The sequence below is a fragment of the Oncorhynchus nerka genome, linkage group LG15 (genome assembly GCF_034236695.1).
Source record: "Oncorhynchus nerka isolate Pitt River linkage group LG15, Oner_Uvic_2.0, whole genome shotgun sequence".
NCBI classification, from domain to species: domain Eukaryota; kingdom Metazoa; phylum Chordata; class Actinopteri; order Salmoniformes; family Salmonidae; genus Oncorhynchus; species Oncorhynchus nerka.
Window position 1 is genome coordinate 39,061,527 of NC_088410.1, and position 109,878 is coordinate 39,171,404.

Sequence of the window (109,878 nt, forward strand, 5' to 3'; positions counted from 1 at the left end):
AAGTCCTCACAAAATATTGCACACTGTGCACACTCCTGAGTACACTGAGGCTTCTTTAATATCAATGCCACACTTCTTCAGGTCTGCTGCACAGAAAATAAGATGACCTTTCTCAAGCTGCCAAAAAGCCAATTTTCCTAGTGATAGTATGATCTTTGGATTCCAATGAGCATCTGTCTCACATTTCCCATAATACTTCACATTCATCTGTTTAGCCTGGACAACCTCAAACTGTGTGTACATTTGAGTTAGGGTCTTTGGCATCTCTCTAATCTCTTCTTCACCCATTTTCTCTAGAACTGTAGCAGATATCCAACAGAAGACTGGTGGCACATGATGTAGATGTCTTTATGTGTGAGATGACTCTGCTGGCCAGGTTCTCATCGCTGATTCTCTTCCTGAAGTACTCTTCCTTCTGAGGGTTGTACTTGCTCTCACTGTAATTTCCTGATCCTTTCAATGTCATAAAAAGGTGGTTGAGAAATTATTTTTCAATCCCTTTTGCATATTCGATACATTCATGAAGAATATCTACCAAACTGTGTTTTCCCCAGTCATTGAATTCAGCTCCCGAAAAGGGAGGGGAAAGATGAATTGGACATCCTGATTTGCTTCCCCTTCCAGCCAATCCAGACTGAACTTCTGCACAGATACTGTTTTTCCAACTCCAGCAACTCCTTTTGTTAACACAATTCTGATTTGGTTGTCTTGTATGGGTAAGGTCTTAAAAATGTTATTACATTTGATAGGCGTCTCTGGTCATTTCCTGGATGCCGCCTCGATCTGTCTCACCTCATGTTCGAGATTGACCTCTCCACTTCCACCCTCTGTGATGTAGAGCTCTGTGTAGATCTCATTGAGAAGTTTTGTAACGCCTTGCTTAGCCACTCCCTCAAATACACGTTGACAGTTCTTCCGCAGATTGGATTGTAGTTTTTGTTGGCACATCATAACATACCCATTTGAGAGACCTAGCAATGAATTCAAAATATGACTTTCAAATCCAATACAACCAGTTTAAGACAAGAAAAAAAAAACATATTTACAAAAAAAACATATTCACCAAGATTACCAGCAACTAAAATTATTCAATTAATTCACTTTTATTTTGTGTCTCCTCTTATTATTTACCATCTTCTGTAGAGTTTACAGGAGGGTTTGCTGTGGCAATAACAAGGCCTCCAGTCTCATTGCTGTTGGCTGGAGAAGCAGCCTGAGTCGTAGATGTTTTCTCTGACGCTTCCTCAACACCAACCTCTCCTAAAACAGAAGGAGTAAGGTTTCTACCCAGCACTCTAACAGAAACATAATCATGATAGATTATCGTCGCTGTCGGATGAAGACATGGTAACTCATTTTTATTTTTTTATGATTTAATTGAAAGCAGTAACCCCTCAATGTACTTGGAACATTTCATGACACTAAAACCAATAAAATGTATTCTAAATAGCTTCTGAAATTTTATAATTGTATGTTCGTTAATGGGAAAATATGGACGTTTTCTCAATTTCCATGAAAATATTTGTTTTGTAGATAAGAGGTTATCATCCGACAGTGAAGTTATGCTGTTGCTCTAAGGTCTTTTCTCCTATTAGAAATGACGTTCTGATTGATTAAGGGATGCTGTTGCTCTAAGGTCTTTTCTCCTATTAGAAATGACGTTCTGATTGATTAAGGGATGCTGTTGCTCTAAGGTCTTTTCTCCTATTAGAAATGACGTTCTGATTGATTAAGGGATGCTGTTGCTCTAAGGTCTTTTCTCCTATTAGAAATGACGTTCTGATTGATTAAGGGATGCTGTTGCTCTAAGGTCTTTTCTCCTATTAGAAATGACGTTCTGATTGATTAAGGGATGCTGTTGCTCTAAGGTCTTTTCTCCTATTAGAAATGACGTTCTGATTGATTAAGGGATGCTGTTGCTCTAAGGTCTTTTCTCCTATTAGAAATGACGTTCTGATTGATTAAGGGATGCTGTTGCTCTAAGGTCTTTTCTCCTATTAGAAATGACGTTCTGATTGATTAAGGGATGCTGTTGCTCTAAGGTCTTTTCTCCTATTAGAAATGACGTTCTGATTGATTAAGGGATGCTGTTGCTCTAAGGTCTTTTCTCCTATTAGAAATGACGTTCTGATTGATTAAGGGATGCTGTTGCTCTAAGGTATTTTCTCCCATTAGAAATGACGTTCTGATTGATTAAGGGATGCTGTTGCTCTAAGGTCTTTTCTCCTATTAGAAATGACGTTCTGATTGATTAAGGGATGCTGTTGCTCTAAGGTCTTTTCTCCTATTAGAAATGACGTTCTGATTGATTAAGGGATGCTGTTGCTCTAAGGTCTTTTCTCCTATTAGAAATGACGTTCTGATTGATTAAGGGATGCTGTTGCTCTAAGGTCTTTTCTCCTATTAGAAATGACGTTCTGATTGATTAAGGGATGCTGTTGCTCTAAGGTCTTTTCTCCTATTAGAAATGACGTTCTGATTGATTAAGGGATGCTGTTGCTCTAAGGTCTTTTCTCCTATTAGAAATGACGTTCTGATTGATTAAGGGATGCTGTTGCTCTAAGGTCTTTTCTCCTATTAGAAATGACGTTCTGATTGATTAAGGGATGCTGTTGCTCTAAGGTCTTTTCTCCTATTAGAAATGACGTTCTGATTGATTAAGGGATGCTGTTGCTCTAAGGTCTTTTCTCCCATTAGACATGACGTTCTGATTGATTAAGGGATGCTGTTGCTCTAAGGTCTTTTCTCCTATTAGAAATGACGTTCTGATTGATTAAGGGATGCTGTTGCTCTAAGGTCTTTTCTCCTATTAGAAATGACGTTCTGATTGATTAAGGGATACGATTGTCATCCCACCCAAACATCTTACATAACCACAATTCAATAAAATAAAAAAACATTTCAACTGAATTGTGAAAGAGAAATAGAATAGTAATAATCGTGTACAAACATACAATCAGAATGAAACACCATATGATATTATTCACCAGCATCTGGAGAGTTGACATGGATGCTGATGTTAACTGGACCATCAATATGGCAGCCAGTGAGTGCAGGGGAAATAACATGGCCACCTGTCTGAGCACTGATGGTGGGATGGACAGAAGCTCCCTGATGTGAAATGGTGGATGTTCTCCCAGCATTTTCTTCCTGACCACTAGCATCTCATTAGGACAAAGCGGGGAGGGGCTTTGACTGGTTAGCACCCTAACATTATAGGACCCTTTTCGTCTAATAAATTAAGTTAGTCAAGAATGTTGTCTGACTATCAGTAAAAGACAGATGAATGTTGGCAAACATTTGTTATGATTAACTTTATGTGCAGAAATAATAGAACAATTCTGAATGACCTTTTTTACAGTCTGTCATTAACTTCTCAGCTCGATTGTTGTGTTTCATCTTCCTCAGGACCTTCAGTGAGATATCCAGAGCGGTCACAAAGCTGTAGGTCTCCACCATCTTGTCCAAAATGTCCTCTCTGTCAGCACCCTCTAACTGGCATTTTGGGATGGGAGAGAAGCCCAACTGGGAGATAAACCCATCAGGTTGCTTAAGGTACCATTTAAATGTCTTCAACACATCCTTACCCAGCTCTGTCAGAGTGGGCAGAAGCAGCTCTGCAGTAGATGTGGCCATTGTAGATCATGGAACACTAGGAAGGAGCAGACAAAAAATAGTGAGGCATGCCTTAAAAGGGATGTTGCGCAGCGGTCTAAGGCACTACAGACCCTGGTTCAATTCCAGGCTGTATCACAACTGTCCGTGATTCGGAGTCCCATAGGGCAGTGCAAAATTGGCCCAGCGTTGTCCGGGTTAGGGTTTGGCTGACTTGCCTAGTTAAATAAAGGATAAATATATATTTTTTTTAATAAATAAATAGTCAATATATAGTCCCTTCGCACAGTGGTGTAGGCACTCTCGGGTGTGGGAGATAAGATAACTTTAATATCGATAAAACATTTATTAAAAAACAATGTTTTATTGTCCCATACACCAGATAGATCCAGTGAAATGTGTTGTTTTACAGGGTCAGTCACAGTAGTATGGCGCCCTTGAAGCAAATTAGGTTTAAGTGCCTTGCTCAAGGTCACATTGACATATTTTTCACCTTGTCAGCTCGGGTATTGAACCAGCAACCTTTCGGTTACTGACCCAAAATGGACATTTGTATTTGGTTTTGAAAGAGGAGGAGACAATTTGAACTTTTCTTCAACTTCTTTAATAACCTGTAGATTTAGGAGGAGGACTATTCAACTATATTCTTACGAGGTCAGATATTATTATTATTATTTTTTTTAAATATTATTTGCAGGGGGGTCGTACATTTTCCACATGCAATTATTCTTTGTTATTATTATATATAAAGCAACACACATACACCAATAAAGCAATTTTCTTTAAATGAAATGTTGCTAAAAGTCATTCGGAAAGAAGTGGAGGGCACAGTGTGAGTTGAGGTGCAACCCAACATTTGTATCATCATGGTGTGTTTTTAAAAATTTTGTTTTTAACTTGACCTTTATTTTACTAGGTAAGTCAGTTAAGAACAAATTCTTATTTTCAATGATGGGCAGAACGACAGATTTGTACCTTGTCAGCTCGGGGATTCGAACTTGCAACCTTTCGGTTACTAGTCCAACGCTCTAACCACTAGGCTACCCTGCCGCCCCTCTGTATGTGTGGTCCATCCAACCTTGATCCTCTTGGCTGTGTGTGTGTGTGTGTTTGCGTGAAAGATAAATTCCTCTTCATTAGCTTATTAGTATAATTTTGTTACGTTACAGCGTTATTCTAAAATGGATTAAATAAAACATTTTCCTCATCAATCACAATACCCCACAATGACAAAGTGAAAACAGGTTTATAGACATTTTTTCTCATTTATAAAAAAAACAGAAATACCTTATTTACATTATTCAGACACTTTGTTATGAGACTCAAAATTGAGCTCAGGTTCATCCTGTTTCCATTTATCATCCTTGAGATGTTTCTACAACTTGATTGGAGTCCACTTGTGGTAAATTCAATTGATTGGACATGATTTGGAAAGGCACACACCTGTCTATATAAAGGTCCCACAGTTGACGTTGCATGTCAGAGAAAACACCAAGCCATGAGGTCGAAGGAATTGTCCGTAGAGCCTCAAGACAGGATTGTGTCGAGGCACAGATCTGGGGAAAGGGTATCAAACAAGTTCTGCACCATTGAAGGTCCCCAAGAACACAGTGACCTCCATCATTCATAAATGGAAGAAGTTTGTAACCACCAAGACTCTTCTTGGAGCTGGCAGTCCGGGCAAACTGAGAAATCGGGGGAGAAGGGCCTTGGACATGGAAGTGACCAAGAACCTGATGGTCACTGACCAAGCTCCAGAGCTTCTCTGTGGAGATGGGGGAACCTTCCAAAAGGAAAACCATCTCTGCAGCACTCCACCAATCAGGCCTTTATGGTAGAGCGGCCAGACGGAAGCCACTACTCAGTAAAAGGCACATGGCAGCCTGCTTGGAGTTTGCCAAAGAGCACCTAAAGACTCTCAGACCATGAGAAACAAGGTTCTTTGGTCTGATGAAACCAAGATTGAACTATTTGGCCTGAATGCCAAGCGTCACGTCTGGCGGAAACCTGGCACCATCTCTACGGTGAAGCATGGTGGTGGCGGCATCATGCTGTGGGGATGTTTTTCAGTGGCAGGTACTGTGAGACTAGTCAGGATCGAGGGAAAGATGAATGGAGGAATGTAGAGAGATATCCTTGATTAAAAACCTGCTCCAGAGTGCTCAGGACCTCAGACTGGGTTGAAGGTTCACCTTCCAACAGGACAGTGACCCTAAGCACACAGCCAAGACAAAGCAGGAGTGGCTTTGGGCCAAGTCCCTGAATGTCCTTGAGTGGCCCGGACATGAAACTTGTCGAACATCTCTGGAGAGACTTGAAAATAGCTGTGCAGTGATGCTCTCCATCCAAACTGACAGTTTGAGAGAATCTACAGAGAAGAATGGGAGAAACTCCCCAAATACAGGCTGTAATCTCTGCCAAAGGTGCTACAACAAAGTAAAGGGTCTGAATACTTATGTAAATGTGATATTTCCATTGTTTTATATTTAATAAATTAGCAACAATTTCTAAACCTGTTTTTGCTTTGTCATTATGAGGTATTGTGTGTAGATTGCTGAGGGGGAAAAAACAATTTAATCGATTTTAGAATAAGATGTGGAATAAGTCAAGGGGTCTGAACTTTCCGAATGCAGTGTACAGTTGAAGTCGGAGGTTTACATACATCTTCGCCAAATACATTTAAACTCAGTTTTTCACAATTCCTGACATTCAATCCTAGTAACAATTACCTATCTTAGGTCAGTTAGGATCACCACTTTTATTCTAAGAATGTGAAATGTCAGAATAATAGTAGAGAATAATTTCAGCTTTTATTTCTTTCATCATATTCCCAGTGGGTCAGAAGTTGACATTCAGTATTTGGTAGCATTGCCTTTAAATTGTTTAACTTGGGTCAAACGTTTTGGATAGCTTCCCACAAGCCTCCCCCTTTTTCCTCCAAACATAACAATGGTCATTATGGCCAACCAGCTCTATTTTTTTTTTCATCAGAACAGAGGACATTTCTCCAAAAAATACAATCTTTGTGCCGTAGCAAACCGTAGTCTGGCTTTTCTATGGCTGATTTGAAGCAGTGGTGTCTTTCTTGTTGAACGGCCTTTCAGGTTATGTCAATATAGGACTTGTTTTACTGTGGATATAGATACTTTTTGTACCCAGCATCTTCACAAGCATCTTCACAAGGTCCTTTGCTGTTCTGGGATTGATTTGCACTTTTCACACCAAAGTACCTTCATCTCCATGAGACAGAACTCATCTTCTTCCTGAGCAGTATGACGGCTGTGTGGTCCCATGGTGTTTATACTTGTGTACTATTGTTTGTACAGATGAACATGGTACCTTCAGGTGTCTGAAAATTGCTCCCAAGGATGAACCAGACTTGTGGTCTACAATTTTTCTTCTGAGGTCTTGGCTGATTTATTTTGAGTTTCCCATGATGTCAAGCAATGAGGCACTGAGTTTGAAGGTAGGCCTTGAAATACATCCACAGGTACACCTCCAATTGACTAAAATTACATCAATTAGCCTATCAGAAGCTTCTAAAGCCATGACATCATTTTCTGGAATTTTCCAAGCTGTTTAACGGCAGTCAACTTAGTGTATGTAGTAATCATCTGACCCACTGAAATTGTGATAAGTGAAATAATCTGTCTGTAAACAATTTTTTTTAAATTTACTTGTGTCGTGCACAAAGTAGATGTCCTAACCGACTTGACAAAACTATAGTTTGTTAACAAGAAATTTGTGGAGTGGTTGAAAAACGAGTTTTAATGACTCCAACCTAAGTGTATGTAAACTTCTGACTTCAACTGTATATATAAATCAACCTTTAACAGTTTACAGGGTAAAGACATACATAAAACATACATATAGCATTACACACATTGAACAATGCACATTATATACAGGTTAGTTAGTTCAACAGACTCTTGTCCATACATGTAACAATAGGCCTATGCAAAGAAAGCTCCACCTCTTGCATACTTTTGTTACATGTATAGTATCTTAAGAAAGTATTCATACCTGTTGACTTATTGCACATTTTTTCTCACCTATCTACACACAATACCCCATAATAACAAAGTTAAAATATGTTTTTAGATAATGTTGCACATTTATTGAAAATGAAAAACAGAAATATCTAATTGACATAAGTATTAAACACCCCTGAATCAATACATGTTAGAATCCCGTTTGGCAGCGATTACAGATTTGAGTCTTTCTGGTTAAGTCTCTAAGAGCTTTGCACATCTGGATTGTAAAATATTTGCACATTAGTCTTTTTAAAATTCTTCAAGCTCTGTCAAGATGGTTGTTGATCATTGCTAGAAAGCCATTTTCATGTCAAGCCGATTTAAGTCAAAACTGTAAATAGGCCACTCAGGAACATTCAATGTTGTCTTGGTAAGGAACTCTAGTTTATTAAATGTTTTAGGTTATTGTCCTGCTGAAAGTTAATTTGTCTTCCAGTGTCTGTTGGAAATCGGACTCAACCACGTGTTCCACAGGACTTTCCCTGTGCTTAGCTCTATTCCGTTTCCTTTTATTGTAAAAAAAAAAAAAAACTCCCTAGTCTTTGCCGATAATAAGCATAGCATTAACATGATTCCACCTTCACATTATGGGGCATTGTGTGTAGGCCAGTGACACAAAATCTCAATTCAATCAGTTTTAAATTCAGGCTGTAACACAACAAAATGTGGAAAAAGTCAAAGGGTGTGAATACTTTAATATTTTATCATATCATCATATTTGAATATGTTTTATTATACTTTTATTGTGTAGCCTACTACTTGACATATGGGTTGAAACTTTTTTTTCTTCTTCTCAGACATAAATAAAAAATTCCAGGTGAACGCCACAGGTCATAGCTATCTAGGGGGGGAAACATTACTACATTATTAAAATATTGCTCTCTTGCTAGATTGATGACTAAAGCCATAGCGAAAAAGAGCAAAACGGTTGTCAGCTCAACTTGTTTTAACCTAAAGTACTTACACTTACATGTCCCAGGTGAAATGGAGTGTCTGATCCAAGCCATTTATTTACACCCACTATACTCAAATCACAGTATTCACTTCACTATGAGTTTTATCGTGATCAAATATAGGACCCTTTCCTTTTTTATTCCCATTGACAGACAGCACATGGCACATCACTGACGTTTTGACCAAAGACAACATGTACATTGTGTACATTGTGTAACAGGCATCGGGGTATCATTCTAGTTGGGCTACTGATTAACCTCACCCGGAGGAAGTCTGTGACCATATTGACAAAGCATCTCAGAGTAGGAGTGCTGATATTATATCAGTTTTGCTTTTCAGATCATAATGAATAATATTATATGGGCAGGGAGGACCTGATCCTAGCTCAGCACTCCTACTCTGAGACTCTTCATGATTAGGCTGCGGGTGCACAATGGTAATGATCAACTTTAGCGCAAGCAAATGCAGTCAAAGTCAAGTAAAACTGATTGCACCAGCTACACCAGGCCACTTAGTTCATAGGTAGTATCACTTTTATAAGTTAGGTTGCAAACTATACAAATTGCAACATTGCTACAAATTGCTATGCAGTGATTACAATATAGTGGCTATATACAGGAAAGCCAAAGTTCCAAAAGCTGGGCCTAAAAGATGTGTATAGAAGATTAACAATATATTTTGCTGTGACTCTTATGTGGATGATGTAAAAACAAAATGTTTTATTGGTCTGATAGATGCTGCACTTGATGAATTTATGAAATTGCTTTTCCAATTATTGATAAACATGCACCTGTTACGAAACTGTTAGAACTGTTAAGGCGTCATAGAATGATGAGGAATTGAAAAACCGTATGGTTGAAAGAGATGGGGCAAAAGGAGTGGCTAATAAGTCTGGCTGAACATCTGACTGGCTGACTTACTGCAAATTGAGAAATTATGTGACTAAACTCAACTAAAAGAAGAAGAAACTGTATTATGAGGCCAAGATAAATGATATTTTCTACATTGTAGAATAATAGTGAATACATCAAAGCTATGAAATAACACATATGGAATCATGTAGTAACCAAAAATGGGTTAAAAAAAATCAAAATATCTTTTATACAGTGGGGCATAAAAGTATTGTCAGCCACCAATTGTGCAAGTTCTCCCACTTAAAAAGATGAGAGAGGCCTGTAATTTTCATCATAGGTACACTTCAACTATGACAGACAAAATATTAGGTTATTAATTTTTCATCCACATGTCCATAGATCTGTTAATTCCCTTTATTCAACATAGGACATGGTGAAACTTTAGTTTTTCTTCTTAAAAACCCTTAGTGGGCTTCCTGTTAGTAACATGACAGAAAACAGGGCAGTGGGGTTTAAAAAAATAAAATGTTTTATTTTAGGTTTACACAAAAATCTTATTAATTGTTTTGTTATGCACTGTCTGGGTTAAGTTACTCTTGTAATGAATACTCAGGGAGAAAAATGTGTAGATTCACACGCAGAGCACGGCAGTTGTTTATTTCGCCTTCGCAAAAGGCAGGAATCTTGGTCACAGGCGGTCAATGGTCATACACAGGTTGGCAAACAGGCAGGTGAATCAAAACTAGGACTGAAGGCTATAACTGGTTCTCACAAACGAGCCAGGAAAAGGCTTAGTAAGAGCCAAAACGAACAATACCTCACAAACCACAAACAGAATGAACTGAACTAAATAAGGAGCTGATGAGACCAGGTGAGTAACTAACACAGGTGAAATCAATAAACAAAAATGAAAGACGGGCTACGTTCAAGAACACAACGAAACAGAACACAAGGTAAACTAAGAAAATAAATACAGAACCTTACAATTCTTCAATACTACTGTAAAATAAATAGTTAATTTAAAGCAGTCTCCTGGTCATGTGGTCAAGAGGAAGAAAATTCTAACATTCTTAAAGGAAAGGGTTTCAATTGCTGTGCCACAGGAGTCTCATTTATCTTCAACAGAACATGATAAGCTGAAGAGGGACTCGGTGGGCCAGGCATACTTCTCTTCTTTAAGTTCAAACAAAAGAGGCACCGCTATCCTTGTAAATAAAAATGTCCCAGTTATATTTGAGCGACAATTTATTTTGATTACAGATAATATACTTGGTAAATGTATATGGCCCGAACTCAGACTCGCCCAAATATATGTCTACCATGATTTTATTATTTAATCAACACTGCAAGGGACTTGAGTTTATTTCAGGAGATTTTAAGTATATTCTGGGTAAACTGGATAAATCATCAACTGCTGTCACGCCCTGACCTTAGTATTCTTTGTTTTCTTTATTATTTTGGTTAGGTCAGGGTGTGACAAGGGTGATTTATGTGTTTTTGTCTTGTCTAGGGGTTTTGTATGTTTATGGGGAGTGTTTACTAGTCTAGGTGTTATGTATGTCTATGGTTGCCTAGATTGGTTCTCAATTAGAGGCAGCTGTTTATCGTTGTCTCTTATTGGGAACCATATTTAGGCAGCCATATTCCTTAGGTTGTCTGTGGGTTATTGTCTATGTATTAGTTGCTTGTGGCTGCACTTATATTATATAGCGTCACGGTCAGTTTATTGTTTTGTGAGTTTGTTTAGTGTTTCTTTATTAAAGAAGTATGTATTCGTCTTACGCTGCGCCTTGGTCTCCGCCATACATCAAACGTGACAACTGCTCCAGTCTTGAATCACATCACGCCTCAAATACTCTTAGACACATTTGTGATTAATCTTGTTCAGTAGACATATTGAGAGAGCTAAAAACCTAATGTCAGAGACTATACTTTCTACTCTAGACCCCATAATTCAGATTCTAGATTGGACAATAATAATGTATGCCCTCTATTTACATGATGTTGTCCAGTCATGTGCTATTGGTTCTAGTCATTTCAGACCATGCCCTAGTGTATATAGATATTGAAATTGGCAAAACAGTCCCCAAAACGAGATATTAGAGACTTAATATGTCTCTGCTTAACAATGAATTGCTCTGTGATTATTATTGTCTCGACAATCAATTCTCTCCTGTCTCAGCTGCAACTATCTGGGAAGCTGCTAAAGCAACAATAGGGGGTTATATCATTTCCCAAGCCTCTCTGATCAAGATCATTCTTAGAATGGAAAATAGGGTGAAAAAATACCAGTCTCAATGTCAACAGTGAAGAGGTGACTCTGGGATGCTGGCCTTCTTGGCAGAGTTGCAAAGAAAAAGCCATATCTTAGATTGGCTAATAAAAAGAGAAGATTAAGATGGGCAAAAGAACACCGACACTGCACAGAGGAACTCTGCCTAGAAGGCCAGCATTCCGGAGTCGCCTCTTCACTGTTGACGTTGAGACTGGTGTTTTGCGTGTACTATTTAATGAAGCTGCCAGTTGAGGACTTGTGAGGCATCTGTTTCTCAAACTAGACACACTAATGTACTTGTCCTCTTGCTCAGTTGTGCACCGGGGCACCCCACTCCTCTTTCCATTCTGGTTAGGGCCAGTTTGCGCTGTTCTGTGAAGGGAGTAGTACACAGCGTTGTACCAGATCTTCAGTTTCTTGGCAATTTTTCGCATGGAATAACCTTCATTTCTCAGAACAATAGACTGACGAGTTTCAGATGAAAGTTCTTTGTTTCTGACCATTTTGAGCCTGTAATCGGATCCACAAATGCTGATGCTCCTGATACTCAACTAGTCTAAAGAAGGACAGTTTTATTGCTTCTTTAAATCAGGACAACAGTTTTAAGCTGTGCTAACTTAACTGATAATTTCCTAATGATCAATTAGCCTTTTAAAATGAAAAACTTGTATTAGCTAACACAACGTGCCATTGGAACACAGGAGTGATGGTTGCTGATAAAGGGCCTCTATAGATATTCCATATAAAAATCTGCCGTTTCCAGCTACAATAGGCACTTACAACATTAATGTTTACACTGTATTTCTGATCATTTTGATGTTATTTTAATAGACAAAATGAGCTTTTCTTTCAAAAACAAGGACATTTCTAAGTGACCCAAAACTTTTGAACGGTAGTGTGTGTGTTATGGATTTTCAACCTCTGCCATATCGTGGATTCAGAGCTATCTAATAGAACTCAAAGGATTTTCTTTAATAGGAGCTTCTCTAATGTCAAGCATGTAAAGTATGGTGTACCGCAGTGCATCTCCTGTCTATTTTTACCAATGACCTGCCACTGGCATTAAACAAAGCATGTGTCCATGTATGTTGATGATTCAACGATATACACATCAGCAACCACAACTAATGAAGTCACTGAAACCCTTTACGAAGAGTTGCAAGTCTGTTTTGGAATAGGTGGCAAGTAATAAAATGGTCCTGAACATCTCTAAAACTAAGAGCATTGTATTTGGTACAAATAAGTTCTAGACCTCAGCTGAATCTGGCAATGAATGGTGTGGCTGTTGAACAAGTTGAGGACACTAAATTACTTGGTGTTACTTTAGATTGTAAACTATCATGGTCAAAACATATAGATTCAATGGTTGTAAAGATGGGGAGAGGTCTGTCTGTAATAAAGAGATGCTCTGCTTTTTTGACACCACACTCCAAAAAGCAAGTCCTGCAGGCTCTAGTTTAGTCTAATCTTGATTATTGTCCAGTCGAGTGGTCGAGTGCTGCCAGGAAAGACCAAGTTAAGCTGCAGCTGGCCCAGAACAGAGCGGGATGTCTTGCTCTTTATTGTAATCAGAGGGCTGATATAAATAGTATGCATGTCAGTCTCTCTTGGCTAAGCGGAGAGACTGACTGCATCACTTCTTTTTATAAGAAACCTTCATGTGTTAAATACCAAATTGTTTGCATAGTCAACTTATACACAGCTCTGAAACACATACTTACCCCACCAGACATGCCACCAGGGGTCTATTCACAGTTCCTAAATTCAAGGAAGCTTACAGTATTATATAGAGCCATTATTACATGGAACTCCATTCCATCTCATATTGCTCAGATGAACAGCAAACCTGGTTTAATTTTTTATTTTTTTGAGATAAAACACCCGACGGCACACCGCTCCCCTATTTGACCTAGATAGTTTATGTGTATGCATTGGTATATGTAGGCTATGTGTGCCTTTTTTAAATAAATATAGTTCTGTCCTTGAGCTGTTCTTGTCTATTAATGATCTGTAATGTCATGTTTCATGTGGACCCCAGGAAGAGCAGCTGCTGCTTTTGCAACAGCTAATGGGGATCTTAATAAAATACCAATGCATATTGCTCCTCCTGTCTCTACCTGTTTTCAGGGAAACAAATGGTTGAAAATATATTACACATAGTTCATACACACTAGGCTCCCAGAATAGGTTATATTGCATACAAGTTTTGCTCAAAGCAGCCAACTAAAGTGATGTAGTTAACTTCATCATGGGCACATTGGGAATTTATATCTGTGATGTTCAAACGATTGTCTTACTTGCTGAAGGCCCCAGTCATCCCTGCCTGTACCTGAACAATGAATAAAGATCATACACAAACAATAGGCTCCCAGAATAGGTTATATTGTATACAAGTTTTGCTCAAAGAAGCCAACTAAAGTGATGTAGTTAACCTAAGATCAATCACAAAGGCCGGTCTGAGTGCATCTCAACAGTTCCGGTCAGTAGTACACATTGTAGTGGCACATTGTCTACTAGCCCAGTCTGAAAAATACTAGACTCGGGATAGCTTAATTTCCATCCCTGCTGACATGTATAACTGATTTCATAGGTCATTTGATTAGCCATGTACAACAGATGCACTCGTGGAGCAAAACCGTTTGTGTTTAGTATGGGGAAAACACTTTTTGAGCTAGCTAGCCAACTTAAACTAATGTAGCTAACTAGCCAACCAAGGTGCCTAACTAGCTAGCCCACCTGACGAAAGCTGTGTTCCAATACCCATACTAACATATTAAGTATGTAGTATACAGTGAGTATATACTACAGTGGCAAGAAAAAGTCTGTGAACCATTTGTAATTACCTGGACTTCTGCATACATTTGTCATAACATTTTATCTGTTCTTCATCTTAGTCACAACAATAGACAAACATTGTGCTTAAACTAATAACACAAATTATTGTATTTGTCTTGTCTATATTGAATACATAATTTAATCATTCACAGTGTAGTTTGGAAAAAGTATGTGAACCCCTAGGCTAATGACTTTTCCAAAAGCTAATTGCAGTCAGGAGTCAGCTAATTGGAGTTCAATCAATGAGACGAGATTGTAGATGTTAGTTAGGGCTGCCCTGCCCTATAAAAAAAACTCACAAAATTTGAGTTTGCTATTCACAAGAAGCATTGCCTGATGTGAACCATGCCTTGAACAAAAGAGATCTCAGAAGACCTAAGATTAAGAATTGTTGACTTGCATGAAGCTGGAAAGGGTTACAAAAGTATCTCTAAAAGCCTTGATGTTCATCAGTCCATGGTAAGACAAATTGTCTATAAATGGAGAAAGTTCAGCACTGTTGCTACTCTCCCTAGGAGTGGCAGTCCTGCAAGAGCACAGTGCAGAATGCTCAATGAGGTTAAGAAGAATTCTAGAGTGTCAGCTAAAGCCTGTGTGACTTGTGTGTGGTTTGCTCTCATGATTTGGTAAATACAAGAAATTTCCACTACACCTCCCATGAACAGCATTCTTGTTTAGTGTTTTACGTATCATAGACTCATCAACAGAGATGTTATCATAAAGTCCATCTTTAATTATATGAGCTCCATCACAACCCTGTGACTCTCAGATTAATTCAGTGTCTATAAATGAATTCTCTGAGAGTGCTTACAAAACAGTTCTTAGTATCATTTATAGCCAAGACACACCCATCTCAACTCACATGATGAATAACAGATCTTTAGGAAAGGAAGACTTTATTTGAGAGAGGAGTATCCCATAGCCAGACAGCATTGGCTATAAATTATCATTCAGCTTTGTCTCCTAAACTATGTTCTTATCTCGCTCTTAGTACCACCCAGGACCAAAAACAAAACCTCATCCACTAGCATATATCAAATACACCCCTCCTGGACAAGATCACAGAGACACAGTGACTGGCACACAGACATTGTGGAGCCAAGAGATAATTGGTTCCCCCTCAATCATCCCTTCACATGGTTTAAAAGATATGTTTACATATGAAGACAAGCTTGACCTCTCCCTTCTCTGCGGCCCAAGTAACTGACCCCAGGACAGAGAAAGGATAACTGCAAATGGCCACCATTATAGTACAACAAGATACATTCTAAATGAGAAGTAACTCACAAGCATATAATGAAAATAAAACATCTTATCTATGTTACCCAACTATTCTGATACATCCCCAACAGAGGTCACCACGGAAGAGAGCGAGGAAGTTAGCAAAAGAGCACCTGGATGTTCAACAGCGCTTCTGGCAAAATATTCTGTGGACAGATTCAACCTGAGTCAATCTATTTAGTCTCAAATAAATAATGAAACATGCTCAATTTGGTTTAAATAATGCAAAAACACAGTGTTGGAGAAGAAAGTAAAAGTGCAATATGTGCTTTGTAAAAAAGCTAACGTTTAAGTTCCTTGCTCAGAACATATGAAAGCTGGTGGTTCAATATTCCCAGTTAAGAAGTTTTAGGTTGTAGTTATTATAGGAATTATGACGCGCCGACTATTTCTCTCTATACCATTTGTATTTCATATACCTTTGACTATGTCACGCCCTGGCCTTAGTTATCTTTGTTTTCTTTATTATTTTGGTTAGGTCAGGGTGTGACATAGGGTTTTTGTAAGTTTATGGGGCTGTTTCCTTTCTAGGTACATTGTATGTCTATGTTTGCCTAGATTGGTTCTCAATTAGAGGCAGCTGTCTATCGTTGTCTCTGATTGGGAACCATATTTAGGCAGCCATATTCTTTGGGTATTTTGTGGGTGATTGTTTTCCTGTGTCAGTGCCACACGGGACTGTTTCGTTGCCAGTTCACTTTATTATTTTGTATTTGTGTTCATGTTTAGTTTTTCTTAATAAAAACCATGGACACCTACCATGCTGCGTATTGGTCCGGTCCTTGTTTCACCTCTTCTGAGGAAGAAATCTGCCGTGACAGACTATTGGATGTTTATTAGGTACTTTAGTATTTCCAGCCTAATCTCAGGAGTTGATAGGCTTGAAGTCATAAACAGAGCTGTGCTTCAAGTATTGCTAAGAGCTGCTGGCAAACACAGTGAAGTTTGAATGAAAGCTTATGAGTCTGCTACTGCTGCCTACCACCGCTCGGTCAGACTGCTCTATCAAATATCAAATCATAGACTTCATTATAATATAATAAACACAGAAATACGAGCCTTTGGTCATTAATATGGTCATATCCAGAAACTATAATTTTGAAAACAAAACGTTTATTCTTTCAGTGAAATACGGAACAGTTACCTATTTTTTTTGAACGGATGGCAACCTTAAGTCTAAATATTGCTGTTACATTGCACAACCTTCAATGTTATGTCAGAGTTACGTACAATTCTGGCAAATTAGTTCACAACGAGCCTGGCGGCCCAAACTGTTGCATATACCCTGACTCTGCGTGCAATGAACGCAAGAGAAGTGACAAAATTTCCCTAGTTAATGTTGCCTGCTAACATGAATTTCTCTTAACTAAATATGCAGGTTTAAAAATATATTTCTGTGTATTGATTTTAAGAAAGGCATTGATGTTTATGGTTAGGTGCAACGATTGTGCTTTTTTTGCAAATGGGCTTTTGTTAAATCATCACCCGTTTGGCGAAGTAGGCTGTGATTCGATGATAAATTAACAGGCACCGCATTGATTATATGCAACGCAGGACAAGCTAGTTAACCTAGTAATATCATAAACCATGTGAAGATTGATTGTTTTTTATAAGATACTTTTAATGCTAGCTAGCAACTTACCTTGGCTCCTTTCTGCACTCGCGTAAGAGGTAGTTTCCTTGTGGAATGCAATGTAATCGGCTATAATCGGTGTACAAAAATGCAGATTAATCGATTAATCGCTCGACCTCTAGTATTAATACACAGCTGATAGCTAGCTAGCTAGTTAACATTAGGTCACCGTTCGCGTAGTCAGACTTTTCTAAGTGGTAATATGCTAGCTAACCAACTATCCTATCTTTGCCATGGCTTCGGTCTCTTCAATGGCTGGCTAGCTCCGACTGGGAAAAATGTATTTGAACGGTCATCCAACTCGGAAACTCAGGTCTCTTTCTAGAGATTCTTTTTATTTTAATTTTATTAATAACATCAATACATAAAGCACATGAGGGAACACAAGCATACATAGATTACAAACAATAGACAATCGAGCTAGGGGCGGGGCTGGGGGCGGGGCTAGGGGGTACAATATCACATTACAATTACACAAGGACCTTAAGGGACATGCATATACTTACAATTCTAACAGCTTTTTTTGTTAGTAGAGCATTTAACCGTCTTAAAATACAGTTCAATTTCTTTTTGTAGGGTACGAAAATGTGGTTTTCTGTTTATAAATTTACATTTGTGTATATGAAATTTGGCCAAAAGAATCATGAACTTAATTACATAAAAATGATTCCGCTTATTTCTATTGTATGTAAAGAATCCAAACAATACATCTCTCCACAATAGTGTAAAATCTTCATAAATGTGTTCAATTATGAACCTACTGATGTCTTGCCACAGTTTTCTTACATGCATACAATGCCAAAAAAGATGCACAACTGTTTCTGGGTGGTCATCACAAAAGGAGCAATTTGAGTTGATGTTTTCCTTAAACTTCTTCATATAGTGGTTGGCAGGATAATATTTATGAATCATTTTAAAGGAAACTTCCTTAACTCTTTCTAGAGATTCGACTTTCCGACCTGAAGCTCACTGACGTCATGATTTGACCTCGTATTTTTCAGAGTTCCCAGTTGTTTTGAACGTGGCATAAGAAATTCAGAAATGTCCAATTTGCTAACTGGTTGTAGTTATACACGTGCCTCATTCAATGAATCAGAAAGTCAGAAATGTCAGAGTTTCCTAGTTCTGACTAGCATGTCACCACAGCAATAGCCACATAAGTGGTTAATTTGCATTACATTTTCACGGTTATGTAAACGTCATGCCAGGGTAAGCCTACATGAAACACAGACCTTAAATTAAGTAGTTCTAAAATCCTGATGCAAAAATGAATGGTGAAAAAAATGTATTCTTCTTCGATGAGGTTTAACAGCGGTTGGCATCCAATAAATATTGCATTACCGCCACACACTAGACTGGAGTATAACTCCCTTATACTTTGTTTGAAAAAGATTATATATAATTATTATATGAAATAAATACAACAAATACTCTACCATCTAACACTACACTCAGCCCCCCTTTTTTTTACACTAGTATTTAAATCTATTCAGCCCTACGCCAGGCCAACAGCCTGAAAGGATGGGACACCACCACTTAACACACCCTCTAACTCTTCTGATGTCAAGTCTTGCACACCCAAATACCGCTCTGCAGCTGCCACCACAAATGTTATTTTCTGCGATTTACATTCCATCCCTGCAGTACAGTTGATAACCATTGCTATAAATACCAAAAATCCAATCTTACTGAAACATATATATATATATCACTTATTGGTTTATCCCTCTGTACTGGTACAGATCTACTACTGACACCACTCCTCTCAGGATCCCTCCCCCTTGACACATCTTCCTCTACTTTCTTCATTGCCTCGGCATATGACAACTTCTTCACTTCTCTAACCCTGAAAACCTCAACCTGCCTCTCTCACACGGGACATGTATGATCCCCAGCCGCATGGGCACCCCTACAATTAACATATACCGCTACTTCACCCAATGCTACACATTCCTTTCTGCATAGTTCTCACACCTAGGAACCTCCCTCCTACACACTGCTGCCACATGCCCATAAGCTTGACATCTGTAACAACATAATATATTCGGTACAAAAGCTCATACAGGATAACTTATATATCCTAACATCACTTTGTCAGGCAAAGACTCAACATCAAAACTCAAAAGAACAGACAATGACTCTTCTGTTTCTCCACTCACGCCACCCTGTCTGCATCGCACTAAACGACGAGCATCACAAACACCGGGAATCTTCCCCTTCAATTGGTCAGCTTTCACATTTAACACTACCCCAGTAATCACTCCTTTCAATGGCTCCATTTCTTGAGAGCAAAACAATTCCCATCTCTCGCCCCCATTCGTTTAACATGGAGTGCCTTCTCCCTCTGACCAGCAGAAACACAAACAATTATCACAAGACCACTTCTGATTACCCTCACAGCACCCAACTCTGTTTTCACCCACCCTGAAACCAGGAATGGATCAGCCAAAAGGCAAGGGTCCACTTTTTCCAAAAACCTCACTCCTACTGTCACATACTCATCATTATCCTGACCCTCAGTGCAAGCCTTGGGCTCCACACCTACCACCTCTGATACTTTGCCCTCATCCACTTCCATTTCTCCTCCAGTCTTCAACTCACTCTGCTTACACTTTCTACCATTCTTATTTAACAAACCATCTCCCTTTTCCCCACCATTTTACCCGACTCAAGCTCACCCTCTTCCCCCCTCGCTGTCTTAGTAGAAGTCTCCTTATGATAATACTGCACTTCTCCTGATATACATCTTGTTCTTGCCTTGTCAAGGGGCGCTATTTAACCAGCTGTCAAATCTCTGTACAATCAGCACGAACCCCTCCGGATGTAGCGGTAAAACAGTGCATCCCACTGGTAAAGCAGCTGCTTCGTCTTTATGTTCTTCTTCATCAATAGCTACCACAAAGCTTTTCCATTTCACACAAGCTCACAATCTTTCTTGTGGATTCCTATATTTCAGACAATTGTGAAAAAACGATTGGATGGTAGAGAGATGCTATGCTTACTACCCTCATGCCATGAATATGCATAGACAACTCCCATATAAAGTGTTATTTCTCAAAGTTTCTGGGATGTCACGTGTCCTTCTTATATCACTACACTCCTAACAACTTAAGCATTACACAACTTTTATTAGATCAAATAAACCTCACGTGGCAAATAAGTCCTACTTCTTTTGTTGTTGCGCAAAGTCGACATTCATTTGACCGCCATACAAAAACTCCTTGCTTGGTGGGCGAAAAAACGCCACCTGCTGGAGGGAGACAGATTTCTCTCTTCCTCTCTGGTTACACTGGATTCTGGAGAGACACGATCGTCGCTGAGGAGTGACGCATTCTGACGTGAGACAATGCACTCTCTCTACATAACAGCCCGGAAGTTTCTGAAGAAATCCAATACGTTTTCACGTTTTTCTCAGCACCAAGCTACCTAGAACAGGTAAAATAATGTATATAAATCATTTTGCACTAAGCAGTATACGCTGGTTGGTCAGTTAGCTAATTATCTGAGCTGCTATTCAGTAGAAACAAGCTCAAAGCTGGAAGTCCAAGCAGAGAGGAAGAGGCGAAGCGAGAGGGTTTACTCCGCTCAAAATCTGTCCACGAAGTAATTACATTTTGTATGGCGGTCAATGTGTGTCGAATTTGGTTAACCAAAAATGTAATTGTTGATTTGCTACGTGAGACTTATTTGATCGAATATAAGTTTCGTAATGGTTAGGTTGTTACTAATGCACTGGTATAAGTGGACGCGCATTTCGGAAAATTTGTTTTTTGTTGTTTTTGGTAGTTGGCTAAAATGGTCATATCTCGCCTCTCGTCTGCCTTCCAGCTTTGAGGACATTAATTGCCATTGTTTGAGCAGGCACTCTACTATCTTGTCAATATAATAGATCATCTTTGAGTCTAGAGCCCGTCAAACGCTTGTCAGTTTAATGAATTAGCTAGCTAGCATTACGCTAGAAGAGAACAGTTTGGAAAAACAAGTAGTTCAGCCAGCTAACTAAACATACATCCTCATTAAAGCTGCCTTGTTTGCCATGACAACACTTATTTTCAACTAGCTAACGAAACTAGCCTGTAGTGAACTCTACATTCATTCATAGCTACCAAAGGATGGTTTCCTACCACATATGAAAGGGGATAGTTATCATAGTCTTTGCTAAAAGCATGTTATTCTGACTACAACAACCACCCGCAGATGGCGGGGTTCGATCTCGTGCCTGTAGATGGTGGCAGTCCTATACACCTGCCCGAGGGGGAGACACTGCTGGGAAGGGGTCCATTCCTTGGCGTAAGTAGCTAGCTTTAGTTGGAAAGTCTATACTAGTAGTATGGAAATCAGTTTTAACATAAATTAATTGCATGTTTTATATCAATTATTGTATTTATTTATATCGATAATTCGAATTTTACATAACAAATTCGAATTATCGATATTCATTTAAAAAAATGATATCAGTAATTAATTTTTTTATATCAATAATTCCCCATAGCATTGCATTTTTGATATCAACACATCGTTTGAAATCAACAATTCAAATGTATATCCATAATTAATTTCTTTAGATTAATTGCATTTTTTTATATAAAATTAAATTCTTGATCAATCAAATGATTGATATCATACATCGATAATTATCATAACTAAACTAACACTGAAAACCAGTCCGCTTCGACTGACCACATTTTCCCTGAAATTATTTAACTTGCAGGTGGCAGAAGCCATTAATGCGCTGCACTAGTATTCTTTTAGGTGACTGTTAGATTCCCCCTGCAGACCAACTTGTCACCCCCCCCCCCCCAAAACAAATCCATTGCTCCTCTTCGAGTCGAATAAGGCATATGTGAAGATCATTATAACAATGCAGCTAAAGTTTTATTCTCATGAGAAATCAATAATTACATTTGTTTATCTAATAACATCACTAACCGCTTTTCCCCCACCTAACATCGCTTGTAGGTGGCAGAATATGCTAACGTGCAAGGCTAATAATCTTTTAGATGCAGTGAGTTTGAGTTCGATTCCCCCTACAGACAAACTTTTTTCCTCCCCGAAAATACTATCCACTGCTGCTCTTCAACAAACAGCAGCAGAAGAGCCATGCTTAGGCCTACATAGTGTGCATATTACTCTAGCGTCAGGGTCACAGCGGCCTGCACATCTTTGCTGCAATGCTCCTTCTAACTTGGAGAAATACACAGTTGCGGTGGCTTCCTGTTGGGAGAAGAGAACCTATGTAGGAGCATGCAAATGTGACTCTGCCCCTATGAAGGTCATTATCATATACTTTTTATGTATTAAAAAAATGATTTATCGATCAAAAATTCAAATGTATTGATATAAAAATGTAAAATATTGATATTTAAAAAATACAATTATTGATATAATAAAATGAATGAACGGAGTATATCAAACAATAAGAACACCTTCCTAATATTGAGTTGCACCACCCCCTTTTGCCCTCAGAACATCCTCAATTTGTCAAGCCATGGACTCTACAAGGTGTTGAAAGCGTTCCACAGGGATGCTGGCCCATGTTGACTCCAATTGTCAAGTTGGCTGGATGTCCTTTGGGTGGTGGACCATTCTTGATACACACAGGAAACTGTTGAGTGCGAAGAACCTAGTTGCGTTGCAGTTCTTGACACAAACCGGTGTGCCTGGCACTTACTACCATACCCTGTTCAAATGCACTTAAATATGTTGTCTTGCCGATTCACCCTCTGAATGGCACACATACACAATCCACGTGTCAATTGTCTCGAGGTTGAAAAATATTATTTTAACCTGTCTCCTCGCCTTCATCAACACTGATTTGAAGTGGATTTAACAAGTGACATCAATAAGGGATTATAGCTTTCATCTGATCAGTCAGTCATGGAAAGAGCAGGTGTCCTTTGTGTTTTGTACACTCAGTGTATGTTAAAAAGGCATTCCATGCTAGTAGAGTTAGCTACGTCTGTGTTCCCTAACCCTGGACCTGGAGCGCTACTAGATATAACCAAAGATTCTTGGTGTATATTACTGGCCAGTACAGGAAAGCCCCATACAAACCGCTGCCATAGATTTTATTTTTCAACTAACCTATTCTTAGCGATACTTTGTTCTCGTTTCGGTGAAAAAATTAACTTACAAATGACAGTTTCCAGAAAATAACCAAATCTTTGGTTATATCACATTATCTGGCATACAATCTGTAACTAGAGAGGAATCAGGGTGGTTCGTATGACGCTAAAAGCAGGCATCCCCTGGCCTGTACCTCTCCAGGACTAGAGTTGGTGACAATTGCTCTAGCTAATGCTTCATTGGTTTAATCTGCAATAAATGAATTATGACCTTTATGCTGGTAGACTTCCAAGCATTTAATTGCTCACCAAATTATTATTATTATAATATATTTTTTCATTTAACTAAGCAAGTCAGTTAAGAACAAATTCTTATTCACAATGACGGCCTACCCGTCAATTTAGACAAATATCCTAACTAGAAACTTGGAGGAAAAAAGGATATACTGAACTGTACCTTGTTATATCTCTTCTGTCTCTTATGGAAAGAAATTGATGTCAGTGGACGTTTAAAATCCCTAGCCATACAACATTACGTTCATGCATAATATACCTACAGTACAAACAGTTGTCTTTGCCCAGTCTGTACACAATTGACTATGGTAATTCTTGGGAATTTCCTAGTACTGTTTGACTTGGTTTTTATTCCGTTTCTGATTTCCCATTTGATTTCAGACTATAAAAAGCTGTAGAAATATATATATATATTAAACACAATGGACTTCCATGAAAACAGAACATCTACCATGAGGCAAAGATGCAGCTGATTAGGCTACCTGATTATGACTATTGTGAAGTTAAAATATGCATTTCCTGGCTGGTTTCCTGGACCCAGATGAAGCCTTCTCCTGGACTGAAAATCATGATTTTTAGTCCAGGAGTAGGCTTCTTTTGGATCTAATTAAACTGTCCCTTGGTGTTTTTACTGAAGTGCCTTTCAATTTGCAGTGGCAGATTTTTAGACTGCAATCAGATCAGTCTTACAGTGTAATATATGTATTGAATTTGTAAAGAAAAATTATTTTGATGCGAATTTCAATTAAAGATCAGGACTTAGGATAATCATTTGAATGTGAGTCACATATTATCAACATGCACTTGTAACCCTATTTCAGCAGCCCAAAACTATTTTATTCTCAGGATTCAGGACCCTTTACTATGGAAGTGCCCTTCTTCATTTTGTATTGATTTGTATTGTCCGGACCTCCCGCCTGCTGAATGGCCGTTGTCTCTCAGGTCTGGGGCCGTATGTATCAAGCATCTCCGAGTACACTGATGAAGGATCTCCCTGTCCATATAATCTTCATTAGAATCTAAAAGGCTAAACTGGTCCTTTTCAGCTCTCCTACTCTGAGATGCTTTAGATATCTTAAATATGGGCCCTGATCTGTGAGTTTACGCTCTCTGTGTGTTTCAGGTCAGCGACAAAAGAGTCTCCAGACACCACTGCCTCCTTGAGAACCTGAATGGGCAGCTGCGCATCAAACCTGTAGGCTTAAGTAGAATTTATTCTTTATTCCGAGGAGACTATTCTCTCTCATCTAGGGCTCAAGTGCATGCCGACCCTATTAAGACAGCTAAATGCCGAGGCGGTCTATTGTGCCAAAAACAACAATTCTTTGAAATCCGACATCAATAGTATGTTCAGAAAGGCCCCTCGGTAATCATCATGTTTTCTTTTTATGTTTTGGAAGGGTTCTTGAACCATTTGAGAACCTGTATATTTTTACCCCAGGGACATTGTCTTGTGTGGTTTTACCACACCTTACCTTTTATTATAAATGTTTTTATTTAATAGTTTACAGAGTAAGGGAATAGGGCACAACACTTATGATTTCAATTGTTTATTTTAGTTGTGCAGCAGATTCATTTTCAGTAACTGTTTTGGGCTAAAACCCCTCAGGCTGCCTGTAAAAGGACAGAGATTCTCTCCATTTTGTCAAATGAGGATGTAGTAAGGCCTTTGGACTGCAACATTGCTGCAGATGAATTAAGGTTAAGAAAAAACAGTAGGAACATTTGAATTAAAGTATTTTCAACCTTCTCTTTCATTTAGTCAGCTTACTGAGAGTTTGGGAATTACCACTCAAGGGCAACACTTACACTACATTAAAGGGATAGTGACATTTTGGCAACTAACTAACTTTACTACTTAACCAGAGTCAGCTGAACTTACCCTGAGTCTGTGTCTGGAGCAATTGCTAACTAGCGTTAGCATGCTAGCCCTTTAAAGTGAAGAGTGGTGTGAGAAAGACACTTATTTTAAAAGCCCACTAATTGTTTACAGCCAGCTGTTGTGTGGAAATAACAAGTATATCCAATTGCACCTTATGGCCACCAATAATTCAAAAAATGCCATTCTTATTCTTTCCAATCCCAGACGCATGTGAACCCCTGCTTTTGTCAGTCCTCGCTGGACGACCTCCCACAACCCCTGGACAGGAACCAGTGGCATAAACTTGGACAGGGAGACATCATCTCCCTCCTTCCTGGGAAGTACATCTACAAGGTGGTGGCCCTGAGTGGAGAAGATGGAACACCGAGGTAACTCTACTCCTCATCTCAACCCCTGCAGTTTCCCCTCAAGGTCTAAGTATCAAATTGGCTAAAACTTGAAACCAATAAACAATGAAATCTGAAAAATGATGACTGGTTCGCACGTGCACAAAGAATGCACGTGCCTCTGTCTAATAACTATTGTTTGCATTTTTGCATTTTACCTTTGTTGTATGCTATAGTTAGCCAGTTCTCTTGGTAACCATGAGCGTTAAAGCGCATAAAATGATCCTCAGTCTCCTCCATGCATTTTCACATTTCTGGTTAACCTGCATATAACAAAGTTCTACACATGTAGGATCTTAATTTGATCATCCTTTTGCAAGAGAACGTTCCTGCAATCCAGGACATTTTTAACTTGTAGTGTATTTGAGGTTTAAAAAGGCTTAAATACAAAATAAATATTCTCCGAAAAATGATTTTCTCTATGAATTACGTACTCACCTTATACGATGGGAGTCGTGATATCAAATCTATAGTCTAACAAATATTGGCATATAAGACCATCTGATTCCTTTTTAAATTCAGCTTTTCAACATCACTCTCTTTTTACCTATAAAGGTCTCATAATGTAGCTAACATCTTTGAAATCAAATCATGTATTACCTAGACTACTTAATATGTTTTTCGGGTCCATGCTTATGTATTCTTACTTTCACCTCAGGTTTAAACCTTCTAGAGGTGTTAGCTTTTCCCATTGGGAAAACATGTCACAATTAGTCGCTATGGTGGCATGACATTACGTCTCCAGCAGCAACATATTTTGTGGAGAATAATTAGTCCCTTAACATTGCTATATAAAAGGTCACACTAGTAGAGCGAGTTGTCTCCTTACTCCTTAATGAAGAGTTTTATATCTCCCCGTTTCTATGTTTCCTTTGTATACACGCAAACATCATCATCTATTTGCCGGTCAATATGCACATTGTGATTTATGAATGACTCGCATCCCCGTAGTGCATCCTGACCACCCTTAGACAGATTTGGAAATATAAGGATTGTTCTCTGGCACTGGCATCAGACAATAGCTTTACTAATTGGTTTGCAAATGACTACATTAATTTATGCCTTTCATCTCCCAAAGACAGGCTAGACTGAGTGTACTGAATTGGAATAAATACCAGTGTCTTTTATCTCTTTCTATGTAAAACCAACCCCCCAGCAACATTCAATTATGTAATATTTTTCAAATGGTTGTCTTTTGTTTCTGAATTTTTACATTTCAGTTTTAATTTTCATGTTTCATTTTTGTTTGAAGTTTCGATCAAAAGGATCCTAACCAGACACTCGAGTCAATTTAGCTGCTGTCTACTGCCTACACTAAAGAAGGAACATGCATGACTCATGTAACGGGTGCAGAGAAGGTGCTCGTGTTTGCAACAAGTTATCTCTTCCTTGCAGAAACAGTCAGGCTCTTCAAGATGAAGACGAGGCTGCTTTTAAGTCTCCTCCTGCCTCCCCTGAACCAAGCGACGAACCTGCTTACCCCACTCGACAGGGCAAGGGGTGGACACCAAGCTCCCATGAACAACAATCTAGACTGGGAGGTAGTGTGGACCAGAAGGAGCCAGATGAACAGCTACCTAACCCAAACCAGGTCAGGAAATCTGTTGTGTCAACAAAAGTTTTATCTTGAGATGTATCCTACTGCAATTTTCCTGGGATCCCACTGCTGACACCAATTAAGATTCAAATTCCGCTTCCTGCACCATTTACCCTTGTAATCCCATGCCTGGCACCATTTACCCTTGTAATCCCATGCCTGGCACCATTTACCATTGGAATCTCACTTGTAACAGCTATTAACTTTGGCATCCCACTTCGGACACCAATTTCCCAGGGAAACCCACTCGTGACTCCAATTAATATGTATATTTATAAATGTTTCCTGTGAGTATGGTGGTACCGATAAACCCGGTTTGCGTTGTGGTTGTGTGCTCACAGACAGAAGCTGGGGTAGCTGAAGCAGAAAATGACAAGAACGAACTGAAACTTGAACCAAAGAAAAGAGTGTTACCTGCTTGGATGACTGTACCCATTGCATCTCCCAAGAACCCCACCACCACCACCACCACCAAAGGTATCGCTCCTATTTAGGACAGTGACATAATGGAATTTTGGATAACAATTAATTGTCATGCATATGACATAGAATTGTTATTGTTACAAATTAAGACAAGATTCCTCATCAAATGAATGATGCCAGGTTGGAGTGGATTGGCACATTTTACTATTGACACAAGGTTAGTGCATGAGAGAGACGGAATAACCTAGTTGTTAACTACTGTTGCTATTTCTGAATAGGTCTAACTAGTCAGAGACTTCCACCATTTTTTTTTATAGATTATTGCCCCACTCGATTCACGCACTGAATGAACTGCGCTGGAAGCAGTAAGCTGTGTCCACTGCTCCCGAGGAGCGGTATTGAACTGTAGTTCTATGTCAATATGTGAAAAGAAAGTTTAAAAAGCACGAGAAATGGCAGATCTCTGCTCAAATCCATATGTTTGCTTGCAAAAAAAGAAAATCAAATGCATTAAGTTTACGAATAGTTGCTAGCTTTACAAGGCTCCATGTTAGGATTCCTCTGAGAGCCAGTTCTTAAGAATCGAATCCTACTTAAATGAATAATACTATAAGGGGTTTACAACCCATTGTCTCAACAGGATGCACTGCATTGGTTTTAAACTCTTACTTACATTCAATAAAACTTGAGGCCAATTGCTTTTTACTTTACATATAGCCACCCTTTAACAACATGGCGTTAGGTGTGTGTGTGTGTGTGTGTGTGTGTGTGTGTGTGTGTGTGTGAGAGAACATGTACAAAAGGATGTATCAACACACACAACTCTTACAAGGTCTTGTACCACAACAGCAGAGGCCAAGCCATAGCCTATTCTATTGGCAATCACTACTCACTACAGTAGTTGATAAATGGAAAACTTGGGAATTTCTAATCTTGAGTCGGGAAGGGATCTTGAGAGCTAGGCCTACATTACCTCAACGGTCGCTGTGATGTGTAATTTTGTACATCGACGAGTGGAACACTTCGAAACAACCTACCACTCTTGAAGATGTCAATATCCTCTTCGACGTGCTGCCAAACCTTACTCTTTTGGATCAAGTCGTTGTTATTTCCTCACATCGTTGCCCTAGTTTCCTTAAAGTTCCCCTGAAACTTCCTCATACTGACTCCATCTGGAGTCTAGTGACCCATTTACCATGGCTGCATCCAAAATGGCACCCTATTCCCCATAGAGTGCACTACTTTTGACCAGGGCCGATAGGGCTCTGGTCAAAAGTAGTGCACTCTGTAGGAAATAGGATGCCATTTGGGACGCACACATGGTTTCCTAATGCTAATTTAGGCTACATAGTGCTGACGTTATAGTCAACAATGTCAAAAAGGTTATCCATTAGGCTTTAGATTTGTAAATGGTGCAAACAGTGGCTTGCTCTGATTATTGATAGCCAATGCCTCTGAGCAAGCCTTTTAACAGGGACCGTCAATCTATATTTTAGGTTACGTCAATCAGCGGTCGACAGCACATAACCTTTTTCAGATTCCTAATTTCCTATCTTGATCTAGGATCAGTTTTCCCTTTTCATTCATAATGAAAAGGATTACATGGACAGGGGGGACCTTATCCTAGATCAGCACTCCTACTCTGAGACTCTTTGAGAATAGGTCTGGGCAATGAATGGCATTAAGTGAATAATTAAACTCCAGGGAGAAACTGAAACCAGGGTGGACACTGCAGCCCCTGGGCCCAGTGTTTTTATTTTTTTATTATCTGAATTTTGCCTATCCGACTATTAAATGCATAAAAATAGAAGGAATAGAATGGGAGTCCCCATTCAAGTCAATGATTCGTCCTTTCTATTCATTCTATTTCTACGCATTTAATCCTATCCAATAGGCAAAATCCAGATAGACAACTTTTGAAAAACTGGGCCCTGATGATCAGAGCTTCCCCATCTCTGCTGTTTTCATTGTGATTTGCACCTGGCGTCCCTTTATCAAGGATGGGCAACTCCAGTCGTCGGCGGCCTGAATGGTGTCGCATGTTTTCACCTGCCTTTGAGAACATATATTTTGATTGATATAGCAGTCACTCGACTATCTTGTAAATATAATAGGTAGTTTGTTATATGACACAGTCGACCCGTTCACCCAGAATCGTCCTCGTTTTAGGATTTGGAAATCGAGGCAGAGGAAACGCAACCCCAACGACAAGCACCAACCAGGGCGCGGCCAAACGGGCCAGGTACACAGCGCCCTTGTCAGGGGAGGAAGAGTCTGAACACAGCGAGGCAGAGCCAACACCCAGGAAGAGGGTGAGGAGGAAGAAGAGTGACGAGGATGAGGACAATGAGGAAGAGGTCCAGTCTACAACAGTTGAGTGTATACTAACGTGTGTGTGTGTGTGTACACACACAGTACAAGTCAAAAGTTTGGGCACACCTACTCTTTAAAGGGTTTTTCTTTATTTGACTATTTTCTACATTGTAGAAGGAAAAGCAGCCAACAAGTGCTCAGCATATGTGGGAACTCCTTCAAGAATGTTGGAAAAATATTCCAGGTGAAGCTGGTTAACACTTTTTTGGTTACTACAGGATTCCATATGTGTTATTTCATAGTTTGATGTCTTCACTATTATTCTACAATGTAGAAAATTGTATGAGTAGGTGTGTCTAAACTTTTGACTGGTACTGTAGGTCCACAGGTTGAAAGAAATTTGAGTAATCAAGGTGACAGACAATGACATATTCAATACCGCCATGCACAATCTTGCCTGGATCTAGCTGATCTAGGGTGTAATCATTAGTACAAGAGTTTCTTTTGGACAAATTCAGGAATGTTTATCTCCGTTTTGTTCCATTTGCTTCCGTTTAAGAAAAAAAATTCAACCGGATCTGCGCAATGAATACACCCCTGATCACAATCAAACACAGTTCACTTTCATAGCAGCTACATACAAACAGCATGATCCCTTTGATCGTTGGATAATTCCTTCTCACATCTACACACTCTCCTCCTTTCACCTTTTTCCGTCGCTTGTGGACAACACATCAGTTGTCTGTGACCAGCCGAGAGAACCTTTCCTAACCAAACCTTCATGTCATCATAACCGCCAAATGCTACACACAGCCTACATCGTTGTCACCATATTAGCTAACGTCAAGTCAACATAGCTACTAAATTAACGTGTTAGTTAATCCGCTACAATCATCCAATAAAATGTACAGTTAGCAAGCAGTTACGCTGGTGAGCCCCGGTGGCAATAAATGAATACAACTAAAGTATACCTTGACTTGTAAGAGTTTGTGTTGGTTAGCCTCTCTCTTTGAGTCAACTACTCACCACATTTTATGCACTGCAGCGCTAGCTGTAGCTTGTACTTTCAGTACTAGATGAATTATCTGATCCATTGATTAGGTGGACAACATGTCAGTTCATTTAGTATAGTTTTGTCTAAAAATAACTTTTAAAATGTTCAACTATTTACATTTTTCAGAAATACACAGAGGAGGATGGTCCTCCTCTGAGGAGCCTCCACTGTTGTTCTCTAATGTGCAGTATTGTGTTTGTTGTGTGTTGTTGGTTAATGTACATTTACAGTATATGGTATATCACTCCGCAGGCATTTAAAGCCAGGCAGCAGGTGAAGCCTAGTAAAGTAGAGGAGAGTGAGGAGTCGGACCACTTTGACGTGGAGGAGGATGATGGAGAGAAGAGAAGAGGAGAAGCTTCCCCAGCGAAAGGCAGCAGCACTTCTACGAGCAGAGCGGAGGCCAGCGAGTCCGAGGACAGGGAGAGACAGCCTCAGAACGGTCAGAAGGTCGGCAAGGGGCCTCAAGGGTCAGGTGACGTTTCAGGCCCCGCCCAGTCCAAAGCTCGGCTCAGGACGACCTGCCCCTATGGAAAGGACTGTTACAGGTACATCCCCACATAATGTTGTCTGAACAATAACTGTTAGAAATGTTGAAGATAGTACTTGAAAAGACCTGCACGTCCGAGAACATTAATTTAGGCCGGCAAATGTTCCAACAAGTAATTGAATTCAAAGACTTGACATATTTGATGGGTATTTTTATTTTATGTTGCTCCAGGTACTACAGATGAGATAAGTGTACTTTATCTATTATGCATGTTACAAAACAAATGTATTCTGTTCAAATTGGTTCCACGGCAGCTCTTTCTGATATCAAAGAACTGAACATGTGCAGTATATTTCCCCCCCCAGATAGTTTCTCTTATTTAAGGTTTTGTTTATTTTCAAACCACTGATAGTTAACGAACAACTACGTGAAGCATGGGATAAGCTACTGTATTCTCCAAGACGGGATGTGCGTCCCAAATGGCACCCTATTCCTTTTATAGTGCACTCCTAAATGGCAGAGAGCAGGTTCAAATGTAGATTCTCTCTTTATTGAGGCAAATGAAATGAGCAAAGAGAAAGTGCTAGCTCAAAAGCTAAATGTTCTTCAAAGAATACCAATCAAAATGGGATCGACCATAACTTTCAATGATTTTCTTCTCAAAATGGTTATTTCTATCAAAGGAAAAACCCAGTCCACTTCCAAGAATGCAGTCACCCCGGCGACAGCGACTACGAGGACAGTTCCGCGAAAGACGAGGAGGAAGAGGAGGACGCGGACCGACCTGAGTGTCCGTACGGCACAGACTGCTATAGGTGGGATGCACACCACAATGTAGTCACCATTACAGGATAAAAGAGACTGGTAATCGTGTCTCAAGACCATTATTGTGAGGGAAAAAAGTAGCCTAATAGCTCCTACAATTTCAACAGGAAAAGAGAAAATAACCTATTTATTATAGCCAGATCTCCCCCGTGAAAGAGGTATTTTGACCTCAATGGAACATTCTGGATACAGGAAGGTTGAATAAAAGAATAAGCCAGCAATCATAGGACTCGGATGTCAGAGTGTCTGACTGGACACAATTTGTTGGCCTCTATTTTAACCTTGAGCGGTTGACATCAGCGACCAAAAGGCTTGAACAGAAGGAGAGTCTGACATTTTAGCCTCATTGGCATTTGACAATACTAGTAGTCCTTGGTAGTAAATCAACCATTTTCCCTGTTTTCTTTCCAGGAAAAACCCTCTCCACTGGAAGGAATACAAACACACCAAGAAGACTCGAGGTATGTTCATTTATACCTGAGAGAGAAAGACATGCTAACCTCTCACCACCACCCCAAATGTTTTTGTTGGTTCCATTTGTGGTTCCTCTTCAATGCAGAATATAATCAGCCATACATCAAATGAATCCAACTGGTGTGCAGAACAGAGAGAAAGCAGAGACATAAGAGAAACCTTTGATCTGAAGCAGTGTTGTAAATGCCATGGATTGTGCAGATGCCCAACAATCTTATCTGGGCTATTGGATAGTTTGTTTTTATCTTTCCAGATTTGGTCAGACAGCGATGTGTATGCATATCAATACACTGTCGCACTAGTGAATACATTGAACAAACCTATAATCCACATTCCCCTCCAGAGTTTAAAGAAGCAAAAACGATCAAACCAATTGCACTCCATTTCTCTGACATATGACGTCATCACGATCTATAAACTCATTGGGTAACATTGACTTTCTGAAAGGGAGGTGTGTAACTCAATTTGTATTGCCTCACCAAACAGACTCATAGTTATGTTATTGAACATGACTAGACACTGATCTTGGGTCACTTTTGCGTTTTCCCCACTAATGGTTAAGGTAAAGGATATGGGAAGGGGGTGCTAATCCAAGATTGGGTTGGGCCAGCTTTTTGGCTGGAGGGGCACATCGGGATTTCAAAATTCATTGGAGGGCCACGCAGATTTTTTTTTTAACGATTTGTTTGTCGAAACCATTTCCATTTTTATTTATATTTATAATGCCCCACCACCATCAAACCTCCTGTGGGCCATAGTTTGCCCACCCCTGTTCTTGATCATTACCAAGGGAAACGCCACCCTAGAGCATAGGTCACAGGGTTGGGTAGGTTACTTTCTAAATGCAATCCATTCCAGTTACTAGTTACCTGGCAAATTGCTTTCAGTTCCCCTTAAAAGGCATTAGAAGAAGACTTGTGGTCGGACTCGCTCAAGTGGGAACAAACTTAAACTTGCGCCTTTTTTTCCCCATGCTGAATTGAATGATGCCTATTTGAATCCTTTTATGAGTGAATGTAATAAATTACCGTCAGCTGTTTTTGTGCAACGCACCATAAAATATTGATAGACACAACCAATGTCTTGTGCTAGCATCAATGGAATTATACAGCACGTTAATAATGCTAGAAATGGCCGTTAATAATGTTCTACAATCCCTTCTACAGCGAAAAATCCGGTATCATACAACAACGATGATGATGATGAGTTTGGGGACGATGACAGCTTCATCAATGATGAGAGCGAGGACATTGGTGAAGACTCTGACTATGAGCCACCTGACTCAGACGACAGTGGCAAAGAGGACCTCGAAACACTCAAGAAAGAAGCCAAGGCCTTCACAAGGCCGAAATGAACTTGTGGCCTAAACTGGACTAATCTCCCCTTACCTGTTTTAAACTAAGCGTGCTATTTAAGCGGAGTATACCTTTTTTCCTCTATTTAAACACCCTTGGAATCCAGCAGGTCTACAATCTTGAATAATATTAGTCTCCCTGTGCTGGGAAAATACAGTCAGCAATTTACCCCATCAGTTGGGAAGAATCAATAACGGGATTCTTGACTGATTTGTGTATGAGGATGTCATTTTGCTGACTTTACCTTTTTAAATTTATGTGTGATACACTGATACTTTCTTGGATAGTAATTAATCACAAGCATTTTTGAAGTGTATGAATTATTGGTTATTGGTTTGTTTGAATAGTATGGACAAGCAGTTTATTTTTATTTTTTACTTCGTTTAAAAATAAATTATCAGTGCCTTCAGAAAGTATTCACACCCCTTGACTTTTTTCACATTTTGTTGTTACAAAGTGGGATTAAAATGTCCTTTTTTGGTCAATGATCTACACAAAATATTTTGTAATTTCAAAGAAAACTGCTAGATTTTGTATTTATTAAGGAAAATAATCAGTACATGTTAAACACCTTTGGGTGTGAATTGTTTTGGGTAAGTGTCTCTAAGAGCTTTGCACACCAGGATTGTGCAATATTTTCCCATTATTGTTTTAAAAAAAAAAATTCAAGCTCTGTCAAGTTCATTGTTGACCATTGCTAGACAGCCATTTTCAAGTCTTGTCAGATCTTCAAGCAGATTAAAGTCAAAACTGTAATTAGGCCACTCCGGAACATTCAATGTCGTCTTTCTGAGCAGCACCAGTGTAGATTTGGCATTGTGTTTTAGGTTATTGTCCTGCTGAAAGGTGAATTAGTCTCCCGGTGTCTGTTGGAAAGACAACTGAACCAGGTTTTCCTCTAGGATTTTGCCTGTGCTTAGCTCTATTACGTTATTTTTTTTCCTGAAAAACTCCCTAGTCCTTGCCGATAAGTATATCCATAACATGATGCAGCCACCACCATGCTTGAAAATACGAAGAGTAGTACTCAGTGATGTGTGGAATTTTCCCCAAACATAACACTTTGTATTCAGGACAAAAGTTAGTTTCTTTGCCACATTATTCACAGTTTTACTTTAGTGTCTTTTTGCAAACAGGATGCATGTTTTGGAATAATTGTATTCTGTACACTGTATTCTTTTCACTCTTGTCATGTAGGTTAGTATTATGGAGTAACCTCATGGTGAAATCCCTGAGGGGTTTCCTTCCTCTCAAGCAACTGAGTTAGGAAGGACGCCTATATCTCTGTAATGACTGGGTGTATTGACCTAATGAATAACTTCACCATGCTCAAAGGGATATTCAGCATCTGCTTTATTTGATTTTTACCCATTTACCAATCGGTGGCCACCTTTGCGAGGAATTGAGAAACTTCCCTAGTCTTTGTGGTTGAATCTGTGCTTGAAATTCACAGCTCAACTGAGGGATGTCACAGATGATTGTATGTGTGGGGTATGGAAATGGGCTAGTCATTCAAAAATCATGTTAACCACTATTATGCGACTTATGTTATTTGCTAAGCAAATGTTTACTCCTGAACTTATTTAGGCTTGTTAACACAAAGAGGTTGAATACGTATTGACTCAAGCCATTTCAGCCATTTTTCTTTTCATTTGTAAAACATTCTAAAAAAAACTTAAAAAACAGTGACATTCTGGGGTATTGTGTGTAGATCAGTGACACAAAATGTAGTTCTTTAATCCATTTTAAATTCCGGCTGTAACGCAACAAAATGTGGAAGAAGTTCAAGGGAATTGAATACTTTCTGAAGGCATTATAAATAATGTATAATACCAGAAGTTGTGTTTAATTGACAGTAGTTTGTCATGCTTTTTATACTCAATGCCAGTGTCATGTTTTTCTACAGTAAATATGCTTTTAATTAACAATATTCATTGTCTGTCTCAATGTAGAAAGATTTGTAAAAATACACAAGATGGTAATGCAGTTTGAACATGTTTGTTGTATGCTGAATATTAGTTTCAATTTTCATGACCCTTCACTTGGTCATTGTAAAGCATTCTAAACCTGACACATTCATTTCCTTATTCATGGTTCCAATTACATAATCACCTCTGGGATCATGAGAACCCAGAGTGTAATACAGTGTTTAATTCTATGTTTTTTTGTGAACAAATTTAGATGTATTTTGTCATCCAGTTTGACCTCTCGTTTTGTAATCCAATCAACATGCATTAATTCATAAACAAAAACACTGCCAGACGGCCTCATGGTTTTCACTGGGCAGTGGTTTTAATAACATCTCTCTCACAATTCACCCTCTTTTGTGGACAGCATAACAAAAATAGGTAAACACAGCTCCATACATTGTAAAACACGTGTTCATAAGAAACAGGAAAATAGATTAAAAGTGAAAATACTGAAATGATCCTAATTGGCATGTTCTCCTTTCCCATCTTCTGGAACCTGCTGGAAAAACATACATAATTTGGAGGCAGGTTGTTTGATTCCTATGACTAATTCAAGCCTAGAAGTGGTAAGGGTTCTGACTTGAATTACTGTAAATGGCAAGCGCATGTCTCATAACAAGTACAAGCTAACTGGAGAAAACCCTCCTGTTGGTCTCGTAAGCATAACAAGCAAGGCAAAGACATTTCTTTTTGTTTATACTATAACAAATGTAATTGCCCCCCATGTATGGCGCTACCATACGTTAACAGCAAATTTGTACAAGAGAAAGAAAAATTGGTAGGCTACAACAGTGACACACTTTCTATAATTGATTTACTCCTAAAATATGCTTTTGATTCAACCTAATCGTTTATAGTTATCATTCTTGAGATCCCAAAAGTTAGCCGTGAGAACTCAAAGTAGCCTGAGGAATTTCAACGCCAATTTGAACCTGGTGATTTCAATTTTTATTTCACCCTCTACCTGAACAGATTATCATTAGTGAATTTCTTTCAGCCATTTATTTAACATTATAGATGAAAACTGAGGAATTAATTGATAGCGAAAGAAGCAGTGACGATGTCACCAAAAAGATCCTCCCATGCTTTTGAAGCTGATCTGGGACCAGCACCAACTTGCAGCGGTTATTTCCCCCCAATCTCACTCCTGTCACATGCCAGGCTTTACAGAGTGATTCCTCTGATGGCCATTGTCAAATTAAATTTGATTTGTTTACATGCAGCGAATACAACGTGAAATGCTTACTTGGTATTGTGCCATTTTGGTAGCTGGCTTGGTAGATTAATACTTTAATTACGGGATTATGTTCTTTGTTAATGGTGCACCACTACACTGTATTCTCCACTTGGTCTCATGATTACCTGCCATAAGAGCACTGTCGTGTAGGTGCTGGTGGGGAATGGCATGTTAGGAAATGTCAAAGTAAAGTCATGTGTCAGGATTTGTGAATGGAATGTTATTCAATCATGTGTTTTGAGAGTATGCATGGTAAAAAAAAAAAGAAAGTCAAACAAGAAAGCACGTCTTAATTAATTGATCTAACCTAACTCTTAATTGTCTAGCTAGCCCCGCGCCACAATTCTATTTTAGATTCTTCGATTCGATTAGTCTGCTCGTTTCTCTTGGATTATAATTGTTTTTGAAGAAGAATCGAGAGCGCTCTTAGTTTTTAAATGATAATATGTTGTATATTTCATATACAAATGTGTATTAGAAAGCACTATAAACTGATCAATTACTTATTGTAAGACATAGAGACTTGAAATAACCACCTGAAATAACCTGTTTAGTAACCTCCAGGATTTCACCTCCAGGATTTCATCAAATCAAGCCTCTTGAATAAATACGTGGAAAAATCCTTTCAAAGTCTAATGCCCTCCTCGTGAGTGATTCCACATTGTGAAGAAATTCTAATTCCATTAAACTTTCATGTTTTTTCAAAATGTCCTCCATGATAGCAGTGACAATGTGAGGTGTTGTACTAGTATGAACAAAGTTATCAACATGGCAGGACAATCAATCAAATTCACATCAAAATCGCAATATTGACATGTACAATGTCCGTATCGCAGAAACATGCAGTATTTTGAAACGACACTCGGCTGCGTGTAATGTCCGTTTTTATAGTTTACTCCATCATCTCTCTCTTGGGGCTGCTTCCCACATACAAACCCCCGCCGCCTGTCACTCGAGCAGTGCAGTTCTTCCTCCTCGCTGTTAGATTCACTCTAAGGTTGCATGCTGTTCTGTTTGGTCAAATGCAGTTAACACATTGTTCCAAACAAGAACAATGCTGCTTTCCACTTTGCTTGTAAATGTAAATTGTATTTATATAATTCACCCAAGTGTTTTGATCTACTGTATATCGCAATATTTGGTCAGAAAAATCGGCATTTGATTTTTTGCCTTTATCGTACAGCCCTACTCTGTGTCAACTGTCTGGACCTCTTGTCCAACGCCAAATCGTTCCCTTGACTCAATCGTCTATCTCACCCTTTTGGATCTTAAAGAATGGGAAAATTGTGCAACATGCCAGAATCCACTTGGCCTACTGGTGGTTCTACCTTTCGATAGAGACCTGATCCTGAGATGATCGAGACTATCTCAGGCGTGTGCACTCTACATCCTCTGTCATGTGTAAAGACGAGGTGTGCTCATCCGCCGTCGTTCCGCTGCACATTTGACAGACTTCCAGAGCAGCCTGGTCACTGTCTGCATGCACTCTCACGAAACACAGCGTGTTGATGACCCCGTTGCTCATGGCGACGCACTCGATAATGTAGAAGGCCACCAGGGAGTTCCTGTCCCTGGAGATCAGTGTGGAATGGAAGTCCCGCACCAGTGTGAAGACGTAGTACGGTGCCCAGCAGAGCACGTAGGCAGCCAGCACCAGAATCAGCACCACCACCATCCTCTGCACCTGTGCAGCCACTTCCGGATCTGCTCTGTCTGGAAGCCAGACACGTTCTTGAACCACAGCTCCCGCAAGATCCTGGCGTAGCACATGGCCTTGACGGCCACGGGCCCGGCGAACTCCAGGGCGAAGATGAAGAGGAAGTAGGAGTGGTAGTAAAGCTGGTGATCCCACGGGCCAGACCTGGGCGCAGAAGGTCTTGTGGCTCTGACTGGAGATGTGGGTATGTGGTCTCAGAAGCAAAGTAGGCAGAGGGGATGGAGATGACGATGGGTACGATCCATACTCCCGGGATCAGGCTCTAGGCCGTCTGGTACTTCATGCGAGGCTTCATAGGGTGGACGATGGTCATGTACCTGGGAACACAAGGAAAATACAGACAATGCAAAGAAACCAGTTGGAAGGTTTGAGTTATGAGTGTCAAGGTGTTTTATGTCAAGCTTTATATGCCAGGGAGTTGGAAAGACCAAGTGTCTGAGGTTACTGAATGATCTTGAATGTTCTTGGAAAATCTGTCACAATGTAGAACTTGATTGATGGCACTGTTAACTAGGGCAAATTATTTATATCCCAAACCTGAAATGATATTATGGCGCTTACAGTCTCTTGGCTTCCTACCAAACCCTGCACATAGCAATAATTTGGAAATGCTTTAGCATTTTGAGATGATGGGAGATTAAATAGCTATTTTTACATAGTTGGGCATGTCAGCAATGATTAATAGGAGCACGTGGCCTCCAAGTAACTTCCTCCCATATGATTCTAGAAGGGCAGTGTGATAGGACTAACTAAAAGCAGGTGATGGATTTTCGGTGGGAAACCCATTGGTTTTGCTCAATTGTTTTTACTTCACTGGGAATGTTGTTACCACACAACATGGCTATTTGTCAGTGCTATATATCTTAGTTTATTTTTTCCCCACATTTATTTAACCAGGTAGGCTAGTTGAGAACAAGTTCTCATTTACAACTGCGACCTGGCCAAGATAAAGCAAAGCAGTTCGACACATACAACACAGAGTTACACATGGAATAAACAAACATACAGTCAATAACAATAACAAAATAATTACAATTTAGCAATTTAAACACTGGAGTGATAGATGTGCAGACAATGAATGTGCAAGTAGAGATATTGGGGTGCAAAGGAGCAAAAGGAAAATATAACAGTATGGGGATGAGGTAGTTGGATGGGCTATTTACAGATGGGCTATGTACAGGTGGAGTGATCTGTGAGCTGCTCTGACAGCTGGTGCTTAAAGTTAGTGAGGGAGATATGAGTCTCCAGTTTCAGTGATTTGCGCAATTCGTTCCAGTCATTGAACTGGAAGGAAAGGAGGCCAAAGTAGCAATTGGCTTTGGGGGTGACCAGTGAAATATGCCTGCTGGAGCACGTGCTACAGGTGGGTGCTGCTATGGTGACCAGCGAGTTGAGATAATGGGGGACTTTACCTAGCAGGGTCTTATAGATGACCTGGAGCCAGTGGATTTGGCGACGAGTATGAAGCGAGGGCCAGCCAACAAGAGTGTACAGGTTGCAGTGGTGGGTCGTATATGGGGCTTTGGTGACAAAACGGATGGCACTGTGATAGACTGCATCCAATTGATTGAGTAGGGTATTGGAGGCTATTTTGTAAATAACATCGCCGAAGTCGAGGATCGGTAGGATGGTCAGTTTTACAACTGTATGCTTGGCAGGGTCTTGATCTAGTGGTCCTCCATCAACACCTTGATTGACCTGGCTGTGTGGTACAGAGCATTGTCCTGCTGGAAAAACCAATCCTCAGAGTTGGGGATCATTGTCAGAACAGAAGGAAGCAAGTTTTCTTCCAGGACAACCTTGTACGTGGCTTGATTCATGCGTCCTTCACAAAGACAAATCTGCCCGATTCCAGCCTTGCTAAAACACCCCCAGATCATCACCAAACCTCCACCAAATTTCACAGTAGGTGCGAGACAGTGGCTTGCAGGCCTCTCCAGGTTTCGCACACGACAACAGTCCCCTTGACAGACCCCGGATCCACAACCTCATCAAAATATATAGATTCTATAGATGTTATAGGTAGAGGGTTAGATAATATACACTGAGGCTACAAAACATTAGGAACTCTTTACTCTTCCATGATATAGACTGACCAGGTGAGAGCTATGATCCCTTATTCATTTCAATCCACTTCAATCAGTGTAGATGGGGGGGGGGTTTAAGCCTTGAGACATGAATTGTGTGTGTGCAATTCAGAATGTGAATGGGAAAGTACACCGGCCCACCGGTTTGAGTGTGCCAAGAACTGCAACACTGCTGGGCTTTTAACGCTCACCAGTTTCTCGTGTGTATCAAGAATGGTCCACCACCCATAGGTATTCCAGCCAACTGTGGGAAGCATTGGAGTCAACATGGACACCTTGTAGTGTCCATGCCCTTGAGGGCAAAAGGGTGTTCAACTCAATATTAGTTGAGGTATTCCTAATGCTCCTCACACTCAGTGTAGGTATGTGTGGGAGGAAATCCAGAGTCCCTTAGTGGGGACCCAAACAATCAGTCAGTGACTGCACCCTATCCTGACCTGCACTTTGACTCAACACATGAGTGTGTATGTTTGTGTGATACCTGCCTGGTAAAATTAAGTTTCAATTACCCTGACAGTAAAACATTGGGACATGTGTAGAGGACTAGCTTTGTGGAAATGGCTCTCTTTGATGCCAGTCAGTGCTAATATAGAGCAGAATATAGTACTACAGCTCAAGGAGACCAGTTAGAAGTGGAGCAGATCAATATCCAGACAACGTCCTAAATGGCACACTATTACACAAAAAGTGCACTACTTTTGACTGGAGCCCTATGGGAATAGGGTGCCAGCACTAAATACGAGAATAGGGTGCCATTTGGGACGCACCCATACATTATCTTATCTTAAACCAGTTGGACCATTTACCAGAACCCCCCCCCCCCCAATGGAAAATGTGTCCTATCTTCACGAGGCACTTTATTTATCACAGCGTGCGATAGTCAAAAGCAGTGAACATCTGGACTCGTCGTGACGCCATCACATTTGAGATATCTTTTGGAGATAAATCGGTTTCTCATTTGACCCTTCTCTCTCCATTGCTCCAGGGAACATATACAACTTCCTGACGAAGGTATAATTGTTCATTTGGAAATTGCCGACCCCATTGTCTGCACAAGCTTTCACCAGACATCTGATGAACACGTTGTGTTGACTATATATTCGTAGACAATATTATTGATGTGCCTGTCAGTTGAGATGCTGAAGTATTACGAAGGCAGGCACAGTGCTAGATCCAAATAGATTGAACAGTCTGAATGAATGGTAGTGAATTTACTATTGTTGGGAATGCTGATCCAAGAGCTTTGCATTAACCTCCAATTCAAATTCAGAAAGTCAACCCAGCCACATTTAAGTATTGTTTTGGCCTAATGACTGCAGGAGAGCCCAGATGCTAAACCCAACAGAACTGGCTAGAGGGGTTTCTGAAGTTTAAATTGAGCTGTAATAACTGTATTCAGGTCAATCTGACCATAAGTCATATAACCTATGTGCCGATGCTGGCACTAAGATCGCACTCAATGAGATGTGTACGGCCATAAGCAAACAAGAAAACGCTCATCCAGAAGCAGCGCTCCTAGTGGCTTTAATGCAGGGAAACTTAAATCCGTTTTTACCTCATTTCTACCAGCATGTTAAATGTTCAACCACCTTTACTCCACACACAGAGACGCGTACAAAGCTCTCCCTCGCTGAAGCGGATTTGGCAAATCTGACCATTTTTTACATGTGACTGGGATGGGAACTATAACAATTTGCCCACTTGATCACTGGACCAATGATTAGCATCCCCAATGTGAATTTGCAGAAGAAAACTATTTCACATTTATGTTCAGAGAGTAAGGATATCATGGCACTACATTTTTACATGTTATTCGGCTTGAATCTACAATCACCAGCTGTCCTTTTGGGGCCTTCGGGACCAGGGCTATAAATTCAGAACATGTCAGAGGAAGCATCTGAGGCACCACAGTTACACAAAAGTCCTTTATTACTGTGCCATATAAAATAGAGACAATGTTTCGAGGATTCTCTTCACACTCCACCTCACAGCGACGGCACAGAAATCAGTCAAAAAAAAAAACTAGGAAAACTCCTGGGAGATTCCACAGTCGATGCATAAAAACGAAGGGGGGGGAAAAAAATCAGTGGGTCCAACCAATCTCTAACCCAGAGTCCAATATGTGTCCCCTGTCCAGTGACATCGCGGGAACTACTTCTTGGCATAAGTGATCTTCATGGCGCATTGGGCCGTAATCCGGAAGCCCTGCAGTGCGTCTTTGGCCACTCCGGCCTGGCCCTCGCTCTCAAACTCTACAAAGGAGATGTCGTGTTTGCCAGGGACGAGTCGCACCTCTTTGAAACCAGGGAATCTACGAGGAAAAAAAGAGAAATCACAGGTGTATTGAGAGAAAGGAAATGTTCAGAAATCACAAATGTAATGGGATAGAGCCGACGTGATCTCCCTTTTCACACATGGCATTTCTATTTGAATGTTCTATAGTTTTGCATACTCTTGAACAGAGCCCCAGTTACCATGCTGCAAAATATAATATATTAAAAGACTTCACCACCTGGCAATGGTGAAGTCTTTAATGTGAATGATATAAAGCAGAGGTTCCTAAACGTTTTCAGCTCACGACCCAAATGAGAAATTGACCGTCCTCCTGTGACCCAAATCGTCCTCCAACGACCCAAATTAAGAAGAAACCGTGTGTGATTATACATGTATTCTCATAACACGCAACCCACCTCTCTCACGTGCCCAGGGCTCCTCCCCATAGTTCAAGAAACCCTGATATAAAGCTACTACTGTATATTTCACAAGTTCATGAGCCAGACTCAATAACAATTGCTGCCGAAGTTGAATGAATGCAAATCGGGCATCTAGGCTAGTTTACTTATTTGACAACAAGATCATTCAATACTCACTGATTGAACAGCATGGAGAGCATCATTTCATTAGTTTCCTCTGGCAGGTTATTAAGGAATAAAATGTAGTTGGGTGGATTGTCTGGAACCTAAAAAGACAAAAGAAATCAGTCTAATTGTCACATGAAACTGTCCCATAAAACATTTTTTACAGCTTAGTCAATAAGCGGACCAGACTATCTGTAGCACTCCAACCGTTAACCCAAAACAGGGCGCATCAAACAGTAAAATGTTCCTAAAGTAGTGAGAGTAGAGATTTTTGCAAGAATACAAGGCATGGCAACATTGCGCTTATTAAAGAGTCCATATCAGCACTAGTGATTTAGTCACTCACAAGGGGCTGAGTAAACACAACCCCATAGACATCTCAATGGAGTTGAGTTGTGATGAGTGTCGGCGTAGTGTACCCCCTATTCCAGTCGGTATCAGTCGATACTTTAAAATGCGTACCTTGTACCCATGTTTCTCCTGTGTAACTATGTTCTATTCTCTGGGTGCTGCAATCCGTCGTTTTTAGGGAAACAGCATTATTTTACGCAACCTCCGCAAAGGGGGCTGTTGTTTGTTAACGGAGAAGGTGCAGCCACGTCATTGCTCAGCTGATTCATTTTTTTTGGGGGGGGGGACAGGAGATGCAAAGAAAGCAAATTCTTATCAAAAACTATGGAGTCCAACTCCCACTGACAACTCTATAACAATCAGGTCAAGCACAGGTACACTGTTAGCATCAAATAATTTCTAGAAGCAACGCGTGGTAGTGCATGTTTGATGTCACCAACTTCATATTCTATTGGAAAACAGTGGGTTACACAGAGTAATTTGACAGACGTCACAAAAATGCTTTTTTTTAAATCATAAACTCCAGGTGGCAGCACCCAAAGATAAGAACACAGGTACAAGGTACAAATATTGACTGATAACGACTTGATGTAGTCGGAGGTACACTCACAACGCCACTGAGATGTATATGATGCAGAGTTTACTCAGCAAAAGGGAAATGAACAAGTTCACTTAACATTCTAGGTTATTATACTTGATAGGGCTAGAAAGGCTTACCTGCATGGTCGTTGGAGCGTTGTTTGTGCTGGCTGATCCCTGTTAATATAAAAGATAAACAAGTTATGAAAATCACGTTGGGAGTAAAATGACTGACTACATTCAAAAGCGTACAGGATGGCATATAGGCTCTGGTCAAAAAGATTGACTACAATATATAGTATAGGGAATTGGATGCCATTTGGGAAGCATTCATATAGCCTATGTGCCGATGCAGGCGCTAAGACCGCACTCAATGAGCTGAATACGGCTACAAGCAAACAGGAAAACGCTCATCCAGAGGCGGCGCTCCTAGTGACCGGTAACTTTAATGAGGGGAAACTAAAATCCATTTTAACTGATTTCTACCAGCATGTTTTAAATGTAAAACCAGGGAAAAGTATTACAACTCTAGACCACATTTACTTCACACACAGAGATGCGTACAAAGCTCTCCCTCACCCTCCATTTGGAAAATCTGACCATAATTCTATCCTCCTGATTCCTGCTTACAAGCTAATACTCATGCAAGAAGAACCAGTAACTCTGTCAATAATAATGTGGTCAGATGAAGCAGGTGCTAAGCTACAAGACAGTTTTGCTAGCACAGACTGGAATATGTTCCGGGATTCTTCAGATGGTATTGAGAAGTACACCACACCAGTCACTGGCTTCATCAATAAGTGCATTGATGACGTCATCCCCACAGTGACTGTGGCGTATACCCCAACAAGAAGCCATGGATTACAGGCAAGAGCCGCACTGAGATAAAGAGTAGAGCTGCCGCTTTCAAGGAGCGGGACTCTAACCCGGAAGCTTATAAGAAATCCCACTATGCCCTCCGACGAACCATCAAATAGGCAAAGTGTCAAAACAGGACTAAGATTGGATCATACTACACTGGCTCTGACTCTCGTTGGATGTGGCAGGGCTTGCAAACTATTACAGACTACAAAGGGAAGCACAGCCGAGAGGTGCCCAGCCTACCAGACGAGCTAAGCTAAATTACTTCTATGCTCGCTTCGAGGCAAGCAACACTGAAACATGCATGAGAGCATCAGCTGTTCCGGACAACTGTGTGATCACGCTCTCCGTAGCCGATGTGAGTAAGAACTTTAAACAGGTCAACATTCACAAGGCCGCATAGCCAGATGGATTACCAGGACGTGTACTCTGAGCATGCGCTGACCAACTGGCAAGTGTCTTCACTGACATTTAACCTGTCCCTGACTGAGTTTGTAATACCAACATGTTTCAAGCAGACCACCATAGTCCCTGTGCCCAAGAACACTAAGGTAACCTGCCTAAATGACTATCGACCCGTAGCACTCACGTCTGTAACCATGAAGTGCTTTGAAAGGCTGGTCATGGCTCACATCAACACCATTATCCCAGAAACCCTAGAACCACTCCAATTTGCATACCACCCTAGCAGATCCACATGATGCAATCCCTATTGCACTCCACACTGCCATTTCCCACCAGGACAAAGGGAACACCTATGTGAGAATGCTATTCATTGACTACAGCTCAGCGTTCAACAGCACAGTGCCCTCAGAAGCTCATCACTACGCTAAGGACCATTGGACTAAACACCTCCCTCTGCAACTGGATCCTGGACTTGATGATGGGCCGCCCCTGGGCGGTAAGGGTCGGTAACAACACATCCGCCACGCTGATCCTCAACACTGTGGGCCCCCCCAGGGGTGCGTGCTCAGTCCCCTCCTATACTCCCTGTTCACCCATGCGTGCATGGCCAGGCACGACTCCAACAGTGACAACAGTGGTAGGCCCGTTCACCGATAATGGTGAGACAGCCTATAGGGAGGAGGTTAGACACCTGGCCGTGTGATGCCAGGATAATAACCTCTCCTTCAAAGTGATCAAGACAAAGTAGATGATTGTGGACTACAGGAAAAGGAGGACGAGCACACCCCATTCTCATTGACAGAGCTGTAGTGAAGCAGGTTGAGACCTTCAAGTTCCTTGGTGTCCACATCAACAAACTATCATGGTCCAAATGCACCAAGACAGTCGTAAAGAGGGCACAACAAAGCCTATTCCCCCTCAGGAGACTGAAAAAATTTGGCACAGGTCCTCCGATCCTCAAAAGGTTCCACAGCAGCACCATTGAGGACATCCTGACTGGTTGCATCACTGCCTGGTATGGCAACTGCTCGGCCTCTGACCGCAGGGCACTACAGAGGGTAGTGCGCATGGCCCAGTGCATCACTGGGGCCAAGCTTCCTGCCACGCAGGACCTCCATACCAGGCAGTCAGAGGAAGGCCCTAAAAATTGTCAAAGACTCCAGCCACCTTAGTCATAGACTGTTCGCTCTGCTACCGCACGGCAAGCGGTACCGGAACGCCAAGTCTAGGTCCAAAAGGCTTCTTAACAGCTTCTACCCCCAAGCCATAAGACTCTTGAACAGCTAATCAAATGGCTCCCCAGACTATTTGCATTGCCCCCTCCCCCTTTTACACTGCTGCTACTCTCTGTTTATTATCTATGCATAGTCATTTTACCTCTATGTTACCTCAATTACCTCAACTAACCAGTGCCCTCGCACATTGACTCTGTACCAGTACCCCCTGTATATAGCCTCGCCACTGTTATTTTACTGCTGCTCTTGAATTATTCGTTACTTTTATTTTTCACTTATCTATTTTTTACTTAACACTTATTTTTCTTAAAACTGCATTTCTGGTTAAGGGCTTGTAAAGTTAGCATTTCACCTGTTGTATTCGGTGCTTGTGACTAATAACATTTGAAAATTGGATATACTAGTCTCACCAGTGCTGGTTTCTTGGCCACATTGGCCACTTGATCTTGAGCCTTCTTCTTCCTGTCCTTCTTCTTGTCCTTGTCGCCAAATGTGCCTCTGATTTTGGAGATCACCTCTGAGTCTGTCTTAGCATACTGAATGCGCTGAAAATGAGAGATAAGTACAATCAGATGTATGCCAAGCACAGACCTGGGTCATATTCACAAAAAACCAAATGGTAGAAAACAGACCGAAAAGCGGAGAAAGTGTCTGAAACTCCCGTTTTCATTGCAAAATGTTTTGCTACTACTGTGCAAAAAGTTTTGCTCATATACGGTAATGAATACCACCCTGTACTACTGCCATTTGTGAAAATGACATACACAACTACTAAGTAATAACTTACCATGGGCTTATTGTAGAAAGGGAATCCTTGAAGTTGACGCAGTGCGTTCGTAGCTGATGCAAGCTCTTTGAACACCACAAATGCCTGCCCTCTCATCTTCATGGTTTTCATGGCAACAATGTCCATGACTTGCCCAAACTGCGAGAACAGGGCATAGAGTGACCGCTTCAGTTCTAGAAGGCAACAACAACAAATGTTACTTCACTGTTGTTACTTATAGACCCTCGACACAGACAAATAAATCTATGTAAACTTACTACAGCTCCAGTACAAGAGGATAAATTGCTATCTAGCTCTGAAGGAACGCTGTAGCTAACTACATGATCTTGGAACAAAGATGCACTGTGATTCTTACCATCCTTCTTGATCTTATCATTTACATTATTGATGTAAATGGTGTGGTTTGGTCGAATATCCATGATTAACAACTGTCCCCTAGCGCTCTTCTACCTGGAACAACAACAAAACAAAAACATCGCCACATTAGCTGGGTACTTTAGCTTGCTAACTAGCTGTAGCTACTACTGGCTAGCAGGTACAGTAAATGAAGTGGTAAGGCACGCTAACTAGCATTAGCTACTACTGGCTAGCAGGTACAGTAAATGAAGTGGTAAGGCACGCTAACTAGCATTAGCTACTACTGGCTAGCAGGTACAGTAAATGAAGTGGTAAGGCACGCTAACTAGCATTAGCTACTACTGGCTAGCAGGTACAGTAAATGAAGTGGTAAGGCACGCTAACTAGCATTAGCTACTACTGGCTAGCAGGTACAGTAAATGAAGTGGTAAGGCACGCTAACTAGCATTAGCTAGCTAGTTAACAGTTCTAATAAGCTTCATCACCTCGAACTGATAGCTGGTGCTACTGACCAGACAAATGTACAGATTAAACAGATCAACATTTTTATGTGTGCAAACAAAATTGATTGCAGATAAACTGACTTGAAACTGTTAGAGCTCACCTCTCTCAACACACTTTCCAGAAAACACAGAAAGTAAATGTGTGCGCGCTGCTTGGTTCTTCTTCGGTTAATCAATAGTTCTCTACCGCCACCGTCTGTACAGGAGTGTAACTATTTTCCCCACGAATGTATTTTGTCCTCTCCGACTACTCGTATCAGCTTTGTGATTTACGGATGACACGGTGAATTTTGTTATTTTTCTGCGGCGGTAATGATAGCAGGCTAATATAAAGTGCACGCTCAAGTCTCAGGAGGGAGCACAAGTAGCTAGCGCTCTTCTTTTGAAAGTAGCCTTGGCTCTGTGTGCAACAGGTCGGGAGGTACAGAGGGAACTGGACACATACTCAAGATACAGAAACGCGCTTGCCACATTTATTTGTACTTAACACGACTGGGTTGTGCCTTTCAAGGACAACTGGATCTAGTAACAGGTGAAGCAGACAGAAAGGGGATGTGCAATGGCATCGGTGCGGGTGGCTGTCCGGCTCAGGCCTATGAACAGACGGTAAGTAAAGCAGAAAACATGCTAAACAAACAAAAACGAACAAATGCTGCTATTGTTGTTACTAATGGTTATATTGTTTCATTTTAAGAGAGGCGCTCGGCTGGACACTGGTTCACTGTGATACATTGTAACCAGTTCTAACTTCGAACAGTTTAATGCACTCTAATTTGACTGGCATCATATGACTGGCCATGTTGCAGGAACACTGCTTAATTAATATACGTGTCATAACAAACACTGACTTTGCCACAAGTGTCTCTTCCAAAATGTAACGGGTTACAGCATTTGGGATGTAAATGCCAACCGCACTCAAAGGAACACGAGCCCTCCACAAACCCTCTTGCTAAACCACCAATAAGAACGCCTGGATGTTGGCAAACAAATATTATTTTAGGTAGAAGACAGCTGGCAAGTTGACGGGTGAACAAGTTTAACCAACAAAACAAACACTAAGAGTAGGAACTAGAGCTACCATGGCTGTGCTGTGTCTGGTATTGGGAGTTAGTATTGGCAGCCACCCAGGGATTATGGGACGCCTTAATACTTTTCTGACAAACTATTTCCTACAGTAAATAGGATACATACATAGCTGCATGACAGAAGACAACCACCCTGCCACTTACTCTACACACCTATGTTAAATGTGGGTGTGTGAAAAATGATGTACAGATGCCAAATAAGTAAGATGCACTATGCACCTGTAGAAAAACAAGGAAGGATTCTGAAGGAAGTAACCTTTCACACATTTTTTTTTGACCAAGCAGCCCAGAGTATAACCTGATCCAGTTGGCATCGTGTTGATGGTAATCTGTTCGGCAGCAGAAAGTACGGTTTTATTTAATTCCAGTATGTCTTACTGGAAAGGCCACTAATAATTCAAGCTTGAACTGAATACTTCCACAGAGGGACTAGGAAGAGTCATACCAAGAAATATTTCCTCCACACTTCTAGTGATCAATCAAGCAAATAAGAACTGAGAGGATTCAGTTGGGGCATTCTTCCAGATCCCAGACGGCCCCATCTTAGAGAGAATGTAGTCTTCTACAAAGATAACGATGCCCAACATAATAGATGAATTAGTCACAGTAAATTAGTTTACTATGTTGTCTTCTGTTGCTAATGTAACAGGTACCTTTCTTGTTGGTCCAATTTGTGAATCACAAAGTACTGCAATGTGGTACAACCTGAAAGTAATACTTTTCTTACTCTGATGCTCCTTCATTGGTTCATTGTCTCTGTTGCATCGTGGTTTGGCCCAGAAAGGGAAAGCTTAATTCTTTGGAAGTATTAACCTGTTTTATGTTTTTATTTTTACAGGGAGAAGGATTTGACTGCCAAAAACATAATTGAAATAAAAGGGGACAAGACCACCATTACAAACTTGAGGGTAATTTGAAGTTTTAAGCCTTTCTACAATAATAATCAATTAACCCATAGCTAGGCCTGTATTTCTTTCTGTTTGGCAGATGTTTAGCATGAAGTGTTATTGAATATTATTTTTTTAATACTAGTTCTATTTCATCAGTTTATTTAATTATTTGGTCTTAACATATGATCAGTGAACATGCCTCGTGTTCGGGGCTCCTGAGTGTCACCGGTCTAAGGCACTACATCTCAGTGCTAGTGGTGTCACTACAGACCCTGGTTCGAGTCCAGACTGTATCACAACCGGCTGTGATTGGGAGTACCAAAGGGCGGCGCACAATTGGCCGAGCGTCGTCCGGATTAGGGTTCGGACAGGGTAGGCCGTCATTGTAAATAAGAATTAGTTTTTAATTGAATTGCCTAGTTAAATAAAGGTTAAATAAATACAATTGCACTCCACTTTTTATTTACAGTATATTTCCGCCTATTTTGTTCTATTTCATTAGATACCAGATGGCATTTCCGGCGATTCGATGAGGGAGAGAAAAAAAACCTTCACCTATGACTTCTCCTATGATTCCGCCGACAGTAAAAGCAACACTTTTGTCTCTCAAGAAAAGGTAAATGTCATATTTTGGTCGGAAAATGTGATCTGGACTAACACTTTCTGTTTAGTTTTTTTTCCTCACGTTTTTGTTGTTGTCCAAATCCGATTATAGTCAAAGCAGCTTACATTTGCCTCTGTTCAGGGGTCATTACATTATTTTATTTTTTTACTTGTAGGACATTTTTGTTTTGGATGGAAGTTTGAGTCAAAGCAGTTTGCTAATGTTCTGTTAGTCTACATGTTGACTCACAAGCTTCAGACATAAGATATGACTTACAGTTGTGCAACTTTTTATTTTATTTTTATCATAATATTTCATCATACAGGGGTCAAAGTAGATTTAATTTCTGGTTCAGTACCTTCTCACATGCGCACATTTTGTTTTTGGAGGCCTAAACAGAATGACTTCTATAATCCCTGTTAAGATCTCTGTGGGCCAATTGGTAAAGACCTGTTTCATTTGAATCTATTTATTTATAATGTGGCATTAACATAACCAGTCATTATGTTTTCATCTGATTATCAAACAATCGGATGAAAACGCTCCTGTAAGCCTGGTTACCTGCGCACATTCCGCTACTCTAAAATAATTCCTGAATGCATACTGTGCACCCGCCATTAGAATAATGAAAAGAGACATCTGTAACAAAAGAAAACACCATGAATGACATTCAGTGATCGTTTTTGGTCAGGCTTACACTTGTAGCCTGAATTGCTGTGTCTGTCCACGTGCATCTCGGTCACAGCCACTCTTCTGTCTTTGCAAAATGTGTTATTGCCCAACAGCATCGCATTTTGGAGCGTATTCCACACGTTTTCAAGTCCATTTGCTAATTTTTCAGGTGGGTGACAATGCGCTAATGATAGAGTTTTCTTGGAATCTTTGTTTTAATTATTGTGAAAGGCTTATGTTCAACTGGCTTACTTTCACCCCTGGCATAATGTCAGTGCAGTATCAACAGTAACACAGCCTATGAGTTAACTGTTATAAATATGTTAACATTTTGCATGCATAAATTCCATATTTTTGAGTTTGTGCTGTATTGGCTAGTTTCTTTCTTTCACTGACTGCTTAAAGTGAGATCTGTTTTATCTAGTTAGATCTGGGGCCTGTTCAGGTTGCCACAACTGTACAGACCATTCAGATCTAAATGTACTGTTTGGAACAAATGAGTCCCTGTCATTGTGAATCATATCAGCTACATTCCAATTTGCCAACGCTCTGAACATTTCACCTTTTTGAACAAGCCCGTGTTTGCCCTCTTCCTTTGTAGGTGTTCAAAGACCTGGGCTCAGATGTCCTCAAGGCTGCGTTCCAAGGCTATAACGCCTGCATCTTCGCCTACGGCCAGACCGGCTCGGGGAAGTCCTACACCATGATGGGAAATCCAGTGAGACGAACATTCCCTTTTTTGGCCTGTGGTCATAAAACATATCGGAGTAGGAGTGCTGATCTCGGATCAGGTCCCCCTTGTCTATATAATCTTATTCATAATTATCTAAAAAAGCACTCCTACTCTGAGACGCTTTATGAATACAGGTCCTGGATTCCCAAATCAAAGACTGTGTTCAGCAGGGCACAACGTTGTGGAATGTTTAAATATACAGTACCAGTCAAAAGTTTGGACCACTACTCATTCCATTTTTTTTTTTTTTGTGTGACTGTTTTCTACATTTTAGAATAATGGTGAAGACATCAACTATGAAATAACACCTATGGAATCATGTAGTAACCCCAAAAAAGTGTTAAACAAATCTAAATAGATTTTATATTTGAGATTCTTCAAAGTAGCCGCCCTTGGCCTTGATGACAGCTTTGCACAGTCTTGGCATTCTTTCAACCAGCTTCATAAAGTAGTCACCTGGGATGCATTTCAATTAATAGGTGTACCTTCTTAAAAGTTAATTTGTGGAATTATTTTCCTTCTTAATGAGTTTGAGCCAATCAGTTGTGTTGTGACAAGGTAGGGGTGGTATACAGAGGAGCCCTATTTGGTAAAAGACCCAAGTCCATATTATGGCAAGAACAGCTCAAATGAGCAAAGAGAAACGACAGTCCATCATTACTTTATGATACGAAGGTCAGTCCATATGGAACATTTCAAGAACTTTGAAGGTTTCTTCAAGTGCAGTTGCAAAATCCATTAAGAACTATGATGAAACTGTCTCTCATGTGGACCGCCACAGGAAAGGAATACCCAGATCTGCTGCAGAGGATAAGTTCATTAGAGTAAACTGCTCCTCAGATTGCAGCCCAAATAAATGCTTCGGAGTTTAAGTAGCAGACACATCTCAACATCAACTGTTCAGAGGACACTGCGTGAATCAGGCCTTCATGGTTGAACTGCTGCGAAGAAACCACTACTAAAGGACACCAATAAGAAGTGACTTGCTTGGGCCAAGAAACATGAGCAATGGACATTAGACTGGTGGAAAACTGTCCTTTGGTCTGATAAGTCCAAATTTGCGATTTTTGGTTCCAACCACTGTGTCTTTGTGAGACGCAGAGTAGGTGAACTGATGATCTCCGCATGTGTATTTCCCACTGTGAAGCATGGAGGAGGAGGTGGTATGGTGGTGCTTTGCTGGTGACACTGTCAGTGATTTATTTAGAGTTCAAGAAACACTTAACCAGCATGGCTACCACAGCATTCTGCAACAATGCGCCATCCTATCTGGTTTGCGCTTAGACCTACTATCATTTGTTTTTCAACAGGACAATGACCCAAAGCACACCTCCAGGCTATGTAAGGGCTATTTGTCCAAGAAGGAGAGTGGTGAATCAGATGACCTGGCCTCCACAATCACCTGACTTCAACCCAACTGAGATGGTTTGGGATGAGTTGGACTGCAGAGTGAAGGAAAAGCAGTCAACAAGTGCTCAGCATATGTGGGAACTCCTTCAAGACTGTTGGAAAAGCATGTAGAAATAGGAAAAATAAAGAAAATCCCTTGAATGAGTAGGTGTGTCCAAACTTTTGACTGGTACTGCATAATGTACAACGACCATCGGGTCTACTTTGTTTATGACATTTCTGGAACTTTCCACAACATTTGCTTACTCAACGGGGCTGTTTTTGTTATCAGACTATTGGGACTTCAATCAGTCGTGGAGACCCTAAGCAAATATCACAGTAACGAACGAAGGCTCCGACAGTCCAGTTTTGCTTTCACAAGTCTAGGGGAAAGTGATTAGGGGAAGTACAAAGTTCATAGTTTCAGTTTTCTCTGTGGACTCTTGTTTTGGAGAAAGACTAAAGCCAAATGTGACATATTTAGAGTCTTCCTGTAATGAGTAATGGATTATTTTAAAGAACTGTTCTGTAACATATCAACCGGTTTCCTCAGTCCAGTCGGCCACTGAACAGGGTCAATCGTTGTCAGACTTATCGTGAACTTAACTTCTGCGTTTGATTAAGCGTTTGCTCTATGGATTGACTTTTCATCAGGGAGATGCTGGTCTCATTCCACGGATATGTGAGGGTCTGTTCAGCCGGATTGCTGGGATGACTCGTTGGGATGAGGCCTCATTCCGCACTGAGGTCAGGTAAGAACTGTATCCATTGTTATTCCCTGGAATTTTTGGAATAATTCATTAAGAAGCTTAAAGGAATAATCCACTTAAACAATATTTTGGTATTTGTTGCATTAGTCCACTGTTGATACTGTCCCAAAATGTTGAGCATGTCAGCAATAAAAATTTCAAGATGATATAACTTTCAAAACAGGTTGTCACAGTTTGTGTGATGCGTTTTGCATCATATGATGCGAAACTCGTCATACACTGGCTGTATTTCTACCTGTTTGAACGGCAATAGGTCCAATACACATGAAAACATTAAATGACCCCGGGAATCGATAGAACATCGTTCAGAGATGCACAAAAACTATATAACATTCAAAATGGGTGGATCTTTCCTTTTCAATGGTGGCTCAATGAACACTTTTTAAATATATTAAAAAGGGATTGCACATGATCAATAGACGTTCCAGCAATTTGTACCTCATCCAAGAGATGACAAAAAGGGTCCCTTAATAATAATAATAATAATAAATAATTGGTAGATGTCATCAGGCTAAACTTGACCTCTGAATGACCTCTTTATCCTCTCATTGTCATCAGCTACCTGGAGATCTACAATGAACGTGTCAGGGACCTGCTCAGGAGGAAGTCTACCGAAACCTACAACCTGAGGGTGAGGGAGCACCCAAAAGATGGACCCTACGTGGAAGGTAAGACATAATCAATATGGACATAAGGGACCTAATTTGGTCTTCCATACTGTATTTTCTCTATTCATTCTAAGACTGATCCCACACCTGTAAGGCAGAATGATGGCTCCCAAGCTAATTATAACAGTGGATATATCTGTATATGAACTCCCTGTGTTAATCCAATCTGACCCCAGACCTGTCTCAGCCAGAACGATGGCTCCCAAACTCATTAAAACTAGAGGTCGACCGATTAGGATTTTTCAACGCCGATACCAGTTATTGGAGGACCAAAAAAAGCATATACAGATTAATTGCACAATTTTATTTATTTATTTTTCTTTTTTGTTAATAATAATTATGTTATAACAATTACAACCATACTGAATTAACACTTTTTCATTTTGACTTAATATATACATAAAATCTCAAATAAATAATGAAACATGCTCAATTTGGTTTAAATAATGCAAAAACAGTGTTGGAGAAGAAAGTAAAAAGTGCAATATGTGCCATGTAAAAAAAGCTGATGTTTATGTTCCTTTCTCAGAACATGAAAGCTGGTGGTTCAATATTCCCAGTTCTTCAATATTCGCAGTTAAGAAGTTTTAGGTTGTAGTTATTATAGGAATTATGACGCACCGACTAGTTCTCTCTATACCATTTGTATTTCATATACCTTTGACTATTGGATGTTCTAAAAGGCACTTTAATCTCAGGAGTTGATAGGCTTGAAGTCATAAACAGCGCTGTGCTTCAAGCATTGCTAAGAGCTGCTAGCAAACGCAGTAAAGTTTGAATGAATGCTTACGAGCTTGCTGCTGCCTACCACCGCTGTCAGACTGCTCAGTCAAGTATAAAATCATAGACTTAATTATAATATAATAAACACAGAAATACGAGCTGTTGGTCATTAATATGGTAAAATCCGTAAACTAACATTTCAAAAACAAAACGTTTATTCTTTCAGTGAAATACGGAACTGTTCCGTATTTTATCGAACGGGTGGCATCCATAAGTCTAAATATTGCTGTTACATTGCACAACCTTCAATGTTATGTCATAATTACGTAAAATTCTGGCAAATTAGTTCACAACGAGCCAGGGGGCCCAAACTGTTGCATATACCCTGACGCTGCGTGCAATGAACGCAAGAGAAGTGCCACAATTTCCCTAGTTTAATATTGCCTGCGAACATGAATTTATTTTAACTAAATATGCAGGTTTAAAAAATATACTTCTGTGTATTGATTTTAAGAAAGGCATTGATGTTTATGGTTAGGTACATTCGTGCAACTATTGTGCTTTTTTTGCGAATGCGTTTTTGATAAATCATCACCCGTTTGGCGAAGTAGGCTGTGATTCGATGATAAATTAACAGGCAACGCATTGATTATATACAATGCAGGACAAGGAAGTTAACTACACATGGTTGATGATATTACTAGGTTAACTAGTGATTATGTGAAGATAAGTTTAATGCTAGCTAGCAACTTACCGTGGCTCCATGCTGTACTTGCGTAACAGGTGGTCAACCTTCCATGCAGTTTCCTTGTGGAATGCAATGTAATCGTCCATAATCGGTGTCCAAAATGGAGTTTACCAATTTGTTATGAAATCGGCTGAGCTCTAATTAAAACAGTGGATGTCTGTCTCTCCATATTATGAACTAATGTGTTAATCCAATCTGACCCCAGACCTGTCCAAGCACTTGGTGCAGAACTATCATGACGTGGAGGAGCTGATGGAGGCGGGCAACATCAACCGCACCACAGCCGCCACGGGCATGAACGACACCAGCAGCCGCTCTCACGCCATCTTCACCATCAACTTCACCCAGGTGGGCCTCTAGGCGAGCTAATGCTACCGCTAGGCTAGCTTTTGCTACTCCAGGAATGCTCAACTCCAGTGCACAAGGGCCGCAGAGTAGTTGTCCTTGTTTGTTTGTTAGGGACTGATTCAGTTGCCAAGTGAGTGGACTCCTAGCCAATCAATGCCATTAAAGGGTTTGCCACTAATAGCATCTGTGTGAGGCACTTAACCATTCTAGGAAAAATAGATCGCACCCACAGTTTAAGTGCAACATTTAGACTCAAAGGTCTTCATCAGACTTCAAGTTTTTTTACGCGTGTTCTCCTTCCTCTCCAGGCTAAGTTTGACGCGGAGATGCCCTGTGAGACGATCAGTCAAATCCACCTGGTGGACTTGGCGGGCAGCGAGAGAGCGGACGCTACCTGTGCCACGGGAGTCCGGCTCAAGGAGGGCGGCAACATCAACAAGTCACTGGTCACTCTGGGCAACGTCATCTCCGCTCTAGGTGGGTAACTGTTATACCAAATGTAATATCAATGAGACAGCAGATATGAGGACATATTCATTAAAGTCGCATAATAATATATTTTTTGTATGGAATAAAAACCCTTATCTGGCAATGTCTTTTAGCTTGATTATGCAGGCCACAATGTTGTTTTCTCCTTACAATATTTGAACCACAGTAGTGTTCCAATGTCTTACTTCTACTGAGTATGCAGAGTCGTGAGTTTTATTCTCTCTGTTGATTTACCTATTGATCAGACCTGGATTCAAATACAACTTGAAATCTATCAAATACTTTTGAGGGTTTGCTCTAGCCTGCCTGAAGTGCCAATTTATTTTTCTTATTGATTGATCTGAAATCTTTTCCCTGTCTTGGTCCAGCGGACCTGAGCCAGGACGGAGTGAACACCAACTTGAAGAAGAAGCAGGTGTTTGTGCCTTACAGAGACTCTGTGCTAACGTGGCTCCTCAAAGACAGCCTGGGAGGCAACTCCAAGACCATCATGATCGCTAGTGAGTCCTTAATAATGCAAAATGTCTTGCATTTAATCAAATATTTCCAATCCTCCCCTTGAAAAGCCCCAAATACACCGGACTTGGAACCCTGGTTTTTACCTGTCCACTTCAGTATATAAGGGGAACCCTGGATTCTCATGAATATATCTCTAGATTAGAGCCAGCCATGCTTCTTACTGGGATAAAACAACGGCATTGCTGCGGATCTGACTTTTCTGGGCCCTTCTTCCCGACAGCTAAAGGTTCAGGGAGGTTACCTCGAGATCTGCAGTCTTTGCCATAAAACAATAGGGACCCCAATTTTTTTACAGTTTTACCACAGCAAGAAGCATGAATGTGCTTTTCAGACATTTCTGGGTTCCTAGTCCAGTGTACTTGGTGTTAGAATTTGAGAACATGGCTTTCATGACCTTTATGTATAAGACGCTTAAGTGTGGCGAGTGGCCATAAGCTAAATATCTGTGGTATGTTTGCAGTCAAAGATATTAGAACACGGCAAATGTAAAAGTGTTTTGTAGTACGACAAAGGTTTCAAAGATGTTTTGCTCTTGTTTTCTGCAGCCATTTCACCTGCTGACGTCAACTACGGCGAGACGCTGAGCACTCTGCGCTACGCCAACCGCGCCAAGAATATCATCAACAAGCCCACTATCAACGAGGACTTCAACGTCAAGCTCATCCGAGAGCTCAGGGCTGAAATCGCCCGGCTGAAGGCCCTTCTGGTCCAGGGAAACCAGGTGGGGGATTTGTCACACTGATCTGAATTGCTTTGTGTGTGTGTGTGTGTGTGTGTGTGTTGATTGTTTAGGGCATTGGAACTCAACTATCCTGTCCACTACAACATTTTTCTCTGGCCCTTCAAGTGTATTTATTTCATAAACAAAACAGCTCTTCAGTACACTGCCTTACAAATTATGTAAAAAACTGTTATTGTATACAAATGGGTATAGCAAACATTTATTTTGTTAATTTATGGGCACATTTTTATAATGCATAACTAGAACATGATGTTTTATTGATGTCCACCATGATGTTTTATACATGTCCACCTTTCCAGCTACTGGCCTATGACCTTGTTGTTGTGTTTTAAATGTCCCATCTAATCTAACTAGATCACACTGATTTAGAGTATTGAGGTGTGATTCAATAATGTATTGATTGTTGGTTGGTTTTCATCCTCTTCAGATTGCACTTCTGGATTCACCCACTGCTCTGAGTATGGAGGAGAAACTACACCAGAATGAAGCCAGAGTAAGGCCATGTGGACTGTTCCTTTTTAGAGTAAAAAATAAACCCGATTACCCGAAATAAGCTATCGACACTTTGCAAGTGCGGCGTGTTATTCCTCAAATCAATAAACGAACAGGTCAACCATTTTCAGCAAGTTAGTGATGTGATCTCATCTTTGATATTCAATACATTTTTTTTGTGCTATTTCTGGCATAGGTGTTGGAGTTAACCAAGGAGTGGACTAAAAAGTGGAATGAAACTCAGAACATTCTCAAGGTGAGTGGGTATATATTTGTATAAAATGTCTAATTCAATTTAGCTCATAGAAGCACTCTGGTTATATACCTTTTTTTAATTATAGTCAGCTGTGAAATTGAATTGACTTCTAAGTCAGAAACCTCAATGAGTTCCTAATGATTGGGTATCTGTCTTCCATTGATCTCGTCTTTACAGGAAGAAACCCTTGCCCTAAGGAAAGATGGAATCGGTGTCGTCCTTGATTCGGAGTTGCCTCATCTAATTGGTATCGACGATGACCTCCTAAGTACTGGCATCATCCTCTACCATCTAAAGGTCAGTCACAATTGATTTGATTATTTTAGTTATTTTTACAAGTAGTTTTTTTTTCAGATTGATTCACAAGTTAATATGTCCTCCTTTTAAACTTAAATAGAATTTACATGGACTTGACATACTGTATCGCTTTCATTTTTGTCCCAGGAGGGCAGGACATATGTTGGTCGAGACGATGCGTCGACTGTTCAGGACATTGGTGAGTGGCCTCTGTGACATACTCTATCCGCTGTCATACTTTGCTACAAATCGGGACAAAGAAACAATTCATAATGGTAATATATGTGTGCGCGTGCACATACTGTCTTTCCCTCTCATCCTCTCTGTAGTTCTCCATGGGCTGGACCTGGAGAGTGAACACTGCATGTTTGCGAACCAGACTGGCACCGTCACCCTGGTTCCACTCAATGGAGCCCAGTGCTCTGTGAATGGAGTGCAAGTGACAGAAGCCTCCCCACTAAACCAAGGTATGCGCTTTTGGTCGCACATTATTTGGATTGTCTGGATTTTCCATCTGTAGATGCTATTCCAATATTATTTTAGAGGATTTGGCAGTACGTGTAACCGCCCTCATAACCCCAGACCACGTGTATGGTCTCGTGTGGGCGAGCGGTTTGCTGATGTCAATGTTGTGAACAGAGTGCCCCATGGTGAGGATATGGTATGGACAACAAACACAATTGCATTTTATTGATGGCAATTTTAATGTACAGCGATACCGTGACGAGATCCTGAGACCTATTGTCGTGCCATTCATCTGCCGCCATCACCATGCTTCAGCATGATAATGTCGCAAGGATCTGTACACAATTCCTGGAAGCTGAAAATGACCCAGTTCTTACATGGCCCGCATACTCACCAGATATGTCACAGATTGTCCAGGTTTGGGATGCTCTGGATCGACGTGTACGACAGTGTGTTCCCGGCAGCCAACACAATGATTGTTCTGTTAATGTCCAATCCCACATTTACTCATCTCTAGTCATTTTAGAAGTATTTTTTTTTCCCCCTTATTACCTTTATTCAATGTTTATTGTTCTATTGTGTTTGATAGGTGCTGTTGTCCTACTGGGGAGAACCAACATGTTCCGTTTCAACCACCCTAAAGAGGCAGCTAAACTAAGGGAAAAGAGGAAGGTAACACCAAAGGCACTTTCTCTCAAAGGCCTTTTAAAGAAGCTTATTAGTTGCGGTATTATTCAGTTGTTATAATATTATTATTATGTGGATGATCTATGCTTCCCAAGGGTTTAAATCAAGTAAGTCATGACTAGAGGTTGACCGATTAATCGGAATGGCCGATTTAATTCGGGCCGATTTCAAGTTTTCATAACAGTCGGTAATCTGCATTTTTGGACACCGATCATGGCCGATTACATTGCACTCCACAAGGAGACTGCGTGGCAGGCTGACGACCTGTTATGCGAGTGCAGCAAGGAGCCAAGGTAAGTTGCTAGCTAGCATTAAACATATCTTATAAAAAACAATCAATCTTAACATAATCAGTAGTTAACTACACATGGTTGATTATATTACTAGTTTATCTAGCTTGTCCTGCGTTGCATATAATCGATGCGGGACCTGTTAATTTGTCATTGAATCACAGCCTACTTTTCCAAACGGGTGATTTAACAAGCGCATTTGTGAAAAAAAGCACTGTCGTTGCACCAATGTGTGCCATAAATGTCAACGCCTTCTTAAAATCAATACACACGTACATATTTTTAAACCTGCATATTTTAGTTAATATTGCCTGCTAACATGGATTTCTTTTTAAGTAGGTAAATTGTGTCACTTCTCTTGCGTTCTATGCAACAGAGTCAGGGTATATGCAGCAGTTTGGGCCGCCTGGACTATTTCTTCCTAACAAAGACCGCCAAACAGTGGATGATTTAACAAAAGCGCATTTGCGAAAAAAGCACAATCGTTGCACAAATGTACCTAACCATAAACATCAATGCCTTTCTTAAAATCAATACACAAGTATATATTTTTTAAACCTGCATATTTAGTTAAAATAAATTAATGTTAGCAGGCAATATTAAACTAGGGAAATTGTGTCACTTCTCTTGCGTTCATTGCACGCAGCGTCAGGGTATATGCAACAGTTTGGGCCCCCTGGCTCGTTGTGAACTAATTTGCCAGAATTTTACGTAATTATGACATAACATTGAAGGTTGTGCAATGTAACAGCAATATTTAGACTTATGGATGCCACCCGTTCGATAAAATACGGAACAGTTCCGTATTTCACTGAAAGAATAAACGTTTTGTTTTTGAAATGTTAGTTTCCGAATTTGACCATATTAATGACCTAAGGCTCGCATTTCTGTGTGTTATTATAATTAAGTCTATTATTTGATACAGCAGTCTGACTGAGCGGTGGTAGGCAGCAGCAGGCTCGTAAGCATTAATTCAAACAGCACTTTACTGCGTTTGCCAGCAGCTCTTGCGCTGTTTATGACTTCAAGCCTATCAACTCCCGAGATTAGGCTGGCAATACTAAAGTACCTATTAGAACATCCAATAGTCAAAGGTATATGAAATGCAAATGGTATAGAGAGAAATAGTGCTATAATAACTACAACCTAAAACTTCTTACCTGGGAATATTGAAGTCTCATGTTAAAAGGAACCACCAGCTTTCTCATGTTCTGAGCAAGGAACTTAAACGTTAGCTTTTTACATGGCACATATTGCACTTTTACTTTCTTCTTCAACACTGTTTTTGTATTATTTAAACCAAATCGAACATGTTTCATTATTTATTTGACACTAAATTGATTTTATTGCTGTATTATATTAAGTTAAAATTAAGTGTTTATTGTTCATTCAGTATTGTTGTAATTGTCATTATTATATATATATATATATATATATATAAATCGTCCGATTTTAACCGGTATCAACTTTTTTTGGTCCTCCAATAATCGGTATCGGCATTTAAAAATCATAATCGGTCGACCTCTAGTCATGACTCAAATAGCTTATTACTCATGTAGCCAAGCATTTCGCTGCACCTGCAATAACATCTATGTACACGACCAGTGAACTTTGATTTGAAATAACCATCTAGTGGAAGGGCACGTTTACTGTAAGCCTTTTAGGATGCAGTCGTCTTGACCAATGAGTCATCATGAGGTCAATGGTCATGTTGTTGAACTTTGTTGTGTGTTGGAAATTTTTCCCAGAGTGGACTGCTCTCCTCCTTTAGTCCGTCTATGACCGATCTCAACAAATCATGTGAGAACCTCTCCACAGTAATGCTCTACAACCCAGGGTGAGTGTACGTGGGTGTATGTATCACCTAATCCCAAATCGGCCTCTAGCCCCTACTGTCTATGCACTTGTGGAGATCTGAGAGGATTGGATAGCTATAGGCATTATGGCGAAAACTCAAGAGGGCAAGGTGAAGCTATTCCCATATTGCTTATACTAATTTATTCCTCTCAGATCGCCAGAAGTGCATGGGGAGTAGGCAATAGGGACTGGTTTGGGATTAGTCAAATGTATGCTCCAGCACATGAATGATTCACCCCAACTCCCTCTGCGCAGTTCCCCATGCCTTTTCAGGAGTTCCTTTTCCCACATTCGCTTATCCGTTGCTGCTCACCCGCGTGACCACTGACTGAAGCAGTGGATTGATTGTAAAAAAGAATTCAACAAATAAAAATGTGACATTTTCTTTGCTGAAATGCAATGTTACAGTGCCCAGTCAAATACATCAGTGTTGTGGTAGTCTTTATGACAATCTAGGCAGTTGGCACAGGTGTAGCTCAAAATGGAAATGGCGAAAATATTTACTTTGGATTGTAGGAGGTCTGTAACATTGCAACTGCTGTGACTCAAGCCTAAATCATGTGAGCTGGTAACTCTGTTCGTCACAAATGCCACATCACACAAGCTGTATGGCCTTCATTGATTCTATTACTAACTCTCCAAAAATCTGTTGTGCCAGAGATGAATTTAGCTTGTACAGAACTGCCTGAGAATGCTTTGGTTGTGTTGTTTTACAGCACCACTTGTGGAGGAAGTACGTAGTCTTTTCAGTTTTGTCCAATACAACAAGTAATTCCATAGCACTTACTCCTAATTTAGACCTAAACTGGATTTTTAAATTTTTTAACCTAGAGCAACCAACTAGGTACCTACTACGTAGGTATGCACACACAGACAAAAAACAACAACGAAATTAGTAGGTCCAGAGCAACAATGGATATTTTGAGGAATACACAGCCAGTATTTAGTGAACGTTGGTAAGTTATGGCTGTGTTTTAACTCCTTTGTGTAATTATTGCTCTTCATTGAGTCTAATTTTAAAAGTACAGTAACTCATGTATCTCTGAACCCTCCCTTGGCAGTCTCTTCACTGAAAAGGGGCCCATCTATCTCCGGTAGACCCGACCAGAGTGGTCAATGTTCACTGCTTTGTTTTAACAATGCTAGTGAAACATGACATCTTTTTCACTTTGTCTCCTGACGCCACTGCTGTTTGTTTGAATATAAGCCGTCATCGTCTTGTTTTTTTGTTATGATTTTGCCCGTCGCCCCGCTTGTTTCAATCACTATTTTGTATGAAGCTCTTTTGTCATACCAATTGCAGCCTTCATTTCTGTGATCATGCCGTCTCGTTGAGTAATACTCTAGTGTGTGTGTGTTTGAGTCCAGTCTCCCTGTCATGGTTTTTAAGCCAGCTAAATGCTATTGGTGTACTTGCCTAGGTTGGAAATTGAGAGGCAGCAACGGGAAGAGCTGGAGAAGCTGGAACACAAAAGGTGCGAGGGGAGAGGCGCACACGCATGCTCACATTTTGACTGTACAAAAAGTCCAATGTTGACTCACTAGTCACCTGCAATGCACTGCATTGTAGGAACGGTGTGCTTTTTAAAAGCAAATATGCTGACATCACATGATTATTGGAGACTCTTATTGTTAGTCGTACAATACTAGTCATAATAGAACAAATTCCTTGTTTGCTATGTACAGTACCAGGCAAAAGTATGGCCACCTACTCATTCAAGGGTTTTTCTTTATTTTTACTATTGTCTACATTGTAGAATAATAGTGAAGACATCAAAACTAAGTAACACATGGGATCATGTAGTAAACAAACATATTTTAGATTCTTCAAAGTAGCCACCCTTTGCCTTGACGACAGCTTTGCACACTCTTGGCATTCTCTCAACCAGCTTCACCTGGAATGCTTTTCTAACAGTCTTGAAGGAGTTCCAAAATATGCTGAGCACTTGTTGACTGCTTTCCCTTCGCTCTGCAGTCCAACTCATCCCAAACCATCTCAATTGGGTTGAGGTCAGGTGATTGTGGAGGCCAGGTCATCTGATGCAGCACTCCATCACTCTCCTTGGTCAAATAGCCCTTACACAGCCTGTAGGTGTGTTGGGTCATTGGCCTATTGAAAAACAAATGATCGTTCCACTAAGCGCAAACCAGATGACATGGTGTATCACTGCAGAATGCTGTGGTAGTCATGCTGGTTAAGTGTGTCTTGAATTCTAAATGAATCACTGACAATATTACCAGCAAAGCACCCACACACCATCACACCTCCTCCATGCTTCACGGTGGGAACCACACATGCAGAGATCATGCGTTCACCTACTCTGTGTCTCACAAATACACGGTGGTTGGAACCAAAAATCTGTCTAATTTGGACTTCTCGGACCAAAGGACAGATTTCCACCGGTCTTATGTCCATTGATCATGTTTCTTGGCCCAAGCAAATCTCTTCTTATTATTGGTGTCCTTCATTGTTGAATTGCTCCACTACTAAAGGCCTGATTCACAGTCTCCTCTGAACAGTTGATGTTGATATCTGCTACTTGAATTCTGTGAAGCATTTATTTGGGCTGCAATTTCTGAGGCAAGTAACTCTAATGAACTTCTCCTCTGCAGCAGAGGTAACTCTGTTCTGGGTCTTCCATTCCTATGGCGGTCCTCATGAGTGCCTGATTCATCATAGCGCTTGATCATTTTTGCGACTGCACTTGAATAAACTTTCAAAGTTCTTGACATTTTCTGGATTGACTGACCTTCTTGTCTTAAAGTAATGATGGACTGTCATTTCTCTCTGCTTATTTGAGCTGTTCTTGCTATAATATGGACTTGTTCTTTTACCAAATAGGGCTATCTCTTCTGTTTACCAACTCTACCTTGTCACAACACAACTGATTTGCTCAAATGCATTAAGGAAAGAAATTCTAAAATGTATTTTTAACAAGACATACCTGTTAATTGAAATGCATTCCAGGTGACTACCTCGTGTGTGCAAAGCTCTCATCAAGGCAAAGGGTGGCTACTTTTGAAGAATCTCAAATATAAAATATATTTTGATTTTATATAAACCCTTTTTTGGTTACTACATGATTGTGTGTATGTGTGTGTGTGTGTGTTATGTCAGTTTTGATGTCTTCACTATTATACTAATGTATTATCTGTATTTGGTTGGGGTGCAGGAGGCTGATTAAGGAGATGGAAGACAGGCAGAAGTGTGAGAAGGCGGAGCTGGAGCGCCTGCAACACGAGGTGACGTCCCAGCGCAAGGAGTCTGAGCAGGTGCAGCAGCGCATCCGCCACCAGGAGGAGACACTCCGCTGCCGCAGCCAGGACATCGAGAGCCGCCTGCGCGACCTCTTGACTGAGAAGCAGCGCTTTGAGGAGGAACGCCACCGCGAGACCAAGGAGCTGGAGCTACAGAGGCGGCTGAAGCAGCAGGAGGAGCGCGAGGATGAGAAGCCACAGGACGAGGAGGCGCGCCGCCATAGCGAGGCGGCAGAGCGTGCCGAGCTGACAGAGATTTTCCGTGAGCTGGAACGGCTGAAGCGGGAGAACGAGGAGCAGGCGGTGCGGCTGGAGGCGGAGAGGCGGAGGCTGGAGGAGGGCGAGCTGGAGCAGCTAGGCCTGGTTGGGCGCCTGGAAGAGCAGCTGAGGGAGCGCCACGAGGCGGCGGCTGCCCTGTTGACCCGCGAGGACACCCGGCGACTGGATGAGGAGCGCCGTGCCTTGGCCGAGATCCGCGAGGCCCTGCTCTGCGCCAAGGAGGCCAGCGGGCGCTCCGACTGTGAAGAAATGGGTGTGGAGGCTGGGCACGCCGCCCAGGTCCGTTACACGGACTTCAAGGCAGCACAGGTGGAGGAGCTGGGTCAGTTGGAGGAGAGGCTCCTGCAGCAGAAGAAGTGCCTGGAGAAGGAGGTGGCTTCAGAGCGCGCTGCCCTGGCCCTCCTGGTCCACGCCCATAAGGAGCGGCAGCGAAAGCTGCGAGAGACCCAGGAGAAGGGAGCACAGGACGCCTCTGAACTCTCCCAAGAGGAGCAGCGGATGCACCAGGCCGAGCAGCGCCTCCTCTTTAAGGAGCGCCGGCTAGCCAGCCTAACCGACAGCCTCTTGCCGGCGGTGGCCGAGGAGAGGCAGAGGGCGGAGGAGCTGCTGAAACTCGGAACCTCCACTGGTGCTGACAGCATATCCAACATATCCCTGGGACTAGACAACACCCTGTACCAGGTGGAGAAGGAACTTGAGGAGAAGGAGGAGCGCCTTAACTCTCACTGCGCCAGTGCCGAGCAGCTTCAGCAGTTGCAGGAGACGTACGAGTTCACGGCCAACGTGGCGCGCCAGGAGGAGAAAGTGCGGCGCAAGGAGAAGGAGATCCTGGAGTCGCGGGAGAAGCAGCAGCGTGAGGCCCTAGAGCAGGCGGTGGCGCGCCTGGAGAGAAGGCACTTAGCGCTGAGGCGCAGTGTCTCGCTGGTCCCCGATAGTGAGGAATCCAGGCGCACGGCCTCCATTCTGGGGCCCGTGCGGGAACTCGACCAGAAGAGGTGAGCATGCTTGTTATTTATTGTCACTACAGATAAATCTGTAGAATCAATTAATAGTAAAACATTTGTCCTTCTAGTGGAATGTGTGTAGAAGACACATTGCTGTCTGTTAAGGTCATGTTTAAGTATCCTTATATGTCTGTTATTAGACGGTGCTATCACTCTGTTATTGTACTAATAGTTTTGTGGAATGAGTGTATTTATCAAGACTCTTTGGGTTGATAGACACATGACAACTTTCCATCTTCTCTCCATGTCCTCAGGGTGGAGCGGGAGATCCATAAGCTGAAGCAGAGGATCAGTAAAACTGAGGGAAGTGGAAGGAGTCACACTGGGAGCGGCGATGAAAAGACCAGTCTCAGCACCCCCCCTGTCAGCCCAATCCAGAGCCTACCCCCAGTGCTTCCTATCGCAGATGACGGGTACAGTGCCTTCAGAAAGTATTCACACCCCTTGACATTTTCCACATTTTGTTGTTACAGCCTGAATTTAAAATAGATTTTTGTCATCACTGGCCTACACAAAATACCACATGGAAATATGTTTTTTAAAATTTTAACACAAAAGAAAAAACTATGAAAAGCTGCAATGTATTTATTCAAGCAGTATTCAACCCCAACATTTTTATTTTACTTTTTTTAAATGATACCTTTATTTAACTAGACAAGTCAGTTAAGAACAAATTCTTATTTTCAATGACTGCCTGCCTAGGAACAGTGGGTTAACCTAGGAACAGTGGGTTAACTGCCTTGTAAAGGGGCAGAACGACAGATGTTTACCTTGTCAGCTCGGGGATTCAATCTTGCAACCTTTCGGCTACTAGGCATTTACATTACATTTACATTTAAGTCATTTAGCAGACGCTCTTATCCAGAGCGACTTACAAATTGGTGCATTCACCTTATGACATCCAGTGGAGCAGCCACTTTACAATAGTGCATCTAAATCTTTTAAGGGGGGTGAGAAGGATTACTTTATCCTATCCTAGGTATTCCTTAAAGAGGTGGGGTTTCAGGTGTCTCCGGAAGGTGGTGATTGACTCCGCTGTCCTGGCGTCGTGAGGGAGTTTGTTCCACCATTGGGGGCCAGAGCAGCGAACAGTTTTGACTGGGCTGAGCGGGAACTGTACTTCCTCAGTGGTAGGGAGGCGAGCAGGCCAGAGGTGGATGAATGCAGTGCCCTTGTTTGGGTGTAGGGCCTGATCAGAGCCTGGAGGTACTGAGGTGCCGTTCCCCTCACAGCTCCGTAGGCAAGCACCATGGTCTTGTAGCGGATGCGAGCTTCAACTGGAAGCCAGTGGAGAGAGCGGAGGAGCGGGGTGACGTGAGAGAACTTGGGAAGGTTGAACACCAGACGGGCTGCGGCGTTCTGGATGAGTTGTAGGGGTTTAATGGCACAGGCAGGGAGCCCAGCCAACAGCGAGTTGCAGTAATCCAGACGGGAGATGACAAGTGCCTGGATTAGGACCTGCGCCGCTTCCTGTGTGAGGCAGGGTCGTACTCTACGGATGTTGTAGAGCATGAACCTACAGGAACGGGCCACCGCCTTGATGTTAGTTGAGAACGACAGGGTGTTGTCCAGGATCACGCCAAGGTTCTTAGCGCTCTGGGAGGAGGACACAGTGGAGTTGTCAACCGTGATGGCGAGATCATGGAACGGGCAGTCCTTCCCCGGGAGGAAGAGCAGCTCTGTCTTGCCGAGGTTCAGCTTGAGGTGGTGATCCGTCATCCACACTGATATGTCTGCCAGACATGCAGAGATGCGATTCGCCACCTGGTCATCAGAAGGGGGAAAGGAGAAGATTAATTGTGTGTCGTCTGCATAGCAATGATAGGAGAGACCATGTGAGGTTATGACAGAGCCAAGTGACTTGGTGTATAGCGAGAATAGGAGAGGGCCTAGAACAGAGCCCTGGGGGACACCAGTGGTGAGAGCACGTGGTGAGGAGACGGATTCTCGCCACGCCACCTGGTAGGAGCGACCTGTCAGGTAGGACGCAATCCAAGCGTGGGCCGCGCCGGAGATGCCCAACTCGGAGAGGGTGGAGAGGAGGATCTGATGGTTCACAGTATCGAAGGCAGCCGATAGGTCTAGAAGGATGAGAGCAGAGGAGAGAGAGTTAGCTTTAGCAGTGCGGAGCGCCTCCGTGATACAGAGAAGAGCAGTCTCAGTTGAATGACTAGTCTTGAAACCTGACTGATTTGGATCAAGAAGGTCATTCTGAGAGAGATAGCGGGAGAGCTGGCCAAGGACGGCACGTTCAAGGGTTTTGGAGAGAAAAGAAAGAAGGGATACTGGTCTGTAGTTGTTGACATCGGAGGGATCGAGTGTAGGTTTTTTCAGAAGGGGTGCAACTCTCGCTCTCTTGAAGACAGAAGGGACGTAGCCAGCGGTCAGGGATGAGTTGATGAGCGAGGTGAGGTAAGGGAGAAGGTCTCCGGAAATGGTCTGGAGAAGAGAGGAGGGGATAGGGTCAAGCGGGCAGGTTGTTGGGCGGCCGGCCGTCACAAGACGCGAGATTTCATCTGGAGAGAGAGGTGAGAAAGAGGTCAGAGCACAGGGTAGGGCAGTGTGAGCAGAACCAGCGGTGTCGTTTGACTTAGCAAACGAGGATCGGATGTCGTCGACCTTCTTTTCAAAATGGTTGACGAAGTCATCTGCAGAGAGGGAGGAGGGGGGGAGAGGGGGAGGGGGATTCAGGAGGGAGGAGAAGGTGGCAAAGAGCTTCCTAGGGTTAGAGGCAGATGCTTGGAATTTAGAGTGGTAGAAAGTGGCTTTAGCAGCAGCGACAGAAGAGGAAAATGTAGAGAGGAGGGAGTGAAAGGATGCCAGGTCCGCAGGGAGGCGAGTTTTCCTCCATTTCCGCTCGGCTGCCCGGAGCCCTGTTCTGTGAGCTCGCAATGGGTCGTCGAGCCACGGAGCGGGAGGGGAGGACCGAGCCGGCCTGGAGGATAGGGGACGTAGCGAGTCAAAGGATGCAGAAAGGGAGGAGAGGAGGGTTGAGGAGGCAGAATCAGGAGATAGGTTGGAGAAGGTTTGAGCAGAGGGAAGAGATGATAGGATGGAAGAGGAGAGAGTAGCGGGGGAGAGAGAGCGAAGGTTGGGACGGCGCGATACCATCCGAGTAGGGGCAGTGTGGGAAGTGTTGGATGAGAGCGAGAGGGAAAAGGATACAAGGTAGTGGTCGGAGACTTGGAGGGGAGTTGCAATGAGGTTAGTGGAAGAACAGCATCTAGTAAAGATGAGGTCGAGCGTATTGCCTGCCTTGTGAGTAGGGGGGGAAGGTGAGAGGGAGAGGTCAAAAGAGGAGAGGAGTGGAAAGGAGGCAGAGAGGAATGAGTCAAAGGTAGACGTGGGGAGGTTAAAGTCGCCCAGAACTGTGTGAGGTGAGCCGTCCTCAGGAAAGGAGCTTATCAAGGCATCAAGCTCATTGATGAACTCTCCGAGGGAACCTGGAGGGCGATAAATGATAAGGATGTTAAGCTTGAAAGGGCTGGTAACTGTGACAGCATGGAATTCAAAGGAGGCGATAGACAGATTGGTAAGGGGAGAAAGAGAGAATGACCACTTGGGAGAGATGAGGATCCCGGTGCCACCACCCCGCTGACCAGAAGCTCTCGGGGTGTGCGAGAACACGTGGGCGGACGAAGAGAGAGCAGTAGGAGTAGCAGTGTTATCTGTGGTGATCCATGTTTCCGTCAGTGCCAAGAAGTCGAGGGACTGGAGGGAGGCATAGGCTGAGATTAACTCTGCCTTGTTGGCCGCAGATCGGCAGTTCCAGAGGCTACCGGAGACCTGGAACTCCACGTGGGTCGTGCGCGCTGGGACCACCAGATTAGGGCGGCCACGCGGTGTGGAGCGTTTGTATGGTCTGTGCAGAGAGGAGAGAACAGGGATAGACAGACACATAGTTGACAGGCTACAGAAGAGGCTACGCTAATGCAAAGGAGATTGGAATGACAAGTGGACTACACGTCTCGAATGTTCAGAAAGTTGAGCTTACGTAGCAAGAATCTTATTGACTAAAATGATTAAAAATGATACAGTACTGCTGAAGTAGGCTAGCTGGCAGTGGCTGCGTTGTTGACTTTGTAGGCTAGCTGGCAGTGGCTGCGTTGTTGATTCGGGGGCTAGCTGGCTAGCTAGCAGTGTTGATTACGTTACGTTGCGTTAAAAGAACGACAATAGCTGGCTAGGTAACCTAGAAAATCGCTCTAGACTACACAATTATCTTTGATACAGAGACGGCTATGTAGCTAGCTATGTAGCTAGCTACGATCAAACAAATCAAACTGTTGTACTGTAATGAAATGAAATGAAAATGTGATACTACCTGTGGAGCGAGGCGGAATGCGACCGGGTTGTTGAGTTCTAATCTGTAGGCCAACGCTCTAAACACTAGGCTTACCTGCCACCCCAATAAATGAGTTCAGGAGTAAACATTTGCTTAACAAGTCACATAATAAGTTGCATGTACTCACTCTGTGAGCAATAATAGTGATTAACAGGATTTTTTTTAAGGACTACCTTCTCTGTACCCATACGTACAGTTATCTGAATGGTCCCTCAGTCGAGCAGTGAATTTCAAATACAGATTCAACCACAATGACCAGGGAAGTTTTCCAATGCCTCGCAAAGAACGGCACCTATTGGTAGATAAAATAAATTAATAAAAAGCAGATATTGAATATCCCTTTGAGCATGGGGAAGTTATTAATTATACTTTGGACGGTGTATCAATACACCCAGTCATTACAAATATACAGGCGTCCTTCCTAACTCAGTTGCCGGAACGGAAGGAAACCACTCAGGGATTTCACCATGAGGCCAATGGTGACTTTAAAACAGGGTTTAACGGCTAAGTGGAAAGAAGTAAGTCTGTACAGAATAAAACATATTCCAAAACACGCATCCTGTTTGCAACAAGGCAGTAAAATAATATGTTATGTTTTGGGGCAAATCCAATGCAACACATTACTGAGTATCACACTCCATATTTTCAAGTATAGTGGTGGCCGCATCATGTTATGGGTATGCTTGTAATTGTCAAGGACTGGGGAGGTTTTCCAGGATAAAAAAAGAAACGGAATCGAGCTAATCTCACTTTGTAACAACAAAATGAGGAGAATGTAAATGGGTGTGAATACTTTCTGAAGGAACTGTATGTGTCAAATCCTATGCAATATTCACAATGATTGCACAGGCAAATTTGTTGTAGGATTGGGAATGGTAAAATGTAGATGTCAACGTAACTACCAGATGATCATATTGAAGATGCCTTATTTTTGGACCCTAGGGTTGACCTGGCTATTGCAGATTGAGTGTCTAAGTTTCCTTATCCGTTGACAGGATAAATGCATATATTGAGGAGGAGGTTAAGAGAAGGTTACAGAAGCTGAACCGCATCAATGGTGACAAAAACAGTGAGCTCTCACTTTCATCTGAATCTCTGCAGGTAAGCATCAGTGATGCATTGTTTTGTTTGCATTCCCCGTACAGAGCGCATGCAAAATTCAGATGGTGATATTTCTCAATCTCACAAATATATTATTGATGTTCAAACTCATAAAGTCTTAGTCACTGTAGTCTCCCATACAATCGGAGCTTAATAAAGAAACCCCCATTTGGAAATTGTGCCTTCAAAAAATAGCAATTATATGAAGCTCTTCAATCCTACAGGAGGACAAAGAAGTTAATGATTCTAGCTCTGTTAGATTAACAGATGAGGTAAGCCCAGGTCCCCGACACGGTATACAGAATGAACTATAATCTGCATGCATTTCTGATAATTCTCTATAGAGGTTACATGGACCAATCACGTGGGATCTTTTTCCAACCTTTCTCTAATTATGTGGATGATGTTTTGCCTTGTTTGCTTTTATTTTCCCCAATAGGAGGAAGGTCTGCCATCAGGCAGACTCTGCTGCCTGATGCCGAAGTTGTCCATTTGCCGCAACATATGCAATTTGAGTTTGAGATGACTTTGACATTGCAGTGTATCTTTTAGGAATTGTTTGTCATTGCTTAGAGGTGTGGTCTTATTCATTACAGGATGACAACAAGCTGCAAAACCCTGTCAACCCTAGGAAATTGAAATATGAGGTAAGACTTGAGTATTTTCTTTTTTTTGTTGGAGATGGAGAAACTAACCAGACATTTTTAAACAGTAATTTAACTTGAGTGGCAATCATGCTGAATCTTCACAAACCACCACACCAACTATGGAAAAAATACATGCCGTTTGTAAAAGGCGCTTTAGGGAACATTCTGTTTTACAAATTTGGGATACCTGTATCTGATAAACCATATAAGATTCCTAAACCAAGAACCTTTTTAAGACCTTTATAAAGAAATGGCAAAAACATAAGAATATAGCTGTTTATGGGGATATTGACTAGAAAAATCCACACAATCACAAAGAAGCAGGAAATTGGATAAATACTGAATTGGCTAAAGGAAAGCAGTCACTGACCAGGAGGCCGACCCAAGTGTAGAACAGGATAAGGAGAAATGTCTAGCCAAACAAGGTTGATATCTGGTTTTGTAAGAAAAGAACAAGATTGCATGGAAGCCTGGGATGTGTAATTTTGTATTCCTACTGCATAACAATCATCAATTTATTTTAATTCTGTTTTGAATTGTAATCTTGCTCATCTCGATTTTATTTCAATCACAACTGGATTTTTACACTTGGTGGAGGAAGAACTTAATTTACTGGGGTGAGAATGAATAATTGAAAGACTATAATTCAGAGCTGTGATCTCTGGTTTGAAGTTATAGTCATGGAATCCCCCCCTTGTCCACACAGAAAGACTCCATGCCCGTGCTGTGGCGTAGCTACCTGTATGTCCCAGGACTTGAGACGAGCACTCATCTGGAAGGGCATCCAACAAGTTCAGAAGAAGGTGGCAAAGACCACTCGGAGTTAGATAAAATTCACAATCCAGAAGGGGAAACCAAAGTCTTGGCACAGAAGGGAATATTGCCTTATAAAGAGGGTGAAAAAGCAAAATGGTGGCAGGTGGGAGTGAAGGGGAAGGTTGACCAAGCTGAGAGCGAGAACAATGGCTGTGATTTTAAAACCAAGGACTGGGGATTTAGGTCTACAAACACCATAGTCAGTGAGGATGGAAGTAACAGCCAATGTAGCCCAGATGAGGGAGTAACCAATTTTAGTTGCTGCATTGTTGACAAGACCAAAAGTCTATCATATTCTCAGTCCAGAGAAACCAGAACAGAGAACCCAGTGTTGCACGGACTCACACAGTTTGACTCTGTGGAAGCTACCAAAGACCAAGTTCAGAACACAAGCAAGACAAGTAACGACACTGCAACCATGATCAACTCTGAAGTCCCCATACTGACACAAAGTTCAAAGAGACAAATCGTCATCAAGGGCTACTTTGGTCTCAACAAGATCCCCAAAGAGTCTGTAAATGGGCAGGTGCAGAGGAATCTGGTAACTTCAGAACCGGATCGACTAACCAAGGAACTGGGAGCCAAACAGAGTTACGTCCTTGGATACTTGGCAGGCAAGCTGTCTGGAGTTTACAACGACGCTGGACGATATCTGCAGAGTACACGGGATATCATTAGGCAGGTTCGAGCAGGAGAGACTTCAGCATTGACTACTACATTCTCTCAGTACATGACCATAGTTACAAAAGATCTTCCATTTGTTCAGAAAAAGCAGCTTGACCATTCAATGAAACCCGACTCAAGGCAGAATAAAGTTCATTTTGCCAATTTGACAGGCAATTGCCTTTTCAATGTACCTGAGAAAGGTCATATGTCTGCAATTACGGACATTTCATTATGGCCTAAAGGCTCTGTGACAACCTACAAAGACGGGAAGCCTGTAGTTTATTGTCAGACGCTCGTGCAGTTTCCCATCTTCCTTTCGGAATTACAGTCTCTTCCACTTCAGAAGATTCTCATTCGTTTGTATTGTGTGACGCCCAAAATCGCTGCCACTTCCCACCACCTTTTGGGTATCTACTGGCTAAGCGTTGCCAATTGCAAACAGCCTACACCACAACCAAGTTGCTTACTGTTATCTGAAACCGACCTCTATGCAGTCTCCGCTGGTACTGGTTTAGGTAACAACCAGCCTTTGGCAGTTTTTCAGCACTTCAGTCTCTTGCACATCAAGGAGATCCAAGTGAGCTTTGCTGGGCAGCATGTACGACTCCTGGGCTCCACTGAAGACACCATCTTGGTCATCTTCACCCACAGCAAAGAGCTTACCCAGGAGCTATGCTGTACCCTGCTGAAAATCCTTGCCCCGGCAGAGGTTCAGGAAGGCCCAGGAGCCCACCCCTTGCTTCGTGGAGACCTCTCACGCCTCTCTCTGGACTGGAGGTCCCACGTTCCAGACCTCCTGCTGGATTGTGGCCTCTGTGTTACCTCACGCTTTAAGAGGATCATGGCTGACCTGCTCTACATCCTGCACGGCAACATGGAAGGACCCAACAAGCCCTCATTGGCTGACATACACCTTCTTATCTACACTTCCATCAAGGTGGAAAACTATTCCACCTCCCGCCAAGATGTCCTTTGCCAGTTCTTTCTCACAGACAACCACATAGGCCTGGTGCAAGAGGATGTTGTGTTTCACCCGGTACCTCGAGGCTCAACTCTGGTTCCCATCCAACCCCAGTTTCAGGGAGTAGAGCTGCGCAGACGCTCAGACATCCGATGTGTGCTTGTGAGACACAGCGATAGATGTATGGTGCTTGACATCGCATTCTCCACGGCTCACAAAGGGCAGAATGAGACCAAAAGAAAGACCAGGAAAGGCGTCGCCATTGTCCCTTTTCCTTCTGATTGCAGGCCCCCAGCTGATTCCTGGAAATTAACTTTCAGCTCTACCTCGGATGCAGCAATCCTTATCAATCATCTGTCAACCTGATTTTAAGGCTGTGCTTACAGGTCATAAAAGGATGTCATGCTAGTAGGTAATAAAAGGAAAGGAGTTTAACTGCCACTGCAGGCCTGAAGTGTAATGACCGTGCCGTCCTGCTGAACTCTTTTCTTTCATTCAGCGTTGCACTTGAGCAAGAAAGCCATGGTGAGTTGGCAGTTATGAGGTTAATCATCAGCTAGCTAGACTGATGACATTAGGGTTTGCATACTATAAGAGTTTAGCAACATTATCGCAAATATTCTACTTGTAAATCCTATTTTGTTTGAGCATGACGGCACCGCCATACCACTTCAATATGTATTTAACACTGTTTAAATGATTTTTTTGATTAGTTGAAAATTATATTTAAAAAAACAACAAAAAACATCATTATTGTAACATGGGAACCATGCCTGTTGTAATTGTTAACGTACATCCACAATGTCAATGTAACATTTTATTGAAACGTATCTACAGAATCCTCATGAACATTGTGTTATAAGAAAATACATGTCCATATTATGAATATAGATCAAATACTAAAATGTAAAGGTGTAACTCCAATGGCTGCTATTGATTTTAAAGTATTTTATAGTATATTTGAATGCTTCTCTTAACATACTGCCAATGTGGTGGTACACCTTAATCAAATCGTTGTCACTTTAAGAACAGTTTTACTCACAAACCTAATTGTTTTGTATTGGTGTTGTTGATTAATTGGATATTTCATAGATTTTCTTCCCCACTACAGGGAATAGGTTGACCTTTTTGTTTAGTCAACTTAGCTCTCCTTCTCTGTTCTTACATGAATGCTCACATCAATCATTTTTGGCTGGTGAAATTGTTTTCTTCAATATGTTTGTGTATACGTTTATGCATATCAATCATATGGTAATGTGCAATATGGTTTTGAGGACTATGTGTGAAAAGTAACATGAAGAATGTCTGATGTACAATATGACTTGTGACTATGATCACTGTAATAATGTTAATAAAATATGTTTAATTGTTTTAACAAAAAAATAAAGATGGTGTTCTGTATAAGCCTTTGCGTTGCCTGGCGGTATCTGGCTGTTCTGTTTCATACCTGTTCACTCTTGTCATATAAATAAGACTACACCTTCCTGTCCATGTTTCTCTCTCTCCCAATTTCCTTTTGTTCCACCCATGTCTTTCCCAGCAGCGATTTGTCTCTGTCCCTCTTGGGACCAACTCCGGCTGCCTAAAGGACCCCGTTAAAATTAGCATTCCTCGCTACGTTCTCAGAGGGCAAGGGAAAGATGAGCACTTTGCGTTTGAAATTAAGGTACGCTTCTCTTGTTAAGTATCTCTCAAGACCCAGGATCGTCACTTTGCTGTCTGGTCTTGCGTACATGTCTGACAGGTCCATGTCTTTACTACTTACTTAGTGCTCCATTTAGAATTCTGACGTTATTCAATGAGTTCGTTGTATCAGTCTTGTACTCAGTATTATTTTCCTCTCTCTTTAGATCACTGTAATGGATGAAACGTGGACCGTCTTCAGGAGATACAGCCGCTTTCGGGAAATGCACAAAACTCTCAAGATGAAATACCCCGAGGTAAAAAGACTGATGAACTAGGAATTACCACATACAACATGTCCTCCCCTATTGGAGATAATCGTAGTATAATTGATGCGATCTTAATGACCTCCTTCCATACCAGCTTGCAGCTTTAGAATTCCCTCCCAAAAAACTCTTTGGAAACCGAGATGAGAGAATGGTTGCTGAGCGGCAGAGTCACTTGGAGGTGGGTGCTGCCATTGACACATACTATTGCGTTTCTTAACAGCAGTATAATTAAGTTGTCAATCACTGACAAAAGTCTGAAGGTTTGTCATTCTCATCCGTCAGTTCAGAGACCTAATTGTTCCTTGACAGACATTTTAAAGCAGTAGCAGTAGTCGATCACCAAACATTTCTGTAGAAAGGCCAATGTTAAATCCTTATGCTCAAATGTTTTGTTTTTATTAGTCTTGCGCTGTTGGCAGTAGGTGCACTTGATTCAGAAGCCCTGCATGCTGGGTAGGAAAAGTGTTTCCATTTTTGAACCTTTTAATTTGACTGAAGGGACAAACTCTGCCTACCCTGCAGACCAAGAGAGCTGAATCAAGTGTGCCTACTGCGCTGGCAAATCAGATAGCTCAAATCACCATGCCTACAGCTTCCACAAACCCACAACAAATTTTGATACTAGCCTAGGTGAGAGTTCATAACTTTTAAAACCCTGACTAAAGCGAGACTGTCAAATATGCAGCAAATAGCTGATGTGTTTGAGTGAGTTCATGTTTGTTTTATTCAGCACTGTTTTTATTTAACACTTTCACTAAACTTAAAAAGCGTTTCTCCCTACTTCTACTCGCCCTACAACCACCACTGCAGCTGCAATGAATGTATCAACAGGCCTGTTTTCATTATTAGCAGCTCGTCTTTTTTTGTTGTTGATGTTTTTCGCCCCTTTCTCTAGTCATAAGAACAACGTGAATTTGTGCATGAGGCAGAAATAATGTAGTGCGACTTGAGTTTCGCATTTAGGTGGAAGACTGTCCCCTCTCTCTCTGGTCAGTCTCCCCGAGGAAAGGAGAGAGCAGGGAACTTGAGAGGCAGACCCTCTGCTGCTCTCTCCCTCCATTGAAACTGACCATCAGATGCAGGTACCATCAGTACAGTAAAAAACAAAAGCTAATTTGTTGCAAATTATTTCAATTCATGCTCAGCTGTGCCTTGCAAGTTCTACAACAACTGATCTTGTTATCAATCTTTTGTTATCAAGGCTTAAGTTTTGAAATATAATATAGTCTGAAGGCCAAGCGTGTTGTAATAATGTATTGGGCCTACTGCACAAAGCTCATTAATGTTGCATAGGCTTACATTCTTTGAAGTCATGTTTTAAAAATAATAATCTGAGCGGTAGATCTCTTTTCTTTTTGACTACGAAAAGGTTGGTGACCACTGATTTTTAAAGTGTGTTTGAACTGTAGATGGCACTGTAGGAATTATTATTATATTGATTGATATCCATTGTATGGATAAGAAGAAATATTGTTCTAATGTTGGATGACTAAGCAGGAGATAAATGCTCCATGCTACTGTCATTGCTAATTCACACCCTACTAATCTATAGTATTCTCTCAAACAGACCTAACACACACTCTCTCTCTTCTGGAAAGTACATTATCTTTTTTCTTTTTGACTTGTGTAAATGTTTTACTTTTTACTCTCTTTTTAAAAAAACTCTTACTTGTAGTCATTCCTCACTCTTCTCCGTTTGCTCCTCCAGAAATATCTGAAAAACTTCTTCAGGGTTATGATGTCGCCCTCCTCGGGCTCTCCACTCTGCACTGATTCGGACTCTGAGGGTGGTCTGCAGCTGTCCAAGTACACAGTCTGTGACTTCTCCCCGTTCTTCAAGAAGGGCGTCTTTGACTACAGCAGCCATGGAACTGGTTGAAGACATTTTAGATGAGGACGGGTTGGAGCTAGCCTTGCCCCAGATCTTTTTGTGCTGTTTTGCCATTTCCTATGGTCATTGTCATGCATTGCCCATTGGAGTTGCGCAAACAGATCTGTGACCAGGCTACGATGGAGCAGCTTTAATCCCAAAACCAAAGTGTGCAGTGCCTTCGCAGGTCGCAGTCTAGGTATTGACCTCAGTACAACCAAGTTATCAGAGGCACTAAGGAACAGATATCTAACTTACTAGTTACCTTACTACATTTTTCCTACTCGCTCTCCTTCCTTTCCTACTCGCTCTCCTTCCTTTCCTACTCGCTCTCCTTCCTTTCCTACTCGCTCTCCTTCCTTTCTTGTGGAAATTGTACTTTTTATGAGGACCAAACACATGAGAAATGGTCTCATCTTATAAGTCAAGTAAGTAATGTAATGACAACCGGTGTAGAATATTTCCTATTACAGTGACACAAAATGGTTCTAAAGTGGGCCTTGCTGAAAGGTAATGCAACCGCTGCCAATCTAGAAGACATTGCAAAGTCCTGGCAGCATTGACTTGCTAAGTCATCCACTCTGCTCTCTTCCTGTTCACCACAGTTTCTCAGAAATAATGTTTTGAAGGGAGGCTTTACAAAAAAATATATTTTTATGCAGCTATAATTTCATTGGCAACTCTAGTTTCTACCATTTCTGGTGATATGTAATTGAGACTGACATGTGCTGTAACTATGGGAACTGACCATGAAGGCATTATTCTTCACTACCTGTAGTGTTAAGGGTAGCCTGTTTCTGTACTGTATGGGTCATGGCTTCTTGAACTTGCTTAAAGGGGATGTTCAGTATTTTTATAACTTAATGTTAATGGTTCCTCATCATAAAAGTAGACTAACCCAACCATGGGTTACATTTCTTCTAGCCCATAGATTACCTACAAGGTTAGAAACCAAAAAACTGAACTTCCCCTTTTAATGTTGATACAAATTTCTCATTATTACACAATGTATCAATTGTAAATAGTCTGAGGAGAGGAACTTTTGAGTGCGATAACAAGGACTCATGATCCCTCCCAGTTTGGGTGAACTGTTAACTAGTCATTTTGGTGAGCTCTCGAAGTAATAGTGGACTTCACCTTTAGTGGTAGCTACTACAGTTAAACATAACATTTAAAAAGTCGAGCTGATGTCACATATGGCATTGGTTCAGGTTGAATCATAGTATTCAGGATTGTGAGAATAATCATTGACGGTGGCGTCAACTAATGGTGGCACAGTATAGTCTCTCGAGACTTCACCTTTCGACACTTAATTGTGTATTTTTGGGCCTAGGCAGTTGGTGTGCCTACTGGTCGTGAAAGCTGTTGCTAACAGTGTTCCTCTCCATGTTTCCAGCTGGCTAATAGAATGATGCATTTGTTGACTGCATGTCTTCCGAGTTTCACAATTAATACAGTCACTGCTGCTGATTCAACAGTTTTTTGGTTTCTAACCTTGTAGGTAATCTATGGGCTAGAAGAAATGTAACCCATGGTTGGGTTAGTCTACTTTTATGATCTTCTGCCCGAGATGGCATAGCAGTTCAGACGTCTTTTGTCCTCGTCTTGTCGTGTCGTGTATATATATATATATTTACAACTTTTTTCACGTACATTTTATTTTTATTTTCCATCAACTCATCTTCAATACACTCTCCTGCAACCTGCCTCACCAATTGATATGTATAAATACGTATTATTTACCTCAAATCTGCAATCCTCCAAGAAGCTAGCCAGAAACTCCAAGAAGCTAGCCAGGAGCTAATCAGAAGCTAGTTAGCTTCTTTACTGGCAACTCGTTAGTATTTAGCTAACCACGGTTTGTGGTCATCAGCTATCCTTTAACTCGAAAATCTATCGCCAGTTTTGTACGGCGCAGCGCGGCTCGGAACGGAACATACCGGACCGATTTTTCTCTCCATGTCCCTGGATTTCAACTGCTCTCTGGACATTCACTCCCGGATCTCACAGCTAGCTGGCTGCTATCCGTGTGTCTATCTGCTTTCGTCGATTCCGGAGCAAACATCAATTACTCCGGAGCTAGCCAGCTCCGTCAATCACTCCTGAGCTCCGTCAATCACTCCTGGGCTGCAGTCACCTATCCGGACCCGTTTTACTGCCTACGCGGAGCCCCACCGGGCCTTCACAACTGGACTGCCGACGTTATCTACCCGAAGGAGATCCGGCTGGCTCCTCCGTCGCGACGTTACCTGAATGCCCATCTGCGGCCTGCTAACCGTTAGCTGTCATACCGGCTGCTCTCAGAATAGACAATCGGACAATTTATTTATTTTTATTATTATTATGTTTCTTCTTGGGCCTCTATAACTATATCTATTGTTTTTATTTTTTTGTTGTTGTGTGATTTGGACTAATCCCCTCTACAACACGGAACTCCACTAATCTACTGACGGAACGCAAGAGGTGGCTAACAACAGACCTCCATCCTATGCTAGCTTGCTACCGATGTCCTGGCTAGCTGTCTAAATCGCCGTGACCCCCAAACCAACCTCTCCACTCCCTGGACCCTTTTGATCACTCGACTAAGGATGCCTCTCCTTAATGTCAATATGTCTTGTCCATTGCTGTTCTGGTTAGTGTTTATTGGCTTATTTCACTGTAGAGCCTCTAGTCCTGCTCACTATACCTTATCCAACTTATTAGTTCCACCACCCACACATGCAATGACATCTCCTGGTTTCAATGATGTTTCTAGAGACAATATATCTCTCTTCATCACTCAATACCTAGGTTTACCTCCACTGTATTCACATCCTACCATACCTTTGTCTGTACATTATACCTTGATGCTATTTTATCGCCCCCAGAAACCTCCTTTTACTCTCTGTTCCAGACGTTCTAGACGACCAATTCTTATTGCTTTTAGCCGTACCCTTATTCTTCTCCTCCTATGTTCCTCTGGCGATGTAGAGGTGAATCCAGGCCCTGCAGTGCCTAGCTCCACTCCTATTCCCCAGGCGCTCTCTTTTGATGACTTCTGTAACCGTAATAGCCTTGGTTTCATGCATGTTAACATTAGAAGCCTCCTCCCTAAGTTTGTTCTTTTCACTGCTTTAGCACACTCTGCCAACCCGGATGTTCTAGCTGTGTCTGAATCCTGGCTTAGGAAGACCACCAAAAATTCAGAAATTTTAATTCCAAACTACAACATTTTCAGACAAGATAGAACTGCCAAAGGGGCGGTGTTGCAATCTACTGCAAAGATAGCCTGCAGAGTTCTGTCCTACTATCCAGGTCTGTACCCAAACAATTTGAACTTCTACTTTTAAAAATCCACCTCTCTAAAAACAAGTCTCTCACCGTTGCCGCCTGCTATAGACCACCCTCTGCCCCCAGCTGTGCTCTGGACACCATATGTGAACTGATTGCCCCCATCTATCTTCAGAGCTCGTGCTGCTAGGCGACCTAAACTGGAACATGCTTAACACCCCAGCCATCCTACAATCTAAACTTGATGCCCTCAATCTCACACAAATTATCAATGAACCTACCAGGTACCCCCCAAAGCCTTAAACACGGGCACCCTCATAGATATCATCCTAACCAACTTCCCCTCTAAATACACCTCTGCTGTCTTCAACCAAGATCTCAGCGATCACTGCCTCATTGCCTGCATCCGTAATGGGTCAGCGGTCAAACGACCTCCACTCATCACTGTAAAACGCTCCCTGAAACACTTCAGCGAGCAGGCCTTTCTAATCGACCTGGCCGGGGTGTCCTGGAAGGATATTGATCTCATCCCGTCAGTAGAGGATGCCTGGATATTTTTTTAAATGCCTTCCTAACAATCTTAAATAAACATGCCCCATTCAAGAAAATTAGAACCAGGAACAGATATAGCCCTTGGTTCTCCCCAGACCTGACTGCCCTTAACCAACACAAAAACATCCTATGGCGTTCTGCATTAGCATCGAACAGCCCCGTGATATGCAGCTGTTCAGGGAAGCTAGAAACCGTTATACACAGGCAGTTAGAAAAGCCAAGGCTAGCTTTTTCAAGCAGAAATTTGCTTCCTGCAACACTAACTCAAAAAGTTCTGGGACACTGTAAAGTCCATGGAGAATAAGAACACCTCCTCCCAGCTGCCCACTGCACTGAAGATAGGAAACACTGTCACCACTGATAAATCCACCATAATTGAGAATTTCAATAAGCATTTTTCTACGGCTGGCCATGCTTTCCACCTGGCAACTCCTACCCCGGTCAACAGCACTGCACCCCCAACAGCAACTCGCCCAAGCCTTCCCCATTTCTCCTTCTCCCAAATCCATTCAGCTGAAGTTCTGAAAGAGCTGAAAAATCTGGACCCCTACAAATCAGCCGGGCTAGACAATCTGGACCCTTTCTTTCTAAAATTATCTGCCGAAATTGTTGCCACCCCTATTACTAGCCTGTTCAACCTCTCTTTCGTGTCATCTGAGATTCCCAAAGATTGGAAAGCAGCTGCGGTCATCCCCCTCTTCAAAGGGGGACACTCTTGACCCAAACTGTTACAGACCTATATCTATCCTACCATGCCTTTCTAAGGTCTTGAAAGCCAAGTCAACAAACAGATTACCGACCATTTCGAATCTCACCATACCTTCTCTGCTATGCAATCTGGTTTCAGAGCTGGTCATGGGTGCACCTCAGCCACGCTCAAGGTCCTAAACGATATCTTAACCGCCATCGATAAGAAACATTACTGTGCAGCCGTATTCATTGATCTGGCCAAGGCTTTCGACTCTGTCAACCACCGCATCCTCATCGGCAGACTCGACAGCCTTGGTTTCTCAAATGATTGCCTCGCCTGGTTCACCAACTACTTCTCTGATAGAGTTCAGTGTGTCAAATCGGAGGGTCTGCTGTCCGGACCTCTGGCCGTCTCTATGGGGGTGCCACAGGGTTCAATTCTTGGACCGACTCTCTTCTCTGTATACATCAATGAGGTCGCTCTTGCTGCTGGTGAGTCTCTGATCCACCTCTACGCAGACGACACCATTCTGTATACTTCCGGCCCTTCTTTGGACACTGTGTTAACAACCCTCCAGGCAAGCTTCAATGCCATACAACTCTCCTTCCGTGGCCTCCAATTGCTCTTAAATACAAGTAAAACTAAATGCATGCTCTTCAACCGATCGCTACCTGCACCTACCCGCCTGTCCAACATCACTACTCTGGACGGCTCTGACTTAGAATACGTGGACAACTACAAATACTTAGGTGTCTGGTTAGACTGTAAACTCTCCTTCCAGACCCATATCAAACATCTCCAATCCAAAGTTAAATCTAGAATTGGCTTCCTATTTCGCAACAAAGCATCCTTCACTCATGCTGCCAAACATACCCTTGTAAAATTGACCATCCTACCAATCCTCGACTTTGGCGATGTCATTTACAAAATAGCCTCCAATACCCTACTCAACAAATTGGATGCAGTCTATCACAGTGCAATCCGTTTTGTCACCAAATCCCCATATACTACCCACCATTGCGACCTGTACGCTCTCGTTGGCTGGCCCTCGCTTCATACTCGTCGCCAAACCCACTGGCTCCATGTCATCTACAAGACCCTGCTAGGTAAAGTCCCCCCTTATCTCAGCTCGCTGGTCACCATAGCATCTCCCACCTGTAGCACACGCTCCAGCAGGTATATCTCTCTAGTCACCCCCAAAACCAATTCTTTCTTTGGCCGCCTCTCCTTCCAGTTCTCTGCTGCCAATGACTGGAACGAACTACAAAAATCTCTTAAATTGGAAACACTTATCTCCCTCACTAGCTTTAAGCACCAACTGTCAGAGCATCTTACAGATTACTGCACCTGTACATAGCCCACCTATAATTTAGCCCAAACAACTAACTCTTTCCCAACTGTATTTAATTTATTTATTTATTTTGCTCCTTTGCACCCCATTATTTTTATTTCTACTTTGCACATTCTTCCATTGCAAAACTACCATTCCAGTGTTTTACTTGCTATATTGTATTTACTTTGCCACCATGGCCTTTTTTGCCTTTACCTCCCTTCTCACCTAATTTGCTCACATTGTATATAGACTTGTTTTTTTTTACTGTATTATTGACTGTATGTTTGTTTTACTCCATGTGTAACTCTGTGTCGTTGTATGTGTCGAACTGCTTTGCTTTATCTTGGCCAGGTCGCAATTGTAAATGAGAACTTGTTCTCAACTTGCTTACCTGGTTAAATAAAGGTAAAATAAATAAATAAATAAATAAAAACATTTCAGAAACACTTTAATAACTGTACTATACTGTAGGTACAAATATACTACAGTTTCACATTCAATTTAGTATAGTGCAAAAAAACTTGATTCACTCCCTTTGTAAACCATATTGTATACATATAATTTTAATGTTTATGTGCATAGTTTTCTAAATGAAGTGCTTGTACACACGCAATGTAAACTATTGACATTGAATGTCATAAAAGGAATTGTATATTATAACGGCTATTGTTGATTTTAGTTGGATCGAATCACTAAGCTGACAAGGTGAAAATCAGCCATTCTGCCCCCTGAACAAGGAAGTTAACCCACTGTTCCTAGGCCGTCATTGAAAATAAGAATTGGTTCTTAACTGACTTGCCTAGTTAAATAAAGGTAAAAAATAATAAAACATTTAATCCTGTCTCTGTGCTCTACGGACAATTCCTTCGCCCTCAGTACTTGTTTTTTTTGCTCTGACATGTACTGTAAACTGTGGGACATTTTTTATATTTCTAAAAACCTGTTTTCACTTTTATTATGGAGTTGTGTGTGTAAAATGTCATCAATTTTAGAATAAGGCTGTAACGTAACAAAATGTGGGAAAAGTCAAGTGGTCTGAATACTTTGCGAATGCACTGTATTTTGGCAGTGTGTGATTGATTGTGTATACAAGAATTGTGTTTACTATTCCTGCATTAAAAGCTAAGCAATTCACTGACCATTCCAGTTAGATCATGAAAAAGGAACTTATCTCATTTAAGGTGACATATACATACTCCAGTATTCTGAGGCAAAACAAGTTCACACACATCAAGGCTACTGGATGGAGAAAATACACCAATATCAAATAGCCGTGTGAAAAAACAAAGTAATGTCTTAATGACTCAGAGTGACTTGCAAAGACTCGTCATGATCATTTCCTGTAGATTTATTGCGAAGGAGTTCATGCCCTCACTGTTGTGACTTCAGTTTGCGGAATATGGAGCATGACATAAGGGGATTCACTTTGTTTAGGAGTACCTTCACCCTTCATTCCTGGAACACCTGCCAGGTGATATATAGACTGACTCTGACCCTGAGTGCTGCGTTCTGCTATCGGCCTGGCCCCATGATCCTTTATGACAGCATAGATGTCTGTGGTCGTCTGCAATGTTCTTGCCTTCCGCTTCAGCCCTTACTGCTCTTCTTTTTGAGAAATATCTCAAGATGAAGATGCTCATTAACAGATGCACCCCAAAACCAGAAACTACACCAACCAACACTTGCTTAGTATTATTGTGTTTGGTGTTTGGTCTTCTCTCTCCAGAACAGTTGGTTATTGGGACACTCTTGCCATTGTTTGATGTCACTCTTAGATATACTGTTGGTTGCATGTTGCAGAAGTAGGTCCCAGAGTCTGAGGCTTTCAAACTCACTATAACCAATGACTTGTCTATTATTGAGCCATAATGGTTGCCTGGATCAGAAATGTGCTTTCTGTCATCGACTCCATCTTGAATAATGACAATGTCTACTGTCTTGCAATCTAATTCTCTGCTCCATGTTACGCAACTTCCCACAGGGTGATTACAGATCAAGGTTACTGTTTGTTTCTCGGGCATTGTCTTTTGGCGTAACCCTGTCATAAGAAACATCAATAAAGGGTTAGGATCCACACTTCAAGATGCTATTTATATTTTTTACCCTGGATCTAACCCTATAGTAGTCCATTCTTTCAGATAATTGAGTAGGAAAATATGAATTTTGCTGCCTATGATGGTCAATGAAGTCATAAGTAAATGAGCATCTTTGCTCTGTAAATTGTCTGGCTGACTGGGAACTAAGGTCAGACCTCAGTCACATTTTCGTTCATATGAGGAACTTCTGACTATTACTGAAGCATGGGCGTGTGCATGTGTTTGTACATACACACTTAGTTTGATAAAATTCATACATATAACATGGTCTATCATTCAACATACTGTATTCGAGACAATCATTGTATTTTAACGTGTTTTAATGGTTATTTATCAAGATTGACCACTGCATATTTTCCATGTTAAGTACATACGTTACATTATTAAATGTTTATTTAAACTAGAAAAAGACAATTATGATAATTAAAAGACTAAATAAATGCACATGTGCAGGAGACATAAAAAAAACAAGAGGCTTGTAAAAGCACCTCCCCTTTCAAATCTAAATGTTTAAAAGAAATATACAAAACATACTTTATTTATCCATTATAAAAATCAAGTTTACATTTAGTACAGGATATGAGAACAATGTAAAACTGACATTTTGTCAGTGACCACAAATTCAGATGTGTGAATCCAGCTATGAAATAAAGAGCACTGTCCAAACTTGGAAATGATATATTATTGCAATGCAGTTATACAAGAAGTAAAAACTATATCAAGGCATGAACGCAGGGGGATAATGTGCAATTTGTGCATGAATAGGAACCCGTAGAATTACAGTGCTTTCGGAAAGTATTCAGACCCTTGACTTTTCCACATTTTGTCACGTTCCAGCCTTATTCTAAAATGTATTCAATTGTTTTTTTCCCCTCATCAATCTACACACAATACCCCATAAGAAAAAGCAAAAACAGGTTTTTAGACATTATTTGCAAATGTTTTTGTTTTTTTAAACTGATCACATTCACATAAGTAATTCAGACCCTTTACTCGGTACTTTGTCGAAGCACCTTTTGGCAGCAATTACAACCTCGAGTCTTCTTGGGTATGACGCTACAAGCTTGGTACTCCTGTATTTGGACATTCAGAGACTTGTCCCGAAGCTACTCCTGCGTTGTCTTGGCTGTGTGCTTAGGGTCGTTGTCCTGTTGGAAGGTGAACCTTCACCCCAGTCTGAGTTCCTGAGCACTCTGGAGCAGGTTTTCAAGGATCTCTCTGTTTTTTGCTTCGTTCATCTTTCCTCGATCCTGACTAGTATCCCAGTCCCTACCGCTGAAAACATCCTCACAGCATGATGCTGCCACCACCATGCTTCACCGTACGAATGGTGCCAGGTTTCCTCCAGAAGTGACGCTTGCCATTCAGGCCAAAGAGTTCAATCTTGGTTTCATCAGACCAGAGAATCTTTCTCATGTCTTTAGGTACCTTTTGGCAAACTCCAAGTAGGGGATTTCATGCCTTTTACTGAGGAGTGGCTTTCATCTGGCCACTCTACCATAAAGGCCTGGTTGTCCTTCTGGAATTTTCTCCCATCTCCACAGAGGAACTCTAGAGCTCTGTCAGAATAACCATTGGGTTCTTGGTCACCTCCCTGACTAAGGCCCTTCTCCCCCGAATGCTCAGTTTGGCCCAAGGCCAGCTCTAGGAAGAGTCTTGGTGGTTCCAAACTTCTTCCGTTTAACAATGCTGCAGTAAGTTTTTGGTACCCTTCCCCAGATCTGTGCCTCGACACAATCGGGCGGCAGGATGCCTAGTGGTTAGAGCGTTGGACTAGTAACCCAAAGGTTGCAAGATCGAATCCCTAAGCTGACAAGGTGAAAATCAGCCATTCTGCCCCCTGAACAAGGAAGTTAACCCACTGTTCCTAGGCCGTCATTGAAAATAAGAATTGGTTCTTAACTGACTTGCCTAGTTAAATAAAGGTAAAAAATAATAAAACATTTAATCCTGTCTCTGTGCTCTACGGACAATTCCTTCGCCCTCAGTACTTGTTTTTTTTGCTCTGACATGCACTGTAAACTGTGGGACATTTTTTATATTTCTAAAAACCTGTTTTCACTTTTATTATGGAGCTGTGTGTGTAAAATGTCATCAATTTTAGAATAAGGCTGTAACGTAACAAAATGTGGAAAAAGTCAAGTGGTCTGAATACTTTGCGAATGCACTGTATTTTGGCAGTGTGTGATTGATTGTGTGTGTATACAAGAATTGTGTTTACTATTCCTGCATTAAAAGCTAAGCAATTCACTGACCATTCCAGTTAGATCATGAAAAAGGAACTTATCTCATTTAAGGTGACATATACATACTCCAGTATTCTGAGGCAAAACAAGTTCACACACATCAAGGCTACTGGATGGAGAAAATACACCAATATCAAATAGCCGTGTGAAAAAACAAAGTAATGTCTTAATGACTCAGAGTGACTTGCAAAGACTCGTCATGATCATTTCCTGATTTATTGCGAAGGAGTTCATGCCCTCACTGTTGTGACTTCAGTTTGCGGAATATGGAGCATGACATAAGGGGATTCACTTTGTTTAGGAGTACCTTCACCCTTCATTCCTGGAACACCTGCCAGGTGATATATAGACTGACTCTGACCCTGAGTGCTGCGTTCTGCTATCGGCCTGGCCCCATGATCCTTTATGACAGCATAGATGTGGTCGTCTGCAATGTTCTTGCCTTCCGCTTCAGCCCTTACTGCTCTTCTTTTTGAGAAATATCTCAAGATGAAGATGCTCATTAACAGATGCACCCCAAAACCAGAAACTACACCAACCAACACTTGCTTAGTATTATTGTGTTTGGTGTTTGGTCTTCTCTCTCCAGAACAGTTGGTTATTGGGACACTCTTGCCATTGTTTGATGTCACTCTTAGATATACTGTTGGTTGCATGTTGCAGAAGTAGGTCCCAGAGTCTGAGGCTTTCAAACTCACTATAACCAATGACTTGTCTATTATTGAGCCATAATGGTTGCCTGGATCAGAAATGTGCTTTCTGTCATCGACTCCATCTTGAATAGTGACAATGTCTACTGTCTTGCAATCTAATTCTCTGCTCCATGTTACGCAACTTCCCACAGGGTGATTACAGATCAAGGTTACTGTTTGTTTCTCGGGCATTGTCTTTTGGCGTAACCCTGTCATAAGAAACATCAATAAAGGGTTAGGATCCACACTTCAAGATGCTATTTATATTTTTTACCCTGGATCTAACCCTATAGTAGTCCATTCTTTCAGATAATTGAGTAGGAAAATATGAATTTTGCTGCCTATGATGGTCAATGAAGTCATAAGTAAATGAACATCTTTGCTCTGTAAATTGTCTGGCTGACTGGGAACTAAGGTCAGACCTCAGTCACATTTTCGTTCATATGAGGAACTTCTGACTATTACTGAAGCATGGGCGTGTGCATGTGTTTGTACATACACACTTAGTTTGATAAAATTCATACATATAACATGGTCTATCATTCAACATACTGTATTCGAGACAATCATTGTATTTTAACGTGTTTTAATGGTTATTTATCAAGATTGACCACTGCATATTTTCCATGTTAAGTACATACGTTACATTATTAAATGTTTATTTAAACTAGAAAAAGACAATTATGATAATTAAAAGACTAAATAAATGCACATGTGCAGGAGACATAAAAAAAACAAGAGGCTTGTAAAAGCACCTCCCCTTTCAAATCTAAATGTTTAAAAGAAATATACAAAACATACTTTATTTATCCATTATAAAAATCAAGTTTACATTTAGTACAGGATATGAGAACAATGTAAAAACTGACATTTTGTCAGTGACCACAAATTCAGATGTGTGAATCCAGCTATGAAATAAAGAGCACTGTCCAAACTTGGAAATGATATATTATTGCAATGCAGTTATACAAGAAGTAAAAACTATATCAAGGCATGAACGCAGGGGGATAATGTGCAATTTGTGCATGAATAGGAACCCGTAGAATTACAGTGCTTTCGGAAAGTATTCAGACCCCTTGACTTTTTCCACATTTTGTCACGTTCCAGCCTTATTCTAAAATGTATTCAATTGTTTTTTTCCCCTCATCAATCTACACACAATACCCCATAAGAAAAAGCAAAAACAGGTTTTTAGACATTATTTGCAAATGTTTTTGTTTTTTTAAACTGATCACATTCACATAAGTAATTCAGACCCTTTACTCGGTACTTTGTCGAAGCACCTTTTGGCAGCAATTACAACCTCGAGTCTTCTTGGGTATGACGCTACAAGCTTGGTACTCCTGTATTTGGACATTCAGAGACTTGTCCCGAAAGCTACTCCTGCGTTGTCTTGGCTGTGTGCTTAGGGTCGTTGTCCTGTTGGAAGGTGAACCTTCACCCCAGTCTGAGTTCCTGAGCACTCTGGAGCAGGTTTTCAAGGATCTCTCTGTTTTTGCTTCGTTCATCTTTCCTCGATCCTGACTAGTATCCCAGTCCCTACCGCTGAAAACATCCTCACAGCATGATGCTGCCACCACCATGCTTCACCGTACGAATGGTGCCAGGTTTCCTCCAGAAGTGACGCTTGCCATTCAGGCCAAAGAGTTCAATCTTGGTTTCATCAGACCAGAGAATCTTTCTCATGTCTTTAGGTACCTTTTGGCAAACTCCAAGTGGGATTTCATGTGCCTTTTACTGAGGAGTGGCTTTCATCTGGCCACTCTACCATAAAGGCCTGGTTGTCCTTCTGGAATTTTCTCCCATCTCCACAGAGGAACTCTAGAGCTCTGTCAGAATAACCATTGGGTTCTTGGTCACCTCCTGACTAAGGCCCTTCTCCCCGAATGCTCAGTTTGGCCCAGCGGCCAGCTCTAGGAAGAGTCTTGGTGGTTCCAAACTTCTTCCGTTTAACAATGCTGCAGTAATTTTTTGGTACCCTTCCCCAGATCTGTGCCTCGACACAATCGGGCGGCAGGATGCCTAGTGGTTAGAGCGTTGGACTAGTAACCCAAAGGTTGCAAGATCGAATCCCTAAGCTGACAAGGTGAAAATCAGCCATTCTGCCCCCTGAACAAGGAAGTTAACCCACTGTTCCTAGGCCGTCATTGAAAATAAGAATTGGTTCTTAACTGACTTGCCTAGTTAAATAAAGGTAAAAAATAATAAAACATTTAATCCTGTCTCTGTGCTCTACGGACAATTCCTTCGCCCTCAGTACTTGTTTTTTTTGCTCTGACATGTACTGTAAACTGTGGGACATTTTTTATATTTATAAAAACCTGTTTTCACTTTTATTATGGAGTTGTGTGTGTGTGTGTAAAATGTCATCAATTTTAGAATAAGGCTGTAACGTAACAAAATGTGGGAAAAGTCAAGTGGTCTGAATACTTTGCGAATGCACTGTATTTTGGCAGTGTGTGATTGATTGTGTGTGTATACAAGAATTGTGTTTACTATTCCTGCATTAAAAGCTAAGCAATTCACTGACCATTCCAGTTAGATCATGAAAAAGGAACTTATCTCATTTAAGGTGACATATACATACTCCAGTATTCTGAGGCAAAACAAGTTCACACACATCAAGGCTACTGGATGGAGAAAATACACCAATATCAAATAGCCGTGTGAAAAAACAAAGTAATGTCTTAATGACTCAGAGTGACTTGCAAAGACTCGTCATGATCATTTCCTGTAGATTTATTGCGAAGGAGTTCATGCCCTCACTGTTGTGACTTCAGTTTGCGGAATATGGAGCATGACATAAGGGGATTCACTTTGTTTAGGAGTACCTTCACCTTTCATTCCTGGAACACCTGCCAGGTGATATATAGACTGACTCTGACCCTGAGTGCTGCGTTCTGCTATCGGCCTGGCCCCATGATCCTGTATGACAGCATAGATGTGGTCGTCTGCAATGTTCTTGCCTTCCGCTTCAGCCCTTACTGCTCTTCTTTTTGAGAAATATCTCCAGATGAAGATGCTCATTAACAGAAGCACCCCAAAACCAGAAACTACACCAACCAACACTTGCTTAGTATTATTGTGTTTGGTGTTTGGTCTTCTCTCTCCAGAACAGTTGGTTATTGGGACACTCTTGCCATTGTTTGATGTCACTCTTAGATATACTGTTGGTTGCATGTTGCAGAAGTAGGTCCCAGAGTCTGAGGCTTTCGAACTCACTATAACCAATGACTTGTCTATTATTGAGCCATAATGGTTGCCTGGATCAGAAATGTGCTTTCTGTCATTGACTCCATCTTGAATAGTGACAATGTCTACTGTCTTGCAATCTAATTCTCTGCTCCATGTTACGCAACTTCCCACAGGGTGATTACAGATCAAGGTTACTGTTTGTTTCTCGGGTATTGTCTTTTGGAGTAACCCTGTCATAAGAAACATCAATAAAGGGTTAGGATCCACACTTCAAGATGCTATATATATTTTTTTACCCTGGATCTAACCCTATAGTAGTCCATCCTTTCAGATAATTGAGTAGGAAAATATGAATTTTGCTGCCTATGATGGTCAATGAAGTCATAAGCAAGACTGAGCGTCGATCAGACTAGACTGAGGTTAAAATAGACTGAATAGCTGAATCAGCCAACAAAGCTCATCATACTACCACAGGTGCACACCTTGTCAAGTTTTTCAAACATCAAATACAATGATTTGGACACATTTTAAAATGTACTTACCAGCGCAGGTATTGTAGATATACCCAAGGATTAGAAAGTTAAGGTATATGAACATCTTTGCTCTGTAAATTGTCTGGCTGACTGGGAACTAAGGTCAGACCTCAGTCACATTTTCGTTCATATGAGGAACTTCTGACTATTACTGAAGCATGGGCGTGTGCATGTGTTTGTACATACACACTTAGTTTGATAAAATTCATACATATAACATGGTCTATCATTCAACATACTGTATTCGAGACAATCATTGTATTTTAACGTTTTAATGGTTATTTCTCAAGATTGACCACTGCATATTTTCCATGTTAAGTACATATGTTACATTATTAAATGTTTATTTAAACAAGAAAAAGACAATATTATGATAATTAAAAGACTAAATAAATGCACATGTGCAGGAGACATAAAAAAAACAAGAGGCTTGTAAAAGCACCTCCCCTTTCAAATCTAAATGTTTAAAAGAAATATACAAAACATACTTTATTTATCCATTATAAAAACCAAGTTTACATTTAGTACAGGATATGAGAACAATGTAAAAACTGACATTTTGTCAGTGACCACAAATTCAGATGTGTGAATCCAGCTATGAAATAAAGAGCACTGTCCAAACTTGGAAATGATATATTATTGCAATGCAGTTATACAAGAAGTAAAAACTATATCAAGGCATGAACGCAGGGGGATAATGTGCAATTTGTGCATGAATAGGAACCCGTAGAATTACAGTGCTTTCGGAAAGTATTCAGACCCCTTGACTTTTTCCACATTTTGTCACGTTCCAGCCTTATTCTAAAATGTATTCAATTGTTTTTTCACCTCATCAATCTACACACAATACCCCATAAGAAAAAGCAAAAACAGGTTTTTAGACATTATTTGCAAATGTTTTTGTTTTTTTAAACTGATCACATTCACATAAGTAATTCAGACCCTTTACTCGGTACTTTGTCGAAGCACCTTTTGGCAGCAATTACAACCTCGAGTCTTCTTGGGTATGACGCTACAAGCTTGGTACTCCTGTATTTGGACATTCAGAGACTTGTCCCGAAGCTACTCCTGCGTTGTCTTGGCTGTGTGCTTAGGGTCGTTGTCCTGTTGGAAGGTGAACCTTCACCCCAGTCTGAGTTCCTGAGCACTCTGGAGCAGGTTTTCAAGGATCTCTCTGTTTTTTGCTTCGTTCATCTTTCCTCGATCCTGACTAGTATCCCAGTCCCTACCGCTGAAAACATCCTCACAGCATGATGCTGCCACCACCATGCTTCACCGTACGAATGGTGCCAGGTTTCCTCCAGAAGTGACGCTTGCCATTCAGGCCAAAGAGTTCAATCTTGGTTTCATCAGACCAGAGAATCTTTCTCATGTCTTTAGGTACCTTTTGGCAAACTCCAAGTGGGATTTCATGTGCCTTTTACTGAGGAGTGGCTTTCATCTGGCCACTCTACCATAAAGGCCTGGTTGTCCTTCTGGAATTTTCTCCCATCTCCACAGAGGAACTCTAGAGCTCTGTCAGAATAACCATTGGGTTCTTGGTCACCTCCCTGACTAAGGCCCTTCTCCCCCGAATGCTCAGTTTGGCCCAGCGGCCAGCTCTAGGAAGAGTCTTGGTGGTTCCAAACTTCTTCCGTTTAACAATGCTGCAGTAATTTTTTGGTACCCTTCCCCAGATCTGTGCCTCGACACAATCGGGCGGCAGGATGCCTAGTGGTTAGAGCGTTGGACTAGTAACCCAAAGGTTGCAAGATCGAATCCCTAAGCTGACAAGGTGAAAATCAGCCATTCTGCCCTGAACAAGGAAGTTAACCCACTGTTCCTAGGCCGTCATTGAAAATAAGAATTGGTTCTTAACTGACTTGCCTAGTTAAATAAAGGTAAAAAATAATAAAACATTTAATCCTGTCTCTGTGCTCTACGGACAATTCCTTCGCCCTCAGTACTTGTTTTTTTTGCTCTGACATGTACTGTAAACTGTGGGACATTTTTTATATTTATAAAAACCTGTTTTCACTTTTATTATGGAGTTGTGTGTGTAAAATGTAATCAATTTTAGAATAAGGCTGTAACGTAACAAAATGTGGAAAAAGTCAAGTGGTCTGAATACTTTGCGAATGCACTGTATTTTGGCAGTGTGTGATTGATTGTGTGTGTATACAAGAATTGTGTTTACTATTCCTGCATTAAAAGCTAAGCAATTCACTGACCATTCCAGTTAGATCATGAAAAAGGAACTTATCTCATTTAAGGTGACATATACATACTCCAGTATTCTGAGGCAAAACAAGTTCACACACATCAAGGCTACTGGATGGAGAAAATACACCAATATCAAATAGCCGTGTGAAAAAACAAAGTAATGTCTTAATGACTCAGAGTGACTTGCAAAGACTCGTCATGATCATTTCCTGTAGATTTATTGCGAAGGAGTTCATGCCCTCACTGTTGTGACTTCAGTTTGCGGAATATGGAGCATGACATAAGGGGATTCACTTTGTTTAGGAGTACCTTCACCCTTCATTCCTGGAACACCTGCCAGGTGATATATAGACTGACTCTGACCCTGAGTGCTGCGTTCTGCTATCGGCCTGGCCCCATGATCCTTTATGACAGCATAGATGTGGTCGTCTGCAATGTTCTTGCCTTCCGCTTCAGCCCTTACTGCTCTTCTTTTTGAGAAATATCTCAAGATGAAGATGCTCATTAACAGATGCACCCCAAAACCAGAAACTACACCAACCAACACTTGCTTAGTATTATTGTGTTTGGTGTTTGGTCTTCTCTCTCAGAACAGTTGGTTATTGGGACACTCTTGCCATTGTTTGATGTCACTCTTAGATATACTGTTGGTTGCATGTTGCAGAAGTAGGTCCCAGAGTCTGAGGCTTTCAAACTCACTATAACCAATGACTTGTCTATTATTGAGCCATAATGGTTGCCTGGATCAGAAATGTGCTTTCTGTCATTGACTCCATCTTGAATAGTGACAATGTCTACTGTCTTGCAATCTAATTCTCTGCTCCATGTTACTCAACTTCCCACAGGGTGATTACAGATCAAGGTTACTGTTTGTTTCTCGGGTATTGTCTTTTGGAGTAACCCTGTCATAAGAAACATCAATAAAGGGTTAGGATCCACACTTCAAGATGCTATATATATTTTTTTTACCCTGGATCTAACCCTATAGTAGTCCATCCTTTCAGATAATTGAGTAGGAAAATATGAATTTTGCTGCCTATGATGGTCAATGAAGTCATAAGTAAGATGTCGATCAGACTAGACTGAGGTTAAAATAGACTCTGAATCAGCCAACAAAGCTCATCATACTATGAAGGTGCACACCTTGTCAAGCAATGATTTAGGCACATTTTAAAATGTACTTACCAGCGCAGGTATTGTAGATATACCCAAGGATTAGAAAGTTAAGGTATATGAACATCTTTGCTCTGTAAATTGTCTGGCTGACTGGGAACTAAGGTCAGACCTCAGTCACATTTTCGTTCATATGAGGAACTTCTGACTATTACTGAAGCATGGGCGTGTGCATGTGTTTGTACATACACACTTAGTTTGATAAAATTCATACATATAACATGGTCTATCATTCAACATACTGTATTCGAGACAATCATTGTATTTTAACGTGTTTTAATGGTTATTTATCAAGATTGACCACTGCATATTTTCCATGTTAAGTACATACGTTACATTATTAAATGTTTATTTAAACTAGAAAAAGACAATTATGATAATTAAAAGACTAAATAAATGCACATGTGCAGGAGACATAAAAAACAAGAGGCTTGTAAAAGCACCTCCCCTTTCAAATCTAAATGTTTAAAAGAAATATACAAAACATACTTTATTTATCCATTATAAAAATCAAGTTTACATTTAGTACAGGATATGAGAACAATGTAAAAACTGACATTTTGTCAGTGACCACAAATTCAGATGTGTGAATCCAGCTATGAAATAAAGAGCACTGTCCAAACTTGGAAATGATATATTATTGCAATGCAGTTATACAAGAAGTAAAAACTATATCAAGGCATGAACGCAGGGGGATAATGTGCAATTTGTGCATGAATAGGAACCCGTAGAATTACAGTGCTTTCGGAAAGTATTCAGACCCCTTGACTTTTTCCACATTTTGTCACGTTCCAGCCTTATTCTAAAATGTATTCAATTGTTTTTTTCCCCTCATCAATCTACACACAATACCCCATAAGAAAAAGCAAAAACAGGTTTTTAGACATTATTTGCAAATGTTTTTGTTTTTTTAAACTGATCACATTCACATAAGTAATTCAGACCCTTTACTCGGTACTTTGTCGAAGCACCTTTTGGCAGCAATTACAACCTCGAGTCTTCTTGGGTATGACGCTACAAGCTTGGTACTCCTGTATTTGGACATTCAGAGACTTGTCCCGAAGCTACTCCTGCGTTGTCTTGGCTGTGTGCTTAGGGTCGTTGTCCTGTTGGAAGGTGAACCTTCACCCCAGTCTGAGTTCCTGAGCACTCTGGAGCAGGTTTTCAAGGATCTCTCTGTTTTTGCTTCGTTCATCTTTCCTCGATCCTGACTAGTATCCCAGTCCCTACCGCTGAAAACATCCTCACAGCATGATGCTGCCACCACCATGCTTCACCGTACGAATGGTGCCAGGTTTCCTCCAGAAGTGACGCTTGCCATTCAGGCCAAAGAGTTCAATCTTGGTTTCATCAGACCAGAGAATCTTTCTCATGTCTTTAGGTACCTTTTGGCAAACTCAAGTGGGATTTCATGTGCCTTTTACTGAGGAGTGGCTTTCATCTGGCCACTCTACCATAAAGGCCTGGTTGTCCTTCTGGAATTTTCTCCCATCTCCACAGAGGAACTCTAGAGCTCTGTCAGAATAACCATTGGGTTCTTGGTCACCTCCCTGACTAAGGCCCTTCTCCCCCGAATGCTCAGTTTGGCCCAGCGGCCAGCTCTAGGAAGAGTCTTGGTGGTTCCAAACTTCTTCCGTTTAACAATGCTGCAGTAATTTTTTGGTACCCTTCCCCAGATCTGTGCCTCGACACAATCGGGCGGCAGGATGCCTAGTGGTTAGAGCGTTGGACTAGTAACCCAAAGGTTGCAAGATCGAATCCCTAAGCTGACAAGGTGAAAATCAGCCATTCTGCCCCCTGAACAAGGAAGTTAACCCACTGTTCCTAGGCCGTCATTGAAAATAAGAATTGGTTCTTAACTGACTTGCCTAGTTAAATAAGGTAGGTAAAAAATAAAACATTTAATCCTGTCTCTGTGCTCTACGGACAATTCCTTCGCCCTCAGTACTTGTTTTTTTTGCTCTGACATGTACTGTAAACTGTGGGACATTTTTTATATTTATAAAAACCTGTTTTCACTTTTATTATGGAGTTGTGTGTGTGTGTGTAAAATGTCATCAATTTTAGAATAAGGCTGTAACGTAACAAAATGTGGGAAAAGTCAAGTGGTCTGAATACTTTGCGAATGCACTGTATTTTGGCAGTGTGTGATTGATTGTGTGTGTATACAAGAATTGTGTTTACTATTCCTGCATTAAAAGCTAAGCAATTCACTGACCATTCCAGTTAGATCATGAAAAAGGAACTTATCTCATTTAAGGTGACATATACATACTCCAGTATTCTGAGGCAAAACAAGTTCACACACATCAAGGCTACTGGATGGAGAAAATACACCAATATCAAATAGCCGTGTGAAAAAACAAAGTAATGTCTTAATGACTCAGAGTGACTTGCAAAGACTCGTCATGATCATTTCCTGTAGATTTATTGCGAAGGAGTTCATGCCCTCACTGTTGTGACTTCAGTTTGCGGAATATGGAGCATGACATAAGGGGATTCACTTTGTTTAGAGTACCTTCACTAGGAATTCATTCCTGGAACACCTGCCAGGTGATATATAGACTGACTCTGACCCTGAGTGCTGCGTTCTGCTATCGGCCTGGCCCCATGATCCTTATGACAGCATAGATGTGGTCGTCTGCAATGTTCTTGCCTTCCGCTTCAGCCCTTACTGCTCTTCTTTTTTGAGAAATATCTCAAGATGAAGATGCTCATTAACAGATGCACCCCAAAACCAGAAACTACACCAACCAACACTTGCTTAGTATTATTGTGTTTGGTGTTTGGTCTTCTCTCTCCAGAACAGTTGGTTATTGGGACACTCTTGCCATTGTTTGATGTCACTCTTAGATATACTGTTGGTTGCATGTTGCAGAAGTAGGTCCCAGAGATCTGAGGCTTTCAAACTCACTATAACCAATGACTTGTCTATTATTGAGCCATAATGGTTGCCTGGATCAGAAATGTGCTTTCTGTCATTGACTCCATCTTGAATAGTGACAATGTCTACTGTCTTGCAATCTAATTCTCTGCTCCATGTTACGCAACTTCCCACAGGGTGATTACAGATCAAGGTTACTGTTTGTTTCTCGGGCATTGTCTTTTGGAGTAACCCTGTCATAAGAAACATCAATAAAGGGTTAGGATCCACACTTCAAGATGCTATTTATTTTTTACCCTGGATCTAACCCTATAGTAGTCCATCCTTTCAGATAATTGAGTAGGAAAATATGAATTTTGCTGCCTATGATGGTCAATGAAGTAAAGCAAGACTGAATCGATCAGACTATAACTGAGGAAAATAGACTGAATAAATGCCAACAAAGCTCATCATACTAGGAATAACAGGTGCACACCTTGTCAAGTTTTTCAAACATCAAATACAATGATTTGGACACATTTTAAAATGTACTTACCAGCGCAGGTATTGTAGATATACCCAAGGATTAGAAAGTTAAGGTATATGAACATCTTTGCTCTGTAAATTGTCTGGCTGACTGGGAACTAAGGTCAGACCTCAGTCACATTTTCGTTCATATGAGGAACTTCTGACTATTACTGAAGCATGGGCGTGTGCATGTGTTTGTACATACACACTTAGTTTGATAAAATTCATACATATAACATGGTCTATCATTCAACATACTGTATTCGAGACAATCATTGTATTTTAACGTGTTTTAATGGTTATTTATCAAGATTGACCACTGCATATTTTCCATGTTAAGTACATACGTTACATTATTAAATGTTTATTTAAACTAGAAAAAGACAATTATGATAATTAAAAGACTAAATAAATGCACATGTGCAGGAGACATAAAAAAAAACAAGAGGCTTGTAAAAGCACCTCCCCTTTCAAATCTAAATGTTTAAAAGAAATATACAAAACATACTTTATTTATCCATTATAAAAATCAAGTTTACATTTAGTACAGGATATGAGAACAATGTAAAAACTGACATTTTGTCAGTGACCACAAATTCAGATGTGTGAATCCAGCTATGAAATAAAGAGCACTGTCCAAACTTGGAAATGATATATTATTGCAATGCAGTTATACAAGAAGTAAAAACTATATCAAGGCATGAACGCAGGGGGATAATGTGCAATTTGTGCATGAATAGGAACCCGTAGAATTACAGTGCTTTCGGAAAGTATTCAGACCCCTTGACTTTTTCCACATTTTGTCACGTTCCAGCCTTATTCTAAAATGTATTCAATTGTTTTTTTCCCCTCATCAATCTACACACAATACCCCATAAGAAAAAGCAAAAACAGGTTTTTAGACATTATTTGCAAATGTTTTTTAATTTTTTAATAAAAAATGTAAACTGATCACACTCACATAAGTAATTCAGACCCTTTACTCGGTACTTTGTTGAAGCACCTTTTGGCAGCAATTACAACCTTGAGTCTTCTTGGGTATGACGCTACAAGCTTGGTACTCCTGTATTTGGACATTCAGAGACTTGTCCCGAAGCTACTCCTGCGTTGTCTTGGCTGTGTGCTTAGGGTCGTTGTCCTGTTGGAAGGTGAACCTTCACCCCAGTCTGAGTTCCTGAGCACTCTGGAGCAGGTTTTCAAGGATCTCTCTGTTTTTTGCTTCGTTCATCTTTCCTCGATCCTGACTAGTATCCCAGTCCCTACCGCTGAAAACATCCTCACAGCATGATGCTGCCACCACCATGCTTCACCGGCACGAATGGTGCCAGGTTTCCTCCAGAAGTGACGCTTGCCATTCAGGCCAAAGAGTTCAATCTTGGTTTCATCAGACCAGAGAATCTTTCTCATGTCTTTAGGTACCTTTTGGCAAACTCCAAGTGGGATTTCATGTGCCTTTTACTGAGGAGTGGCTTTCATCTGGCCACTCTACCATAAAGGCCTGGTTGTCCTTCTGGAATTTTCTCCCATCTCCACAGAGGAACTCTAGAGCTCTGTCAGAATAACCATTGGGTTCTTGGTCACCTCCCTGACTAAGGCCCTTCTCCCCCGAATGCTCAGTTTGGCCCAGCGGCCAGCTCTAGGAAGAGTCTTGGTGGTTCCAAACTTCTTCCGTTTAACAATGCTGCAGTAATTTTTTGGTACCCTTCCCCAGATCTGTGCCTCGACACAATCGGGCGGCAGGATGCCTAGTGGTTAGAGCGTTGGACTAGTAACCCAAAGGTTGCAAGATCGAATCCCTAAGCTGACAAGGTGAAAATCAGCCATTCTGCCCCCTGAACAAGGAAGTTAACCCACTGTTCCTAGGCCGTCATTGAAAATAAGAATTGGTTCTTAACTGACTTGCCTAGTTAAATAAAGGTAAAAAATAATAAAACATTTAATCCTGTCTCTGTGCTCTACGGACAATTCCTTCGCCCTCAGTACTTGTTTTTTTTGCTCTGACATGCACTGTAAACTGTGGGACATTTTTTATATTTCTAAAAACCTGTTTTCACTTTTATTATGGAGTTGTGTGTGTAAAATGTAATCAATTTTAGAATAAGGCTGTAACGTAACAAAATGTGGAAAAAGTCAAGTGGTCTGAATACTTTGCGAATGCACTGTATTTTGGCAGTGTGTGATTGATTGTGTGTGTATACAAGAATTGTGTTTACTATTCCTGCATTAAAAGCTAAGCAATTCACTGACCATTCCAGTTAGATCATGTATAAAAGGAACTTATCTCATTTAAGGTGACATATACATACTCCAGTATTCTGAGGCAAAACAAGTTCACACACATCAAGGCTACTGGATGGAGAAAATACACCAATATCAAATAGCCGTGTGAAAAAACAAAGTAATGTCTTAATGACTCAGAGTGACTTGCAAAGACTCGTCATGATCATTTCCTGTAGATTTATTGCGAAGGAGTTCATGCCCTCACTGTTGTGACTTCAGTTTGCGGAATATGGAGCATGACATAAGGGGATTCACTTTGTTTAGGAGTACCTTCACCCTTCATTCCTGGAACACCTGCCAGGTGATATATAGACTGACTCTGACCCTGAGTGCTGCGTTCTGAATCGGCCTGGCCCCATGATCCTTTATGACAGCATAGATGTGGGTCTGCAATGTTCTTGCCTTCCGCTTCAGCCCTTACTGCTCTTCTTTTTGAGAAATATCTCAAGATGAAGATGCTCATTAACAGATGCAATAAAACCAGAAACTACACCAACCAACACTTGCTTAGTATTATTGTGTTTGGTGTTTGGTCTTCTCTCCAGAACAGTTGGTTATTGGGACACTCTTGCCATTGTTTGATGTCACTCTTAGATATACTGTTGGTTGCATGTTGCAGAAGTAGGTCCCAGAGTCTGAGGCTTTCAAACTCACTATAACCAATGACTTGTCTATTATTGAGCCATAATGGTTGCCTGGATCAGAAATGTGCTTTCTGTCATCGACTCCATCTTGAATAGTGACAATGTCTACTGTCTTGCAATCTAATTCTCTGCTCCATGTTACGCAACTTCCCACAGGGTGATTACAGATCAAGGTTACTGTTTGTTTCTCGGGCATTGTCTTTTGAAGTAACCCTGTCATAAGAAACATCAATAAAGGGTTAGGATCCACACTTCAAGATGCTATTTATATTTTTTACCCTGGATCTAACCCTATAGTAGTCCATTCTTTCAGATAATTGAGTAGGAAAATATGAATTTTGCTGCCTATGATGGTCAATGAAGTCATAAGTAAATGAACATCTTTGCTCTGTAAATTGTCTGGCTGAACACTAGGAACTAAGGTCAGACCTCAGTCACATTTTCGTTCATATGAGGAACTTCTGACTATTACTGAAGCATGGGCGTGTGCATGTGTTTGTACATACACACTTAGTTTGATAAAATTCATACATATAACATGGTCTATCATTCAACATACTGTATAACGAGACAATCATTGTATTTTAACGTGTTTTAATGGTTATTTATCAAGATTGACCACTGCATATTTTCCATGTTAAGTACATACGTTACATTATTAAATGTTTATTTAAACTAGAAAAAGACAATTATGATAATTAAAAGACTAAATAAATGCACATGTGCAGGAGACATAAAAAAACAAGAGGCTTGTAAAAGCACCTCCCCTTTCAAATCTAAATGTTTAAAAGAAATATACAAAACATACTTTATTTATCCATTATAAAAACCAAGTTTACATTTAGTACAGGATATGAGAACAATGTAAAAACTGACATTTTGTCAGTGACCACAAATTCAGATGTGTGAATCCAGCTATGAAATAAAGAGCACTGTCCAAACTTGGAAATGATATATTATTGCAATGCAGTTATACAAGAAGTAAAAACTATATCAAGGCATGAACGCAGGGGGATAATGTGCAATTTGTGCATGAATAGGAACCCGTAGAATTACAGTGCTTTGAAAGTATTCAGACCCCTTGACTATTTCCACATTTTGTCACGTTCCAGCCTTATTCTAAAATGTATTCAATTGTTTTTTTCCCCTCATCAATCTACACACAATATAACATAAGAAAAAGCAAAAACAGGTTTTTAGACATTATTTGCAAATTTTTTGTTTTTTTAAACTGATCACATTCACATAAGTAATTCAGACCCTTTACTAGGAATAAACTTTGTCGAAGCACCTTTTGGCAGCAATTACAACCTAGGAGTCTTCTTGGGTATGAATACAAGCTTGAAGTACTCCTGTATTTGGACATTCAGAGACTTGTCCCGAAGCTACTCCTGCGTTGTCTTGGCTGTGTGCTTAGGGTCGTTGTCCTGTTGGAAGGTGAACTTCACCCCAGTCTGAGTTCCTGAGCACTCTGGAGCAGGTTTTCAAGGATCTCTCTGTTTTTTGCTAGGAATTCATCTTTCCTCGATCCTGACTAGTATCCCAGTCCCTACCGCTGAAAACATCCTCACAGCATGATGCTGCCACCACCATTCACTAGGACGAATGGTGCCAGGTTTCTCCAGAAGTGACGCTGCCATTCAGGCCAAAGAGTTCAATCTTGGTTTCATCAGACCAGAGAATCTTTCTCATGTCTTTAGGTACCTTTTGGCAAACTCCAAGTGGGATTTCATGTGCCTTTTACTGAGGAGTGGCTTTCATCTGGCCACTCTACCATAAAGGCCTGGTTGTCCTTCTGGAAATTTTCTCCCATCTCCACAGAGGAACTCTAGAGCTCTGTCAGAATAACCATTGGGTTCTTGGTCACCTAACCTGAATAAAGGCCCTTCTCCCCGAATGCTCAGTTTGGCCCACTGGCCAGCTCTAGGAAGAGTCTTGGTGGTTCCAAACTTCTTCCGTTTAACAATGCTGCAGTAATTTTTGGTACCCTTCCCCAGATCTGTGCCTCGACACTGTATAACTAGGGGCGGCAGGATGCCTAGTGGTTAGAGCGTTGGACTAGTAACCCAAAGGTTGCAAGATCGAATCCCTAAGCTGACAAGGTGAAAATCAGCCATTCTGCCCCCTGAACAAGGAAGTTAACCCACTGTTCCTAGGCCGTCATTGAAAATAAGAATTGGTTCTTAACTGACTTGCCTAGTTAAATAAAGGAAAAATAATAAAACATTTAATCCTGTCTCTGTGCTAACGGAATTCCTTGCCCTCAGTACTTGTTTTTTTTGCTCTGACAGACACTGTAAACTGTAGGACATTTTTATATTTCTAAAAACCTGTTTTAACTTTTATTATGGGTCTGTACTGTGTGTGTAAAATGTATCAATTTTAGAATAAGGCTGTAACGTAACAAAATGTGGAAAAAGTGGTCTGAATACTTTGCGAATGCACTGTATTTTGGCAGTGTGTGATTGATTGTGTGTGTATACAAGAATTGTGTTTACTATTCCTGCATTAAAAGCTAGGAATTCACTGACCATTCCAGTTAGATCATGAAAAAGGAACTTATCTCATTTAAGGTGACATATACATACTCCAGTATTCTGAGGCAAAACAAGTTCACACACATCAAGGCTACTGGATGGAGAAAATACACCAATATCAAATAGCCGTGTAAAAAACAAAGTAATGTCTTAATGACTCAGAGTGACTTGCAAAGACGTCATGATCATTTCCTGTAGATTTATTGCGAAGGAGTTCATGCCCTCACTGTTGTGACTTCAGTTTGGAATATGGAGCATGACATAAGGGGATTCACTTTGTTTAGGAGTACCTTCACCCTTCATTCCTGGAACACCTGCCAGGTGATATATAGAACTGACTCTGACCCTGAGTGCTGCGTTCTGCTATCGGCCTGGCCCCATGATCCTTTATGACAGCATAGATGTGGTCTGAATCTGCAATGTTCTTGCCTTAACTTCAGCCCTTACTGCTCTTCTTTTGAGAAATATCTCAAGATGAAGATGCTCATTAACAGATGCACCCCAAAACCAGAAACTACACCAACCAACACTTGCTTAGTATTATTGTGTTTGGTGTTTGGTAAAGTCTCTCCAGAACAGTTGGTTATTGGGACACTCTTGCCATTGTTTGATGTCACTCTTAGATATACTGTTGGTTGCATGTTGCAGAAGTAGGTCCCAGAGTCTGAGGCTTTCAAACTCACTATAACCAATGACTTGTCTATTATTGAGCCATAATGGTTGCCTGGATCAGAAATGTGCTTTCTGTCATCGACTCCATCTTGAATAGTGACAATGTCTAACTGTCTTGCAATCTAATTCTCTGCTCCATGTTACGCAACTTCCCACAGGGTGATTACAGATCAAGGTTACTGTTTGTTTCTCGGGCATTGTCTTTTGGCGTAACCCTGTCATAAGAAACATCAATAAAGGGTTAGGATCCACACTTCAAGATGCTATTTATATTTTTTACCCTGGATCTAACCCTATAGTAGTCCATTCTTTCAGATAATTGAGTAGGAAAATATGAATTTTGCTGCCTATGATGGTCAATGAAGTCATAAGTAAATGAACATCTTTGCTCTGTAAATTGTCTGGCTGACTAGGAACTAAGGTCAGACCTCAGTCACATTTTCGTTCATATGAGGAACTTCTGACTATTACTAAAGCATGGGCGTCTGCATGTGTTTGTACATACACACTTAGTTTGATAAAATTCATACATATAACATGGTCTATCATTCAACATACTGTATTCGAGACAATCATTGTATTTTAACTGTTTTAATGGTTATTTATCAAGATTGACCACTGCATATTTTCCATGTTAAGACACATACGTTACATTATTAAATGTTTATTTAAACTGAAGAAAAAGACAATTATGATAATTAAAAGACTAAATAAATGCACATGTGCAGGAGACATAAAAAAAAACAAGAGGCTTGTAAAAGCACCTCCCCTTTCAAATCTAAATGTTTAAAAGAAATATACAAAACATACTTTATTTATCCATTATAAAAATCAAGTTTACATTTAGTACAGGATATGAGAACAATGTAAAAACTGACATTTTGTCAGTGACCACAAATTCAGATGTGTGAATCCAGCTTGAAATAAAGAGCACTGTCCAAACTTGGAAATGATATATTATTGCAATGCAGTTATACAAGAAGTAAAAACTATATCAAGGCATGAAAGTGGGGATAATGTGCAATTTGTGCATGAATAGGAACCCTAGGAATTACAGTGGTCTGAAAGTATTCAGACCCTTGATTTTTCCACATTTTGTCACGTTCCAGCCTTATTCTAAAATGTATTCAATTGTTTTTTTCCCCTCATCAATCTACACACA

General features: G+C 41.0%; 4 protein-coding genes, 1 long non-coding RNA gene and 2 pseudogenes across 10 annotated transcripts; 3 read left to right on the plus strand and 4 right to left on the minus strand.

The window, feature by feature from the left end:
- The window catches only part of LOC115104419 (NLR family CARD domain-containing protein 3-like), a 9,517-nt pseudogene extending 5,881 nt beyond the window's left edge, over positions 1-3,636 (minus strand).
- A 17,158-nt stretch (positions 3,637-20,794) lies between these two features.
- On the plus strand, positions 20,795-36,899 carry LOC115103867 (aprataxin and PNK-like factor). Its single transcript, XM_029624874.2, has 11 exons — positions 20,795-20,916; positions 21,679-21,771; positions 24,964-25,035; positions 25,927-26,090; positions 27,504-27,699; positions 28,047-28,182; positions 30,298-30,500; positions 31,748-32,043; positions 32,669-32,800; positions 33,222-33,271; positions 34,451-36,899. The coding sequence occupies exons 2-11, from the start codon at positions 21,679-21,681 to the stop codon at positions 34,636-34,638; spliced, it is 1,530 nt and encodes a 509-aa protein (XP_029480734.1). The 5' UTR covers positions 20,795-20,916; the 3' UTR covers positions 34,639-36,899.
- Positions 36,900-39,209: 2,310 nt separating this feature from the next.
- Positions 39,210-41,383, minus strand: LOC135559824 (prokineticin receptor 2-like; annotated as a pseudogene).
- A 2,178-nt stretch (positions 41,384-43,561) lies between these two features.
- Positions 43,562-49,768, minus strand: LOC115103869 (U2 small nuclear ribonucleoprotein B''-like). The gene is made up of 7 exons (XM_029624886.2): positions 49,688-49,768; positions 49,082-49,176; positions 48,727-48,899; positions 48,350-48,484; positions 45,577-45,615; positions 44,521-44,609; positions 43,562-43,961 (listed from the first exon to the last, which is right to left on the minus strand). Exons 2-7 carry the CDS (start codon positions 49,143-49,145, stop codon positions 43,802-43,804), a joined length of 660 nt encoding a protein of 219 aa, XP_029480746.1. The 5' UTR covers positions 49,146-49,176; positions 49,688-49,768; the 3' UTR covers positions 43,562-43,801.
- Positions 49,769-49,854: 86 nt separating this feature from the next.
- LOC115103868 (kinesin-like protein KIF16B) lies at positions 49,855-78,791 on the plus strand. 6 transcript variants are annotated; one of them, XM_029624875.2, is made up of 24 exons: positions 49,855-50,192; positions 51,510-51,579; positions 52,064-52,177; positions 53,439-53,555; positions 55,614-55,711; positions 56,288-56,397; positions 58,074-58,216; positions 58,525-58,693; positions 59,074-59,205; positions 59,770-59,945; positions 60,394-60,459; positions 60,655-60,714; positions 60,892-61,011; positions 61,159-61,210; positions 61,341-61,478; positions 62,066-62,148; positions 64,202-64,290; positions 65,732-65,785; positions 67,484-68,842; positions 69,106-69,282; positions 74,192-74,297; positions 74,522-74,569; positions 74,894-74,944; positions 75,651-78,791. In XM_029624875.2, exons 1-24 carry the CDS (start codon positions 50,146-50,148, stop codon positions 77,751-77,753), a joined length of 5,682 nt encoding a protein of 1,893 aa, XP_029480735.1. In that variant the 5' UTR covers positions 49,855-50,145; the 3' UTR covers positions 77,754-78,791. The 6 variants fall into 6 exon arrangements, with proteins under 6 accessions (XP_029480735.1, XP_029480737.1, XP_029480738.1 ...); XM_029624877.2 differs by having other exon boundaries at positions 69,106-69,264; XM_029624880.2 differs by lacking the exon at positions 49,855-50,192 and adding an exon at positions 51,752-51,933.
- A 290-nt stretch (positions 78,792-79,081) lies between these two features.
- LOC135560187 (kinesin-like protein KIF16B) lies at positions 79,082-83,936 on the plus strand. The gene is made up of 3 exons (XM_065001575.1): positions 79,082-79,327; positions 79,434-79,517; positions 81,048-83,936. The coding sequence occupies exons 1-3, from the start codon at positions 79,247-79,249 to the stop codon at positions 81,216-81,218; spliced, it is 336 nt and encodes a 111-aa protein (XP_064857647.1). The 5' UTR covers positions 79,082-79,246; the 3' UTR covers positions 81,219-83,936.
- Positions 83,937-94,509: 10,573 nt separating this feature from the next.
- Positions 94,510-97,607, minus strand: LOC135560188 (uncharacterized). The gene is made up of 2 exons (XR_010458755.1): positions 95,827-97,607; positions 94,510-95,514 (listed from the first exon to the last, which is right to left on the minus strand). It is a non-coding gene; the product is annotated as an uncharacterized LOC135560188 (long non-coding RNA).
- Positions 97,608-109,878: the final 12,271 nt, after the last annotated feature.

What these genes read in the sequence shown, in the direction of transcription:
- LOC115103867 (XM_029624874.2), top strand. Translation starts at nt 21,679, where the DNA reads ATGGCGGGGTTCGATCTCGTGCCTGTAGATGGTGGCAGTCCTATACAC. An exon ending in GGAGAAGATGGAACACCGAG is followed by an intron (nt 26,091 to 27,503) that starts GTAACTCTACTC and finishes TCTTCCTTGCAG; the next exon opens with AAACAGTCAGGCTCTTCAAG. An exon ending in AGCTACCTAACCCAAACCAG is followed by an intron (nt 27,700 to 28,046) that starts GTCAGGAAATCT and finishes GTGTGCTCACAG; the next exon opens with ACAGAAGCTGGGGTAGCTGA.
- LOC115103869 (XM_029624886.2), bottom strand. Translation starts at nt 49,145, where the DNA reads ATGGATATTCGACCAAACCACACCATTTACATCAATAATGTAAATGAT. An exon ending in CTTTCTACAATAAGCCCATG is followed by an intron (nt 48,485 to 48,726) that starts GTAAGTTATTAC and finishes TCTCATTTTCAG; the next exon opens with CGCATTCAGTATGCTAAGAC. An exon ending in ACGCTCCAACGACCATGCAG is followed by an intron (nt 44,610 to 45,576) that starts GTAAGCCTTTCT and finishes TTGTCTTTTTAG; the next exon opens with GTTCCAGACAATCCACCCAA.
- LOC115103868 (XM_029624875.2), top strand. Translation starts at nt 50,146, where the DNA reads ATGGCATCGGTGCGGGTGGCTGTCCGGCTCAGGCCTATGAACAGACG. An exon ending in CCACCATTACAAACTTGAGG is followed by an intron (nt 51,580 to 52,063) that starts GTAATTTGAAGT and finishes CTATTTCATTAG; the next exon opens with ATACCAGATGGCATTTCCGG. An exon ending in CTAGGAAATTGAAATATGAG is followed by an intron (nt 74,945 to 75,650) that starts GTAAGACTTGAG and finishes TTGTCCACACAG; the next exon opens with AAAGACTCCATGCCCGTGCT.
- LOC135560187 (XM_065001575.1), top strand. Translation starts at nt 79,247, where the DNA reads ATGGATGAAACGTGGACCGTCTTCAGGAGATACAGCCGCTTTCGGGAA. An exon ending in TCAAGATGAAATACCCCGAG is followed by an intron (nt 79,328 to 79,433) that starts GTAAAAAGACTG and finishes CTTCCATACCAG; the next exon opens with CTTGCAGCTTTAGAATTCCC. An exon ending in AGCGGCAGAGTCACTTGGAG is followed by an intron (nt 79,518 to 81,047) that starts GTGGGTGCTGCC and finishes TTGCTCCTCCAG; the next exon opens with AAATATCTGAAAAACTTCTT.